General features: G+C 38.7%; 2 protein-coding genes across 10 annotated transcripts; one reads left to right on the forward strand and one right to left on the reverse strand.

Annotated features, from left to right (window-relative positions):
• Window positions 23,816-46,787, forward strand: YARS2 (tyrosyl-tRNA synthetase 2). 2 transcript variants are annotated; one of them, XR_002344051.1, is made up of 6 exons: window positions 23,832-24,678; window positions 25,524-25,691; window positions 30,525-30,680; window positions 30,990-31,160; window positions 31,880-32,159; window positions 45,165-46,787. XR_002344051.1 is itself a non-coding variant. In XM_021092065.1 (5 exons), exons 1-5 carry the CDS (start codon window positions 23,897-23,899, stop codon window positions 32,037-32,039), a joined length of 1,437 nt encoding a protein of 478 aa, XP_020947724.1. In that variant the 5' UTR covers window positions 23,816-23,896; the 3' UTR covers window positions 32,040-34,082. The 2 variants fall into 2 exon arrangements, 1 of the variants encoding a protein (XP_020947724.1); XM_021092065.1 differs by lacking the exon at window positions 45,165-46,787 and having other exon boundaries at window positions 23,816-24,678; window positions 31,880-34,082.
• Window positions 33,307-98,311, reverse strand: DNM1L (dynamin 1 like). 8 transcript variants are annotated; one of them, XM_021092056.1, is made up of 21 exons: window positions 98,060-98,296; window positions 69,044-69,191; window positions 64,925-64,963; window positions 63,418-63,464; window positions 62,946-63,017; window positions 60,603-60,689; window positions 54,933-55,095; window positions 52,299-52,419; window positions 50,564-50,695; window positions 49,431-49,637; window positions 45,850-45,970; window positions 45,470-45,625; window positions 45,148-45,237; window positions 43,191-43,283; window positions 39,756-39,812; window positions 38,762-38,839; window positions 38,418-38,450; window positions 35,939-36,115; window positions 35,664-35,773; window positions 35,367-35,526; window positions 33,307-35,092 (listed from the first exon to the last, which is right to left on the reverse strand). In XM_021092056.1, the coding sequence occupies exons 1-21, from the start codon at window positions 98,159-98,161 to the stop codon at window positions 35,036-35,038; spliced, it is 2,250 nt and encodes a 749-aa protein (XP_020947715.1). In that variant the 5' UTR covers window positions 98,162-98,296; the 3' UTR covers window positions 33,307-35,035. The 8 variants fall into 8 exon arrangements, with proteins under 8 accessions (XP_020947715.1, XP_020947720.1, XP_020947716.1 ...); XM_021092061.1 differs by lacking the exon at window positions 38,762-38,839; XM_021092057.1 differs by lacking the exon at window positions 38,418-38,450.

The raw sequence follows: 144,179 nt of genomic DNA on the forward strand, positions 1-144,179 counted from the left end.
ACCATAAATGTGCTTTATTTACTTTTATAAAGGTTAATTAGATCAACAAATGAATATATGAGTTCTTACTAACTATAAAGCACTATACTCAGCATTATAAAAAATGCATTATTCACTCATATTTCTGGCAAAAACTGTCAATATTATAAAAGTTAAAAATTAATATCCTAGAGTGCCCTTGTGCTGCAGTGAGTTAAGGATCTGGCATTATCACGGCAGCACTAGATTTGCTGCTGTGGTACAGGTTTGCTTCCCAGCTCGGGAACTTCCACAGGCAGAGGGCATAGCCAAAAAAAAAAAAAAAAAAAAAAGAGCCTATCCTTTAATTAGTAATTGAATTTCTAGGAAATCATATTACAAATTCATTAGTACATATGTAAAATTGTGTATATGACATTATTCACACAACAGTACTTGAAACAGCTAAAGATTAGTGCTGTTGATCATCAGTAAGAATTGGTTAAATAAATCAAACAATAGACAAGCCATGGAAGCAGCTTAAGTGTCCATAGATAGATGAATGGATAAAGAAAATGTGGTATATATACACAATGGGATATTATTCAGCCAAAAAATAGGAATGAAATCTTGCCATTTGCAGCGACATGATTGGACCTTGAGGGGATTATACTAAGTGAAATAAGTCAGACGGAGAAAGAAAAATACCATATGCTCTCATGGAGTCTAAAAACAAAAACAAAACAAGCTCATTGACACAGAGAACAGATTGGTGTTTTCCAGGGGGAGGGGTAAGGGTGGAAAAAAGGGGTGAAGAAGGTCAAAACGTACACATTTCTAGTTACAAAATAAATAAGTCACTGGAATATAATGTTCAGCATGGTGACTATAGTTAATAATACTGTATTACATATATGAAAGTTGCTAAGAAATTAGATCTTAAGAGTTCTTAGCACAAGAAAAAAACTTTGTAACTATGGTGATGAATGTTTACTAAAATTATTGTGGTCATCATTTCAGTACATACAAATTTCGAATCATTATGTTGTACATTTGAAACTAATATATCGTTATATTTCAATTAAGAAGAGAAAATAAATGGAGTTACGATTGTTCATGAGGTTAAAAAAAATGAGAGTGCCCTTCCTGTACTGACTAGAAACTTTGCCAAGATATAATGTTAAATGAAACAAGAAAGACTCAGGACAATCTGGATATTATGTTATTATTTGTGTTATATATGATATATTTGATAACAATGGTTGTCTTCGGAAGAAAATTGGACCATAAGCTTTTGACTGGATCCGGGGATATAATGTCCAAGTGGCTAAGATCATAGTTCTCATTATATAGCAGAGTTATTTTTTTCTACTGAAAAGTAACAGAGGTTTTATTTCTATTCATGTCTCTCTTATATGTTTTTAGATGTGGGAAACCCCAATTTACTTTCCAGGCAATTGACAATTTATCCAGTCTTTGAATGGCTTCCAGGTCCTTTCCAACTTGGGCAAAATCCATGTGGTCACTAAAAGAAACCATTCCCTTCATGTTTGCATGTGTATCCTGTCAATTTTGCTGAGAACAATATTTTGCAAAATTAAATGTAATTCATATGTTTTTCAAGGTTAAAATGTGATGGAAAGTAGATTGCCTGAGAGAAAACAAGACTGCAAATAAGAAGAATGAGGAGTTCCCATCGTGGCTCAGTGGTTAATGAATCCACTAGGAACCATGAGGTTGTGGGTTCAATCCCTGGCCTCACTCAGTGGGTTAAGGATCCAGCGTCACCATGAGTTGTGGTGTAGGTCACAGACATGGCTTGGATCCTGCATTGCTGTGGCTCTGGCGTAGGCCGGTGGCTGCAGCTCTGATTGGACCCCTAGCTTGAGAACCTCCCTATGCCGCAAGTGGGGCCCTAGAAAAGACAAAAAGACAAAAAATAAATAAAATAAAACAAAACAAATAAGGATGAGCAAAAGAAAAGGAGTCAGAAAAGAATGGGTTAAAACCAATGATTAAGTTAGTTAAGGCCTGAACTAAGAAGGATTACATGTAGGCATTAAGAAACTAAAAAGCCATTAAAAACTAGTTTTAAATATTCCTTTGTGAAGAGGCAGGAGAGATTTATCACTGTAAGATATTAGCTTGTTTGTCTTTTTTTTTTTTTAGGGCCACATCTGCGACATATGGAGGTTCCCAGGCTAGGGGCTAAATCAGAGCTGTAGCAGCCGGGCTATGCCACAGCCACAGCAACACGGGATCCGAGCCGTGTCTGCGACCTACACCATAGCTCAGGGCAACACCGGATCCTTAACTCACTGAGCAAGGCTAGGGATCAAACCAGCATCCTCATGGATGGTAGTCAGTTTCGTTAACCACTGAGCCAAAACAGGAACTCCGGATGTTAGCTTGTTTGAGTTTTGTTTTGAGCTCCAGGGCATTCATCTTAAAATAGAGTATGTATCCTGTGGAGGAAACAAATTTATCCATTGGGGATACCAGATTACATGAGAATTTTTATATTTTTAGTTCAATTTTTGGATGTTTAATTATTTACAAAATATATTCTTTCAGTAATACATACTTCTTAGACACACACACACACACACACACACACACACACACATACACACACACTGAGATATTGGACGCTCAATCTTTCTTTGGGGGACATGACCAAAAAGGTTGGAGCTATCTGGGCCCCTGCTCCAGACTAAGAATGAGAGAAGCCAAATAAGAATCTTGGACATTTTAGGAAGCCAGGCACAAATTCTAAGCCAAGCAGAATTCTATGGTTTTGATCATAATATAGTAAATTACACATGTTTATGTCCTGAAAACTCTGCATACATTAGTGTTGTGGGTTGGCTTGCTTTGTTTGTTTTTACCCTAAGCAAACTTAGTATTATCCTGGTGGTAATTTGGGATCCAGGAACTTCAGGGAAAAGATCGAAGAAACAAGAACTGTACTCTTGATATTTTAGTCCCAAAGGAAAGACCATCTTCAATGTCTAAGGAAACAGAAGAAATTTGGTAGAAAAACAAGGAATATATTCTAATAGTTCCACTCACATTTCATGGTTTATTCCATCAAAAATATTTATGGGGGTACTTCTACTTCCACCAAGATGGAATAACTGATAGCAGACTTGTTTTTCCACCATAAACAACTGGAAAAGTGAACAAAAATATAAGAAACAACTGTTTTTAGACCTAAGACAACAGACATTGCAGGACTTTCAGCACTGAGAGAAGAGAACAAAAGGAAGTGAGCCCTGTGATCACTTCAGCTTTCTGTCTATAGGCATTTTCTAGTTCACAGCATAAGGAGAGGGGTCTGACCAGAGAACAAAAGGAGCAAGGACATAAAGAGAGAAGCATTCAAGGAAGTTGATGAAATGGCATCATCAGTTTAGCAGTGGGAAAATCATAATATATAAAATCATTTCTTTAACAAATTATAGCACAAAATAAAGTCATATATGCATACATGTATTACAATAACAATGTCATTTTTGCTCATATGAATTCTGACATACTTTCTGGAATGAGAGATAAAAGCATGGATTATACCCTCAGTTTATGTGGTTTTCATACTTGTGAATGTCACCCATTATGTATGTTGTGAAAAATCACTCTAAAAGATGATTTTTTTTTTTATATTTTTAGGGCTGCACCCATGGCATATGGATATTCCCAGGCTAGGGGCCGAATTGGAGCTGCAGCTGCCAGCCTACACCACAGGCAGATCTGAACCACGTCTGTGACCTACACCACAGCTCACAGCAAGGCTGGATCCTTAAACCATTGACTGAGTGGGGCCAGGGATCAAACCCACATCCTCATACTAGTTAGTTTCATTACCACTGAGCCAGAAAGGGAACTACTGAAAGATGATTTGTAATGACTATAAAATATATCATCCTGAGTTCCCCTTGTGGCTCAGTGGGTTAAGAACCCAATACAGTGTCCATGAGAATGTGAGTTTGATCCCTGGTCTCAGACACAGCTCAGATCCTGTGTTGCTGTGGCTGTGGCATAGGCCAGCAGCTGCAGCTCCAATTCACCCCTAGCCTAGGAACTTCAATATGCTACTCGGCCCTAAAAAGAGTAAAACAAAAGGAAAAAAGAGAGAGAGAGAAAAGGAATCAGGATGTGACTAGCATTCATGAGGGGGAGCTGTTAAAGAGGAAAGGAACTCACACCCTGGGAAGCCACCTAACCAACGGGGAGATTGGCTGAGACAGAGTGACCTCAAAGTCACAGAGAAAAGCACAGCAGTTGGAATGAGGAGAGCAAAGCAGAGTGAGAGCTGCACAAATCATCTGCACCACTGCCTCTGGACACCACAGCCTGAGACACTTGGGTGGGAGTCTGGGTGCTGAGACTCAAGCTCTGGAGGTCTGTTCTGGGGAGAGGACTAGGGTTGGCTATGTGGAGACAGACTTAGGGGCTTGGGAACAGAGTGTCACAAGCAGCAGAGCTGAGCACCACAGCTGAAGGAAACTGTGAGGAAGTCTGGGCCCACAGGAGAAGCAAGGCATCATTGTTGGGGAGGGTGAGAGGAAGAGGGGTGGACCACCATAGAAATACCTTTCCTTGCACATGCGCAAACTTTCAGAGGATGGGGTGCTACCGGTGGCAAGGTGCCACTTGCAAGGGCTATGGGGGACAGGGCAACTCTTGTGTGGACTACAGATGGCTGGGCACCTCTTGTGTGGGTTAAGGCCAGCATGGTGCTAAGCGTGATGCAGTGCCTCTGGTGTGATATACAGATGGTAGGGGGAAACCACAACAGTCATCTCAGACACCAGAGATGGGCATTTTCTGCCAACACTAGGGGGTCTGTGAATAGGCTCCAGGTCCCTGAGAGGTCCGTAAACAAGATGGCTTTGCAACTGAGCACCATCCATTGTTGGTCTCACTCCCCTGAGTACCCCTCCCACCAGCTGCTGTCATTGCCAAATGCTCCAGGCACCACCAACACCTGCCTGATGATTGTCACTCCCCATGGCCCTGCAACTAGGAGCTGCATGCACCACCTTCCCATGGGTCCTTGTCACTGTCAAGGGCCCAGCAACCAAGCACTAGCTACTGGAACTGTCCATTACCTCCATCTGCCTGGAGGCATGCACAACATTCTAAAAATAAAAAGCAAGCTCTGGGAGTTCCCTTTGTGGATCAGCAGTTGATGAAAACAACTAGGATCCATGAGGATGCAGGTTTTATCCCTGGCTTCAAACAGTGGTTGAAGATCTGGTATTTTCTGAGATGTGGTGTAGGCCAGCAGCTGTAGCTCTGATTAGACCCCTAGCCTGGGAACATCCATATGTTCTGGGTGTGGCCCCAAAAAGAAAAAAAGTAAGCTCTCACAAAATACCCAGCTCACAAAAAGCAAGCACTCACATATATACATAGACTTCCAAGACTACAGGAGTTGTTTTCCATAAACTCACAGAATAATAAAAATATAAGGAAAATGAAGAAGCTCAGGAACAAATCCCAGCTAAAAGAACAAGATGGAGTTCCTGATGTGGCTTAGCAGAAACAAATCTGACTGGTAACCATGAATGCAGGTTCAATTCCTGGCCTCACTCAGTGGGTTAAGGATCCAGCGTTATTGTGAGCTGTGGTGTAGGCTGCAGATGTAGCTCAGATCCCATGCTGCTGTGGCTGTGGCATAGGCTGGTGGCTACAGCTCCGATTTGACCCCTGGCGTGAGAACTTCTATATGCCAAGGGTGTGACCCTAAAGAGGCCAAAAAAAAAACAGGAGAATTCACCTGAAGGAGCAAACAACAGGCACTGCATTGAAAAGGGAGATAGTGAAAATACTGAAGGAATTACAAGCGAATATGAAGGAATTTAGTGAATATGAACAGTAAGATTACTTTAGAAAGGAACTAGAAAATATAAGGAGGAACAAAGAAAAAATAGAAAATTCATTTGCAGAGATGCAAGCTGAATTAAAGGCAATGAAGAACAGAGTGAATAATACAGAGGAATGTATTAGTGACTTGGAAGATAGAATAGTGGAAATCACCCAATCAGGACAGCAGACAGAAAAACAAATGAAAAAACATAAAAGCAATATGAGAGATCTATGGGATTAATATAAAGTGGGCCAATCTATGCATAATAGGGCTTCCAGAAGGAGAAGAAAAAGAAAGAGGGATTGAAAATGCATTTGGAGAAATTATGTCTGAAAACTTTCCAAATCTAAAGGAAATAGATATCAAGATACAGGAAGCTCAGAGGGCCCCAAATGAGTTGAACCCAAATAGGCCCACACCAAGACATATTATAATAAAAAGGGGAAAAGTTAAAGATAAAGAGAGGATTCGAAAGGCATCAGGAGAAAAACAAAGAGTTAATTATAAGGGAACCCCCATAAGGCTATCAGCTGATTTCTCTACAGAAACACTGCAGGTCAGAAGAGAGTGGCAAGATATATTCAAAGTTCTAATAGGGAAATATTTGCAGCCTAGCATGCTCTACCCAGCAATAATATCATTTAAAATAGAAGGAGAAATAAATATTTTCTCTAATATACAAAAACTCAAAGAGTACAGCCATACTAAACCCATTCTAAATGAAATACTGAAAGAACTCCTCTAAATTAAAAAAAAAAAGTAAGAAGAAATAGGATGGAGGAAATCACAATTGGAAAGCAATCACTTAAATAAGCCAGTACACAGATGTAAAAGGGGAAAAAAAAAGAAAGAAAACCTACTGTAAAAGCAATAATAAACAAGGAATAGCAAAAGGACAAACATGAAGATGTTGAAAAATGACATCAATATCATAAAATGTGGGGAAAGAAAGTAGGAAAATCTAGACTCTTCTTTTTTTTAATAATGCATTTGAGCCTAAATGACACTCAGATTAAAGCAAGAAGGTAAAGGAAGGGGTTAACATACTTGTAACACAGGGAAACCACAAATCAAAACCAAACACCACATCCACAAAAACTGAAAAGAAGAGGACACAAGCATAAAAATAAAAGGAAATCATCCAAAAAAAAAAAAAAAAGAAGGCAAGAAATAGAAATATGCAATCGACTGGAAAAAAAGGTTTAAAATGGCAATAGACACATATCTATCAACAATTACCTTAAATGTCAATGGACTGAATGCTCTAATCAAAAGACATAGACTAGTAGATAGGATAAAAAAGCAAGAGCCTACAATCTGCTGCCTACAAAAGACTCACCTTAGGGCAAAGGACACATATAAATTGAAAGTGAGGTGATAGAAAAAGAAATTTCATGTGAAAGGAAAAGACAGGACAGCAGGAGTTGCAACACTCATATCAGATAAAATAGACTGTAAAACAGAGGCCATCAATCAAATGCTGAGCAATCTTCAACCAAATGGACTGGAAACTTTCAAAAAGATATCCTACTCCAGAAGACAAAGAGGAGGCCACGTCCAGAGGTAGGAGGGCAATTACATGATGTAAGCAACCACAAACCTCCCAGGTGGTAAGCCCCACTGACTGGAAAGTAAATGTATCACAGAGACACACCTACAGGAGTGAGAGTTCTGAGCCCCACATCAAGTTCCCACACCTAGGGATCTGGAATTGGGAGAAAGAGCCCCCAGAGCATCTGGCATTGAAGGCCAGTGGGGCTTGTGTGCAGGACCACCACAAGACTGGAGGAAATGGAGACATGATTCCAAAAAGGCACACATAGACTCATGTGCACTGGGTCCCAGGGCAAAGCAAACTCTCCATAGGAATCTGGGTCAGACCTGACTGCAGTTCTAGGAGGACCTCCTGGGAAAACAGGGGGTGAATGTGGCTTGTTGTGGGAGAAGGACATTGGAAAAAAAGCTCTTGGGAATATTCATCAGCCTGCGTTTCTCTGGAGGTGGCCATTTTAGGAAACTCTGGCCCCATCCATCAGTGATGAGAAGCCCCAGGTCAAACAACAATCCAGGTGGGATCACAGCCCCGCCCATCAGTGAACAGACTGTCTAAAGACCCCCCAGGCACACAGCCACCTCTAATCCCATCCAGAGACAAAGCCCCACCCACCAGAAGGATAGGAATCAGCTCCATCTACCAGTGGGTGGGCATCAGGCCCTCCCATCAGGAAGCCTACAGCAAGCCCCTGTACCAACTTCAGCCCCAAGGGGTGCAGACACCAGAAGTTAGAGAAGCTACAACTCTATTATCTGTAAAAAGGTGTGGTACCAAAAACCTATAAAAATGAAAAGACAGAGAACTATAACTCAGATAAGGGAGAAAGAACCCAGAAAAACAGCTAAGTAATCAGGAGATTCTCAGCCTCCAGGAAGATGACTTTAGACTGTTGATGCTGAAGATGATGCAAGACTGCAAGACATTGGAAATAAACTGGAGGCAAAGATGCATAATTTACAGGAAACACTGAGCAACGAGATACAAGATATAAAAGTTAAGCAAGAAGAGATGCAAAGTACATAACGGAAATAAAAAATTCATTGGAAGCAGCCAACAGCAGAATACAGGACGCAGAAGAACGAATAAGTGAGGTGGAGGACAGACTACTGGAAATCACTGATGTGAAACAAAAAAGAGAAAAAAGATTGAAAAAAAATGAAGAGAATCTCAGAGAACTCTGGGACAATGTTAAATGCACAAACATCTGTATTATACGGATGCCAAAAGAAGAGAGAGAGAAAGGGACAGAAAAAAACATTCCAAGAGATAATAGCCAAAAAATTCCCTAACATGGGAAAGGAACCACTCACTCAAATCCAGGAAGCACAATGAGTACCATATAAAATAAACCCAAGGAGGAACACCCCAAGACACATATTAATCAAACTGACCAAAATTAAAGACAAAGAGAAGATATTGAAAGCAGCTAGGGAAAAGAAACAAATAACATACAAAGGAACCCTGATAAGGGTATCAGCAGATTTTTCAGCAAAAAATCTGCAGGCCATGATATACTTAACATGATGAAAGGAAAAAAGCTCCAACCAAGATTACTCTACACAGCAAGGCTCTCATTCAGATTTGAAGGAGAAATCAAAAGCTTTACAGATAAGCAAAAGCTAAGAGAATACAGCAACACTAAACCAGCTTTACAACAATACTAAAGGAACTTCTCCAGGCAGAAAAGACAGCAATCAGAAACAAAAATACAACAAATGACAAGGCTCACCAGTAAAGGTATATATGCAATAAAGATAAGAAATCATCCACGCACAATTATGCCACCAAAATCAGAAATCTTGGGAAGAAGAGGGTACAAATGCAGGACACTAGAGATGCACTTGCAATTAAGAGACCAACAACTTAAAACAGGCTCCTACATATATAGACTTTTATATCAAAACCTCAGAGTAACTGCAAACCAAAAATCTATAATTGATACACAAACAAATAAGAAAAATCAACTCAAATACAACACTAAAGATAGTCATCAAACCACAAGAGGAGAGAACAAGAGAAGGGAAGAAAAAAGAGCAACAAAAACAAATCCAACGCAATTAATAAAATGGCAATAGGAACATATATATCAATAATTACCTTAAATGTTAATGGACTAAATGCCCCAACCAAAAGACATAGACTGGCTGAATGGATACAAAAACAAGACTCATATATATGCTGTCTTCAAGAGACCCACTTCACTTCTAGGGACACATACAAATTGAAAGAGAGAAGATGGAAGAAAATATTCCATGCAAACGGGGATCAAAAGAAAGCTGGAGTAGCAATACTCACAACAGACAAAATAGACCTTAAAATGAAGAATACTTTAAGAGACAAGGAAGATCACCACATAATGATCAAAGGATAAAGCCAAGAAGAAGATAAAACAATTTTAAATGTTTACGCACCAAACAAAGGATCACCACAATATATAAGGCAGCTGCTAACAACCTTAAAAAGACAAATTGACAATAATACAATAATAGTGGGGGACTTTAACACCCCACTTACAGCAATGGACAGTTCATCCAGGCAGAAAATCAATAAGTAAACACAGGCCCTGAATGAATCATTAGACCAGATGGACTTAATAGATATCTATAGGACATTTCATCCAAAAGCAACAGAATACACATTCTTCTCAAGTGCACATGGAACATTCTCTAAGATTGATCACATCCTAGGCTACAAATCCAACCTTGGTAACCTTAAGAAAATTGAAATCATATCAAGCATCTTTTCTGACCACAACACTATACAACTGGAAATCAACAAGAAAAACACTGCAAAAAACACAAACATGTGGAGACTAAACAACATGCTACTAAACAACCAATAGATCACTGAAGAAATCAAAGAGGAAATTAAAACATATCTAGAAGCAAAGGACAGTGAAGATACGACACTCCAAAACCTATGGGATGCAGCAAAAGCCATTCTAAGAGGAACATTTATAGCAATTTATAGCAATACAAGCCCACCTCAGGAAAAAAGAAAAAGCTCAAATAAACAAGCTAACTTTACATACAAAGCAGCTCGAGAGAGAAGAACAGACAAGACCTAAAGTTAGCAGAAGGAAAGAAATCATAAAGATCAGAGCAGAAATCAGTGAAATAGAAACAAAGAAAACCATAGAAAAGATCAATAAAACAAAAAGCTGGTTCTTTGAAAAGATCAACAAAATTGATAAACCCTTTGCCAGACTTATCAAGAAAAAAAGAGAGAGGACTTAAATCAATAAAATTAGAAATCTAGGGACACATACAAATTGAAAGTGAGAAGATGGAAGAAAATATTCCATCTTCCAGGAGATGTTGTAACATCTTCCAGGAGATGTTACAACAGACATCACAAAAATACAAAGGGTCATAAGGGACTACTACATGCAACTATACGCCAATAAAACAGAAAACGTAGAAGAAATGGACAAATTCTTAGAAAAGTACAATCTTCCAAGACTAAACCAAGATGAAATAGAAAAGATGAAAGGACCAATTACAAGAACTCAAATTGAAACCGTAATTTAAAAACTTCCAACAAACAAAAGTCCAGGACCATATGGCTTCATAAGCGAATCTTATCAAACATTTAGAGAAGAGCTAACACCTATCCTTCTCAAACTATTCCAAAAAACCTCAGAGGAAGGGACAATCCCGAATACACTCTATGAGGCCACCATCACCCTGATATCAAAACCAGACAAAGATACCACAAAAAAAGAAAACTAGGAGTTCCCATCATGGTGCAGTGGTTAACGAATCTGACTAGGAACCATGAGGTTGCAGGTTCGATCCCTGGCCTCGCTTAGTGGGTTAAGGATCCGGTGTTGCCGTGAGCTGTGGTTTAGGTTGCAGACGCGGCTTGGATCCCAAGTTACTGTGGCTCTGGTGTAGATTGGCAGCTACAGCTCTGATTAGTCCCCTAGCCTTGGAACCTCCATATGCCACGGGAGTGGCCCAAGAAATGTCAAAAAGACAAAAAGACAAAAAAAAAAAAAAAAAAAAGAAAGCTACAGGTCAATTTCATTGATGAACATACATGTAAAAATCCTCAACAAAATACTAGCAAACCAAATCCAACAATACATTAAAAGGATTGTCCATCATGATCAAGTGGGATTTATCGATATCCACAAATCAATAAATGTGATACACCACATTAACAAACTGAAGAATAAAAACGATATGATCCTCTCAATAGACAAAGAAAAAGCCTTTGACAAAATCCAACATCCATTTAGGATAAAAACCCCTCAGCAAGTGCACATAGAGGGAACCTACCTCAACATAATAAAGGCCATATATGACAAACCCACAGCTAACATCATTCTCAATGGTGAAAAGCTGAAAGAATTCCTGCTAAGATCAGGAACAAGACATGGATGTCCACTCTCGCCACTACTCTCAACATAGATTTGGAAGTCCTAGCCACAGCAATCAGAGAGGAAGAAGAAATAAAAGGAATCCAAAATGGAATGGAAGATGTAAAACTATCACTATTTGCAGATGACATGATACTATACCTAGAGAATCTAAAGACTCTACCAGAAAATGGTTAGAGCTCATCAATGAATTTGGCAATGTCTCAGGATACAAAAGTAATACACATAAATTGATAGCATTTCTATATACTAACAATGAAAGATCAGAAAGAGAAATTAAGGAAGCAATCCTGTTTACCATAACATCCAAAAGAATAAAATACCTAGCCTAGGAGTAAACCTACCTAAAGAGACAAAAGACCTATACTCTGAAACTATAAGACACTGATGAAAGAAATCAAAGATGAAACACATAGATGGAAAGACATATCATGCTCTTGGATTGGAAGAATCAATATCATCAAAATGACTATACTACCCAAGGCAATCTACAGATTCCATACAATCCCTATCAAATTATCAAGGACATTTTTTCACAGAACTCGAACAAAATATTTTAAAGTTTGTTTGGAAGCACAAAAGACCCAGATCCACTTTTTTACAGCAGTAAAAACAAAAATAAACAAATGGGACCTAATTAAACTTAAAATTTTCTGCACAGCAAAGGAAACCCTAAACAAAACAAAAACATGACCCACAGAATGGGAGAAAACCTTTGCAATTGATGCAGAAGACAAGGGATTAATTTCCAAAATTTATAAACACCTCCTACTGCTCCATACCAAGAAAAAAACCACCCCATCAAAAAATTGGCAGAAGATGCAAAGAAGACATATGGATGGCCAAAAAACACATGAAAAGATGTTCAACATCACTCATTATTAGAGAAATGCAAATCAAAATCACTATGAGGTACCACCTTACACCAGCCAGAATGGCCATCATCAAAAAGTCTACAAACAATAAGTGCTGGAGAGCATGTGGAAAAAAAGGAACCCTATGACACTATTGGTGGGATTGTAAATTGGTGCAACCACTGTGGAAAATACTATGGAGATTCCTCAGAAAACGAGAAATAGAACTATCATTTGATCCAGGAATCCCACTCCTGGGCATCTACCCAGAGAAAACCATGACTCGAAAAGACACATGTATTGCAATGTTCATGGCAGCAGTATTTTCAATAGCCAAGACATGGAAACAACTTTATAAAGTTTATAAAGATATAAAGAAGGAACCACAACAAGACAGGTAGGAGGGGGAGTTCCCACTATGGTGCAGTGGGTTAATGATCTGGCATGACTCTGCATGCCCTGGTTTGATCCCTAGCCCGCTGCAGCGTGTTAATGACCCAGTGTTGCCACAACTGTGGTGTACTTTGCAGCTCTGGCTCCAATTCAATCCCTGGCCTGGGAATTTCCATATGCCACAGGGGAGGCTGAAAAAGAACAATGACAACAACAAAATAAAAGGCAGGAGGGGCAAAGATGTGGTAGAATTAAGACCCACACCCCCCAGAGTAGGTAAAATACAAAAAAGAGGATAATCACAATTGCATAAGTTCTCCCCCAAAAGCAAGGGGTCCAAATTCCACATCAAGCTCTAGCCTGGGGGTTTTGCATCAGGAAGATGAGTCCCAAGGACATCTGGCTTTGAAGGTTGGGAGGGGCTTTATATATGGCAGATCTAGAGGACTATGGAAAACAGAGACTCCACTCTTAAAGGATACATACAAAATTTCATGAAATTCTCACATGCTTGAGACCCAGCACAGAGGGAGTAATCTGAAAGAAGATTAAGTGATAAAGAAGAATGTATCAGCAAACTAGAAGACAGAGTGGTGGGACTCACCCAAGCTGATCAGAAAAAATAAAAAAAGAATTTTTAAAATGAGGATAGTTTCCTATGTCTATGAGTCTGTTTCTGTTTTGTACATTGGCTCATTTGTTCATATTCTAGATTCCAAATGGAACAGAGTGGGACGGACTGGAAGCTGGGGTTAGTAGATGAAAATGATTACCTTTACAATAGACAGACAATGAGGTCCTACTACATAACACAGGGAACTACATCCAATCTGGGATAACCATGTTGGAAAGTACTATTTAAAACAGAATATACATATATATACACACATATATATCTGTGTATATATATTCATATACATATATGAATGAGTCACTTTGCTGTATAGCAGATTTTGTGATGATACTGTAAATCAACTATACGTTAAAAAAGTTTTTTTAATGAGAACAGTTTGAGACCTCTGGGATAATATTAAGCATCCTAACATTCACATTGCAGGGGAACCAGAATGAGGAGGAAAAAAGGGTCAGAGAACTGATTTGAAATAATAGCTGAAAACTATTCCTGTTGCGAGTTCCTGTTGTGGCAAACTGAAAATGAATCTGACTAGGAACCATGAGGTTGCAGGTTTGATCCCTGACCTCACTCAGTGGGTTAAGGATCCGGCATTGCCGTGAGCTGTGGTGTAGGTCACAGATGCAGCTCAGATATGGCGTTGCTATGGCTGTGGCATAGACCAGATCTAGCTGTCTCCAATTAGACCCCTAGCCTGGGAACCTCCATATGCCATAGGTGCAGCCCTAAAAAGCAGGGGGAAAAAATGCAAAGAACTCATTAAATTCAACATCAAAAAAACAAAGAAGCCAATTAAAATGGGAAAAAGACATGAATAGACACTTTTCCAAAGAAAACATACAGATGGCTAATAAACACATGAAAAGATGCTCAACATCACTAACCATCAGGGAAATTCACATCAAAACCACAATGAGATATCACCTCACACCTGTTAGAATGGCTATTATCCAAAAGATAAGAAATAACAAGTGTTGCTGAAAATGTGGAGAAAAGGGAACCCTTGCACGCTGTCAGTGGGAATGTAAATTGGTGCAGACGCTATGGAAAATAGTATGGAGGAGACTCAAAAAATTAAAAATGGAACCACCATATGATCCAGGAATTCCACTCCTGGGTATTTTTCCAAATAGAAGGAAAACACTAACTCAAAAAAATATATGCACCCTTATGTCCATTGTAGCATCATTTATAATAGCCAAGATATGGAAGCAACCTAAATACACATGGATAGATGAATGGATAGAAAAAACAGTGCCATTTATTTAATAATAAATTTATATATTAATTTAATAATAAATTATTATCCTTAAATAATTAAATATTAAATTAAAAATATATATTAACCATAAAAAGAATAAAATTATATATATATATATATATGTCACAAAAATGAATAAAATCTTGTCATTTGTAACAACATACATAGACCTACAGGGTATTAAGCTAAGTAACATAAATCAAAGAGAGAGAGATAAATATGATTTCAGTTTTATGTGGAATCTAAAAGACTAGACAAATGAATAAATATAATAAACAGAGACAGACTCATACATACAGAGGACAAGCAGGTGGTTGGTAGAGGGGAGAAAAGAGATGGGATAAGTGAAATAGGTGAGGGAGATTAAGAGGTGCAAACTTCCAGTTACAAAATTAATGAGTCACAGTCACAAAATGTACAATGTGAGGAATATAGTCAATAATGTTGTAATAACTTTGTATGGTAACTAGACTTATTGTGGTGATAATTCTGAAATGTATAGAAATATCAAATGACTCTGTTGTGCACCAGGAACTAACAGAGTGTTATAGGTCAACTGTATTTCAATAAAGAGAGAGAGAATTAGGCTGAGACAAGAGGCATCTAAACCAGGGCTTATGGTCACCTACTTACAAGATGAAATCTTAAGTGTGTAGTATAAAATAATATAAAGCAGTCCATGGGGAAGGTGTCTCAACTGGTGTATTAGTTGGTCACAATCTGACACCAACAAAATTGTCCCTGTTTCCCGCTACCTTAAATCTTCCTTAAACTCCATGCTTGGAGAAGAGTTTCATAAAATGCATAATGGGAAGAGGGGCATGAGTATATACAATTTCCTCTGGTTTCAGGGAAAATATCTCTGATTATACAGAAGAATCATTCTCACTTGATTTTACTGTTGGTGAGATGCTTCCAGTTTGGTCTCTCACGCATGGACACCTATGAATGAGATCACTGGGGACTAAAACTAAACATTTCTGCAAATATGATCCATGTTTCATTGGTTAAGTGTCACTTGCTAAATCTTCATTTTTCAAATGTTACCATGAAACAATGTGACTCTAATTATAGCCATTGATTTAAACTGGATTCTACTCTTTAAGCAAACCAATAGGGGAGGAGATAGATGGACATGCTTTTGATCTCTTCTCTAGTGCGGCAGCTTAAATAATGAAGATAAAGTTAAGAAATAATAAATGAGACCTTTGACTAATGTCATAGTAAGCAGGCATCTCAGAATTTTAGAGCTGAATGGGATTTTAGAGATAACCTAATCTAACCCCTTAAACTGTAGGGTGAGGACACCAAGGAGTATAGTGTTAAGTGGCTTATCTAAGGGGAATAGCTAGTGGAAGCTGAGCTGAGACAACTACCCAAGTCTCTGACTCTAGTCCAGGGCTCTTTGTACCACAAATCAAAACCACATTTTGTGGTTGTTGCAAGGATGAAGGAAGTGACATTTGACTTTTCTGTTTGGGGCAAGAAAATGTAAGTTATTTGTTCCCATTATAATATTATGGAAGAATAGTGAGAGAGAAGATGCTTCCAAACTTGCTTCTCATTAGATAATTGACTGGTACTTACAAAAGAACCACATAAACTCTATACTGAAAACACTGAAAAGAAAAATACAAAAATAGGTTGAATCGAAATGGAAACACTCTACAAAATGTAGACTGATTATTGTTTTACTTCTTCTCTAGCAGAGACACAAATTCAGTTGGCCTTGAAAGAAGGACAACAGTGAGTTGATTGATTTGTTTGTCCACTATGTCAGAGAGGACCAGAAAATTACTAAGGTTACTTGAGAAATAGAATTCCAAAATTATCTTAGCTGAAGACATTACCTTTTTGAACTAAGCTTTTCAAAATACAAATCTCCACCATTCTGTTTCTAGAAGACAAGCTCACTTTGCTCATCGCACTGTCAAGCAAATAAGCAGCCGGTATGGCTTGCCAATCACCCTTGAAGCATGATCCTAGCAAACAGCCTATGCAATGAAATGTTGCTAAAGGCTGCACCAGCTATCACCAAACGCAGAGTAGAAAAGGAGGGTGTTTGCGAAAAGATTATTTGAGGGAAAAAAAATTCAGTGCAGCACTCGTGAAGGAAGACACAATTGCAGATCAAAAGGGGAAGAAGTACTTGAATCCTTCAATCCAGGATCCCTTTAACTCCATGCCTCTCTCACCCCTCTTCCACAAGGGGTGTCCTTCTCTTGTCATATTCTCCACAATGTTTCTCTCTCACAGCCCCATGCTGACCTGCATGTTCCTGGAACAATAACCTTGGGGTCATCTTTGCTCCAAGGCTCTGGGGTGGCAAAGGACCCCAGGTCAGAAAGAGGAAGTTGGTGAAGAACAGGATTATGCAGAGAAACATGACTTCATAAGCAATCTCATCTCCTTTAGGGCAAGGATCTCTCTGTGGTCCACAATTGTGTCTAAGCTATTAGAACAGTGTCTGATTTGGCAAATACTTTTAATAAAAATTTAAGTGAACAAACTTCTGAGTCTTTAACACAACAGAACATGGAAAATTGCTTTCTCATCATCACTGGGCTCCTTTCTTCTTGCTCCCAGGTTTTCATCAAAATTTGGTCATACCATATGCTTCCCAGGAAATAATAATCTCCAGTCTATTCTGATCACTCTAGCCATCCTTGGTGGCCAAGCCTACATCAGTCCTCTGAGGCCTCCAGTTGGCGCTGAGGCACTACTCTGGCTCAAATGGGGCAGAGGAACCTTTGATGAGGCCAGGAACCCCGGCCTCAGGTGCCTCAGGACCATTTCTTTGAGTCCAGGAAGCAATGCACCACTCTCCTGCGCAAGCTGGGAGCCCTTGTTAATAAGGAGAATCCTCTCTTTCTCTTCTGCTTCTCCAAGCTTACATCCTCAAATTTGAGTCTTTCTCTAAGTTTTGAACCTTTGGAAATAAAAGCCACAAAAATTGCAGATTTGCACTTCTTCCTGACTTCCTCCAGGTGCTGACACACAGAACTTTCCATCAGCTTAAGTGGATAGAATGGAAAAGGGCAGAGGAAAATTGTTAAAAACCCATAAGTATCTTAAAATATTATCCAGGCGGAGTTCCCGTCGTGGCGCAGTGGTTAACGAATCCGACTAGGAACCATGAGGTTGCAGGTTCGGTCCCTGCCCTTGCTCAGTGGGTTAACGATCCGGCGTTGCCGTGAGCTGTGGTGTAGGTTGCAGATGCGGCTCGGATCCCGCGTTGCTGTGGCTCTGGCGTAGGCTAGTGGCTACAGCTCCGATTAGACCCCTAGCCTGGGAACCTCCATATGCCGCGGGAGCGGCCCAAAGAAATAGCAAAAAGCAAAATAAATAAATAAATAAATATAAATAAATAAATAAAAATAAATAAAAAATATTATCCAGGCACACTGGTATGAGAGTAGGTGCATATTAAATCATTAAAGTTACTGAGAACCGTAAAAGTTATTCCACTAACTACAAAAGTAGCATAAAACAAAGAATGAACAGTTGCTTGTGTTCTTCTCTAAACTCCAATACAGAAAGAAAAGGCACATTTAGTAACAGGTTTTTTGGTTGTTTTTTTTTTGTTCCTGTTTCTGTTTTTGTTTTTTGTTGTTGTGTTTTTTTTGTTTTGTTTTTTTTTTGTTTGTTTGTTTGTTTGTTTTTTGGTCTAACATCCTCCTACAACCCACAGCTTAAAAGAAACTAATCTCTTCTGGAAAAATGTTTGGATGTGAAGAAGACCACCAATTCAAAAAACATCAGAGCAACTTCAATAAAAGGATACAGACTAGGTTGCAAGGCACTTGACCTACATAAATGTATACTGTTAATCAAATTTAATGGCCTTTCTTATGAGGAGAATGAGCCCTTATTAATTTTACATTTTAATATATGTCAGGAGCATGATAACTAGGATAATAAAAACAGCTTTCTCTTATCTCACCTAAGGCACAGAAAACTTCCTGAAAGAATCTGTTTGCAGTGAAAGGGGAGGGATTGGCTTGCAGGTAAAGGTGGGCAAGGGTGGGAGGATTCTTTAGATTTATGGCACTTGAGGAATATTGGCAACAGTGAAGCCATGAGAGAGGATGAAATTATAAGGCACATTGCCTTATTAATTTTTTTTTTTTTTTTTTTTTTTTTGTCTTTTTGCCTTTTCTAGGGCCGCTCCAGCAGCATATGGAGGTTCCCAGGCTAGGGGTCTAATCGGAGCTGTAGCCACTGGCCTACGTCAGAGCCACAGCAGCGCCAGATCCCAGCAGCGTCTTCGACCTACACCACAGCTCACGGCAACGCTGGGTCCTTAACCCACTGAGCAAGGGGAGGGTGAACCCACGACCTCATGGTTCCTAGTCGGGTTCGTTAACCACTGCGCCACTACAGGAACTCCTGCCTTATTAATTATTATGCAGACAACAAAGGCTCAAAACAGCCTTTAGAAATCATTCTCTTCTCAAGAAGTAGGAAACTGAAATGAAAATACTTTATTCAGGAAGAAGGCCATTGCTAAATCCTGAAAGTGACTTACAATTTCTACTTCCTGCTCCTAGCCACTCCTTTTTGCATCCTTTGTCACCACTTATGTTCCAGAACAAACCTATACCTCCAGTCTCCAGGGGGAAAAAGGAAACATAAGTAAGAATACTATTTTGTAGTGATTATGATCAGAATTCCTCCTCAGGCTGCTTCCTGCTGTCATTTTGCCATGCCCTTTAGATAAGTTCACATTTTAGCCCCAGGCAGATCTCTGCTGTAATCAGAATACGTACCATGCCACAGAGACACACTAAAGAATTAAGTAGGAGTGCCTAACTGTAAACTGCTGGGCTTACTTTGTGAGAGACACTATTAAGTTTTACTCCTTTTGTGCCTTTTAAATGCTACTGTATTTATAATTGCTTACATTTAAAAAATCAAACTACATAAAACAGAGATCTTTTCAAAGTAAATATTTATATGGCACTTTGTCTCAGGAAAGAGTGATTGTGAAGTATATGTGCCCCTAATTCAAGGTCAGCTAACTTCAAGTTAGCACAGTGGAGATAAAACATATTTTCTAAAATGCTTTTTAACACTTTTAAGCCAAAAAACAAACAAAAGACATCAAGAATCAACTTGTTCACTTTTCCTTACCTCAAGTTCCAGTATCATAAAATTTTAGTCATGTATATAATTCTAAAGGTTTAGGAGTTCCTGCTGTGGCACATCAGAAAGGTATCCGACTAGTATCCATGGGGATGTGGGCTCTATCTCTGGCCTTGCTCAGCAGGTTAAGGATCCGATCGGGCATTGCCATAAGTTGTGGCGCAGGCGGGCAGCTGCAGCTCCAATTGGACCCCTAGCCTGAGAACTTCCACATGCTGCAGGTATAGCCCTAAAAAGAAAAAAAAAAAAAAATCTAAAGGTTTAAAAGTCCCACCTTCTTTAATTGGATCCATTTTTTGGACAAAGCTTCATTTTTTCCTTTTGACCTTTCCATTTGTCCTTTTGGCAAATTACAAAAAGAAAATAACTTACTGTCATTAAGTCACAATCAAGTCTCATGTAGCACCTGCTCTACTATTACCTTCTCTACCAGACTTCATTATCTGTTCATGAAATACAACTAAATTTAGGAAGAGACCTAGCCAAGACATTGGAGAAACCTAGATGTCCATCAATAGATGAATGGATAAATAAGATGTGTTTTAGGAGTTCCTATTGTGTCTCGGCAAGTTAAGAACCTGATTAGCATCCATGAGGATGTGGATTCGATCCCTGGACTCCTTCAGTGGGTTAAGGATCTGGTGTTGCTTCAAGCTGCGATGTAGGTCACAGATGCAGCTTGGATCTGGCATTGCTATGCCTGTGGCATAGGCCCCAGCTGTAGCTCTGATTCCACCCCTGGCCTGGGAACTTCCATATGCCACAGGTGTGGCCCTAAAAAGAAACTTAAAAATAAATAAATAACACACCCAAAAAGGAAAATGTGCTTTAAATATTCCACTACATATATGTGTGTGTGTAAAATGAAATAATGCTATTTGCAGAAACATGGATGGATTATCTAATTGAAGTAAGCCAAAGACAAATATCACTTATATGTGTAATCTAAAATTTAAAGAAAGATACAAATGAACTTATTTACAAAACAGGAATCAACCCACAGACACAGAAAACAAACTTAGCATAACCAAAAGGCAAGGGTGGGAGGAGATAAATTAGGCGTTTGGGATTAACACGTATACACTACTGCATATAAAAGAGATAATTAACAAGGACTTACTGCATAGCACAGGGAACTACACCCAATATTTTGTAACAAAATCTATAAGGGAAAGGAATTTGAAAAAGTACATAGATAGAGACATAGATAGAGTTTAATTGAATCACTGTGCTGTACACCTGAAACTAACACAACATTGAATCAACTATAATTTTAAAAAAGACATCAAGCAGAACTCAAATCACCATAAATTCTAATCTCAAGTAAAATTTTTCTGTTTTTCAGCATCCACAAAATTTTTCCATTAAGCATAGGCCATTAAGCAATGGTGAAGCAGGTACATAGTTCTATAAGAAGTATGATTTCCTGAACTAACGTATCTATAAAAGCTACAGATAGATACCTGCCATATTAACCAGAAACCTCAAAAATGTTATACTCTTTGAAAATGTTCAAATCTTCCTGTGTTTGGTACTAAATAATAAGCACCATGTGCTGTGTGCTCAGAATTTCCTGCTACCTATACTGAAATATGTCCCTAATCAAGGTGGTATGATTTTTGTGGGTTTTGTTTTGTTTTGTTTTTTGCATCCAGGAGACTTGATCTTGATTTTGTTTATTTTGTTCCCAGCCCTGTTGAGGGAGATCAGTGTATTCCGGCCTAAAGGGGAGGATGGCAATGCCAGCAGTGACCCAGGCTCTGCCTGCCCCCCGCCCCCCAAGGGACCCAAAGCCTAAGCAGGGAAGTGGCATTCTCCCACCTGTCCTGCCCAGAACTGGATCTGAACTCAGACCCAGGTATTCTCTCCTCATTATCCTTAGATTCCTTAGCTGAAAAAAGACCTGGAACTCTTGTCCAGGCAACTGACCAGAGCATCAGTTGAGGGCCTGAGCCATCAGTGTGCACATAATAGATGCACCCCTTTATGCACTCCATTGCTGCTGGGCATGCTTGCCCCTGCCTCCTGCAGCTAAACTGGTTATGATGCCAAATGTTAAGATACTTTGAACAGCAACATAAGAGTTAGAACATATCCTGCTTATTTTCTTCAGGACTAGATGAAAGTGTAAATATTTTTTAACCTAGTATCTTTTGAGGCAGGAAGACAATGTTAGACATTCAATGAATTATATTCAATGTACTTTAAAATAACACTGTAATTGACAGGATGAAGGTATAAGATACAAAATCTTGTGTATGAGCCTGCCTTTTCCAAACAAACTTTTTTTCTGCAACCTACACCACAGCTCACAGCAATGCAAGATCCTTAACCACAGAGCAAGCCCAGGGATCGAACCCTCATCTTCATGGATACTAGTCAGGTTCATTAACCACTAAGCCAAGACAGGAACTCTTTTTTTTTTTTTTAAACACACTTCTTTTTTCTGAAAAATGTTTCTACCTTCAAATGTTCATTTTCTTGAGGAAAACGCCATTTTCACTTTCATTATCAAGATTCAATTTGGCCCTTGCTAACACTAAATTAAATCATTCAGTTTATGTGCTTTGGGGAAAACAATTGTGGGATTTAGGATTATGTTACATAGCCTGTTGAATAAGTATCTAAAAATCCTATTGAAGTTACTCTTTGGCAATGAGAAACTCATTTCTCTGATTAATTACACATGCAAAGAAACTAATTTTTCAGTTTTGTAATGAAACTAATATTTCATTTTGTTAAGTGACCTCATGATGTAAGGAACTACAAAGGTCCTGTAGGGAATGGTTCAGAGCATGGCCCACATGCCTACTTTAGGATCAAGGCACTCAGTTCCCGGCTGCTGAGGGGCTTCACAGATGGACCCTCTTCTGTATCTTGCTCTCTGCCAAAGTCTTGCCCAGGGCATCCCACATTTAAGGACTCATCAATAACAGGGTGCAAAAGTCTGCCCCCTTGCCTCCATTTGGGATGACACTGAAAGGACATCTCAGCTCCAAAGGCCTCAATCACAAACTGTTTACAAGTCAACTCCTTCGGCCCAACCCTGCATCCATCACTCCATTAACAGATACTGCTGCTGAGAGCACACTCCAATAATTCTCCCGGACACAAATCTCCCACTGGAGTCTCTTTCCCAGGGAACTGGAACTAAGACAGCTGGAACTGAAAGTCGTCCTAAAAATTAGATTCTAAAATGGAGTTTTGGAATTGGATCCCTTCCAGTTAGCTGGTGAATGGGGCACTGGCTTTCTGTTTTTATTAACCTTCATCTCATTATGGCTTGGACAAGACCGCCATCTCCTGGAGAACTAGTGAATCAGTATTCGCTGGGTGCTTTTATCCCCTATTCAGAACTGCGAAACTGAAAGCGTCTCAACGCCAACTCCATCTCGCTCCATGAAGTTAAACCAATTCCTAACCCCTCACAACCTCTCTGGACAAAATTTTGCACAGAACCAAGATTTCAAAGAACTTGTGCATCATAATATTTTACATGAACATTTAAGCAAAAGCCAACATTTTAGAACACTTACTATGTGCCAAGTACCTTACTTTTTAATCCTCACAACAGCCCTCTGAGAAAGGAACTATTATCATAAACATATCCGCGTTAAGAGGAAATTTAAGGTACCTGGCCTTTAAGCGGAAACCCCACCCAGGCAGTTAGAACGGCTACCGTACAGAAAACGCACGCTCTGTAACTAAGTAACCACCGTGCCCAATGCAGGCATGCGCAGAAAAAAACACGGAAGCATATTGTAGAAACAGTACGACGCTGGCGCTGAAAGCTGAGTTGGGGCTCTAAGGTCCCAGCATCCCCTTCGCGCCTCCGCCAAGATGGCAGCGCCCATGTTGCGGCGCGTTTCCCGCGGCCGGTGGCTTGGTACCCCAGGCCAGTCAGGAGTCTTGCCACTAGGGCTCCGTAAGGCCCACTCGGGCGCTCAGGGGTTGCTGGCGGTGCAGAAGGCTCGGGGTCTATTCAAGGAATTCTTCCCTGAAAGGGGTACAAAGACAGAGCTCCCAGAGCTCTTCGACCGTGGCTTGGCGGGCAACGTTCCTCAGACCATCTATTGCGGTTTCGACCCCACAGCTGACTCGCTTCATGTGGGGCATCTGCTGGCGCTTTTGGGCCTGTTTCATTTCCAGCGAGCCGGCCACAATGTGATTGCGCTGGTGGGAGGTGCCACGGCGCGCCTGGGAGACCCCAGCGGCCGCACCAAGGAGCGGGAGGCGCTGGACGCCGAGCGCGTGCAAAGCAACGCGCTCGCCTTGCGCCAGGGACTACAAGCCCTGGCGGCTAATCACCAGCAGCTTTTCACTAACGGGCGAAGCTGGGGCAGCTTCACGGTGCTGGATAACTCGGCCTGGTACCAGAAGCAGCACCTAGTGGACTTCTTGGCGACCGTGGGCGGCCACTTTCGCATGGGCACGCTGCTTAGCCGGCTGAGCGTGCAAAGCCGGCTCAAGAGCCCCGAAGGCATGAGTTTGGCCGAGTTTTTATACCAGGTGCTCCAAGCCTACGATTTCTACTATCTGTTCCAGCATTATGGATGCCGGGTCCAGCTGGGTGGAGCTGATCAGCTGGGCAATATCATGTCCGGTTACGAGTTCATCCACAAGTAAGCGCCTCTAGAGGAGAAAAATCCTAGAACAAGTAATGCACACACGAGCATAACCTGTAATGCATTGTCAGGATTGTGGAATGATGCTCTTCGTTCCAGCCCTTGTTGATTTTATCTTCATTAAGGGGGATAAACTTAGTATCTCTGGCTAATGGAACTAAGGGGCTGAAATAATGGTATTAGGTGTGGGACATATTCTGGAGCTCTGCAGGATATAGACCACTGGTCAGGGTTTGGATTTTATCTGCTTCTCCTAAGAAGCTTTTCCTGTGTTTCTGATTTGAAAGACTGCTTTTCTTTGTGTATACCTAAACGTGACTGGGCCTCCTCGAGTAGTCTCTGCTTTTGCTCACCACCTTCCGTGAAGCTACATGTTAGTCATTGTAACGTGACTAAATGTTAGGCATTTCCAAAAAAAAAAAAAAAAAATTCAACACCAAATATTTGGAAAATAATGTAGATTTCAATGTCATTTTCCTGAGAGAGATGAATTATAGGACTAGTTCAGGTGCCACTCATTTTAAAAGTCCCTTTAAAACACCTCCTTAGTCTCTGCCTTGTACCTGTCCTCTCACCTCTTTCCACCCAGCCTTTAAAAATTTCTAGGCGGTAGTTATGCAGCTGTTGCCCTTGGCTTGCCCAGAGTCACTGGTTCATTTGCAGTTCAGAATGACAAAGGCCAAAATAGAGTGCTGTGAAAGCAGCGTGATGAACAAGAATCCAGGTTTAGGAGGTCAAGGAAGTTTTCTTAAAGCAAGATAGACTGAAGAGTGACTGAAAGTGATTAGCAGAACCTACCACCACCTGATCTTGAAGCACGTAATAAAGTTCTCTATGCATAGGGTGACTGGAGAAGATGTATTTGGCATCTCCGTTCCTCTGATTACAAGTACAACTGGAGCAAAACTGGGAAAGTCTGCTGGCAATGCTGTTTGGCTAAACAGAGAGAAGACATCTCCGTTTGAATTGTATCAATTTTTTGTCAGGCTGCAAGATAATTTGGTAGAAAGGTGAGTTCTTAATTGTTTGCTGAGAAAAATGAGTTCTTAATTGTTTGCTGAGAAAAATGTAATAATGTTCATGATGTAATTTTAGCCATAGACTCTCTCTGTGCCTTCAACCCTTCATAGTTTTTTGTTTTAACTTAGATTCTCCTTAAGTCATAAACCAGTACATCATAGGACATTGTAGTTTTAACTGTTTTAAACACCTTTTGTTGGTTAAAGCAGAAAAACACTGTGGTTGCTAGATAACTTAGAGGCAAGTATGTGACCTACATCTAACAAGTACTTAGGACGTTATTGTTTGCATATTCTAATTTTTTACTCCTTTCATCTTTTTTTTTTTTTTTTTTTGGTCTTTTTTGCCATTTCTTGGGCTGCTCCCACAGCATATGGAGGTTCCCAGGCTAGGGGTCGAATCGGAGCTGTAGCCACCGGCAACGCCGGATCCTTAACCCACTGAGCAAGGCCAGGGATCGAACCTGCAACCTCATCGTTCCTAGTCGGATTCGTTAACCACTGAGCCACGACAGGAACTCCTACTCCTTTCATCTTAAACTTGACTAACTCTTTTTTTAGCTTTGTCTCTAAATTTCCTTTTCTTTAACGTAAAAGGTCCTTTTGAAGATCCTTATTGTAAGGCGGGTGTGGAGAAAAAGAACTAGCCAGGTGGTCAGGCGAAGAGAAGGAAATTTACTCAAGGGAAAAAGAGGGTGACCGACCTTTGTGGGCTAGTCCCCTGCCCTTCTGGCGGGTCCTTCTTATACCCCTTGGATGGAAAATTGAATCCCCTGAAGGGGAGTTGGTTTATCTTTAGCTGCAGCTGGACTCTGGTGGTCGTAGTCTTGAGAAAGCCAGAGGTGTCCCACTGTAGCGTGGTTTTCTAGTCTTGGGAGAGTAGCCGCTAGTGGCATAAACAGGATGTTGCTTGAGCAAGGTGGTCAGTCTCATGGGTCACTGTGACCTCATGCTTTATTTGCGAGGTTGGCACAATGAGCCCCCATGTAGCCCCTAACACTTACTAAAAATGATTTTCTCAAAAAAAAAAAAAAAAAAGTTCTCATCATGGCTTGGTGGCTAACGAATCTGACTAGCATCCATGAGGATGCAGGTTCTGTCCCTGGCCTTGCTCAGTGGCTTAAGGATCCAGCGTTGCAGTGAGCTGTGGTGTAGGCCAGCAGCTACAGCTCTGATTGGACCCCTGGCCTGGGAACCGCTATATGCTGCAAGTGCAGCCCTAAAAACCACAAAAAAGAAAAAGATTTTCTCATTAATTTGCAGTATCTTAAACTCTTGGAAGAATATAAGTTAATGAGAAGTATGCCTGCAACAAAGAAAATTAACTTTTTCGAAAAAGTATCATTTTGACATAACTGTCATCAAAATAATCTAGGAATATATATATATATATATATATATATTTTTTTTTTTTTTTTGTCTTTTCTAGGGCCGCATCCGTGGCACATGGAGGTTCCCAGACTAGGGATCTAATTGGAGTTGTAGCCGCCGGCCTACGCCAGAGCCACAGCAACTCGGGATCCGAGCCGCGTCTGCAACCTATGCCACAGCTCACGGCAATGCCAGATCCTTAACCCACAGAGCGAGGCCAGAGATCAAACCTGCAACCTCGTCATTCCTAGTCGGCTTCGTTAACCACTGAGCCATGACGGGAACTCCTTAAAATTTTTTAAATGTCTAAGACTTTCCTGCAGAACACTAAAATTATTATTAAACAAAAATAAGTGGAATGATCTCTTGGAGGGTAAAAGCTTGAGAATTGCCAGAGGTGACCAGAAATGGGATTTGGATGTGTGTTTAATAGTTGGTATATAGGATATAAAGACCCAGGGGGTGAAAATTAAGCAAGGTGATGGCCTGAGGCAACAATTCAGTCCATTTTGGGATGACTTGCCTGAGAGTAATTTAAGGCATGTCTCTCTTTGAGGAGGCTAATAATGCTTAATGAGGCCAGCTGCCCAGGGCTATAGCCTGGATGGAAATTCGGAAGAGTATTATGTTGGAGAGTCTATTGTTTAGTCTATGGAGAGGTAAAGGGGTCAGAATCAATAATGTCTGGCAATCCAAAGGAAATGAGAGCAAGTTCAGTGAGGAAAAAGAGTTGTAAGTAAGTCTTGATGATTATGAAAGCCAATCTGCAAGCCCCAGGAAGAAGGAGCAGCAGTTGATGAAATCCACCTGCCAGTGAGCATGGCTGGTCTCCGGAAAGCCTCCATTGTTTTGTTTAGGAGCAGAGAATACAATTGTCTGTCACAACTTTGGCTGCTGCTGAGGAGATGGGGAGTCCCCTCACTTGAGTCCAAGCTGTTATGATATGAATTCCTTAGTGACCCAAGGTTGGGCCCATTTCTCAGCTGGTAGGTAGGGTCTGGGGTGGGCAGAATGTGGCGGGCTGACTGCAGGAGTCTGCAGTACTGCTGAAAATGGTTTCCAGCATAGAGCAGGTAATGTGAGCAGAAACGTGAGTAGCAATGATAGGAACTGGGGACTTGTTCCTTGTCTGGGGCAAACGGGCTTGTCTTGTATGAGAAAATTGTCCCTTAGCCACTGGCCAGACCAAACTGCAGTCCTGGCCATTGCCAACTGTTCTGTAGGTCTCAGCCTGTTAATAGTGATTCCATCAGCTAGAGATGCCTAGGGACACTCACTGGGGCCCATGCTTCTGGTAGGAGCCGCCGTAGACATTTCTGGACAGTGCTGTGGCTAGACCAGCCCTTGCTCTTGTTATGATTGCAAGATACACCTCAGTAGTAATCATCACGGAACTTTAAAAAATAAGGTTTATACTCATGGGCACATGGCACTCTAAGGGCTACATAGTGAGGTTATGGATGGAGAGGGAGAAAGTGAGCATGGGGCCCTGGGCTCTGCCTTTATTGGGGTACCTATGATTTCAAAGGTTCATTCTTCACTGGCTAATTTAAAATATAAGAGCAAGAATTAGGGAGTGGGAAGGAGAAGAGGGGTCACTCCAGTGGTTAGTTATCTGGTTACCCAGGGTTTTTTGAAGGGGCACCTTCATGGGGGGGCGGGGGCAGCATGTTTCCTTATCTAGTTGGTTTGCTACTAGCTCTGTCATATAGCTGCCTGTATGTTTATTCGAGATGGATGTCTTTGAAAGGGATACCTTGGTCGTCAAAAACTTAATGTCAGGTGCTTTCAGTGCATTATCGGACCACTTGGAAAAATATGTCGCTGTGCATACTCAGATTGAATGTGCACATTACCTGTGCTCAGCAGTCCCTCCCTGGGCACATCCCTGACAGATGAGTAAACGTGTGCACCAAGAGAAATATATGACAATAGTCAAGGCAGCGCTCACTGTCCAAGAGTAGGAACACAGACATCCACGCTAGAATAAATAAACACAACATGAAATGTTCATAACATGGAATGCTGTCCTCAGCAGCCATACACACAGCAACATGGGTGAATCTCCAACATAATGATGTGCCAGAGTACCCAAACAAAAATATATTTTACATGATTCTGTTTATATAAAATCTAAATAAAAAGAGGCAAAGCTAAGTGATGCTCTTTTGGGAGGCATGCTGAGATAGTAAAAATACAAAGAAAAACAGGAAAGTGATTACCATGAGAGTCAGAAGTTTGAGGGATTGAGAGGATGTTCCTTGGCTAGGAGCAGTGTTACATATCTAGACAGGTGATGGTTGTGCAGATGTTTGCTTTATGCTTCATTAAGCTACGTGTCTGTGATCTATGTACTTGACAACACTTTACACCGAAAATATGATTTCAAGAGGATACATGTAAGATATGCCTGTCTTTAAATTATACAATAATTTTTATTGGTGGGTACATACACAGAAAACAAAAGAAGGATGGTCACAAATTTGGATTAGCAGTTGTCTCTGGGGCAGGAAGACAAATATGTATGATGGGGATGGGGCCTTCATCTATATCTTTTAAAATAAGACTCTGGGAGTTGCCACTGTGGCTTAACAGTAACAAACCTGACTAGCATCCATGAGGTTGCGAGTTTGATCCCTGGCCTTGCTCAGTCGTTGGGTTAAAGATCTGGTGTTGCAGCGAGCTGTGGTGTAGGTCGCAGACGCAGCTGGGATCTGGCAGTGCTATGGCTGTGGTATAGGCTGGCAGCTAAAGCTCCAACCTGACCCCTAGCCTGGAAACCTCCATATTCAGTGGGTACGGTCCTAAATTAAAAAATAAAATAAGACTTGTAAACAAAGGTAGCAAAATAGTAACATCTTCAGTCAGGGTGGAGTGTGTCTTACTGTCATATTATTTTTGGTACATTTCTGCATGTTTGTTATTTTTTTTTCCATAATATTTATTGAGTCTTTTGATCGTGAACTTTTTTTAACTGTTATTTTTTAAAATTCAATGAATTTTATTATATTTATAGTTGTACAACCATCATCACAACCTAAATTTAGGATATTTCTATCCCAAACCCCCCAGTCCCAGTGCCCCCCGCCAGCCTGTCTCCTTTGGTAACCATAAGTTTTTCAAGGTCCATGAGTATATTTCTGTTCTGCAAGTAAGTTCATTGTATCCTTTTTTTAGATTCCATATATAAGTGATAGCATAGGATATTTGTGCTCACTGTCTTACCTCACTTTAGCATGGTAATTTCTAGGTCCATCCATGTTGCTACAAATGCCATTATTTCATTCCCTTGTATGGCTGAGTAATTTTCCATTGTGTATATGTACTACTGTTATTTTCATAATTAAAAGTACATTTAAAAGTAAACACAATGTTCTTTAAAGGGTAAGGGAGATAGAGATAAAAATTAGGTATGTTCTGTAAATCTAACAGGTTTGTTTTTTGGTCCTGAAGGTACCTGAAGCTCTTCACTTTTCTACCCCTTCCAGAGATTGACCACATAATGCAACTGCATGTCAAAGAGCCAGAAAAGCGGGGTCCCCAGAAACGACTTGCTGCAGAAGTAACAAAGCTTGTTCATGGACAAGAAGGGCTAGACTCTGCTAAAAGGTGGCCTTTTAAACTAATTAACACTTGATTAAGTTAGTTAAGACACTGGAAAACATTTGGAGATAGACTATTTTAGAGTTCTCTTTTACCACTAACAAAGACTCATTGTTAACTGCTTTACAATAGCCTCTATTTATTAGAAAGAAAGATTATCCTGAATTACACTTATAAATTATACAAGATAGATGTTGCTGTTTCAAAAACCTTCTATTTAGAACATAGTAGGTGCCTCATAATTGGTTATTGGGTGTTAGAACATATATGTGAGTAAACACTCACATGAGGCGGCTCTCAAAATGTGTTTTTCAGGTGTACACAAGCCCTTTATCATAGCAGCATAGACGCACTGGAGGTCATGTCTGATCAAGAGTTAAAAGAGTTGTTTAAAGAAGCTTCATTTTCTGAATTAGTACTTGATCCTGGAACAAGCGTCCTAGATACGTGCCGCAAAGCAAATGCCATTCCAGATGGCCCCCGAGGGTAAGATTATTTAACTTATAGGTTCACAGTTCATTCAGCATTAAATGTTATAATGCACAGCATGTTTCTAGAGAGGATGTCTTCCTGATGATGCTGTCTCATTCCTTGTAGCATTTAGATTAGTCTGAGAGTAAAGTAAAAACAGATTGCTGAAAATATATTTTCTGTAAAGTCTGGTATTACTGTACTCCCTTATTAAGTCTAACCTGGTCAGTGTTTTCTCCAGCACTGGAAAGGGCTTGCATTTAAGGGACCACTAATGGGAGTTTCCTGGTGGCTCAGAGAGTTATGGATCAGGTATTGTCACTGCTCTGGCGAAGGAAGATTCAATCCCTGACTCACAAACTTCCACATGCCGCAGATGTGGCCAAAAAAATTAATAAGGGACCACTATTGTACAAATACACTGGGATCAGTCAGCTCAGAGACAGTCACAATTTAAGATCACAAGAACAGAGGCCTAAGAAAACAGATTCACACAGCCCCTCATTGTCTGCATCCTCTTGTGCAACCTATTTAAAATGTTACCTGAGTTTCTTAAATCTGCTCCTTTAGAACATTAAAGAGGAGGCAGAATTTAGTAAACATGAAGATACAGTTCAGTGCTAAATGGTTTCAACAGGAGAATCTCTGAAATTTAAATGTAATGATGTATCTATAATATTGGGAATGTCAACAGTGATTGGATATGTCTAGTTACTAAACATTTCTATTTTTAGGTATCGGATGATAACAGAAGGTGGAGTCAGTATTAATCACAGACAAGTAACAAATCCTGAGAGTGTTTTAGTTGTTGGACAACATATTCTTAAGAATGGACTTTCATTACTTAAAATAGGAAAAAGGAATTTCTACATTATAAAATGGCTTCAGCTATGATGAAAAATCCTTCTGGTGGTTCAAACTTATCCATCATTCATTCTCAAGACCTACATATCTATACCTTCACTTATGCAAATCAAAAACAGAGAATGGAGTATACTCTGGGCCTCTCACAGTGTGAGTAATTTCATTATTTATATAGGTTATGTTTGTGTAACAATGGGGTATTTTATTTCATCTTTAAACTTCAACAACTACCACAGAAAAACATGATTTACGGGGTTAATCTCTTTTAATAATTATACTTCATGAAAAACTAAATGCTGTCTGTCCTATCCTACCCTTCTTGCTCTCTTGGAAATGTGGAGGAACAGTGAAAAAGAGGTAGTATAAGGAATTGTGGATACTTTTCAATCAGGTGTATATCTCACTGGATTTTGTTGTTGTTTAGGAAGCAACTACAGTTCTCCATAAAACAGAAAAGTTAGAGGAAGCCACAGTTGGCATTTAAAAATTACAGTAGAAATAATTTCAAAGCGAAGAATCAATACTTTTCATTAAGTTTCTAATTTAATTTTCCAGTCCCTTGCCTGTTTCCACATAATTTAGTTTACCCATAGCCTTGTTTTTTGTACTCAGCGAAAAAGGTAGCAATGTCCTATAAATTTATCAACTTTTATATTAAATTTCAACTTCTGTCCAGCAGATAGCAACTTGAGATGAACCAAAAAGTTAAGTAACCAACAAGATAAAATAGAGATGAATACACTAAATATCCAGTCATATGGGAGTATCAACAGGTTTTCTTGTAAAGGAAGTTTTTAGGTCAAATTTCAGGTCAAAATTTATAATGTGATTATATTCTAAACGCATTTTAGAAGATTTGGAGTCAAGACTTGGTTAAATTAATCTCTGTATTAGGCAGAGAACTCCAGATTCTCCAGAGCTATTTCTAACATCTAAAAAATCAAGGTAATAGCACCCCTATTTCCCATGACGATCAAGTGAAAAACAAACATATACACAATCAGATTTGTTCTAGAAAATCTTATCGGCAGCAAAGCACAGCTTTAGAGTTCAAACTCTAGCTATTTGCTACCTGGGTTACTTAGAGAAATTCATTATCTTCATGCAAAATGGAGATATAATAATGCCTCAGTCAGTTACTAAAATCTAAAAGGAAAAAGGTCATAAAACTTTCATACAGCTATAAGCTGTCTTGCTATGTTTCAAAGTAGATTTATTTGTTGAAAATATATGGTTTATCTAAACCTTCTTCTGGGAATAAAGTCAGGAAAAATTAATTTATTGACAAACTCTAATGTCACTTCATACCAGCAATTTTATTTACATAGTAAGAACATACAAGTATCCATTATAAATGTCAGAGATCATTTCTACATTTCAGAACTTCACTCAGTTTGAGGGACAACAAAAGGAGATTTTCTCTTTTCATACCTATTTTGCCTTTGTTTTTCTTATACATGGTGTGTAGTACTAGCAAGTGCATTACCATAGCAGGTAATGTTTTCAGTCTGAAATTTGCTGGAGAAAGGTGCATTCTAAGTACCCCCCCCCTTACAAATTAAAAAAGCTAGAATAGAATGGTAGTCATCTGGTCTGAAATAAATAAATCATGGATGGCTATAATTTCAAAACTGATGTTTAATGATGGTAGAGTAATTTTAAAGTGTTCTGACAAACTTTTGGAAGCATGTATTCTATGAAGATGGTTCTGCCAACAGATTCAAAGTAGTACCATATCAATATTAGTCTGACTATGGTTTGAGATCAGTTGCTGAGCCTGTTGCTTAGTAAATGGGTGCCATTAATTAAAGGTAACAGACATATTCATATTGTTCCTGCCAGTAGTCCTGCATAAATGTCACAACTTAAAAATACGTTTTAATATCTGCAATATATAATTTATCTTAAAATTTATAATGTAATTCATATAAGAATCACCTGGGGAATTTTAGTAAAATGTGTTTATATTCTAAATTTTACTCTCAACCCCCTGAAAGCCTTTAGGAGTTATATGTGTGTGTTTGGATGTTTTTCTTTACATAATAAAGCTCCACTGTTATTTTTATACCTCTATTGTATTTTGTTAGTGTGAAGCAAAAGTAGCTATTACCAACTAATACTTATAGAAAGGAAATACACTTCAAAAATCAGCACAGTATTTGGTTTTAAGTCCCATCTCCAAGTGAATCCTGAAGCATGGTTTCAGTGCCCCAATATAAAATGTATCAGAATTATTACTATTATATTTGAAAACAAGGGGAATTTACTAGGACTTTTGAAAACTAAAAGAAAATGGTCATTACCAAGCCTTACTAGATAATCAAGTCTAGATGGGTCGTTTTTAATGGAAGAAAGCATAATTCATGCCTCAAGGTTGATCAAAGAAGATATTTTAGTTTTTAACGCACTAGGGCAATGTGGACCCAGAAGTGGAAGGACTGTGTAGCTATACTTTATGCACACCACATCACTGTCAGGGTTACAGATCCTCTTGTGTGTTCAGCTTTTTTACTAACATATCAAAGGCTGCAGAGAAGCTCAATAAAATTAAATCAAAGGACAGGTGGAATAGTGACTACATGAGTAACTGTCAACCCACCTCTTTCAAAGCCAGATCAGTTTATATGGTGCATGCATTATAGTTGTATGAAATGGTGTCTTGGTGCATTCTTCTCGAAGGACTACAGCAGCAGCCTTAAGATCACTAGCGGATTACACAGGTCGTCGTATCCACAAACTGCTTGTATAACTAGAACTATTAACAGTTCTTCTTTAAGTTCAAATGAAATTGTCACAAGACAGACTTGATGTATTTTATATATACCAGGAAATTTTAGAAACAGCTATTTATTATTTGAATTAAATGTGTGATTTGTTCGGCAATACAGCGTACAATTTTCAGTTTATAGCCAGTCTTCACGTGAGCAGATTCATACCATTGCAATCACAGGGGTTTATAAATAAAATTCTACTCAAGTAGGCAGTAACTAGCAAGTCAGCAAAGTCTTGGTATTATATAGTTCTCTTCACCAAAGATGAGTCTCTCGGATTTCAGCAATAATTTGACTGGCTCCTTGTAATGCCTGCATTAAAGAAGATGATACAAATTATAAATGCTTAAGTTATAATATCAAGGCATATCAAAGAATCTGAATTAATGTAGGATAACCTCTCCACTTTATATGTGGTTGATTTATACTAACCGGTATCTTCTCTGAAATTTGAATCTAAACAACTGCCAACAGAAAAAAAGATTAGCCATCATACAAAGACATATATCTCTGAGGATCAGAATGCATTTTAAATAAATGTTTATACCTGCAACCCAAGAAAATTTTTAAAAATTCACAGTAATACCTTCAGCATATCAGCTGCTTCTTTCCTGCGCTGTGCCATGTCTTCAGATTCTGTCAGAAGATCATCCAATAAGGATGATTTATACAGCTGTCCTACTAACTCACTCTGAAGAGTATCTTTCACATGATTAACCAAAAAATGCATCACTGCCTTTGGTACACTGTAAAACAAAAAAAAAAATCAGATTATCCATTTGATTTAGAATAAAAACGTAAATTTTTAATAGTATTATTTTCAAAACAGATTATGGAATCAACCAGCAGTATTCTAGTCTGATTTATAAAACATAGTACTAACCTGTCTTGAATATTCTTTCTGACAATAAGAAAATACGACTTGATGAGTCGTTCAATAACCTCACAATCTCTCTGTTCACGGGCAGATAGTTTTCGTGCAACAGGAACTGGCTAAATGGGGTGAGAGAGAGGTAGAAGAAAGGTACTTTTGTGCCATTTTGAAATTACAACACTTAACATTCAAAAGTTCAATAAGTTTTTGAGATGTCAGTTCTTTTAGTCTTTTAAAGTGTCTTCCTGGTAATATCGTTATTTGTCTGTGTTTCTGTGGCTTACCACATCCAGCAAATTCACAGCATGGCCTTTTTGTGGACTGGCGGGCATGATTGGAATTGGTTTTGATTTCTCCTCAGCTAGCAACTCTTCAGCTTTTGAAGTTTTCAGCATTCCTCTCCAGTTGCCTGTTGTTGGTTCCTGAACACCATCTCCAACCCCACCACCTCCAGATGTGACCTGAAAAAAAAAATGTTCCAAAACCTATACCAACCATATCAAACTGACACTAACTAAACAAAGTTCATTTTCTTTGACAGTAGTCAAGGAGAATACACCTTCAGTACCCCTCTGCTATTCAGACAGATAGAGAGTCAGAAAGAGATGATGGGTGGCCTATATAACTAAAACTCTGAGCTGTCTAAGTAAGAGGTACCATTGTAAATCGTTTGCAAGGCCTCAGCCAGTATATTTAAATTTCCTTTTTGCTTTTTTTTTTAGGGCCTCACCTACAGCACATGGAACTTCCCAGGCTAGGGGATCGAATTGGAGCTGTAGCTGCCAGTCACAGCAACTCGGGATCCGAGCCATGTCTGCAACCTTCACCCACAGCTCATGGCAACACCAGATCCTTAGCCCACTGAGCAAGGCCAGGGATTGAACCCATGTCCTCATGGATACTGGTCGGGTTTGTTAATGCTAAGCCACAACGGGAACTCCTAAAATTCCTTTTTTATTATTTGCTAACTTTTCAAACTTTGTCTTCTTCTCCAACCTAACACTAGAGACTGTGGGAGAAATATAAGCTGCCCTTTAAAACAAGATTGCTCATTAAAAGCACAAGGAAAAACAGAACTGCTATTCACATTACTTCAAAGTAACTTTAAACACTGTTGAACTATGATGTCTGAAAGTTCTATGAACTCATGTCTCCAAAAATATATAATTTCTCAGGTCAGTTTATGTTCCTAATAGTCAATGCCATAGGATAAAAGTAGGAACTCTTTAATAACAGAAACAAGAACATACTCATTCTTAGGCTGACACTGATTTTAAGCTGCCTAAAATGTGGAATATGACAAACACAACATCAATTCCCTCAATGTCTATCCCCTTGAGAAGGAATCTACAGAGAGAAATCTAGCACCACCATTAATCACAAGTGCTTTCTGCACCTTCTTTTTTAGGGTATTTGTTAGTCTTGATTTCTAAAAGAAAAATGACTGTTTAGGATAATGGGGAAAACAGTAATTCATCAATAATTGAGATGTCTTTAAGATCTTAAAAATCTGGAGTTCCCATCATGGCTCAGTGGTTAACAAATCTGACTAGGAACCATGAGGTTGAGGGTTCGATCCCTGGCCTTGCTTAGTGGGTTAAGGATCCGGCATTGCCGTGAGCTGTGGTGTGGGTTGCAGACAAGGCTCAGATCCAGTGTTGCTGTGGCTCTGACATAGGCTGGTGGCTACAGCTCCAATTTGACTCCTAGCCTGGGAACCTCCATATGCTGCAGGAGCGGCCCAAGAAATGGCAAAAAGACCAAAAAAAAAAAAAAAAAAAAAAGATTCTAAAAATCTAAAATGGAGATTAAATGGCATCCAAAGTTATAGGTAGAAATAAAAGTAGCAGAAGAGGGTTAAGCAACTGCCAAAAGATGTTCTGGTATCATTCTGAATCAAAACACTGGCCAAAATATTTATCTCTACAATGTAGTTAAGATGAGGTATATCAAAATATAGGCAGTATATTTATATACTACTTTTTAAATGAGTAATTTTTAAATGCTTATTAATTATAAATGAATGATAGATCATAGGAAATGTTAAGGAGAGTGAGCAAATTCAGGGTGATGCTGTGAGTGAAATAAAATGTAAGCAGTGATTTAGATGGTTCTCTTAAGATCTGAACACAGTGGGCTGAGAGAAGATAAGACATTTATTGGGTTTTATTTGATTGAATTTCAAATCTGGACAATAAATAAGGAGAGGAGCTAAATGGCAGAAAAACTAAAAATAAGAATGGGTCTGATTAATTTACAGATTATTTAATTTTTTCCTTAAAAGGTTATTAAGAATTAGCAACAGTCTTAAACTCTCAGTCCCCCGGTTTGTTTTGAAATTGCTTAAGCTGTTGAGGCACAATATTAAGCTACATATTTAGGGTGACAAATGCAAACTGAATGAAAGCATAAGAAAGAAGCATGAGAGGACTGATTATCCATTAGTACTGGGCAGATCTCAGAATCTTTAAAGAGGAAAAGTCCAAAAGTACAATTTCCATTTCTGGAATCTTACTTCTCTACCAAAGTATTAAATTCACAACTATTCTTAAAGGTGATAGAAAACACTGAGAAAGCCTATTGTTAACTATTTCAAACAATGTTGAAACTAGAATTAAAAAATCCATCTTAGAAGGGTTAAAGAAACATTAAAAACAACACAGACAACAAGAGATTGATGCACTGTTACAAACAAGTTCTTCAATGGTTTTGAAGACAATGTTTCAGTGAGAACCAACATTTTCATTCTGAAGCAAGACTCACATTTTTAGTTTCTCTTCTGCTGTCCTGAATTAACTGTTAAAAGATACGTTAAAACATGCAGTTTAACAAGCAAAATTTAAATATTAATGACTTGATATTCAAAAAGGGCAGGATAATTTCCTCTTTAAATTCGTTTTCTGTGTGCATCTTCTATATTGCAAGCAAAAGTATGCCCACAATAATTTATAAGTATACACTGTTAAATGATTTTAAATTTCTATTAGATTAAAATCTGATCTCAGCACAACATCCTACATTAATATTCACTATTCAGTGTATTATTCCCAGATGATTATGTTGCACCAGACTAGGCATGCAGGCTTAGATTAAGAATCAGAACAGACCTTGCCATCAGCCTCAGCAGAAGCAGCAGGGGAGGGCTCCTGGGAGGCAGGTGCCAAAGCACTTGGAACTTTAGAAGACTAAAGGCAAAAAATGCAGGGAAAAAAAAATCAAGGATGCCAAAGATGCATTCAGAAACATTCTATAAGTATGAATTTTCCCCTCTGTATCAAATGGTAAAATGACACAAAAAACAAAAGTAATCATGGGATATAAAATTAATGTATATTTTGCCTTATTTCCTATATTATTGTCACCTTTGTTTAAGGCTTTCTTACAATGAATTCCTAAGAAAACTTCAAAAACTTCATTTTGATTTTTGAAATTTGATAGAATCTTTTCTGGTAAAGAATTCAAGATAACAGATTTTTATACACCCAAAAATGTTAATATATGCAACTATTACAAGTAACTAAAACCTGTTGTGTACATATTGTCATCTTCCCTCTCCAAGAAAACCTTGTTATACTTGTTATTAGTAATTTTAGCTAATCTTACAAGGTAATGATAATGTGGCATATCTAAGTTCCCAGGCTAGGGGTCAAATCAGAGCTGCAGCTGCAGCTACAGCCTCTGCCTCAGCCGCAGCAATGCCAGATCCAAGCCACCTCTGAGACCTACGTCCCAACTTGCAGCAACACTGGATTCTTAACCCACTGAGCAAGGCCAGAGAGCAAACCCACATCCTCACAAGACACTATGTCGGGTTCTTAACCCTGTTGAGGCACAACAGAACTCCTAAGTAATTTTTTAAAGAGCCTTGATACGTAAACATCCAACTTTAAGCATTCATTCCATGTATTCAAAAAGTATTTTATCTTTAAATTACTTGCAGCCTATTTTTAAAACTTGCATTTTACTCAAACAGTGAAAGAGTGCCAATGGCATATTAAAGGGAGAAAAAGAAAAAATTACTCCTAGAACTGAGTAATATTCTGAGGCTTACCAATGCATCTTTACATACTGGGAATATGCTTTTAAAACATTGTTTTTTACCTTGTCTCGTGATACAGCTGAAGGTAATTCTCTTGCTAGCCTGTTTCTTCTTTGTTCCTATAAAACACAACCAGTCAGAAGATTAGTGATTATCAGAGCATAGAGATATAAGCCTACTAAAAAAAAAATATTCAGCTTAATTGAAAAGTGTGGAATAACTTACAGTATATCCTCTCATTGTTGGGACTCATGCCATAATTACATTTTTAAACAAACAAGAAATCATTTAACCCAATGCTTCTCAATCTTTTTCTGCCCCCAACACACCTGAAGAATACAATACAACATCAGTAACAGTGGCTTCTTGTACCAGGGATTCCCAAACGAGGGGCAGTGGACCAACAGCATCTCTGCCTCTCTCACTAAGTTAAGAATCACTAATTTAAATGTTCCCACATAGAAGTGTACATAAGCCTTCAGCATACCATAAACAATTTTAAGTACACAAACCACAGAAAACTTAAAAGCCTTTAAAAATCACTCTAATCTGTACACTTCCGTTAAATTCACACAAAACCGTAATTTTAAGAAATATCTGTGAAAATATTGTTTTCTTTATTATAAGCTACCTCCAGGAAATAAATGTAGTGTTGAAAAGTGACAGTCCTTTTTGTAACCTGGCTAACAGACCTGCTCACTCTTGTAATTTGCTAATATTAGCAATATAACTCTGGTGTGGAGCTAAAGAAACTATAATAAATTCAAATCCATAGGTTCTGAATACCTAGGATTTTCAAACACCATGATAGGTGCAAGACTGAAAATACAGAAGGATGCAGGTGTTAACAGTGGTTCTCTCACAGGCAGCACCAAATACAGTAGAATAAGATTTCGTGAACACTCAAATTAGAAAAAAAAAAAATGTAACAAAGCTTCACCGTGACGTTTATGTGTAAGAAAACTTTTAAACAGAAAATCTGACCCACTTTTCATTTATCCAGTGATTAAAAAATATAGCCGATGATAAAAGTATGTGGATTTTAACAATCTCCAGAATAAACAGCATTTAAATATACATTTTGAAGAACACAAAGCAAAAGATAGAGAAATCTTGAGTCAGAAATTCTCACCCTAGGAGTTCCTGTTGTGGCTCAGGGGAAACGAATCTGACTAGCATCCATGAGGACACAGATCTGATCCCTGGCCTCGCTCAGTGGGTTAAGGATCAGGAGTTGCTGGGAGCTGTGGTGTAGGTCGAAGAAGTGGCTTGGATCTGGCATGGCTGTGGCTGTGGCATAGGCCAGCAGCTACAGCTCTAATTCAACCCCTAGCCTGGGAATCTCAATATGCCGTGGGTAATGTAGCTTCAAAAGACACACACACACACATACACACAAAAGAAAAAGAAATTCTCACCCTTGTCTGTTACTATTTATAACCTTGGCTGTCCCTAAGACCTGTCTTTGGGAAGGTAAACAACTCTAAGGCATGGTTTCCTAGTCTGTTAACATTATTTACTGTCATAGGGTTGCTGTAAAGATTAAATGAGAATATGTACATAAAGTTCTTTGACAAAGAGCCATTAAAACCAGAGATACGGAGTTCCCGTCGTGGCGCAGTGGTTAACGAATCCGACTAGGAACCATGAGGTTGCGGATTCGATCCCTGCCCTTGCTCAGTGGGTTAAGGATCCGGCATTGCCGTGAGCTGTGGTGTAGGTCGCAGACACGGCTCGGATCCTGCGTTGCTGTGGCTCTGGCATAGGCTGGCAGCTACAGCTCCGATTTGACCCCTAGCCCGGGAACCTCCATATGCCACAGGAGCGGCCCAAGAAATGGCAAAAAGACAAAAAAAAAAAAAAAAACCAGAGATACATTCATTTGTAAGAAAAATACTGATATGAAATCGTAAGTGACTTTGTCAATATTACAAAAATTGTTTCAGACAAATTTTCCATGAAGTTTCAGTGTTACAAGAATGAAATCCTTACCCGAAGACAGTGTCTACCTACTAATTTTTAACATAATAACTTACCTAGTCCATTTTCTGAGTGTTGGTTTTTTATTTTTTGTTTTTTTTGTTTTTTCTGCTTTTAGAGGACACACTTGTGGCATATGGAAGTTCCCAAGCTAGAGGTCAAATCAGAGCTATAGCCTCCAGCCTACACCACAGCCACATCAATGTAGGATCCAAGCTGCATCTACCAATCACACCACAGCTCACGGCAACACCAGATCTTCAACCCAATGATCGAGGCCAGGGATCAAACCTGCACCCTCATGGACACTAGTTTCCACTCAGCCACGATGGGAACTCCCCCATTTTCTCAGTGTTTTAAAGTGCATTACTCATATGCATTTTGGAATTTTTTTCTGGCAATAGAAGTCACTTCAACTATGTAGCTAAAAAATAGTTCCTAGGAGCTCCCGTAGTGGCGCAGTGGTTAACGAATCTGACTAGGAACCATGAGGTTGCAGGTTCAATCCCTGGCCTTGCTCAGTGGGTTAAGGATCCGGCGTTGCTGTGAGCTGTGGTGTAGGTCGCAGACGCGGCTCAGATCCCGCGTTGCTATGGCTCTGGTGTAGGCTGGTGGCTACAGCTCCGATTAGACCCCTAGCCTGGGAACCTCCATATGCCGCCAGAGCGGCCCAAGGAATGGCAAAAAGACAAAAAAAAAAAAAAATAGTTCCTAATACTGTTAAAGAGAAGGTGCTTTTTTCCTCTAACTGTGCCAGGCAAAATAAGCACTAAAGTAACAGCTATTATCAGCTGTGGGTCTGAGGTTCCTCATCTGTTTAACCAAAATCCTGGTCTCTTCCAGTTCCCAAATTCCATGTTTACAATTTTATACCCCATATGCTTAAGAAAGATATTTGATGTAGAAAGGGACTCTTAAGTCTTACTGGCTAAGGAGCAGCAGTAAAATGTACTGTTTTGGATAAAAGTGGCAAAGAAAAAAACTGCATCCAGATAAATGGCTCTCTCCAGCCTTGGCTTCACCAATCTGCAGCATAAACTTCAAATGGCAAAAAAAAAAAAAATGATCCATGAAATGCAGCAACCACAGCAGTGGTGAAAACATTACTCTGTTTTCCAAAATTTACTATAATTAGGTGATTCCTGGACTGTTTCTTTCACAGTTCTCAGAGACAAATGAAACCAATTTTAAACATCCACTTGGTTTTAAATATTTCAATCTAAATGCACTGCAATGACAATTACTGAAATGGAGCCAGGCAATTCTTCAACACTAAATCAATGTGACCCATATCCTCTGAGTTACAGTTTCACAAGCAGAAAATCAGAATCACCTCCAGGTGGTTTTGAAAATTAAACTTAAGAAAACAATGTAATGCCTTCAGCATGCTTCTTGGCATGTAACAGATAATAATATGGTACATGTATGTCTTAGAGTTATCTCTTGCTCAGTAAATTTGATATAATTAAATTAAAACAGATTTTCTCTCTCAAAATACAAATATGAACTGTATTTACCTCTATATTATTGTTCATTAACCCACAAGCATCAGCAAAGTCTGGATGTTTTGTGTTGATATAAGCCAATTCAATTGCCACTAAGTTATGTACCTAGAAAAAAAAAAAATTAAGCTATATTAAAAAAATGCCAACCTAATTTTACTTTAGAAAACATAAACTTATTAAACAGATAAATTTAAAAGACAGTATAGGAAACTGACCCCTAAATACTTGATAATTATAATCCAAAGGATAAATCTTGTAACCCAGGAATAATTTGCTCTGTCTTTTGAATTATTTATATTTCAGCTAAATGGATTTCTGATTTTAAAGTAGTTATAAGTATTTTGTAAGGAAAAAAAAAAGTTATCCACCTGATGCATAGCTAACTTCCAAGGCTTTATTCCACTTTGCTATTAAAACCTTAGATCATCCACTATTCCAAATCAAATGTTCAGGTTCAACGATAAAAATTTCATAATCAGATATACATCAAAGATGTTAACTTCATTTGGATAAAGGATACATTTAAAGACCTAAGATAATAACTGATTAGCCTTAATTATGAAGCAAGTACCTCCTTCAAATTTTTAATTGGGGCAACAATCAAAAAATTGAGGAGTTCCCATCATGGCTCAGTGGTAACAAATCTCACTAGTATCCATGAGGATGCGGGTTCAATCCCTGGCCCCACTCAGTGGGTTAAGGATCCAGCACTGCTGTGAGCTGTGGTATAGGCTTCAGACACAGCTCGGATCCCGTGTTGCTGTGGCTGTGGCATAGGCCAGCAGCTGCACCTCCAATTCAACACCTAGCCTGGGAACTTCCACATGCCATGGGTGTGGCCCTAAAAAAGGGGGGGGAGGGAAGGAAAGTTGAAATTCATTTCTCCAGCATTGTCTCTTGGAGAGCTTAAACTAACTCCTTTATCTGCTCTGTCCTGACAAATCTCAGGTATCAGAACAGCCCTAAAAGATCAAGAACCAATGAAGATGATCTATTTAAATGAAATTCAGTTGATTTTGTGATATCAGTGGGTAGAATCTAAGATCAGGCTAACCATGTTCTTACTCATTTCAATCCGGGGCTTATGCTTGCTAGGGAAATATCTAAACAGCAACACTTACATTCTATACTTCCAAAGATGGTTTTGAACTCTTTAAGTAAATATCCATTGGGGCTCACCATCCTGAGCCAAGGACCCAAATGCACTTTCAGAGATCAGAAAGAAAAAAAAAAAAAAAAAAAAACAACCAGCCAACAATCAGAGGCATAAGGACAATTTCAAATGCTTATCCCATATTTCTGCCCGTTTCAGGACTTTTTATCTTTAAGGACAGCAACCATGGCATTATAATATTAGATCATCAAACAAGCAAACTGTACAAATGGCCAAATTGCCCTTATGTACATCAGAGTTAAAGAGCTTGCTATCTAGGAGTTCCCGTCATGGCTCAGTGGTTATTGAATCCGACTAGGAACCATGAGATTGCGGGTTTGATCCCTGGCCTCACTCAGCGGATTAAGGATCCAGCATTGCTGTGAGCTGCGGTGTAGGCCGGTGGCTACAGTTCCCTAACCTGGGAACCTCCATGTGCCATGGGTACAGTCCTAGAAAAGAAAAGAAAAAAAAAAAAGCTTGCTATCTAAAGGCACAGTTTACTGGATTAGAAGATAAAACTAACTTTGCATTAGGTCAGTGCTGCTATGTAGTCAAGCAAAGCTATTCACAATCCTTAACGATAACTCCATTTTCAGGAAAATTGGTGGCCGCAGACTAACAATGATTAAATATGAAGAAAAAAGCATTTTATACCATAATTAATGAAGTTTCCTTTGAAATAAGACAAACTCATTTCTTTTTCTTCCCAATACACTAGTAAATATTATGCCTAACTCTAAAGTAATCAGAAAGCTGTCCAAAGTAACTTTTATTAACAGTATTATGATGATGATTTGTGAAATAATAGCTTACCATTTCATTTGTAACAGGCAACCGTTTACGAAGAAGACAAGTCACGACTTCAACTATGGCATCATGAAGTTTAGGGAACCTCAACAACTCCTATATATGATGGAAGAAAGAAACAGTCTATGCTGTTTAAAAGAAGATTAATCACTGAAATACTGAATCAGATGTGGAAGCTACATTTAACTATATTATTTCAAATTGCTTTTATAAGGAAATTGCAGACTTTTAACTTTTAGCCTATTTTCTAGATTTCCTCCTACTCCAAGAAACCACCACCTCATGTTTTTTACTACTTAATCTGAAACCTGTTCGATTTCACAATTACCTGTGTGCTGTAATTGCTACAGTGCTGAATGATCCTTTGCATTTCCTCATGAACCAGTTCCACACAACGGAGGCTGGGCTCTTCCAGACGTTTGATTTGCCGTTTGACCAGTAACTCAAATGAAACTTCAGGCACAAACAAAGCAGGACGAGGACCCTAAAAAAAAAAAAAAAAAATTGTGCGCTCTTATAGCTACATATAATTTTGGTCCTTCCCTAAGGGTTAAATAAGTCACATTTTGGGTATTTTTCATGAGAAGTACTTCTTAATTTCAAGAATGAGAGCAAAATAAACTGTTCAATTTGCTTAAAAAAAGATATATGGGTTAAAAAAATCTTTTAACCTCATTTGAAAAAATTCTAAAAGTTAAGCATACTTACAGTTGCATTTCTAATGGCAGTCAAAATGTCAATAGTGTTAAGGCCACCTAGTGGATCAACGGATTCCAAGGTTCGCCCAAAAGTCTCATGGAAAATATAACATATTCTAGCACCACCACATCTGAAAAGCAATGAAGTAATATGTTAAAAGGGAAAGAAGCTACAAATTAGAAGTCTTGCTGTGAGCTTCAAGCTGGTAATTGTTTATTAGACAATTACATTTAGACCATTTCCATGTATTCTTAATTTAACTCCAATATGAAAGTTTCTCTAATTGTTTTTTAATGGGAAAGGAGTCATTTCACAAAAGGCATTCATGTATGCGCATGCACACACAACAGAGTAACTGTTCCATCAGAAAACATCAGCTAACTAAGAAGTACTGAACATTTTTCTCTGCCCTAGTTTTCTTCAACTAGACTACGAACTCCTTAAGGATAAAAAATGGAGTTCCCGTCATGGCTCAGTAGAAACAAATCTGACTAGTAATCATGAGATTGCGGGTTCGATCCCTAGCCTTGCTTACTGGGTTAAGGATCCAGTGTTGCCATAAGCTGTGGTGTAGGGCTGTGGTGTAGGTTGCAGAGGCAGCTCGGATTTGATGTTGCTGTGGCTGTAGTGGTGGAGCAGGCTGGCGCCTACAGCTCCAATTGAACCCCTAGCCTGAGCTCTTCCATGTGCCACAGTGCGGCCCTAAAAAGGAAAAAAAAAAAAGGATAAAAAACAGTCTTATTTCTATTTATTCACAATCCAGAGTAGAGATCAGCCAACTTTTCTGTAAAAGGCCATTTACAATTAAAACTTGTAAACATTTACAATTAAAACTTTTCAGTTCATACATTCTCTGTCAAAACCAGCCAATTCTGCTACTGAACACAAACGCAACCACAGATATGTAAATAAATAAGCATGTTCCAATAAAACTTATGCACACTAAAGTCTAAATTTTATATAATTTTTGCATTATGAAATATTCTTTGAGGAGTTCCTATCATGGTGCAGTGGTTGACGAATCTGACTAGGAACCATGAGGTTGCAGGTTCGATCCCTGGCCTTGCTCAGTGGGTTAAGGATCTGGCATTGCCATGGGCTGTGGTGTAGACTGCAGACACGGCTCGGATCCCACGTTGCTGTGGCTCTGGCGTAGGCCAGTGGCTACAGCTCTGATTCGACCCCTAGCCTGGGAACCTCCATATGCCGCAGGTGCGGCCCTAGAAAAGGCAAAAAGACAAAAAAAAAAAAAAAAAAAAAAAAAGAAATATTCTTTGAATTTGTTTCAACCATTTAAAACTGCAAAAACCATTCTTAGTCAATGGGCTGCAGTTTGCCCAGCCCTGCTTTAAATAAATTAAATGCCTGGGCCTAACATACTGGGCACCTTGTGTTTCCTATCTTACTGACTAGAAATTCGGTATTATCTTTTTTTTTTTTTCAAGTCCAAATGAATTCTACAAATACTTTTTTGTCTCCCCAATTCTACCAGTTCCTATTTTCACCATCACTATTCATTACTTCTTTTACAGTAGTCTATAGAAGCATAAGTCACTTAACATTATGCTAAATGAAATAAGCCAGACACATAAGGACAAATACTGTATGATGCTCCTTATATGAAATATCTAGAACAGAGGAATTCATAGAAACAGAAAGTAAGAGGTTACCAGGGGCTAGGGGAAGAGGGGAACATAGAGATATTGCTTACTGGATATGGAGTTTCTGTTGGGGTGATAAAAAATTTAGGAAACATACTATTTGATGGTTGTACAATATTGTGACTATAATTAATGCTATGGCATTATATTTAAAAAGTTAAAATTACCAGTAATTGGTCTTCTCCAAATAATTTCCATAATGACTAGAATTATCCTAAAATGGGTTACTCCTGTGACCAAGTGTTTAATTTTTTTACAGCAGGGAGTTCTTCAAATTATGAAGATATTAGACTTTCCATAGTCTTGTTCTTAGACACCCTTTCTGCCTTGCCTCCTGTTGCATCCTATCACTGTACATGCCATTCTCCAAATTCATCCTGCATTATTCTTTGCTGTTTCAAAGCCTAAAATACCCTTCTACTTACTGCCTTCCCACATTCTATTCAGAGCACAACCCAAATGCATTCCTAACTGTAGAACTCTCCCAATTCTTGAAAGAAATGTAAATGATCTCTCTTCAATGTTCTCATAAGGCTTGATTAGGTAATTACAAAGATATTTGCTTAATTAACTATGTATAAAACTGTCCATATATGGTATGTGTACTTTCCTGAATATGTATTATATTTAATAAGAAGTATTTAAATAAAAATTACATGTTTGGCCACCTAATCAAGCCTCATGTTACCATGACCTACTTTAGCCACTGAGCTCTTTAAAGGTTCACCTTAGTAATCTTTACTTCTCTTAATATGCCATACATATAATAACCAATCAGTAATTACTTTGCTAAATATTCTAATGAGTTAACTCACATAGAAGGCAACCTGGGTCACATCAAGGTACATAGAACAGTACACACATGTATACGCACATATGCATGCATGCATGCAAACACACACACACACACACACACACAAGTATAACTGGTAAAATCTGAATAAGCTCTGTGGATTGTACCAATGTCCATTTTCTTGCTGTTACTGTACTATAGTTATGCAAAATGTCAGTACTAGGGGAGCTGGGGTGAAGAGTGAATAGGACCTCCCTGCACCTTTATTTACAACTTCCTAGAAGTCTATAACTATTTTCTAAAACAAAGAGGTTTTTTTTTTAAGGTTAGAGTTTAGAGAAATAGATATTCTTATATACCGCTAATAAAAAACACAATCTACTAATAATGTAGCAGTAGACATTGAGGAAGTTATAGACCCTTTGATCTAGTAATTCCACTTCTAGAAATTTACCGTAAGTGTTTACTTGGATACAGGCCCCAAAGATAGCCCATCACAGCATTGTTTATATTCGCGTACAAATGAAGCAAACTACCAATAGTAGGGACTGGTTCAACAAATAAAAGTATATATCTAAAATGTAAAATTATACATAAATCTTAAAATTGAGAATACAAATGTATAATTACTACTAGTTGTTTGTGACGTGTTGATTTGAAGAAACGATTCCATAGCATCTGCTTTTTAAAGATACGTACTACAGGAATTTATAATATGTTTAATAGATGCATAGAAAATGTCTAGGTTAATGCCAAAGTAACAGGGCTTATTTCTGGATGATGGAATTACAAGTAAATTTGTCCTTATGATTTATTTTTTTTACTTGCATTTTTGTATTTTTTCATGAATTATGTGTGTTAAAGAAACAACGAACATTTAAAAAGTTAAATTATGAAATTTTTATAAATGCTTATCAATTAAAATCTTACTTAAAAAACTGAAACTTTTATCATACTTTTACAGTTTATAAACCATTTTAAACACATATCAGACATCATCGATCATTTCTACAATGTGATATTCCTGTTTTACAGATAAATCACAATGAGATAATCTCAGAGTAAAAGTCACTGTAACAAAATAAAGTAACCCATCAATCCGGGTAATCAAATCCATAGGGAAATTTCTTACTTACAGCTCTGAAGTTTCAATATATTTTGCAGTTCCTTCAATAGTGTTACAATATTCTGTGGCAAATTTGGTGATAAGCTGGAGTAAAGTAGCACTTTTATCATCCACAGGTTCACCATAGCTATTTAAAAGAGACTGATACTGAGCAGCAAGAACATTTATTCTCGTTTTCAGCTCTGGTAAGCAATCTCTGATGTGATGCATCAGTAACCTAAAAAGGTTAGAAAGAAAGGATTTTAAAGTAAAACTGTATTTTGAAGACCCAAGCAGTCAAATTTTTAAAATGTAAGTAATGGGAAAACAGGTCAAACAATTTGTTTTGGTGGGAAATAATGAAGTCTTAGACTAGAGGCAGATACTTAAGTCTGAAAAAAATGACATGAAAGAAACCATCTTGGTAAATGCTTTTTAAAGTTGCCTTCAACCCATCAAATTGTAGCAACTGCTAGAAAACTAAACATAAATTGAAAAAAATTTTATATTATTACAATTACATCAAAGAAAGTAAGCTACTCAATCCAACTCTACCTACATAATTTTGTTTTCTGACTTATCTTTTACAATGGGTACACAGCACAGAGAAACTCAATCTTGTTAATATCCATGTCCTTCAGCCTATAATCTATTTAGGGAATAAACCAAAAGTAAAAGAAAACAGCTTTTACTTCAGTCATTCATATATTATCTAGAAAGGTCTTCTATTCCTGCTGCCATCAGTGGGTATTCAGAATTCAAGGTATATAAGTTAAATTATTTTTATGAAAAGGAATAGAAGACAAATTAGGAATAGATTGTGAAAATTATGAATTTTAATTTAGTTCCAAAATCCAAAATGGAAATGAAGTTATCTGCCATCTAGCTTTATCATCAGGAATAAAACGACTATCAAGAATTTCATGATTTAAGGCATTTTAAAATTCACTTGAGCATTCCTAGATTATTCAATGATTTAATGCCAACCACCTCAATAAAAATAGATTATCTACATTATAAGAACCTATTACACAAGAAGCAAAAAATGAAATTTTGCAAAAAATGAAAATTTGCGTTTTCATGTAAGGAAGTGATAATCAAATGTCTCAGACACCTACTGGCAAACCAAAAACATCTCATTTTCCAAAAGGTAAAAAATATTACCTGTTTAAAGTCCTAGCAAGATACTTTGTTCCATTTCTATTAGCCAGAGATGGGTATTTCTTTTGAAGGAAAGCATATTCATCACGGATTGAATCAGTTACACTTTTCTTATTGTTAATATCTAGCTGGCTCCTAAGATTGAAAAAAAAAAAAAAAAGAAAAAACTGTTCAACTCAAGTCAGCTATGGTCCTCTAAGTACTTTAGATGGTGATGGTAACGATGATGATGATGAAAGCCTAAAACTGATGACGATGATGGCGGCAACCAGGCACTGTCTATAATGCTTGACATGGCTTGTTTTATTTAACTCTCACAATAATGATATGAAATAAGTATTATCCCATTTTACAGCAAAATAACTAAGGCCCAGGGAGATTAACTAACTTACCCAAGGTCATATATTAAGTAGTTCAGCTAAGATTCAAACTGTGTGACTTTTAAGTAAGCATTGCCAGAATAGTTTAGGTCTCATTATTACCATTAACTACAGTCAAAAGCAGTACTCTTAAGTAACAGGGATAGACAAGTGAAAAAAATATGTCTTAAACAACTGTATATTTTTCCATAGGCAGACTAAATTCAAGAGTAGTCATCTACAAATAAACAGTTTAAACCAGCTGTTTGCCTGAAAAGAGAGATAGTGAGAATTTTAAAAATTTAAAAAAAAAAAAAAGTAGGGTTGAGGGAGAAGACACGTAAATAGAAGCAGACAATTATAAAGACATCACTTAGCAACATTTTTATTTTAAAAAGTCTGAGTCTCAAAAATTTAGGTGTCACTTAAACCTACATTATACTTAGTTTGTGGATGAACTAGGGCTAGAACCCAGATCTCATGACAGTTACAGTGCTTCCTATTTTATAAAGGCTTTGGACTAAGAGAGCTCTTCACTTGGATCTGGCTCTGCTTTCACCAGCCATGCAACTTAGGTATAAATATATAACTTAGTAAGTTTTGTAATTATAAAACAGATTAACGTACATAACTCACAGGGATGTTTTAAGGGGTCAAAGACACCATTTGCAAATTTCGCATAATAGAGTGTCTAAAACATAATTAGATACTCAATACCAGTTAGTTTCCTTTCCACAATTTTTAATTCCAGCTACTCATAATTAGGATACCTTTAATAAAATTTCTCCAACTCACATTCTGCCAATTATATAGAATTACTAATGTGAGAAGCTAAACTGATTAAAATCCTACCACCTTAACAACTCTCTCTTGATTGAGTGCAAATTAAATAATACTTTTTTTTAAATCCAGTGCCTTCATACATAATAGAGAAGAAATTTTCAAGCCTGGCTATTAAGTTTTCTTCCATTTTGTGGCACTGCTTACTTTAGAAACATTTTCTATTTAAAAGTATCTACAGGAAGCTTTAGTGAACATCTAGAGGAGGCTTTTCTCCCTTTGTTTCAATGAATTCTTCAGCAATACCAAGATTATAATAACATGAACACTATGTTATAGTGTTCCATTATATTATAATAACAGAACACTATCACATTTCAGACTGATTCAAAAAATTCAGATTTGCTTTTTTGCTTTTTTTTGTTCTTTGGCTGTGTCCACGGCATACAGAAGTTCCCAGCCTAGGTATCAAACCCACACCACAGCAGCAACCTAAGCCAGGTCCTTAACCCACTGCACCACAAGGGAACTCCAAAAAAAATTCAGTTTTCCTTTGAAATGAGAATGTTACAATTCTTATTCCATTCTTGATTGCTAACCTGTTAACTACTCCAATTATTCCAAGTTTGACTGGTATAACCCTTCCCATTAATACATCCATGGCATCAGTACCCGCATCCATGAGATCAAGTTTAGTGATTACAGCTAGGGTTCTGCGACCTGGTAAATGCAAAAAAGAAAAGAAACGACCCATTAAATTAAGCTATTAAGTATTAATAAAGGACAATCCTAATCTAAAATCCTACCTAACATTACCTCTGCCATTATTTTGGTAATGTTTTCCTTTGCTTACAAATACTTTTTTAAATTAATTTTAATAATCATATTTAATTTAAAAATTTTTTTAAATGTAACTTTCAATTAGCTCTTTTTGGGCTAACTTTTCTATTGGCATTTTAAAATTCACTCATGTATGGTATACAGGTCCATGAGTTTTGACAAACACAAAGGTATGTCACCACTTCCTCAAGACGAAACAGGTCCATTATCCCTCTGGCAAAATTTTCTTGTAACTACCCAAACTTGTTTTCCGTTCCTAGCTTGGCCTTTTCCAGAATTCTATATAAAATGTAATCATATACATAGCATTTTTTAATCATAAAAGTTTTAATTTATTTAACATATCCTACCGATAGAAATAGATATATCCTGTTAAATTTTTTTTTCAGGCATAGTTTTTATGTTCCAGTCTTGAGTACAAAGTTTTCAGTCTTTTTCAATTTATTAAATGTTTCGACTAGTCAAAGTTTTCAACTGATTAAATAAGTCCCACCAACACTGTGGAGCATAATCTGCTTTACTCAAGGTCTACTGATTTAAATATTAATCACATCTAAAAAATACCTTCCCAGCAACATTTGGACTGAATTTGACCAAACAACTGGGTACTATGTAGCCAGTTAAGTTGATACCTAAAATTAACCATCACACAGTCCCTGTAATTATTTTGATGGTCTTGGCACGCTGTACTATGAGTTTGGCTTCTTTCACTTAGCATAATGCATTTGAAAGTCATCCATGTTGTTGCAAATATCAATGGTTCATTCCTTTTTATTGCTGAATAGTGTTCCATGGTATGAACACATTATAGTTTGGTTTTTCATTCCCCATTTGAGAAATATCTGTGTTGTTTTCGGTTTTAGGAGATTAAGAACAAAGCTAGTACAGATATTTGCATAAAGGTTTTTATATAAACATAGGTTTTCATTTAACATGGGTAAATACCTATGAGTGGAACTACTGATTTAACTTCTTTAAAAAGCTGTTTCCCAAAGTGGTTATACCATTCCCATCAGCAATATATGAAAGCTCCAGCTGCTCTGCATAGTGTTCAATTTTACATATGACATTTTTCACTTATAAGCACTTTTCTGTTTTGGTCCTAATCTACAAAGTCATCCTTTTTAATGATTTCATCATGTTCTATTATTATCTTATCATTCCTACTGTGGGCCATATATTAGGTTGATTCTAATTTTTTTTTTTATAAATAATACTGGATTGGATTATTTTCTTACACTACATTACTAGATTAAGATTACTAGATCGAAAGTATGATTATATTTATGGCTCAAGGGTAAGTTTAAAATAGAATTGATGCGTATAGAATGCTTAACAGTTTAATAAAAATAAAATTTAAATAAACCTTTCAATATAGTTTCTTTTAATCTAACTAAAATGAGCATTAATTCCTCATGTAATACATACATAAAACAACTTGAAATGATAAAAAAAAAAAAAAAGTGTTTTACGAAATGACCTAGGAGTTCCCATTGTAGCTCAGCAATAACGAACCCGACTAATGTACATGAGGATGCAGGTTCGATCCCTGGCCCTACTCAGTGGGTTGGGGATCTGGCATTGCTGTGAGCTGTGGCATAGGTTTCAGACACGGCTTGGTTCTAGCATTGCTGTGGCTGTGGTACAGGCTGGCAGCTCTAAGTCCCAATTCAACCCCTACCTGGGGAACTCCCATATGCCACACTTGCAGCCATAATAAATAAATAATTAATTAATTAACTAATTTAAAAATAAAGAGAGAGAGAAAAGAAAAGAAATGACACAGCCTACAGACCCTCAATACTCAGGTGAAAAAAAAAATGGCTTCTGTATGGAGCAAAGCATACATTCATTAGCAGCAATAATAACTTACAAGTTGGCATCTTACATATACTAAGAGATGCACACCACAGCATTAGCGAAGTATCATATACTGACCCACAGTATGAACTATTTTTCTAAGGATTGGCTCTGCCTTAAACCTATCTAAATGTTTTCTAACTCTGAAGAATGTAGATACCATAATTATCTCTTATACTATAATAATCTACAATGATTACCTAAGATAAGTTACTCTTAGAAATCAGCCATTCAAAACCAAAATCATTTTATGTGTAAAAGCAAGAAACTCTTTGCAAACCATCTTATTATTTTAAAATCATTAGGTAGTCAGTACAAATATGAACATCATGAGAAGTATTTTTGCCTAGCCCGTACAGCAATTTATCCATTAAAACTTTATTTTCAATCAAAATTTGTTTGATATTGTATTAAAATAGAAAAGCATTGTTTTTAAAATGTGTCAAAAGCTAAAGATATTCTTTTTAAAATTAAAACCCCTCCTTTACCATTATGAACCAAGCATCGCATTAGATATTAACATCTGTCCTTACCATCTGGATCTACCTCTCTTGAAATTTTAAGTGCCTCTGATGTTGCCATATCTGTATTAGCAGCAGTGACAGCGAGGATAATGGAATTGGGATTACTGATGAATCGAAGAATGAGCTCTCTGATTTGAAGCTCAATATCCTTAGGTTGATCACCTACAGGCACCTGAACCAAACAGAGATGATCAAGGAACTAGTGATAAAAACCAACTCAGCTTCCCCAACCCCATTTCCATTTACAGATGGAAAACAGGAAAAATGGAGACTAAGGAATACTTAGGTTAAATGTTATACTTTTAAATTATTGTTTTAAATTGGATTATGCTTTTAAATTGGGTAATCAGGGGAAACCTCACCCAGATAAAGACATCTGAGAGAAGGACTGGAAACTGAAAGAGATAAGGGAGATGTACATGCAGATATCTGGGGGAAGAACACTCCAGTAAAGGGAACAAAATGGCAGAAGACTAGAGCAGGAGTTAGAAGAATAATAGAGATAGACTGAGTAGATATTTTAGATCTCTTTAAAAACTTAAGCTTTTACTTGGAGTGAAATGAGAAACCACTGGAAAGATTTTGAGCCAAGGAAAGATGCAATCTAATTTTCACTTTAATAATATCACTCTGGCTGCCTAGTTAATAAATTATGAGGAAGACCCCTTAGGAGATTACGGGGGTAATCCAGCTGAGATGATAGTGGCTAGCTCAAGATGGCGCCTATGAATTTGTAAGACATGACAGAGTTCCAGATATACAGGCACACCTTGTCTTACTGCACTTTGCTTTATTGCACTTCACAGATATCACACTTTTTGCAAACTGAAGGTTTGTGGCAATCTTGTAACAAGAAAGTCTATTGGTGTCAATTTTTCCAAAAGTATTTGCTTGCTTTGTGTCTCTGTATCACATTTTAGTAATTCTTGAAATATTTCAAACCTACCAGCAAAAAGATTACATACGATTCCCTGAAGGCTCACATGATGATTAGCATTTTTTAGCATAAAGTATTTTTCAATTAAGTATTTTTAGCAATTAAGTATTTTTAACATTATTTTTTAGACTTAATGCTATTGCACACTTAACAGTTGACTTTTGACTGTTGTACAGGTGACCCTTGAACAACACAGGGTTAGGGGTACTGACCCCTTATGGAATCGAAAAATCTGCTTTTGACTCCTCAAAAACTTAACTACCAATAGCCTCCTACTGACTGGAAGCCTTACCAACAGCAGTCAATTAAAATATATTTTATATGTTAAATGTATTATATACTGTACTCTTTATATTAAAGTAAGCTAAAGAAAATGTTAATGAGAAAATTGTAAGGAAGAGAAAATATATTTACAGTACTGTATTGTACATATCAATACTTAAAGCTTATGTCATCTGTTTACAAGATAAATTGTAGGCATGGACATCAATACTGTTGTATGAGGAGTTCCCGTTGTGGCACAGTGGAAACGAATTCAACTAGGAACCATGAGGTTGTGCGTTCGATCCCTGGCCTCGCTCAGAGGCATCTGTAGTTCCAATTAGACCCCTAGCCTGGGAACCTCCATATGCCACTGGTGCAGTCCTAAAAAGACAAAAATAAATAAATAAATAAAGTAGTTCTATTTTTTAAAAAATACTGTTGTATGATACAAAACACTGTAGACATTATATGTTATTACTGACACTAGACATCAAAAATGAAAGGATAATGTGAAATAGAAATTCATATTTATTTACAGATATAATGATTCATGCAGTGATAATAAAGAAGCAACAATGATTGCCTAATGCAACTGTTATGACTGCTTTACAGTAGCCTAGCCTATACACTGAGTGAATCATTACAAAATTTTTATAGCAGGAGTTCCCATTGAGGCTCCCCAGTAATAACAAACCCGACTGGTATCCATGAGGATGCAGGTTCAATCCCTGGTCCCACTCAGTGGGTTAAGGATCTGGCATCGCCGTGAGCTATGGCACAGGTCACAGACACAGCTCAAATCTGGCATTGCTGTGGCTGTGCTGTAGGCTAGCAGCTGCAGCTCCATTCGACCCCTAACCTGGGAACTTACATGTGCCATGGGCATGGACCTAAACAGACAAATAAATAAATAAATAAAATTTTTACAGCATACAGTATTACAGTCATATTCACAATATAGTATGGAAACCACTTACCTGTGATGGTAAGCTGATAGTTTCTCCAATTATGAGAGAAAGCATACTGTATGGTAATATAATTCTTTGAAAGCAAAGTTATAAATAAAACAGTAAGAAAACTAACACATTATTAATTTTATATTAAATATCACTCACCTTATGCCTATGTAGGATAGGCTATCCACTTTAATACAAATCTTGTGCATGATGTTCTACACAATGAATACTTGGGCAATGATGACAAAGATGGCACAAAAACATCTTATAGTTCTTGCCATACAGTTTCTAGATTTTCACATGAAGATGCTCCCACATATATATAACAGATAAGCTTATTAACTCTATGGCATGATGATTATTTACTATTCATTAGTAGATCATCCTTATCATCTTCACATCAAGTAGATGGAGGATGAGAAGGAGTTGGCCTGGCTGCCTCAGGGGTGGCAGAGACAGAAGAAGAGGAGGAGGTAGAAGACGAGGCAGGAGAGGCAGGTACTCTCAGTGTAACTTGATGGAAATACATCATATGTAATTTCTGTCTGACTCTTATTTTTTCACTATAATAATGTCTCTATATAGTTCCAATCCGTCTTCCACCAAGTCAAAAGCAGTCTTAAATAACTGGAACTCTTCTGACAGATTGCCTAACATTAATTTGTTTTCTCGCACTGCTGCTTCTACATCTTCCCCATTTGCCGCTGTTTCAGAAGCACTCATCTCATCAAGTTTTCTTGTTAATTCCTCTGTCGTAGTGTCTACTTTAGCTCTTAGATTTCTGTAAGATCCATATCTTGAAACCTTTTAGTCAGCCACCCCCCACTTTTTTTATTTGCCATATCTACAATCTCTTTCATGATTTTCTCGAATGGCTCTGTCACAAATCCTAAAGTCATACACAACATCTGGACATAGCCTTCTCCAGTAGGAATTTATTGTTTCAGGCTTAAGGCCTTTTATAGCTTTTTAGTAATGACGACATCTTCTCCCTATCAGGGCTCTCTTCTATAGCACTGACAATCCTTTCCTTAGAGTACCATATGTAATGAGCCTTTAGGTCCATATGACTCCCTGATTAGAGGGTGAATTAAAGACACTGTGTTTGAGGACAAGCAGACCACTTCAAGAGTGGTGCTGAACTCAAGGGGTTCTTCATGGCCAGAGGCACTGTCTAATACCAAAAGAACTTTAAAAAGCAGCCCTGACTTCAGGGACAAAGCATTGATGGAGCCAATCTAGAAAAAGGGTTCTCTTTGTCCAGGCCTTCTTTTTGGACAACCAAATCACTGGTGTTTATCTTTTCCCTTCAAGGCTCAGGGGTTAGTAGCTTTATAGATAAGGGAAGTCCTGATAATAAACTTGACTGCATTTGCCCAATCCAGTAGAGTTGGCCTATCCCTTCCTTCCTTAAATCCTGGTGCTCATTTCTCTCCCCTACTAATAAATGTCCTTTGTGGCATTTTTTCCCAGAATAGGGCACTTTCAATTGCAGCAAAATTCAGGCAGTGGGAGTTCCCTGGTGCTCTAGTGGTTGTGATTCAGCACTTTCACCTCTGAGGCCTGGGTTCAATCCCTGATCAGGGAACTGAGATCCTACATCAAGCTGCTGCACGCTGCGGCCAAAAAACAAAAAGCAAACAAAACCCTGTTCAGGCATATACCCTTTCTCCTTGATTTTCTTAATGGCACCTGAAAACTCTGCTGCCTTCTGTTATCTTAACATCTTTTAAACCAAACTTTTCTAAAATTATCAACTACCCTTTGCTGGCATTAAATTCTCCAGCTGTAGATATTTCACTTTCCTTTTGCTTTAAGTTGTCATATAATGACTTCTCTTTTTCTCAAAGCGTGTTAGAGTCCATAGGCATGCCTTTCCTATAGCAATCCTGCAACCACATAAAAGCTGAAATTTCAATATAAGATAAAAAGGCATTTCACATAAAGTGCAAAGTTTTCAAGCCTCCTGGCATAGCTGCAGCAATGCCTTCCTGAATTTCCTTTCTTTTTTTTTCTTTTTTTTTTTAAACAATGGTTCTTAAACTGGATTCATTAATCTTGAAATGGTGGGCAACTGCAGCTGTAGACCTCCATCTACACTGCATGTCAAGCAACTCAGCTTTTCCTTGTATCGTCTTGACTTCTCTCTGCTTCTCGTACCACTATCAGCATTTCATATGGGTCTTGTGGTGTTATTCAAGCTTTACGGTATTGCACTAAACATGATGAAAAATATTCAAGAACCTCAAGATATCACTTTTTACCATGATATGCAATTTACTGGAGAGATGAACTGCCCATGCAGAGATGATTAGCGTCACACAGGGTTTTAACAGGATACTCACAACACCTGAGCTCAGCTCAATAGCAACAGAAGACGGCTATGAAATTATGTACATATTGTGATTATGTATGCATATTACAGTATATACTACAAGTAATTTTATGCAGTTATGAGTAAATATGCATTCTTTACATTTGTTTACATTTCTTCCTACTTCGAATGGCACCATGTACAATCTGTGTTTGTGTGCATAAAGTTTGATAAATTTTAACTTTTTATAATAGATTTGTATATTTTTATTTTTTTGTTATTTCTAGGCTGTGTGGTTGTCTGCAGTTTTTTCAAATTGTCACAAATCTCCAAAAAAATGTCCAATATATTTCTTGAAAAAAAATCCATATTTAAGTGGACCCATGCAGTTGAAACCTTTGTTCAAGGGTCAACTGCATAGTGTAAAAATAACTTTTATATGCACTGGGAATCAAAAAAATTTATGTGATTTGCTTTATTGCTATATTCACTTTAGTGGTCTAGAACCGAACCTATAATATCTCCAAGGTATGCCTGTATTTTAAAGGTAAAGCTAGGAGGATTTGCTGACAGAGAAAGTAGAGTATGTAGGATAAGAAGTGTCAAAGAATGACTACAAGCTTTTGACTAAGCAACGTAGAAGAGAGTGGCCATTTATTACAACAGGGGAGACTAGAGAAGGATCCAGTTAGGTTGAGGGACAGATCAGGCATTTGGTATTAGACACATCAAGTTTGAAATGCCTATTAGACATTTAAAGTATTTATGTCAAGTAGACAGTTGGATATACAGGATGAATACACAAGTCTGGAGATCTGGGAATGTCATCAGCATACAGACACTAATATTTAAAGGCATGAGATTGTATGAAATCATCAAGAGGTTAAGTGTACCCTCTCGACAAGAGATCTAAAAACTAAGCTTTGGAGCAGTCACTGTTTCGACATTGAAAAGATAAGAAACAAGCAAAAGAGACTGAGAAGGAATGGCCAGTGAGATCAGAAATAATCCTCTAGAGTGTGCTGTCTAGGAAGCAGAGTAAAGAAAGTTTTTCAAAGACAAAGGAAGGCTATGTTAAATGCTGCTAATAGATCAAGGTAATTGTCCCCCAAAAGGCTGATTAATCTATATGAGGTTAAGGAAAAACCACATTTGTTTAAGTGAAAACAAACATGACCACATGCACAATGAGCAGCAACTATTCTTACCTTGGTCATTCCTGGCAAATCCACAAGTGTCAGATTGACAACATTTGGTGAAAAAATCTTAAGATGAATTGGTTCAGGGCTTACTCCCTAAAAATAAGTTTTAAAATACCATATTAAAATCACATTAAGATTTTGATGAAATATAAGATGCTAAAGTAAACCTCATTTTAAGTAGGTATTATATGCTTTTAAATATTAACTAAACTATGATTCTAAAACATTCCAACAATCAACAATCAAAACCTGATGAAACATATAGGAAATAAGGCAGCCATAGGTCATAATCCTATCCAAACCTATACTATTAACATACACAATATATGTCCTTTATACTATTTCACATTCTTTTCTCTTGATTCTAAGCAGATAAAATTTCTTTTTTTTTTTTTTTTTTTTGGTCTTTTTGTCTTTGTTGTTGCTATTTCTTGGGCCGCTTCCGCGGCATATGGAGGTTCCCAGGCTAGGGGTCGAATCAGAGCTGTAGCCACTGGCCTACGCCAGAGCCAGAGCAACGCGGGATCCGAGCCTCGTCTGCAACCTACACCACAGCTCACGGCAACGCTGGATCGTTAACCCACTGAGCAAGGCCAGGGACCGAACCCGCAACCTCATGGTTCCTAGTCGGATTCGTTAACTACTGCACCACAGCAGGAACTCCTAAAATTTCTTAAATATGCTTAACAGACTTAGCACTGAACAAAATAAGGTATCTTTATCCAAATTTAAGAAGTTCTTGATTTCAGAGAGTGAGACACAGGTAACCCATTAAAACAAATCAGGGCAGCAGTAGCAGGAACTAAAAGGTTACCTGCTCAGAGTTCAATAATAAACAAAGCTCAGTCAATCACTAAAACAGAGACAAATATCCTGAATAGGCATAAAAAAATTAACATGGTTCCAAAAATGCCCTTCCGTCAGGAAAAACATCTCTAGCATAGTATCTAGCAGATAAAAGGACTCGATAAATATTTTTTTAATACTAGTACTTAGCAAAGGCCCACTTATAGATTTAAATATGTCCTTGTTAAGAATGGAGGTAAAAAACAAAAGGGAAGGGAAGAGAGAGATAGCAAAAAGTATCTCCTATAGTAACCATAGTTTGATTTTGCAATATGAGTTTGTTTATAAATAGGTTATTTTGTATTATTTTTATTAGATTCCACATATAAGTGATATCAAAGGATATTTGTCTTTCTGTCTGATCATGTTGCTAAAAATAGCATTATTTCATAGACACCTAATTTATTTTAAATTCTCAGAATCTATAAAACAGTTACTAACATTACATTTTCACGGAAAAAAAATTTCCCTCTCTTTCCTTTCATAAGTTAGTCTAGCCTTACCCAAGTCAGAAAAAGAGCTCTTCAAAATACATGTATCTTGGAGTTCCTCTTGTGGCTCAGCAAGTTAAGAACCTGACATAGTTTCTATGAGGATACAAAGTTTGATCCTTGGCCTCACTCAGTGGCTTAAGGATCCAGAGTTGCCGCAAGCTGTATCAGATGTCACAGGTGCAGCTCAGATCTAGTGTTGCCCTGGCTGTGGCATAAACCTCAGCTGCAGCTCTGACTGGACCCTCTAGCCCAAGAACTTCCATATGCCGAAGATGCGGCCAGAAAAAAAAAAAAAATACATGTTATCTTGTAAGTTATATAATGCTTCTTGAGTTAGAGTACAATCAATCCATCAGAAAAAGATAACACTGTAGAAGTACTAAATAGAAAAAGTTATAGACAAGTGTCATATACATCTCAAGATCAAGAATAAACATTTAGGAGTTCCTGCTACAGCACAGTGGGTTAAGAATCCGACTGAAGTCGCTCAGGTGGCTACGGAGGCATGGTTTTGATCCCTGACCCAGCACAGTGGTTTAAGGATCTAGTTTTGCCATGTGCAAAACCAGAACTTCCATGTGCCATGGTGTGGCCATAAAAAAAGAAAGAAAGGTGTTCCTGCTATGACTCAAACGAAACAAATCTGACTAGTATCCATGAGGTTCGAGCCCCAGCCTCACTCAGTGGGTCAGGGATTCAGCATTGCGATAAGCTATGGTGTAGACTGACAGCTGTAGCTCCAATTCGACCTCCTAGCCTGGGAACTTCCATATGCTGTGGGTACGGCCCTTAAAAAAAAAAAAAAAAAGGCAAAAACAAATAAATTCTTGAGAAATAAACAGATAAATGAAATATTTGATATCTGATAGTATATAAAAGCTCTAAGAAATAAAAGAGATTTTGAAGTTTTTATATATTTGTGAAAATATTTCATTAGTTCAAAGACCAGAATACTCTCAATGATGTACTTATTGATGGCTATACTTTCCAGCTCTATAAAGATGCCTACCTTATTATTTCCTGAAATCCTCTCTGTTTCATTTTCAATTTCTTGACGAATTTCATCAAAATCTGTGTAAAGCTAAAAATCATTGAAATAAAAAACACGATATTCGAAACAAGATCAAAAGTTCTTAAGCAGGGTCTGATAAATTTCAAGAATGTCTATGAATCTACAAAGAGAACTAATAAACAAATTCTAATATATTTCTCTGAACCAAGGAGTCATACTTTATGAATTTCTCAGATGCCTGATTCCACAATAGTTAAGAATTTCCAAATTAAAAGAGAATAGGGTTCAATTTAAAGTGTTTTCCAAATAAATGTTAGAAATGTTACCAAGATAAGATTTATTTTACAAGGAACAGCTGCTTCAGGATAACAATGCTACATTGCCAATCATCAGAAACTAAATTATCAACTACTTGTACAAAAAAAAAATGTTTTCAACATGTTATTTCATGATATTCTTGTATGATTACCTTATTTTTGGTGTGAAGAAATTTACCCCATTCTTCTGCTTCAACTCCTGAAAAAAGAAAAACTCCATTTATTGGAAAGTATGGAAATTACTTTTTATCTTTAGAAATTCAAAAAGGCAACACAGTATTGTTTGTTCCTATTTTGCCATTAACTACAAGTTAACTTGTATTTTAAGATCTGCTAAAGTATACTTTCACATTTAAAAAACTGTACCAGGTATTTCAAAAACATGACTAATTTCAATGCTGCTCACAGGTCTTCCCACTATTTTGAAATCTAGATTTTATGAATAAATTATTCACCTCTCATATTTTGTATGTAATTATATCATAGTAAAATATATATTCTTTATTTTTAAATATTTTACATATAAAGCAGTTTGATGAAAACACTCAAGCTAATGGCTAAAAGAAGAAAACTTATGGATCATATACAAAAAGCATGTATAATAGATAAAAATATGCAATATATGAATGAAACAGCTAACTTTTCAATCTATTTTGTCTTTTTTATTTTAATTTGGTATCCTGAAGGTAACCTATAAAGTCACAATTGGTTGTTATTTTAAAGAGCTCTCTCTGTAGTATGAAGCTATTCTGTAATTTACATACATTTTCAAGGTGATTTCTCCCCCAGGAACAAGACTGTTTTCCTTTGGAACTGAGGGTAGGAGGGAAATGAAATGGCGGGGTTAGGGGGACCTAGTATATGCATGCACTGTATGGAGCTGCTACTCTCCAGTAGTTTCCAACAGGTGTGGTCCTCCTGCACTGGCTGAGAAAAGGAAAAATTATTCACTGTAGGCACTATTTTAAGTGGTCTAAAACTTGAAGAGCAAGTTTTATTCTAATTTTCTCAGAGAAGCTAGAAATGTTTAACTGTAGAAAGGTAAACTAACTTTGCCTCCCCCAAGCAGTTATTCTGCTCTTGCCAAACTCATAGTTTTAAATATCTTGATGATTAAGTTTATGAAAAATGCATATCAGTGACCTGACACAAAATTAAAATGACTGTAAGATATTCAAATAAATACTTATTGAGGAAAAAGTGGATCAGCTTCTTTGGTGGAATAATGATAAATAAACTGGATCCTTTTTGCAAGTAAAACGCTCACCTACTTGAAGCTTAGTACCTTCTTCCAAGAAGTCTCATTGGAGGACTGGAGTATTCTAAATAAATAGAACTCAGAGGCAGGTACTATATACCACAGGGGTGTTTTAAATTTACCTTATCATATAGAAGAGGCCTGGCTTCACAAGCATGTTTTTAAAAATAAAGATAAAATAAATTACATTCACCAAAAAAAAAAAAAAAAAAAAAAAAAAAAGCCTGCATTCTGACGCAATGCCAAAAGATAACAAGAACCACTAACACCTGCAATCAATCAATGTGGATAGGCAAATAAAAATGGAAGAAAAAAAAATGCACACAGCCTGTAAGAGTACAAAAGCACACATGCAGGCATAATAGGAAAAGTAGGGCCAAAAACAAATGGATAAAGGAAACCTTTAGAAAGGTGTCTTGAGTTTTTCCATGTAGCAGGGTCTGTAGTTAAAGAGAAACAGCACAGAATGGTAAGTTTAGTGCTTATCCCTAATATTTCAAACCTTTCTAAAAAATCAAATGTGCAAAAGCCTGACATTTCAAATGCACATAGCATTCAATTATTCAAAATTTACAACTATATAATTTCCATTATAATTAATTATAATTAGAGGGAAGTATATATATATATAATATTTTAAGTGATGGAAATGAAGTATATAGTGTGACATACTTTTTTCTTCTTTTTACAGCCACACCTGTGCATATGGAAGCTCCCATGCTAAGGGTTGAATTGGAGCTGCAGCTGAGGCCTACAGCACAGAAATACCAGATCTGAGCAGCATCTGCAACCTATACCATAGCTTACGGCAATGCTGGATCTTCAACCCACTGAGTGAAGCCAGGGATCAAATCCACATCCTTATGGAAACTATGTCAGGTCCTTAACCCTCTGAGTCACAACAGGAACTCCGAGTGTGCCATAATTTATTTTTATTTTCCATTACAACTAATCATGTGATCCCTGGTTTCTAATTCTAACACAAATGGATTAAACATTTTACTATTCAAAAAACTGCCTTAGATACTTGATAACTATGGGAAAAGTTAAATCACGTAGTCAAAAAGAATCTACAAAACATATCAAACACATCTTTTAAAACCTTAAAAATACAAAAGTATTTACTCTGTCTGCTAAGACTGAGCTTTATAGTGAACTTTTTTTTTTTCTCAATATATATTGAATTTAACAGAACACCACAGAAACAGTTTTGGTCTTTAATTGGCATGCTACTCTTGGATTTTGTCCAAAAGGAAATCTGAGGGAGTTCCCACTGTGGCACAGTGGGTTAAGGATCCAGCACTCTCTCCACAGTGGCTCAGGTCACTGCTGAGGCACAGGCTCAATCTCCAGCCTGGCACAGTGGGTTAAGGATCTGGTGTTGCCACAGCTGTGGCGTAGGTCACAGCTGCAGCTCAGATTCAATCCCTGGCTCAGGAACTTCCACGTGCCATCAGTGCAATCAAAAAATTAATTAAAAAAATAAATAAATGGAGATCTGAGGAACATGACTTATTTTTCACAAATACATGAAAGGTAATCACGGAGTTCAAAATTCAAACAAAACCCCCATCCCACTTGAAAACAGTTTGATTTTGTTTTCAATGAGATTTTTATCAGGAAATTCTTTTACACTGGCAGAAGTGGGGGGCAAGATGAGATATGTATAAATCTATACATGGCACCTCAATTTATCCTATGTAGTTGGCAGAATGAAGGATCTCATGTTAAATAAATTATCCTGATAATTAAATTACATATATTAAATATTTAAATATTTTAGTTTTGGCAGTTCTGGTGGACCTGAATCTAAAATAGATTATACTGTTTCCTGTTATGTTAGAATCCACTGTTCTTAAACTTACCTATTACTGGTAACTTAAGCCTTTGTTACATAATAAAGCCCTTTGAGACTACAAATTCCTATACAAAATGGTAAGAGACTGATATTTCTTTTTTTAATGTTCTCCTGTCTTTATGTTGTCCTCCCTTTCTCTTCTATGGTTGTCAGGCTGTCAGGTAGTTTATACTCTTCTGGCTAACTAAATGTCTCCTGTTTTGTTGTTTCTAATTTCCTCTGGGGTAGAATGATTTATGATAGGTAGAACTGATTATCCTGAGGAAAAAGAGGTTCTGAGGAAAAACTAAAGAACTCTCCTAGTTATTAATAAGATACATGATATTTAATACTCCAATCAATTTATGTTCTGGGTGGCTGAGTTGTCACTGTTAGTGAAGTTTTATGGTTTTTTTAATATAAAAAAAATAAGCACTAAGCTTGGAAAAAAATGTGTGTGTAAAGATATGCAGATCTACTGACCAACCACCAAAAAGAGCCATCAACAAAACAGAGTGGACATATAAGCAAAGAGATACTAAGGAACTGACGCTTCTATAGCTAAAATGTATACCCTTTCTAGAAACACTGCCCACATCTGCAAATACTTTTTGAGAGTCAGGATATCATGTGCCCTTTTCAAGGTGACTGAAGAAAATGAAGAGTTAAAAGAAAGACACAATCTCATACAGTTTCTTAAAGTCTTAGTTTCAGTTATTTGGTAAATTTGATGATATTAGTAGGAATGAAATTTTTTAAATGTTATTCTATACATTTGAAACTGGACTATAAATTAGTCCAAAATGATTAAATTCAAGGTTCAGAATTTCAATAATAAAGACATATTACAGAAATGCAAAGTGATGAATAGTATACCAAGAAGCTACCTAGTATAATTAAAATATTTTATATATCCTCTGGTAGTATATCCAAAAATATTACTTGTTAACATCTACAGCTTCCTTAACTTGCTTCAGCAATTAACTTTCTATAGTCGTTAAAGATGCTCATGACAGGTTACCCCCCCATTAAAAAAAAACCCACCAAGCTATCAACACCAAAGCTCCTATAAGAAGTGAAGGAAAAGATCAGACACAGAAATTAAAATAACTTCAACTGCATCACACTATCATCCCATCTTAGATTAGAATATAAGAGGTAGACTGAAACTGCAATGAAAACAGATCTCTGCAGAATAAGAAACAAAGTACTCTGCTGCAAATGTAATTTAATAATTAGAACATTTTATAGATTTTTATAAAGCCAAACACTAAACTAAAAAAAGCAAGATTAAACATTCAAAATCTTACTATAAATCTATGATTAATATAGGATAAATATTTAATAAGCAATTTAAAATATGCTGATAAAGATAGTATGTCTTAAAATATTTTCAGTTTAACCAAAGAACTGCTATAAAGGGTATAACATATTATCTTAATACTCCATGTTCACTATTTGGGGGAAAGAAGAACCTAAAAAAATCAAAATAGTATGTGCCTTATAGGTATGCCTTATAGCAAGAAAAGGATAGTAAGTATAATAATAATAAAAAAAAATCAAAACTCTTCTTAAAAATAATATTCATCTTAGATTGAAAGGTCAAAGATTCAAAATTAGCATGCACATGGTAAGACCAGAAAAGGGAAAGTAAGATAACACTGCCATGTTGTAAAGCTAAAACACTTTTATTTAAAATAAAATCTTTAAACTAAAATCCGAAATATTTAAATTCTAAGAGTTCCCATTGTGGCACAGTGGAAAACGAATCCGACTAGGAACCATGAGGTTGCGGGTTTGATCCCTGGCCTTGCTCAGTGGGTTAAGGATCTGGCGTTGCCGTGAGCTGTGGTGTAGGTCACAGACGCACGCAGCTCGGATCTGGTGTTGCAGTGGGTCTGGCATAGGCCGGCAGCTCCGATTAGACCCTAGGCTGGGAACCTCCATATGCCACAAGTCCGGTCCTGAAAAGACAAAAGATCAAAAAAAATTTTTTTAATTTAAAAAATTAAATATTTAAATTCTAAAACAGAGTGAAAAATCAAAAACATTGTTTCAAACACTAGGAAAAAAGTTTAAAACAATACTACAAAAGACACAATAACTTTAAAAAATAACTGATTCTGGAGTTCCCATCGTGGCTCAGTGGTTAATGAACTCTACTAGCATCCATGAGGACACGGGTTGGATCCTGGCCTCGTTCAGTGGGTTATGGATTTGGCATTGCCCGTGAGCTGTGGGGTAGGTCACAAACGCAGGCTCCAATCCTGCGTTGCTGTGGTTCTGGCATAGGCCAAAGACTACAGGTCCAATTAGACCCCTAGCCTGGGAACCTCCATATGCCGCTGGTGCACCTCTAAAAGACAAAAAGACAATAAATATATACATACATACATACATACTGACTCTTATTTACTGAGTATCACACTGGATCTTCCTTTAAATAGTATTAACAGTAGTTTACTAAATTACCAAAAAGGTACTATTTCAAACAAGTTGACTCGTGGTCCTCGAAAACAACAAAAATTACTTTTTTTATGTGAGAAAAGATGCATTCCACTTTTCTTCAAAAGACTTCTGATTTTGCTACAACCACTAATTTCTGTCTAATCAATTCATATCTTTTTAAGACTGGACCAAAAATGAAGTTTTAAATAATTTTTATTCCAATTCTAAAATTTACCATTTTCTTCTCCTGATGTTTTTCGTTTATCTTCGGGTGAAACATGGACTAGCTGCAGAATGAGAGGTCTCCGGGTGACAATACCAGTGCCTCGGGGAAGCAGGTCCCTCCCCACTAGGCTTTCAAGCACTGAGCTCTTTCCACTGCTCTGAAAACAGAATACACAAGAGCAAAATGAGTTTCTTACCAGATTATTTTCTAACTCAGTAAGACTATACTGTACAATTATTTTAAAGTTATTGCAAAGTCTCTTAAAATGAAAATTTAGTTATTTTTCTATTACATGATTTCTATTTCTTTGAAATAAAAAGTACAAAAAGAGAGAATATACATTCTAATGCAAAACCAATCACTTATGTGGTAACAATCTATGATTATTTCATGGGATAAATAAAAAATCTATAACCCCCAAAAAAGAGAGAGAATATAAGTGTCCACTTCCCCCATAATCTTCCTACCTTTTCTGATACTGTCCTAACCATATTAGTGTATATATAAAATATATACCTATATATATAAATAAGGTATTTTTAAAGTCTGTATGTTATATATAAAATTATGCCATAACATGCAGATTTTTACATTAAATGAGGTAGTAGTATGTGTATTTTTCTCTAACCTACATTTATTTTTAATGTAACAGAGATATCATTCCATATCAATATGTTAATTTCTGTACTTAATTGTTAAATAGCATTCTATAAGTAAAACCAAACCCCAATTGATGGATATATAAATGGTTCCTGCTACTATTAACAATGCTGCAACGAACATGCTTTGTACATATAACCTTACTCACTTTATCCTATTACCTCATTAGATTTATTTGGTTCATTAAATGAAACTGCTGTGATTAAAGAGCATACTGATTTTAGGCATTCACTGGTACTGAAAGACTGCACACCGACAGATGGTAGGTACCAAGCTATGCTTCATGTATGGAGTTTCCACTATGGCTCTACAGTAACTAACCCAACTAGTATCCACGAGGATGTGGGTTCAATTCCAGGCCTTGCTCAGTAGGTTAAAGATCCAGCATTGCCATGAGCTGTGGTATAGGTTGCAGACATGGCTCACATCCCAAGCTGCTGTGGCTTTGGTGTAGGTCGGCAACTGCAACTCCGATTCGACCCCTAGCCTGGGAACTTTCATATGGCACAGGTGAGGACCTAAAAAAAAAAAAAAAAAAAAAAAAAAAAAGCTATGCTTCATGTTTAATTTGCTGTATCCCCATCAGCATTGGACATTATCACTTTTTTGAATATTTGCTGCTTTTTTTTAACAGATCAACACTGACAGTTCATTTAAATTTGATTTTACTATTCAGTCAAGTATCACTTTAAGGGCCTTTTGCATTTCTCCTTCAGTGATTTGCTTGTTCAAATGCTTGTATTTTATGTTTCTTATTAGTTTATATTATGTAAACTCTATTATATATGTATTATATTAATATAAACTAATAAAAATATTAGTTTATGTTTCTTAGTTTTTATCCACATAAATACTTCATTTTTGGTTGTTTTGAATATTTTCCCAAAACTTTTTATTTTGAATTTCAAAGCCACAAGAGTTACAAGAATATTAACAGTGAAAATCCATATACCTTAACAAAAGTACCATATACCTTATTAAGATGTTGACACATATACTTTATGTTTCTTCCTACACACACAGTTTTCTTTTTTTTTTTTTTTTTTTTTTATTATTTTCCCACTGTACAGCAAGGGGGTCAGGTCATCCTTAGATGTATACATTGCAGTTACAGTTTTTTCCCCCACCCTTTCTTCTGTTGCGACATGAGTATCTAGACATAGTTCTCAATGCTATTCAGCAGGATCTCCTTATAAATCTATTCTAGGTTGTGTCTGATAAGCCCAAGCTCCCGATCCCTCCCACTCCCTCCCCCTCCCATCAGGCAACCACAAGTCTCTTCTCCAAGTCCATGATTTTCTTTTCTGAGGAGATGTTCATTTGTGCTGGATATTAGATTCCAGTTATAAGTGATATCATATGGTATTTGTCTTTGTCTTTCTGGCTCATTTCACTCAGTATGAGATTCTCTAGTTCCATCCATGTTGCTGCAAATGGCATTATGTCATCCTTTTTTATGGCTGAGTAGTATTCCATTCACACAGTTTTCTTTTACTGTTCCTTTTGACAGTAAGTTAATATGTCATGACATTTCATCCCTAAATATTATGGCATATCTCTAGGAACAAGAGCATTTTTCTACATAACCACATTATAATGATCGCACTCAAGAAATTTAACATAAATACAACACTAATAAACAGTAGATACTCAAATAAACCCCTTGCCTCTATTATATATTTTAAATGTTCAGATATTTGCTTTTTCCCAACTTTGTAATTCATACGCTTTCAGTACTGTATTTTTTTCTTAGTCAAACTAATAGGTCTTCTAATTTCATATTTTCTAAAAATGCAAAAACCCTAATCTCATCTACTATATCAGAAAAAGTCTACAGGAAGCAGATGGTCCACTCAAGTTAGATTAGTATAAGGGGAGTTTATTTACAAAGTTTTGGATGAGGCTTAGGGCGATCACAAGGGACAGTGCAATAACCCAGGCTAGTAAGGGCAGAGAAAGCTCCAAAAGATGGATAAGGGCTTTCAGAAGAGGGAGAGTCAGCCTAAAGCACCTACACACAAGAAGTGAGTGAGAGGAATACATATCCAGACTTCAGTCTCCTCCTTTCCCCAATTGCTGCCAACGCCCACCATTTCCAAATCCAATTAGAAGCCAGAGGACATAGGAGCCCATTCCTCATGTCCAGAAAGGTCTCCTATGATGGAGAACAGCAGTGCTGAATAGATATTGAGAGCCAAATTTAAGATTATATGGTACATCTGGTATGTTAGGTTTTGGAGTCCAGATTTAGCCCTCTCATAAAGTAAAACAGAGTGCTTTCCATCACTTCTGTACTCTGAAATAATTTAAACAACAGGGGAATTTCCTATTCCTTATGTGCTTGATTAAAAACATCCACAGGGAGTTCCAGTCGTGGCTCAGTGGTTAACAACTCCAACTAGGAACCATGAGGCTGCAGGTTCGATCCCTGGCCTTGCTCAGTGGGTTAAGGATCCGGCATTGCCCTGAGCTGTGGTGTAGGTCGCAGACACGGCTCAGATCCCGCATTGCTGTGGCTCTGGCATAGGCCAGCAGCTACAGCTCCGATTCGACCCCTAGCCTGGGAACCTCCATATGCTGCGGGAGTGGCCCAAGAAATGGCAAAAAGACAAATAAATAAATAAAAACCTGTCCACAAAAAGTCAAGTAATTCTCCCGAATTTTCAAATTTATAAACTACTTATTTATTTTTTTTGTCTTTTTGCCTTTTCTAGGGCCACATCTGTGGCATGTGGAGGTTCCCAGGCTAGGGGTTGAATTGGAGCTGTAGCCACCGACCTACGCCAGAGCCATAGCAATGCGGGATCCAAGCCGCTCTGCGACCTACACCACAGCTCACGGCGACGCCGGATCTTTAACCCACTGAGCGAGGCCAGGGATCGAACCCGCAACCTCATGGTTCCTAGTCAGATTTGTTAACCACTGAGCCATGATGGGAACTCCTAAACTACTTATTCTTAAGAAACTGTTCACTTTTCTTATTTCTAGTATGTTGGCTTTATGTTCTTTTTTCTGACCAGATTTCCCAATTGACTATTATACTGATTTTATTGGTCAAATCCATACTTTATTTATTTCATTTTGTAATTATTAATTTTTAATACTATCAATTTCTTGCTGAATTTTTTTTCCTCGAGAAGAGGGTTTATTTACCTACTCTTCTTTTTTAAAACTCCTGGAGTTAAATGTTTAACTTATTTCTCTATCTTGCCCAACCAACACTTGGCCCATCTACTCTATATATACAGATACCTCTCTCAATCTGAGTCATCTCTGTCTTCATTCTTCTATACACTAAAAATCTTGTTTCTCAAGGAGACAGATCATGGCAGAATTGGAAGAAAACACTCATTTGCTTTTTTTTTTTTTTTTTAGGGCTGCACCTGCTGCATGTGGAAGTTCCCATGCTGGGGGTCAAGTCAGAGCTACAGCTGCCAACCTACACCACAGCCACAGCAATACTGGATCCAAGCCACATCTGTGCACCATGCTACAGCTTGCAGGAACACCAGCTCCTTAACCCACCGAGCAAGGCCAGGGATCAAACTGCATCCTCTTGGATACTAGTCAGATGCATTTCCACTGAGCCACAAGGGGAACTCAATTCTTACCTGTTCCTATTATGTCAATTTCTATCAATTATTTTTTACATCTCCTTCTTAACCCTTTTTAAAGAATAACTTTCTCGGAGTTCCCGTCATGGCGCAGTGGTTAACGAATCCGACTAGGAACCATGAGGTTGCGGGTTCGATCCCTGGCCTTGCTCAGTGAGTTGAGGATCTGGCGTTGCTGTGAGCTGTGGTGTAGGTCGCAAATGCAGCTCGGATCCCACGTTGCTGTGGCCCTGGTGTAGGCCGGTGGCTACAGCTCTGATTAGACCCTTAGCTTGGGAACCTCCACATGCCCCGGGAGCGGCCCTAGAAATGGCGAAAAGACCAAAAAAAAAAAAAAAAAAAAAAAAAGTCTTTCTCTTTTTTAGGGTTTTTTTGTTTCGTTTTGTTTTGTTTTTTTAAGGGCCGCACCTGCAGCGTATGAAAGCTCCCAGGCTAGGGGTGGAATCAGAGCTACAGCTGACTGCCAGCAATGCAGGATCTGAGCCGTGTCTGCCACCTACACCACAGGTCACAGAAACACCAAATCCTTAACCCACTGAGTGAGCCCAGGGATCGAACCCGCATCCTCATGGATACCAGTCAGGTTCATAACCCACTGAGCCACAACAGGAAGTCCCACATCTTCCTCTTTTAAAGTTATTGTCTGTTATGTTTATAATGCTCTGGTATGTTCCTTCTGTCATTTCTAAAATAAATTTTCTTTCAACTCTAATGCATCACGAAGTTCTACCACCTAGCTTTTTCAAAATTTTTACCTTATACAAACTTGGGTTTTTTTTTTTTTTTAATGCCTTATTCTGATTAAATGATTTTGTCTTGTCTTTTGTCTTAATACCTAATGGTTTTCATCTGTTTTGTGAACGTCTTTCTGGTATGCTTTCGTTGTCTATAGGAATGCTATTATAAGTCCCATTTTTTGAAAAATACTTTGTATGAGATTTGACAACAATCATTTCATACTGCTGATATTTAAATGAAATTCATTTTCAAGTTTTAGAAGGAAGCTTGGCCTAGAAGAGCTATCCTAATTTCCCACCCTAAAACTCCCTCTTATTGTTTTTGTGTAGTGTTTGAAAATAAAGTTCATTTTCTGAAATATCTTGGTTCTGTTCCTCTCTGCCACTTTAATCTGGACATTCTCTTTCCTTTGTATTCTTCAACGGATGTTCAACCGTATTGTCAGTTCCTTCTCATGTGAGGACTGGTCCTGGAAGGGAGGCTCTGGTTGGTTTTAAAGGTTTCATGAAGGTACTCCAGTCCCTTAAGACTTTACAAGACTTTTTTCACTCATCCATTATCAGTGTGCACAAAACCCCTCCCAGTTTCAGCTGAGATTCTTAAACTCACCCTCCAGGCTTTCCAGTGACTGCCTTTTGGCTACTTTTTAATTCTCACATTTATTTGACATTCCATTGCTTCCTTCTTCCTATATAGATAATACACGTCTTGGAGCTGTTAGTGGTCTGTTCCCCAACCTACTGGTATTTGAGCGTTTGTGGAAAAACATGGTCAACTAATTTTCTTGCAAATGTTGTTCATGGATTTTGGTTCTCCTATCCTACTTGTTCTGAGTTTTTTGGTTTGTTTGTTTGTTTGTTTTTCTTTCTTTTTTTTTTTTTTTTCTACGGCCGCTTCCGCAGCATATGGAGGTTCCCAGGCTAGGGGTCAAATCGGAGCTATAGCCACTGGCCTACACCAGAGCCATAGCAATGCGGGATCCGAGCCGCATCTGCGACCTACACCACAGCTCAAGGCAACACCAGATCCTTAACCCACAAAGCGAGGCCAGGGATGGGATCGAACACGCAATCTTGTGGTTCCTAGTTGGATTCGTTAACCACTGCGCCACGACAGGAACTCCTTGTTCTGTTTTTATGAGAAAGTCATGCGGGGACTAGGAAACTATTCTATCACTGTTGTCATCTTCTGAGAATTCCCATACAGATATTTAATCCACTTTGAAATACTGAAAATAATGCTTAGTTTTATATACACTTTTTATATTATTCATTCATTAAATGTTTTATAGCATTAAAAAGGAATAAAACACTGACGCATGCTATAACATAGATGAACTTCAAACACATTATGCTCAGTGAAAGAAGCCAGTCACAAAAGACTACATATTATTTGATCCTGTTTACATGAAATGTCCAGAACAGGCAAGAAAGAAGGTCAAGCGGCTGCCTAACACTGGACATAGACGAGAGTGGGGAGTGACTGCTAATAGATAAAAGCTTTCTTCAGGGGATGATAAAATATTTCACAATTAGATTACAGTGATGGTTTGCACAACTCTATGGACATGCTAAAAACCATTTAACTACACATTTCACAAATTCCAGAAGAATTATAAATAAATGTGAAAAAATGACTAATGTGATTTCTAATGTATTACAGAATAAGAAAGTATTATAAGAACACTTTCATGACTTTGAGATAGGGAAAGATTAATACATAAAAAGTAAAAACTAGAGAAGAAAAGACTGATAATTCAACTACAGTAAAATTACAATTTATTTCTCATATAAAGTAAGTGAGGGAAAACATTTGTGATCCACAAAACTGACAAGGAATTAACAACCTAAATGTATAAGTAACTCCTGCAAATCAGTACAAAAAAGATGAGCAATCTAACAGAAAAGCATATGCAGAGATATGAACAGAAACTCACAAAAACAGAACCATAAAGGGCCAAGAAATAAGTTGCTCAAATCTATTAATTAGGAAGATGTAATAAAACCCACAATGAAAGACCATAAATTAAAAACGTGACAACACTCAGGATAGATAAACTTCAATCTGTTGGGTGGAATATAAAGGGTTACAAACATTCTGAGGAGCAAGTAGGAATATCAAGTAAAAATGAAAATAAATATACTAGTCTAGTAATTCCACTTGATACTTCAGAGAAATTTTCAAATGAGTTCAATGAAGTATTTACAGGAATGTCCCCAGCACTGTCTACTAAAACTGCTATAGCAGATAAGGAGAAACATTCAAATGTTCCTCATTAAGAGGATAAAATTTGGTATGTTCGTAAAACAGACTACAGCAATATGTGAGGAAACTATGAATATTTTTTATGTATGTCTGAGTAAATCTCACATGCATAATTGTTTTAAAAGCAAAACACTGTAGAGGAATATAGACTATTTGAGACCACTTACTTCAGATGATTGTAAAATATATAAAACAATATATACTGTTTAGGTTTTCTACATATATATGTAAAATGAAGTGCACAGGGCATGATAGACAACAAATTTAGTTAACTGGTTATGTCTATCTGGAAAGAGGGAAAATTCATCTGAGTAGTAAATACTTTATTATTTTTAAACTGGGAAAGTAGAAACAATGGTGTCCATACTAGTCTTTGTACCTTTCTGACATTTTTAATATTTCAAAATAATTTTTCCAAGCCTCAAATGTGGAACAGGATCTCACATCAATAAGGTAATTAAAGAAGTTTTATCTCCACCTCCCTCCCATATAAGAAGACACTTTGGTACAGCCATACACATCTTGGCTATTGATATAGGAATATAAACTATAGGTATAGGTATATAAACTAGTACCTGTGTCCATCCTGGCCTCTGTACAAGGGATTTATACTAGGTTAAGTGTCCAATTCTGCTAGAAAGTTCAAAGTATTCTATTCAAGCTAAAACAGAGCTCTGGAAGCAATTTAGGTAATACTTCAATTTTATTTTACAATATTTTGGATAGGAAATGAAAGAACAATTTTTTTAAAAAATTTTTTCTGTTTTCTCTTGTTCAGTTATTCATGTTTCACTGCATTTAAAGAATGGCTACAGTATGTATGGATACAGCATTTTAATAATCTCAACTGTCCTAGGAACTCTAAAATTTTATTGTTTCTTTCATTTTCAATAAAGTATAGTTGATTGATTTACAATGTGCCAATTTCTGCTGTATGGCATCGTGACTCATACATTTATATACATTCTTTCTTTATATAATTTTCTATCATGATCTATCCCAGAAGATTGGATATAGTTCTCTGTGCAATACAGTAGGATATCTACTCATTGCTTATTCATTCTAAATGCAATAGTTTGCACCTACTAACCCCAAACTCCCAACCCATCCCACTCCCCCCTCCCTCTGCCTTGGCAACCACAAGACTGTTTCTATGTCTGTGAGTTTGTTTCTGTTTTGCAGATAGGTTAATTTGTGTCAATTTTAGATTCCACATATAAGTGCTAACATATAGTATTTGTTTCTCTCTTCCTGACTTACTTTAGTATGATAATCTCTAGTTGCAGCCATGTTGCTGAGAATGTCATTGTTCTTTTTTTATGTCTGAGTAGTATTCCTCTGTATATAGGCACCACATGTTCTTCATTCATTCATTTATTGACAGATATATAAAGGTTGTTTCCATGTCTTGGCTATTATGAATAGTGCTGCTATCAACATAGGGCTTTCTGAATTATAGCTTAGCCCAAATATATGCCAAGGAGTGGGACTGCTAGATCATATGGTAATTCTATTTTTAGATTTCTGAGAAACCTCCATACTGTTTTCCACAGTTGTTGTACCAATTTATATCCTCACCAACAGTGTAGGAGGGTTCCCTTTTCTCCATACTCTCTTCAACACTTGTTATTTACAAACTTAATAATGACCATCCTGACTGGTGTGAGGTGATACCCTGTTGTAGTTTTGATCCACATTTCTCTAATAATTAATGATGTTGAGCATCTTTTCATGTGCCTACTGGCCATCCGTATCTCTTCTTTGGAGAAATGTCTATTTAGGTCTTCTGCCTTCTATATTTTAAACATTTCTCCACATCATCTAGCATTTAGTGTTGCAGATCAGAAGTCTGATGCCAATCTGATTCTCTTTCTCTTTTAGGAAATCTGTTTTTTCTTCCTTCCTTTTATTTTGACACTTGGAGAATTCTAGAGGTTTTTGTTTGGATTTCAAAATCCAACCAGGGTATGTCAATACTTTCAGTATTTGTGACAATCAATTAAATCTGAAGAAGTGGGCAACTTCAGCTCTGGGGAGCTTATTGTTTGATTATTCTTTGTCCATCCACTGCAAGTGTTCTTCTCAATCAATTATGATAAGGATTTTGGCTTTCTCAGCTCTCATCATCAAGTCTCTTAACTCTAATAATAAATTTCATACATATGGTTTAGATTTGTCTTTTAACAGAATTCCTCAAGTTGTTTTTCTATTTCAAAATTAGGTTTTCAACAATTTCAATGTGACTGTTGTTCCCTATAACCTCCACCTAGCATGGCATTTTCTTTCTTCTTAAATGAAATGTCACAAAGAATACTTTTTAACTTTCTCTCTTGAAATCTTACTAACCTCATTTTGTTAGTTTGATTATCTACCTTAGTTTCCCTCTTTATGGCTACTCATTTTCAGTTAGTTGAATATTTTTATGTATATACATATAGGGTTTTTTTAAGATACGTTTTTACAAACTGAACTGCACCCCTCTCAAATCCTTTTTTTTTTTTTTTTTTTTTTTGCCTTTTTGCCATTTCTTGGGCCGCTCCTGCGGCGTATGGAGTTTCCCAGGCTAGGGGTCCCGCCGGCCTACGCCAGAGCCACAGCAACGCGGGATCGGAGCTGCATCTGCGACCTACACCACAGCTCACAGCAACGCAGGATCGTTAACCCACTGAGCAAGGACAGGGATCTAACCCGCAACCTCATGGTTCCTAGTCGGATTCGTTAACCACTGTGCCATGAAGGGAACTCCCCTTCTCAAATTCTTATTTGAAGCTCTAACGCTTCTTAGAAAGTATACCTCAATATGTGTCCAAATTTGGAGACAGAATCTTCAAATAGCTGATTAAGTTAAAACAAGGCCATTCAATTGGGCTCTAATTCAATCTGACTGGTGTCCTTATAAAAGAGAAAATTTGGCCAGAGAAACATTAGGGCTGTGACACACAGAGGAAGGTGCACATGAGGACACAGAGAGAAGGCAGCCATCTGCAGTTCAAGGAGAGAAACTTAAGAAAAAAACAGACCTGTCTATATCTTGATACTGGACTGCTAGCCTCCAGAACTGTGAGAAAATTAATTTCTGTTGTTTATGTGCCACCTAGTCTGTGTGGTTTTTGTTATGGCAGCCCTAGAAAACTTACAAGCAGAGGTTACAAACTTACTTGCCCACATAAGTAAAGCAGGTAATCTGAATAGGTAAAATCAACCCAGACTTCAGTCAAAATGATATCAGATCATGTTCTTCTGACATTCTGTTTGCATGTTAAAAATATAGGAAAATTTCTAATATCTCAAAAAAAACAAAAATATTTCTCAAGAATATTTAAAAGATAAGTATATTTCCCAGGTAGTCTTTAACTTCCTCTTTTGATAGAAATATGGACATAGGAAACATTTCATTGCCCTCTTCACACTATAAGAAAGAACAAGACATTATTACGATAAATGGCAACCAAGGAAAGCAACTGAGAGCAATGGGAGCTATGGATAACTAAATACAGTCTGACCCTTCTAAAGCAGGCATTTTTCAAATTCACTGGAAATGTGAGTCCAATAGTGTCAGATTTCCTGACTTTTTAAAGGAAAAACCAGAACCCTGGGCCTCTCCATTAAATCTACCAACTTTTAAACATTGACAACTCATCTTTTTTTTTTTAAACATATTATATGTATCAGTTCCAGCTCAAGACAGCAACATAAGGAGGATCCTGATCTTACTTCCTGCCATGGAATTTAATGCTACAAATGGAACAATTCCCTCTGAGAGAAACTAAAAAATTGGCTGAGTAACTTCTACATATCAAGCAAATGACAAAAACCCACACCAAAAAGGTTTGGAGAGGCTGAGACACAATCTCACCATAAACCTCACCTTGGGTGTAGTGACCCTCAATCATGAGGGAACTCCCAACACACAGTCTCTCTGAGGAGCAAAGGATTTGAGCCCCAGATCTAGCACACCAGCTTTTAAGATCTGCACCTGAAAGATAGGCACCCAAAACATCTAGCTTGAAAGCCAACAGGACTTGGATCCATAGAATAAGGCATAGTGAACTAAGAAAGAGTTCTTCAAGAGCTCCTACAGACTCTCTGTGGCTAACCTTCCAGGACACAGTGAAAAGGGAGCAGACAGAAACACCCATATCCCAGTCTTCCCCTGAAAAAGATATATTTGCATATATTTGAAAAGTTGCTCCTGGAGCATCCAGCTTTCAATCAGGCTAAATCTAGGTGCTAAGATCCTCCTTTACGGAATACTGATAAGTCTTGGTACACCCTCAACTAATGGGAGCCACTAGGAACAAAGCAAGTTGTTTGGACAATCACAAAAGTTTTGTCTCTCAAATCTTTTTTTTTTTTTTTTTTTTTTTTTTTTTTTTTTGTCTTTTTGCTATTTCTTTGGGCCGCTCCCGCAGCATATGGAGGTTCCCAGGCTAGGGGTCTAATCAGAGCTGTAGCCACTGGCCTACGCCAGAGCCACAGCAACGTGAGATCCGAGCCGCGTCTGCAACCTACACCACAGCTTACAGCAACGCCGGATCGTTAACCCACTGAGCAAGGGCAGGGACCGAACCTGCAACGTCATGGTTCCTAGTCGGATTCGTTAACCACTGCACCACGACAAGAACTCCTTGTCTCTCAAATCTTAGTTGAACAATAAGATTCATCTTCTACACAAGGCCATTCATGTAAGACTTGGCGAGATGGTGTTTATTCTAATGCATAGAAACCAACACAGAGAGTCAATGAAAATAAAGAAACAGAGGAATATGTTCCAAGCAAAAGAACAAGATAAATTTTCCGGAAAAAAACTTTAATGAAATGGAGATAAGTGATATAGCTGATAAAATTCAAATAGTCATAAAAAGTGCTAAAGGAGCTTAAGAGAACAGAAGAACAAAGACAGAATTTCAACAGAAGGATAGAAACTACAATAAAGTACCAAACAGAGGTTCAACAGCAGACTACATGTTCCTATAGGAACATGAAGGAGCAGTGAACTGGAACAAGGAAATGGAACTCATCTAATCAGCAGCAAAAAGACAATTTAAGGGACCTATAAGACCACTTCAAATGGACCAATGTTCACATTATAGGGGTCTCAGAAGAAGAAAAAGAGGGGAAATGGGCAGAACACTTCCTTAAGCTGGGAAAGATAACATTCAAATCCAAGAAGCTCAGAGAGATCCAAATAAGATGCACCCAAAGAGACTTATACCATTTATAATTAAAATGTCAAAATTTAAACCCAAGGAGAGAATTTTTAAAACAGCAAGAAAAAAAACAACTTGTTATATATAAGGAAAACCCCTCAATAAAACCATCAGATTTTTTAATGTTAACATCACAGGACAGAAGGGAGTGGCATGACATATTCAAAGTGCTTCAAGAAAAATACTTGCCAACCAAGAAATTCTACCCAGCAAAGTTGTCCTTTAGTATGGAAGGAGAGAAAAAGAGTTTTCCAGTCAAGCAAAAGCTGCAGGAGGTCATCACCACCAGACTGGTCTTACAAGAAATGTTAAGGGGACTCCTTTAAGCTGAAACAAAAGAGAACAAACCAGTAACAAGGAAACACGAAGTATAAATTTCACTGGTAAAGATAAATAGGTAGTAAAATTCAGAATAATCTAATGTAAGGATGGTCAGTTGATCACTTATAAAGCCAGTGTGAAGATTAAAAGACAAAAGAAGTAAAAATAATTAAACAGCAAAATTAAACAGCAATAATTTGTTAACAGATACACAAGATTAAAAAGATTTAAGTTGCAACATCAAAAACATAAAATGTGCAAGGGAAAACAGTAAAAACGTAGAGCTTTAGAGTGCATTGGAGGAGTTCTGTTGTGGCACAGCAGAAGTGAATCTGACTAGTATCCATGAGGATACAGGTTTGATCCTTGGCCTTACTCAGTAGGTCAGGGGTCCAGTGTTGCCATGAGCTGTGGTGTAGGCAACAGACATGGCTTGCATCCTGCATTGCTGTGGCTGTGGCATAGGCAAGAAGCTGTAGCTCCAGTTCAACCCCTAGCCTGAGAAATTCCATATGCCGCAGGTGAGGCCCTTTAAAAAAAAAAAAAAAAAAAAAAAAAAAGAATCCTTTGAAACTGAGGTTATCAACTTAAGACTGTTATAAATAAAAGCTGTTTTAAGTAAGCCTCATGGTAACCACTAATCAAACCAGTAGAAATGCAAAAGATTCCTACTGTATACCACAGGGAACTATATCCAATCTCTTGTGATAGAACATGATGGAAAATAGTATGAGAAAAAGAATGTATACATAGTATGACTGGGTCAATTTACTGTACAGGAGAAATTGACCCATCATTGTAAATCAACTACACTTTAGTTTTTAAAAAAAATTTTAAAGAAGTGCAAAAGATAAAGGAATCTAAACATACCACTACAGAAAATCACAGAAGAAAGAAACACATAAACTACAAAATACCAGAACACAACAAAATTCCAATAAAGGAGTTCCTGTTGTGGCACAGCAGAAACAGATCCGACTAGTAACCATGAGGTTGAGAGTTTGATCTCTGGCCTCGCTCAGTGGGTTAAGGATCCAGCATTGCCATGATCTGTGGTATAGGTCACAGATGCGGCTTGGTTCCCATGTGGCTGTGGCTATGGTGTAGGCTGGCAGCTGTAGCTCTGACTGGACCCCTAGCCTGGGAACCTCCATATGCCACGGGTGCAGCCCTAAAAAAAAAAGCAAAAACAAACTAACAAACAAAATTCCAAGTACAAACCTATCAAAAATTATTTTAAATGTAAATGGGCTAAATTCTCCAAACAAAAGACAAAGAGTGCCAAAATGGATAGGAAAAAGAAAAAGAAGAAAGGAAAAAAGACCCATCTATACACAGCCTAAAAGAGATTCACTTCACACATGAAAGGTTACACACACACTTAAAGGATAGAAAAAGATAGTCCCATGCAAATGGAAACCAAAGAAAGCTGGAGTGGCCATACTTACTTCAGACTTTAAGACAAAGACTATATTAACTTAAAAAAAAGGTCTATATTAAAAGACAAAAAAGAGATTATATAATGATAAAAGGGTCAACTCAAAAAAGAATATAAAACACAGCATGGGAGCACAAAATATATAAAGCAAATATTAACAAGCCTGAAAGGAAAAATACACAGCAATGCAATAAGAGTCAGGGACTTTATGGGAGTCCCCTAGTGGTTTAGTGATTAAGACTCAGTGCTTTCACTGCTGTGGTCTAGGTTCAATCCCTGGTCTGGGAACTGAGATCCCACATTAGGCCACTGCACACTGCAGCCAAAAAAATTAATTAAAAAAAAAATTTTTTTTTTAAAGAGGAGTTCCCTGGTAGCCCAGCAGGTAAGGATCCAGTGTTGTCACTGCTGTGGCATGGGTTCAATCTCTGGCCCAGGAACTTCCACATGCTATGGGTGCAGCCAAAAAAAAAAAGACTCAGGGACTTTAACATACAACTTTCATAGATCATACAGACAGAAAGTCAATAAACACTGGCCTTAAATGACATGTGAAACCAGATGGACTATATATAAACAGAACATTCTACCAAAAGCAACAGAATACACATTCTTCTCAAGCACACATGGAACATTCTTCAGGATAGATCACAATTTAGGCCATAAGACAAGTCAATAAATTTAAGAAGACCAAATTCATATCAAGTATCTTTTCCAAGCATAATGGTGAGAAACTAGAAATCAATTTTAAGAAGAAAATTGGAAAATCCACAAATTATGGAGATTAAACAATATGCTATGGAACAACCAATATAGGAAAGAAATCAAAAGAGAAATCAAAAAATATCCTGAGGAGTTCTCTTGTGGCTCAGCAGGTCACGGATCCAGCACTGTCACTGCTGTGGCTCTAGTTACAGCTGTGGCACTCATTTGACCCTTGACTTGGGAACTTCTATATGCCACAAGTGCAGCCAAAAAAAAAAAAAGTCTTATAAAAAAAATCTTGAGACATAGAAACACAGAAATACCACATAACAGAATTTATAGAACGCAGCAAAAGCAGTTTTTAGAGAGAAGTTCACAAAAGCAAATGGCTATATTTAGAAATAAGAAAGATCTCAAACAACTTAATTTTACATGTCAAGGAACTATTAAAAAACAAACTAAGCCCAAAGTTAATAGTCAGTAAAGGAAGCATATACCAAAGATCAGAGTAGATAATAATGAAATAAAGACTAAAGAAAATAATAGAAAAGATCAATCAAACTAAGAACTGATTCTTTGAAATGATAAAATGGGCATACATTAAACAAAATGAGACATGAGAGGTCACAACACAGAAATACAAAAGATCATAAAGAGACTACTATGAAAATTATACATAAAAAACTATGCAACCTAGAAGACATAGGCAAATTCCTATCATTCAACCTACCAAGATAGATTCATGAAGAAAAAGAAAATCTGGAGTTCCCATCATGGCTCAGCAGAAACAAATCTGACTAGTACTCATGAGGACACAGGTTCGAGCCCTGGCCTTGCTCAGTGGGTTAAGGATCCAGCGTTGCCATGAGCTGTGGTGTAGGTGGCAGACGCAGCTTGGATCTGGCATCGCTGTGGCTGTGGCGTAGGCCAGCAGCTATAGCTCCAATTTGACCCCTAGCCTGGGAACCTCCATATGACACAGGTGCAGCCCTAAAAAGACAAATTAAAAAAATAAGAAAATCTAAACATAGCACTTACCACTAAGAAGACTGAATCAGTAATCAAAACCTCCCACAAGCAAAAGTCCAGGACCAGAGAGCTTGACTGCTGAATTCTATCAAACACTCAAAGAAGAATTAACAGTACTCCTTCCCAAACTCTTTCAGAAAAGAAGAGGAGGGAGCAATTCCAAACTCCTTTTATAAGGCCAGACACTGATTATCCTAATATCGAAATCAGACGAGGATGCCACAAGAAAAGAAAATTATAAGCAAATATCCCCTCATCAACATAGATGCAAATATCAACAAAATATTAGCAAATTAAATTCAACAATACATGAAAAGGATCATACACCACGATCAAGTGGGATTTACTCCAGGGATTCAAGCACGGCTCAACATCTGCAAATCAATGTGATACACCACATTAACAAAATGAAGAATAAAAACATGATCATCTCAATAGGTGCAAGAAATGCATTCAACAAAATACAACATCCATTCAGAGTTCCCTTTGTGGCTCAGCAGTTAACGAAGCAGACTAGTATCCATGATGATGCAGGCTTGATCCCTGGCTTCACTCAGTGGGTTAAGAATCTGGCATTGCCACGTGCTGTAGTATAAGCCACAGTCACAGCTCAGATCCCGCATTGTTGTGGCTGTGGCATAGGCCAGCAGCTACAGCTCCAATTTGATCCCTAGCCTGGGAACTTCCATATGCCACAGGTACAGCCCTAAAAAGCAAAAAAGGAAGGAATAAATTTAAGAAAGTACACTGAAAACTACAGAACACTGATGAAAGAAATTGAAGATACAAATAAATGGAAAGTAATTCTATGCTCATGGATTGAAAAAAATCAAGATTGTTAAGCAATCTACACATTCAATTCAATCCCTATCAAAATTCCACTGGCTCTTTCCAAAGAAATAGAACAAATAACCCTAAAATTTGTATGGAACCATAAAAAAAAAAAAAAAAAAAAAAAAAAAAAAACTAACTAAAAGTCAATGCAATCATGAAAAAGAACAAAGCTAGAAACACCATGCTTCCTGATTTTGAACTATATTAAAAAGCTGTAATAATTGAAACAGTATGGTGTGGATATAAACTAGCAATAGAGATCAATAGAACAGAATAAGAGAGCTCAGATACAAACCTACACATATAGGGGCAATTAATTTACAACAAAGGGGCCAAGGATATAAAATGGGGAAAGGACAGTCTATTCAATAAATGGTGTTAGCAAACTGGGCAGTCACATGCGAAAGCATGAAAACTGGACCACTATCTTACACTATACAAAAAAATTAATTAAAAATGGGTTAAAGACCTGAATATAAGACCAGAAGCTGTAAAACTCCTAGAAGAAAAAACGTAGGCTCTAAGCTCCTTGACGTTGGTCTGGGTGATGATTTTTTGGATTTGACACTAAATTAAAGCCAAATAAAGCAGAAATAAACAAGCAGGAATATATCAAACTTAAAAGTTTCTGCACTGCAAAGGAAACCATCAACAAAATGATAAAGAACCTATGGAATGGGAAAATATGTTTTCAAATCCCTTATCCAATAAGGGGTTAACAACCAAAATATACAAAGAACTCGGACAACTCCATAGTAAAAAAACAAAAAATCCAACACATACACGACCTGCATAAGAAATGAGTTTAGGATCCAAGTACACATTTTCCCAAAGACATTCAAATGACGAATGGATACATGAGAAGGTGCTCAACATCACTAATTAACTGGGAAATGCAAACCAAAACCACTATAAGATATCACCTCACACCTATTAGAACAGCTGTTACCGAAAAGACAAAAAAATAAGTGTTGTTGAGGATGTGGAGAAAAGGGAACTCTCAAACACTGATGGTAGGAATGTAAACTGGTACAGACACTATAAAAAACAGTATGAAGGTTATCAAGAAATTAAAAATAGAGCCACCATACAACCTAGCATTTCCACTTCTGGGTATTTATCTAAAGGAAACAAAAACACGAAATTGAAAAGACGTATGCATCCACATGTTCACTGTAGCATTATTTCCAATAGCCAAGAAATGAAAATAACCTAAGTGTCCATCAATGTATGAATAAAGTAAATGTGGTATGCATGTATACACATACACACACAACCACATACACACACAAACACGCAACATACACACAGGAATATTCTTCAGCCATAAAAAAAGAAGGAAATGCTGCTATTTCCAACAACATGGATAGAACCTGTTACGTAGAATAAGTCAGAGAAAAGCAAATATCATATAATCTCATTTATAGGTGGACTCTTAATTAAAACAAAACAAATGAAAAACAAAGTCATAAATACAGAGAACAGACAGATGGTTGCTAGAGATGGGGGTTGGGTAAAATGGGTAAAGGTGGTCAAAAGGTACAAACTTCCAGGTTTAAAATAAATAAGTCCTTGGGGTATAATGTACAGAATGGTGACTACAGAAAATAAGATTGAATATTTTAAAGTTACTTCGAGGGTTCTGATCATAAGAAAAAACACTGCAACTATGTGTGGTAATGAATGTTAACTAGACTTATTGGGGTGATTGTTTCCCAAAGTATACACATATCAAATCATTATGTTATACGCCTGAAATTAATACAAAGTTCTATGTCGATTAAATCACAATTTAAAAAAAAATGTTATCCTGCTGTATAGCACTGGAAACTATATCTAGTCACTTAAGATGGAGCATGATAATGTAAGAAAAAACAATGTATACATGTATGTGTGACTGGGTCACCTTGCTGTACAGAAGAAAATTGACAGAACACTGTAAACCAGCTATAATGGAAAATATAAAAATCATTACAAAATTTTTAAAAAATGTTATGCATCAACACATATACCAAACAAACATATCTGTGGAATCCCAACTTTTACCTCAGGATTATAAACATCTTTGGTTTCTCTGACAACTGGTTATATCAATGCTTCTTTCCCCCTGGTGACTTAAACACTTTTTGTCTGTACTCTTTCCAGGAAGGTGAGTGGCTACAAGAGTTCCAATGTGGCAAAATCAGAGCTGGCACGCTCTGAATACTGGGCTTTATTGGCACTGCAAGGTCTTCTGCTTTTCTTATTTCCACATACTCCCAAAATTGATTCAATATCCTGTACATTTAAGGGCTAAAGATTTGTGTGCATGGTTTCAGTGCCATCTTTTGGTTTCTTCCCAATTACACTGTATTGAGATTTAAAGTGTTTTAAATTTATATTTTGAGATGGAGCGTTAATGTTTTGCCCTATTTTTAGTTCTTTCTGATAACCAGCATCCATTGGGAGTTACAGAATTGTACAGTCATTCATGCCACATTAACCAAGGCTGATTCAGTCTCTAACTTTTAAATTTTTACTTTTCAGTGTATAAAGCAGATCTCTCAATTTTTTTTTTGATGTTAATTTAACAGATAGAGATGTATATTTCCTTTCTTTTTTTTTTTTTTTACATGAACAAGAGAAAAGGTTTATTTCTAAGCACACAAGAGCCAATCAAAAAAGTAACTAACATGCTTTATGGTGAAAGTTAAAGGCTTATAAACCTAACTTAATATTGGAAACAGGGAGGGGAGAACTGGCTTCTAAGGGAAGAACAGATGGGTTTCTTTTGGAAAAACAATAGGATCTAAGAAAGTTTGTGATAATGTTTGTACACAGGGAACTGATCTTTGCATCTTCTTCAGGGTCACAGAACACCCCATAGAAGGGCTTTAAAGTAGTTACTCCTGATCTGGGACTAGAAGGTCCCAGAAGAAATCCATAGCCACAGTTTCCCAGAAGCTTCTGCTTTTATTCTGATACACGGAGCTCAAAATAGGCTTTTGCTCTACATCTGTTGAATCTTTCAAGTATCGTCAGTTTAAAAGGTCTTTTTGCCAACCCGGGGATTCTCCCTGGCTCTCCATATCTCCAATATTGTTCTTTTAAAAATATCGAACACGGAGTTCCCGTCGTGGCTCAGTGGTTAACATATCCGACTAGGAACCATGACGTTGTGGATTCGATCCCTGGCCTCGCTCAGTGGGTTAAGGATCCGGTGTTGCCTTGAGCTGTGGTGTAGGTTGCAGTCGCGGCTCGGATCCCATGCTGCTGTGGCTCTGGCGTAGGCTGGCAGCTACAGCTCCAATTACACCCCTAGCCTGGGAACCTCCATATGCCGCAGGAGCAGCCCTAGAAAAGGCAAAAAGACAAAAAAAATTGAACACTTCATGAATTTGCATGTCATCCTTACAAAGAGGCTATGCTAATCTTCTTTGTATCATTCTAATTTTAGTTTATGTGCTGCCGAAGCAAGCAACATCTCCTAATTTTTTAACTCTTTATTTTGAAGTGGTTTTAGACTTAGACAGTTCCCTTAATATTTGTCTCATTTATTTTAAATAAAATATTTCTCAGAGTATCCTTAGAAATATTAACTTTATGGTCTTTTAAGTAAATTAACATTAACATTAACTGCATTGCTCAAACTCTCCATCTACGAGCATAATATAAATCTAAAGTTTAAACCACTTCTATTATCCAGGATACAAACTTGAAAAATGCTGGAGAATGGTCCTTAGGAAGAAATTTTTTTCTTAGGTTATAAAATACAGGGCCCAATGCTGTCTGGAACATAAAAGAAAAGAATGACATCCACATTTCTGAAAACCAAAAATAATATCCCTAAAAATCCCACTTTTTCCATAAGAGTAGAAAAACAGAGAAAGTGACATGAATCTACATATTAAAGAACTCACAGAACTCCACCACAGGATAGGGTAAACACAAAAAGATCCACATGGAGATAAATTATAATCAAACTGCTGAAAGACAAAGACAAATACTGAAAGCAGCAAGAAGCAGATAATCCATATACAAGAGACCCTCAGTAAGATTAATACTACAATAGATTTCTCATCAGAAATTTCGGAAACCAGAGGGACTAGCATACTTATTTAAAGATCTGAAAGAAAAAACCTATCAACCAAGAATTTTAGATCTGATTCAATATTAAAGTGGCAATAGGAGTTCCCATTATGGCTCAGTGGTTAACGAACCCAACTAGCAACCATGAGGACGTGGGTTTGATCCTTGGCCTCGCTCAGTGAGTTAAGGATCCAGCATTGCTGTGGCTGTGGTGTAGGCTGGCAGCTACAGCTCCAATTCAACCCCTAGCCAGGGAACCTCTATATGCCACGGGTGTGACCCTGAAAAGACAAAAAGAACAAAAAATAAAATAAAATAAAGTGGCAATACTCCCTAAAGTAATATACAGATTCAACACAATCCTGATCAAAATTCCAACCTAGTTTGCAGAAATGAAAATATCAATTCTAAAACTGCTATGGAATGAATGGCAAGGGACTCCTAATTGCAAAAACAATCTTGAAAACAACAAAGTTGGGAGACTCATACTTTCTGGTTTCAAAATACACTACAAAGCTACAATAATCAAGAAAGTGTGTGATAGGAGTTCCATGGTAGCTGAGCAGGTTAAGGATCTAATATTGCTCTGGCTCAGGTCACTGTCATGATATGGGTTCGATCCAAGGCCCAGGGACTTTCATATGCCACAGGCACAGATGAAAAAAATTTTTAACTTTTGTGCATCAAAGAACACTATCATGAAAGTGAAAAGACAACCTACAGAATGGGAGAAAATATGTGCAAATCATACACTGATAATGGTCTAGTATCCAAAATACATAAAGAACACTAACAACTCAACAATAAAAAGATAAACAACCCAACAAACCCTAAAAAGACATTCACATCAAGAGTTCCCATAGTGGCTCAGCGGTTAACGAATCTGACTAGGAACCATGAAGTTGCGGGTTTGATCTCTGGCCTTGTTCAGTGGGTTAAGGATCCAGCGTTGCCATGAGCTGTGGTGTAGGTTGCAGATGTGGCTCGGATCCCACGTTGCTGTGGCTCCAATTGGACCCCTAGCCTGCGAACTTCCATATGCCACGGGAGTGGCCCTAGAAAAGAAAAAAAAAAAAAAAAAAGATATTCACATCAGTAGTGATTAAGGAAATACAAATCAAAACCACAATGAGATTTCATATCACACTCTCATCAAGATAGCTATAATAAAAAACACAGTAACAAGTGTTGACAAGGATATAAGTAAATTGGAACCCTAGTACATTGCTTGTGGGAATACGAAATAGTACAGCCACTGTGGAAGTTTGGTAGTTCATCAAAAAGTTAAACATAATATTACCATATGACCCAGCATTTCAGTCACTATACCCAAAAGAACTAAAGACAAGTATTCAAATACTTATACACAAATATTCACAGCAGCACTACTTATAACCACCAAGAGATAGAAACAACCCAAATATCCACCACAGATGAATGATAAAAATGGTATACACACACAATGGAACAGCAGTCAACAATTAAAAGGAAGTACCGATACATGCTACAATATGAATGAACCATGTTACACTAAGAAGCCAAAGATAAATGGCCACGTATTGTATGATTCTGTTTCTATAAAACAGAACAGGTAAAGCTATAAAGAAAGAAAGAACACTGGTAGCCCAGGGACTAGGGGAAGGAGAATTACAAAGTGACAGCTTAATGCAGAGTTTTCTCTTGGGGTGATGAAAGTGTTTCAGTCCTAGGCAGAGGTGATGGCTACACAACATTATGTATGTACTAAATACCACTGAACTAGCAGAGCCTCATCGCCTGCCTGCTTGCATCTCTCACAAGCATCCTATCTTAATAAATCTATTTCTTGCCTATCAAAAGAAAAAAAAATCACTGCACTGTACACTTTAAAATGGCTAATTTTATGCTACATAATTTTCATCTCAATACTTTAAAAAAATTTTTGTTTAAGGAAGCAGCACATGATCTACACAGAAACCAGAAAAGAAGAAAAGAAAACATACGTTTACTAAAGAACACTCACAGGAACACTGAAAGAATGAAAACTAAGATCAGTATGTGGCACCAAATTACTCAACTTAATGAAGCCATAATGTCTACAAACACAAGACAAATACAGGCATATCAGAAAGGAGAAACCAAGATTTCAGAAGGAGCTAGTGAACTGTAGAAAACAGTGCTGCAAAAGGCAGGAAGAAGCAATGAGTGTGTGCTTTTTTAAAAAATATTCTAGAATGATCTAGCACTTTTATAAAAAGACAATCACAAGAGTTGGTAAGGGTGTACAGAAATTGAAATCCTCATACACTGACAGATGTCTGTAAAGCAGTACAGCCACTATGGAAAACAGTGTGGTAGTTCCTTTAAAAGTTAAACAAGAATTACCAAATGAAGCAACAATTCTACACCTACGTACAGTGGACCCCTTAACAGTATGGGTGGTTAGAGGCACTGACCCCTGCGTAGTCAAAAATCTGCATATAACTATACAGTTGGCCCTCTGTAGCCACAGTTCCACAGGCACAAATTCAACCAACCCCAAATAGTGTAGTGCTGTAGAACAACTGAAAAAAATCCACGTGTAAGTGGACCTGGGCAGTTCAAGTCTATGTTGTTCAAGTGTCAACCACACACACCCAAGAGAATTGAAAACATTATGTTCACATAAAAACTTGTAAACAAATGTTCATGGCTGCTTTATTCAATATAGCCAAAAAGTGGAAATAACCCAAATGTCCATCAACTAATGAATGGATAAACAAACTGGTATATCTATACAATGGAATATTATTCAGTCATAAAAAGTAATAAAGTACTAATATTTGGTATAACATGGATGAACCTACAAAACATCATGCTGAGGAAGTTCCCATTGTGGCTCAGCGGTAACGAGCCCAACTAGTATCCATGAGGATACAGGCTCAATCCCTGGCCTTGCTCAGTAGGTTGAGGATCCAGTATTGTTGGAGCTGTGGCATAGATCAGAGACAGGGCTTGGATCCTGCATTGTTGTGGCTGTAGCATAGGCCAGCAGCTGTAGCTTCGATTCAACCCCTATCCTAGGAACTCCCATATGCTATAGGTTAGGCCCTAAAAAAAGAGAAGAAAAAAATATATATATTATGCTGAGGAAAAGAAGTCAGACACAAAAGGCCACCTATTGTTTGATTGCATTTATATGAAATGCCTAAAATAGGCAAATTCATAGAGACATAAAGTAGATTAGTGGTTGGCAGGGGCAGGAGAGACAGCAAAATAAGGAGTGACCCCTAATAGATATAGAGTTTCTTTTCGAGGTAATGAAAATATTCTGGAATTAGATAGTGGTGATGGTTGCATAACCTTGTGAGTATGCTAAAAACCACTGAATTGTACACTTTATAGTGTTGGGTTTAATGTTATATGAATTATACATACATACACACACACACACACACACACACACACACACACACACACACACACATATAGTGTGTGTGCGTGTGTGTCTTTTTAGGGCTGCACCCATGGCACATGGCTGTTCTCAGGCTAGGGATCTAATCAGAGCCATAGCCGCTGGCCCATGCCACAGCCACAGCAACACCAGATCTGAGCTGCGTCTGCGACCTACACCAAAGCTCATGGCAACGCTGGATCCTTAACCTACTGAGCAAGGCCAGGGATCAAACCCCCATCCTCATGGATACTAGTCAGGTTTGTTAACCACTGAGCCATAATGGGAACTCCATATTTTAATTTTTTAATATTAAATTTATAAAGTTGGTTTGCAGATTGGTCTTTGTTTTATTTTGTTTTTGTCTTTTTGTCCTTTTAGGGCCGCACCCACGGCATATGGAGGTTCCCAGGCTAGGGGTCTAATTAGAGTTATAGCTGCCGGCTTACACCACAGCCACAACAATGCAGCATCCAAGCCCTGTCTGTGACCTACACCACAGCTCACAGCAACACTAGATGCTTAACCCACTGAGCAAGGCCAGGGATTAAAGCTGCAACCTCATGGTTCCTAGTCAGGTTTGTTTCTGTTGCACCAAGATGGGAACTCCCAGATTGGTCATTTAAAAACCAAGATTCCTCTTTCTTCTGCATTTGCCTGAATGTCCAAAGATGGAGTGCTGAAATCACCAAAATAAAAGACAAAATGAAAAAAGCACAATACTAGCAGCACTATGCCATACTCTCAGGTTAATGTCATCTGTACTGGGATTCCTATACTAGGTGGTAGTTTGGATTATATACCTGGAGGGCTCCCCCTTCCAATTCTCAACTTAAGAAATAGTGATTAAATTTCCCAAGTTGAGTCACAAACGTCACTGAAATCTTATCTCCTTCTCCACCTGCAAAGTACACCAGGTCTAAATGTGTCAACCTTCTCTCTCCCCATTTTCTGTTCTTTGTACACAGAGGATCTCATCTAGAGGATAAAGGAAAGCAATTTATTTAGATAAATCATGAATATCTCTCTCCTCAACTACTCCTACTCTCTAAGCCCACAAAAAGTATTATTTGGGCAATTTAAGAAATTAGAGTTAAAACATTTACTAGTCAGCAAAGATTGCTTGGAAGCTGACACTTTGCAGCAAGAATGCCACCAAAATCAACATACTACTAAACAGCAGTATGCCCTTAGACTAGGCTTCCTAGCTTTTTCCAGTTTCATGCACTGTAAAATCAATGACTCACACTTTTCAATTTAGGATCTATAAACCATCTGCATCAGAATCACCTAAGGTGCCTGGCCTATCCCAGACTTACAAAATTAAAATCTTAGGGGATGGGGTCCAAGAAGCTTATTTTCAAAGTAATTCTTGGAGTTCCCGTCGTGGCGCAGTGGTTAACGAATCCGACGAGGAACCATGAGGTTGAGGGTTCGGTCCCTGCCCTTGCTCAGTGGGTTAACGATCCAGCGTTGCCATGACCTGTGGTGTAGGTTGCAGACGTGGCTCGGATCACGCATTGCTGTGGCTCTGGTGTAGGCCGGCGGCTACAGCTCCAATTCGACCCCTAGCCTGGGAACCTCCATATGCCGCGGGAGCGGCCCAAAGAAATAGCAAAAAAAAAAAAAAAAAAGTCAAAGTAATTCTTACAACACACTCAAGTTTGAGAATCACTTTTATTTAAAAGTTCCAAAAAATGGGACCTGTGGCCATTTAAAACTGAGGTAATGTGTAAGATGGAGATTATATCTATACTAGGAAGACATGATCACTGCCAGTGATTGAGAAGTTTACCAGTCAGAACTAAGTACAAAACATTTTCTATGTCTGGAACTCACTCATGGTACACTAATCCATTAAATATGAATGTGAGGTGCTATACATATGTTATACAACATTAAATGGCCTAGATGACAAAGTAGTGGTGAATCTGTATTTAGATAAAGTAGAAGAGGTTTTTTCCAACATACTAAGGAAAATATGGGAAAAAAGACATTGCTTCTATGCTCACTTATCTCTTCTGCACCTGAGTAATAAAGGACTGAATGTCAGCTAATAAGGACTTGAATGGAAATAACCCTAACTAAATCAAGCTTAAAAACTGAGTATTTCCCTTCCGAGTAATTCCAAACATCACCACATAAATGCCGCCTATAACTATCATTACTAACTAGTATGATTTTTGCTAGCACAAGTTAGTAGCTTTCACAATGGTCAGATCTTTTCTTTTCTTTCATCTTTTTTAGGGATGCACCTGCAGCATATGGAAGTTCCCAGGCTAGGAATCGAATTGGAGTTGTAGCTGCTGGCCACAGCCACAGCCACAGCCACACGGGATCCAAGCCATATCTGCGACCTACACCACAGCTCACTGGCAGCACTGGATCCTCACCCACTGAGTGAGGCCAGGGATCAAACCCACATCCTCAAGGATACTAGTCAGATTCATTTCCACTGAGCCACAATGGGAACTCCAGATCTTTTCTTTTATATCCTGCCCTCCTCTCCTAATTTTGCAAACAAGTTCACTCACTGAAATAAACTCCATTTTCTCCAAGAAAAATCCTTCTTGGGAGTTCCCATTGTGGCGCAGCAGAAATGAATCTGACTAGGTAACATGAGGTTGTGGGTTTGATCCTTGACCTCACTCAGTGGGTTAAGGATCCAGTGTTGCCATGAGCTGTGGTGTAGGTTGCAGACACAGCTCAGATGCTGTGCCTTCGGTGTAGGCCGGCAGTTGTAGCTCCGATTTGACCCCTAGCCTGGCAACCTCCATATGTCGTGGGTGCAGCCCTAAAAAGCAAAACAAACAAACAAACAAACAAAAAAACTTGCTGGCTCAGATCTGAGCACTGGCCCAGGAACTCCATAAGCCACAGAGCAGCCAAAAAAAAAGAAAAATCCTTGATTTTAAACTATGTTGACACACTACAGCTGAGTCTTAATGCTTCATGCTTAAAAAGCATTGAGAATATCTTACAAGTGTATGGAAAAGTTTCTGGTCTACAGCTAGGAAACACTTCCAAATTACTACCAAAGATTTAATTTATTTCATCTCCTCTAATTCTATTTACAAAACAGATCAGTTTTGATGATAAAAGCCCAAATGTTTTAAAAATACTACCTAGGAGTTCCCATTGTGGCTCAGCAGGTTAAGAACCTGACTAGTGTCCATGAGGATGCGGGTTTGATCCCTGGCCTTGCTCAGTGGGTTGAAGATCTAGCACTGCAAAGAGCTATGTTGTAGGCCGCAAACGCAGCTCAGATCTTGCATTGCTGTGGCATAGGCCAGCAACTGCAGCTCCAGTTCGACCCCTAGCCCAGGAACTTCCATATGCCATAGGAGAAGCCCAAAATAAATAAATAAAATAAAATAAGGAAAGTAAAGCAAAGTAAAATAAAATAAAATAAATACTATCTAGCAACGCATTCAAAGTATTTATGGAGCACCTACTACATACTCCAGACTGTTCCAGGCTAGGGATAGGAACAAAGTAATGAACAAAATATACTTAAAACATTTCTCATAATTAGGCTGATGATTCATTCTCTGGTCACTATAAACATTAACATCTTTATAATTTATAATAATTTATAAAGACTACAATGTGTAGGCAGGATTCAGCAGAATGTCAACGAAGTAAATTTGTTCCTGAAATAATTTCTACTATTTAACTACCTAAAAACCCCCCACACACAGCCACCTTACAAAGGATGGCTATGGTTTCCAAGGTTTCCAGTGTCTGGACATACCCCATTATATTTTGAACATTAAATTTCCTCTCAAAATATGTATACTGTATATTTTTAAATTGTAGCAAGATGTAGCGATGCACCTCCTAGAAAGAGAGGAAACTGTCCCCTTCCCAATAGAAAAATCATTAAAAAATGAAAGCACTTAATACAGTAAGCTCTTAAAATGCGTTTCCCCAATAAAAACGGCCTATAGTTGATTTCTCTTCAACCAAGAAAAGCAGGAGGCAGAGAAAATGAAACATACACTTCTCTGGCATTCTAGAAATAGCATTTATTTCCTCAACATTTCTGCATGTAAAAATGTGCTATCTATAAGAAAAACAACATCAAAAGACCAGAGAACCTTGATGCTCAATTTAGATGGAAGACAAAAACCACACAGCCTACGCAGAAAAACGGGATAACCCTTCCTAATACCCACAAACTCCAAGTACAAGTTGGTTTGGGTCTTTCTGTTTGTTTGTTTTTAACTGCTTCTGGAAACCTGAATTACACTGCAAGAAAACACTCAGGTGCCACACAAACGGCCTTCTCGGTCCGGGCCCCGCGGTTCCAAAACTGACTCCACAGCCCCTGAGGGAGGGAAATACCCCAACGCCCTGAAACCAAACCACAAGGGACTGCCAGGTCCCGCGTGCACAATGTGGCCTCGCGTGCCCCGCGCGTCCCCCAGGTGCCCTTGGAAGCAGCGGCCCGCGGGCGAAGCCGCGCCCGGTCCCCGCTGACTCCAGTTCCGCCTGCAGGTCCGTCCCTCCCCCATCCCGCCCCCGAGACCCGCGGGACCCGCCGCGCCGGCTCCGCCCCTCGCCTCCCGGCCAGGCCCTGGACTCCAAGCCCTGGGGCACTGCAGCCCCGGGTGCCCAGGCGCGGCGGCACAGGCCGCGAAGGCCAGCCTGGGAGCCAGCGCTGCCGCAGCCCCGTCCAGGCCCGTACCCCAGGTTCTGGCCTGGGCAGAGGCCGCCTTCGTCCCTCACCTGCGTTCCCACCACTACGATCTGAGGCAACTGGATGATGTCAGCGCCCACAGTGTTGAAGACGTCCTGCAGCTTGTTGATAACAGGAATTAGTGCCTCCATGACTCGGAAAACACGGGACCCCCGCCCGGCCGGCCGCGGCAATGAATGGGGCCGGGGCCCAGAGTCCTCCTTCCTCCTCTCCTCCGCCCTCTCCTCCGGAGCCGGCACCCATTGGACCCCGCCCGCCAGCTACCTGCCCCCTCCCGACAGACAATGCGCCAAGGGGGCGGTGCAGAGAAACAAAGGCTGCCGGGAGTTGTAGTTCTATCACGGAGGACTGCTGGAGCCTACAACTTCCAGAACGCTGCGCGAAGCTGGAGGGACTTGAGCTGGGAGAGAAGGGCCCTTGGGGCCAGGATGCTTGGCTGACTTCTGTCAAAAGATTAGGGAGCTAGGCTCAGAGAGTCGGCAGGAAGAGATATATTTATGCCTGTCCTCGGAGCAAAATGGGTGTGAAAATTCCGGGCACGAATACGTACTAAGTATAGCTGAGTCTCTTGTTTATCCAGCACGTCTTTTCCTAATAAGGATGCTTTTTCGTGTGTGTGTGTGTGTGTGTGTGTGTGTGTGTGTGTGTGTGTGTGTGTGTGTGTGTGTGTGTTGGGGGGAGGGAGGATTTGAAAGGCTTAAAGAATAGCTCTTAGCCTCAGATACCCCAGACCAGGTTGGAACACAAGGATTCTCCAGGATATTTGTTGAAATGTATTCAGAAAGAATCTGAAAGTGTCAGAGTTTTAGAGGGGAAGGGCTGAGCTCTCATTCTCTATATTCTGTATAAATCTTTATTCACTGTGGCCTGATTCTTAGCAAAGTGGAGATCTGATACCTGCCTTACTGGCTGTTTGCTAAGTGTCTTCTGTTCTATTCCTAAATGTTTTTCTTGTAAAACAGGTATCTCTCATTTATTGTAAACCTTTGAAGTTTCCTCTCTCAAAAAAAAAAAAAAAAAGGTGACATCGGAGCAAAGACCCAAGGTAGGTGAGGAGAAAGACTACTTGCCCACTTCATTTTTCTACATAGCATGTATCCCCATCTAACATGCTACATATGCTACATACTGACCTTGTTTACTATCTCTCTCCTCTAGATTATTAGCTCCTAAAGACCAAGGACTTTTGACTGTTTAATTCACTGATACATCCGTAGCCCCTGGAAGGTGACAAACAGGATATTCCCAATCGTAGTACCCTCTTAGTTTACAGTCTAATAGAGGGTGATGCCATTATAGACAAATAGGTTAAGTGCTTTAACTGGGTATTATGAAATACTTTTTCTAGCCCGAAGGGGAAGTGAAAGTTCATGCAAGACTTCCTAAAAGTCACTAGATATAATCTCCTTTAGAGCAAGGACCACCTCCAGTAGTGGAAGTTGTGCTTCAGTGGTTAATAGAACTTTAGGTACCCCTAACCTGCACAGCCATACACGGTAGCCCCGGGGAAGGGCATGCTTGATTTGTTCAGCAGGACACATGGTACTTAATAAATACTTTGAACAAATGAATTAAATATCATCTAAGCGAAGACCTAAAGGTCCACTAGTGGTGTTTCTGGCATCAAGTCTCAGGAACATTTCTTCTAATTCTTTTTTTGTTGTTGTTTTTGCTTTTTAGAGCCACACCCGCAGCATATGGATGTTCTCAGGCTAGGGGTCTAATCAGAGCTGTAGCCAACAGCCTACGGCACAGCCATGGCAACGCCAGATCCAAGCTGTGTCTGCGACCTACACCACAGCTCAGGGCAGTGCCAGATCCTTAACCCACTGAGGGAGGCCATGGGTTGAATCTGCAACCTCATGGTTACTAGTTGGATTCATTTTTGCTGCACCACTACAGGAACTCCCCTAATTCTTTTTTTATTTTCAGAGACATAATGAGACAAAAATTTCAGAACTCCAAAAATAGAAAGCAGACCAAAGAGATATATTCCAAGTCCTTTTATTTTCTACCAAAGATAATATTATATAACAGCCAGATGTTACCCACTTTGTTTCTCAGTCCTCTGTTGATGGAGCTTTTGTTCCCTTCTTTTTCTCTGAGAAGTCAAAGAAGAAAAGGCAGACGAATGGAGAGGGTAGGCTCACAGTGAAGCTTAAAATGCATAACCAGTAACTGCTTCACAGGGGCAGGGTGCCCTGGGGCAACAACAATGCAACAACAATTCTTTTTCCCTAATTCGTGGCACCAAAAGACATAGTCTTTTTTTATTTGCTAATTGCGAAATTTAAAGAGCAAGAATACATATACTCCCAAAAAAAGATGTATCATGAATTTCGTATGGCATTATGTACTTCCATTTAAATTGTGAAATACCTGTTCGGATGGAACATACAAAGCCTTGTATTAACATGCCTCAGTAACAGTATGGACAGCTTTTTAATTCCGTATTTTTTAGAAGGAAGAATGATGAAATGGCCAGTGCTCAAAAGTCCTCCTACCCCACCGTCAGCTAGGTTAAAGCAGGATTGTCCAATACTTGTTTAGATTCTAGAGCCCTGAATTCATTGTACACAGAGGAAAAAAAAAAAAAGTGTTTGAGGCTGCATAAACAGAAGTGGTGAGGCCTTGAAAAAGAGTGGCTCTAAGTTGATGACATTTTTTTTTAAAAAAACCCAAGGCAAGTTACTCTACGTGCAGTGTGTCTCACTGGAAACAAGCAAAGCAAATCTATTTGAGTTTTCACATTTTAATTTCAGAGCACTCTTGCTTGTGGGAAAGCCACTTAGCCAATAAGTACGTCTTTCCTCATCTAAAGTAAGATAATGATCATGTTAAGCCACTGTCTTCAAAGGCTTTACCAGGACTTAGAGGAGTTCCCAGACCGGGGTGGAATCCGAATGGCAGCTGCAACCTTCCCCACAGCTGACACAATACACTGGGCCAGAGATGGAACCTGTGCTGCACAGAGACAATGCTGGATCTTTAACTTACTGCACCACAGCAGTAACTCATCTCCAAAGGCTTTTTTAAAAAATTCTTCTCCTTCAGCCATCCCCCTCCTTCACTGTAGGTTTATGATTAGGGAGAACAGCTTAGTTGCAAGTCACAGAAATTTAACTCAAACTAACTGGCTCAGAAAGAGGAATTAACTAACTTGTATAACCAAAGGGCTGGCATGGCCTTAGCCTCAAAATATAACTGGAACCAGGGGATCAAGCAGCATCAGACTCTCTGCCTCTCATCCCTGTTTTCTCTGCATCATCTGCTTCATTCTCTCAAACCAATTTATTCTTGTGAATTAGGAGGGTGGCCAGTGGGGGAGGCTGGGGTAGGTACATCTCATTGAGCAAGCTGCCTCAGGGCAGATGAAGCTGAAGGAACCTGGGGAGGAACTGAAACTAGGTTTCCACCCTGTTTCCCTGGTGTATAAGTTTCCTATTGCTGCCTTAACAAATTACCACAGACTTAGTGGCTTAAAACAACAAAAATGTATCAGCTTACAGCTCGGTGGGTCAGAAGTCCAACACGGATCGCATGGGGCTAAAATCATAGTCTCATCAGGTTGCCTTTCTTTCTCTAGCGGTTTTGCAAGGGTCGATCTCCTTGCCTTTTCCAGATTTGAGATCTATTCTATTCCCAGCTGTTGACCCTCTTCCAGCATCCCCAAAGCTAGCAATGTCACATCTCTTTGACCCTTCTTCTGTCATTGCATGTCTCTCTGACCACAGCTAGGAAAGGTTCTCTGCTTCTTAGGAACTCATGATTATACTGGCCCACCTAGATATCCTAGGAAAATCTCCCCGTCGTGAAGTCTGTATCTTTCATCATATCTGCAAGGTCCCTTTTGCCATTTAAACTACACAGGTTCCATGGTTTAGGGTATGGACATGTTCGAGGGGCCATTATTCTATCACATCACGTTAAGGTGATTGGTCTAGGGATGGACCTGATGCAAACAGGGCCTTTGAGAAGACATCTCTGATCATTCTTAAACTTGAGTTAACCAGGTAATTTATCCTCTCTCCCTCCTCACCCCCCTCTCACTATAGAACTGTAAGTATGTCAATCACTGACTCCAGAGATCATGTTTTTCCTACCACATGGAATAAACTGGTCTTGGAGAATAAAGTAGAATCCTCATTCACTGAAAAAAAAAAATCCCCAAATCCAGTAATTGTCCCATACTTCTAAATGTACATATATAGGTCATAATCTAGGAATTCTAATCCCCATTGCTAATCACTCCCTCTTTTCCTTGTTGCCCTTTACACAAAATATTATTAAACTATTATTGAGTGTGTACTGTATGTAAGGCACTTTGCTAAGCATTTTACAATGTAGAAACTTAGCCTCCAAGTGTTTAAATAAAGTAGTATGGGAGTTCCCATTGTGGCTCAGCAGTAAGGAACCCAACTAATATCCATGAGGATGCAGGTTTGATCATTGGCCCCACTCAGTGGGTTAAGGATCTGGTGTTGCCATGAGCTGTGGTGTAGGTTGTAGACACAGCTCGGGTCCTGCATTGCTGTGGTTCTGGCTGTGGCATAGGCCAGCGGCTACAGCTCCGATTCAACCACTAGCCCGGGAACTGCGGGTGCGGCCCTAAAAAAATAAATAAATAAAAATTTTAAAATAGGTAAAGTATTATGTTTACATAGCTTGTATGTGGCAGAGCTGAGATCAAAAGGGGCTATTTGGCAAACTCTTAACCTCTACACGTTTCTTCATTCATTCCCTCGTTTATCCAACACACATTTACTAAGTACCGTAAGCATATGGATCTTACGCAGGCACTCTATTTTCTAAAGGGAGGGGTACTATGGCCATGACAGTAACATGCCCTTCCCCCTTAGCCAACAGTGAACTCACAGGATAGGAACAGTGTCTTATTTAGCTAGTTATTGCAACAACCTAGTATGATTCTTGTTACATAGTATCACTCTACCACTCTAGTGGATTTGAAGTTTCCTTTTATTTCCCTTGGAAAGACTGGAATAGCAAGGATTTAGCCAGTTCTGGATAGGTACAATTGCAATTAGGATTTTCAGGTAAATCCAGCCAAAGCATATGAAGCTGGCCTAGCATAGGCTCCTCATCGGAGTAGCCACCAAGTTACTTTGCTAGAAGTATGCTGGCTTTGTTCTAACTTAAAATACCTATGATGGGATGATAATGCTATAAAATTGGGTTGTGATGATTTTTGTACACCCATAAATGTAATAAAATTCATTAAGTAATAAAAAAAGAAAAGATGCTTAATGAGGGAAAGTTCATTTTGAATTAAATTAGTAACTGGAAGTGATTTTAATAGTTCTGGCAAAAGATTATTCAAACTATTTTTAATAGCCTATGCCTCCAATATCATTTTATGCCAACATTTGGTCATCAGTCATAGCCAAGCTTCCATTATTAGGGTCTTCAAATCATAGTGGAATGTACAGATCTAATGTTAATATAAAATAAATAACTCTGACAGAGAAGCCTCTTTGTCACGTTTTGGAAACTGCCCTTATTTTGCAAAGACAATAAGGTAAGCAGTTTTAATCAATCTGCACTAATCCCTAGGCCTCAAGCTTAACACATACTTTGTCGGCAGGTGTGGGGAGATTGTCTACAGGTGGAGTCAGTCAAATAGATCAGAAGCTGGCAGTTGAATTAGGGAAGATACTGACTGCCCATTAGAGGGCAGTGTGAGAACACAATTAAGAGTAGGTGAGTCTTGTCTCTTCTCCCTAGACCATTTTTTTCCCTTTTGTTCCACATCCATACACCAGGGGAACCTTTCCTTAAATCCTCCTACCTTGAAAACATGTGGCATATTAACTGTTTGAGATAATCGAGTGATTTTACATCACGATAATACCAACAACAAAATATCATATGTTAATTAAACAGTTCTTAAATTACTTCACCTACCCTGACTGTGGCAATTTTTCATTAGCCCTTTTAGAGCTCCATTCTAGGTTCCCAAAATATTGTTTGGGGAAACTCTTCAAATCTCCTTTCTCCTCTGTTCTTCAGGCTTTCTTTTTGTCTCCCCTGCACCAACTCAGAGCCTCCACTTTACAGTGAAGAGAAATTTAGCTTTTCAACCCTAACCTTTGCATATCCAAAAGCTCACTAGTACACTGTGATAAACAAAAGGGATGTCTACTCAGGCTTCTTCCTTCAGTGGCTGGCCCTAGGAGAGACTTTGAACATCTCTCCTTTCTAATTCCCCGATCAGTCCATATAACCAGCTGTGGGCAGCATGAGGCAATTTGAGTTTTAGGAACCAGTTTTCTAGAAATGCAATTCGATTGTGATGCATGATAAGACTTACACATCAGTGATACAGCAAAATTAGTAAATAAGGTGGCATATTATGAAGTATTTAGTATATATAATATGTATAAAGGTTTATTCAACAGTTGACTTTTTGTTTCTTTCAGATGGCTTTTATTTGTTCTCATACCGCTTTAGTTACTGAATGTTTGCCCATGAATGGATAGGAGTATGTGTGAATGAATGAAGGAATGTTTTGCATATTAAATATGCTTCATCTGGGCTAGTCAGGAACTAAAATGTTGTTATTTACTTAGTACATCATTAAGGTAAAAATCCTGAATTAATCATCCTTTTCATTTTTTTTAAATAAAATATAGTTAATTTACAATGTATCAATTTCTGCTATACAGAAAAGTAACTCAGTCATATATGTGTGTATATATATATATACATATATATGTGTGTGTAAGGTATATATATTCTTTTTTATATTATTTTCCATCATGCTCTATACCAGGAGATTGGATATAGTTCCCTGAGCTGTGGAGTAGGACCTTATTGATTATCCATTCTAAAAGTAATACTAACCCCAAAATACCAATCAATGCTACTCCCACCTCACCTTTGGCAACCACAAGTCTGTTCTCTATGTCTGTGAGTCTGTTTCAGCTTTATAGATAGGTTCATTTGTGCCACATTTTAGATTTCACGTGTAAGTGATATCACATGGTATTTTTCTTTCTGAATTACTTCACTTAGTATGAAAATCTCTAGTTGCCATGTTGCTGTAAATGGCATTATTTTATTTCTTTTTATGGCTGCATAGTATTCCATTGTATATATGAACCACATCTTCTTAATCCATTCATCTGTTGATGGTCATTTAGGTTTCTTCCATGTCTGCTATAGTGCTGCTATAACCATAGGGGTGCATGTACCTTTTTAAATTATAATTTTGTCCAGATATGGTAAAACTCCATGTTCCCTGCAAGCCAAGATGGCACAGGAGGATGTGGGTTTCCACCAGGAAACAGTGAGGAACTGGAAAGAACCAAAATGAAAACTGGGTCCCACAGCTGATGCCTGAAGCACATTAGATGCTGAGCTGCCTGAGTGTGTTTGGATGAGCTGAAGGACACTTCTGTCTCAAATCCTGAGTGCACTCAGCCCAATGGGAGGACAGACATAAGCCAAGAAACAAATCCTGGGGTGATTCCTGGCTCCACCACCAAGTAGTCACATCGTCTCAGATGTCTAAACTGGAGACAGGATAAAGATGGTGGAATAGAAGGACTAGAGCTCAGCCTCTCTCATAAAAATGACAAAATTACAACCAAATGCTGAGCAACCTTCAACCAAATGGACTGGAAACTTTCAAAAAGATATCCTATTCCTGAGGGCAAAGAGGAGGCCACATCAAGAGGTAGGAGGGGAGATTATGAGATATAAGCAAACCCATACCTCCCAGGTGGGAAGCCCCACAGACTGGAAAGTAACTGTATCACAGAGACTCACCTACAGGAGTGTGAGTTCTGAGCCCCACATCAAATTCCCACACCTGGGGATCTGGCACTGGGAAAAAGAGCCCCCAGAGCATCTAGCATTGAAGGCCAGTGGGGCTTGTGCACAGAAACTCCACGGGACAGGGGAAAATGGAAGCCCCATTCTTAAAAGGTGTACACAGATTTTCACATGCCCTGGGTCCCAAGGCAAAGCAAAGACTCCATAGGAATCCTGGTCAGACCTGACTACAGTTCTTGGAGGACCTCCTGTGAAAACAGGGGGTGAATGCAGCTTGTTGTGGGGGAAGGGCATTGGAGGCAAAACTCTTGGGAATATTCATCAGCGTGGTTTCTCTGGAGGTGACCATTTTGGGAAAATCCTTCTCTATCCATCAGTGCTGAGAAGACCAAGGCCAAACAACAATCCAGGTGGGATCACAGCCCCACCCATCAGTAAACAGGCTGCCTAACAACCCCCCAGACACAAAGTGGCCTCTCTTCTCACTGGAGACAAAGCGCCACCCACCAGAGGGATTAGAATCAGCTCCACCTACCAGTGGGCAGGCATTAGTCCCTCCCATCAGGAAGCCTACAGCAAGCACCCATACCAGCTTCAGCCACAAGGGGGGCAGACACCAGAAGTAAGAGAGGCTACAACTCTATTGTCTGCAAAAAGGTCACCACAACAAAAACCCATAAAAATGAAAAGACAGAGAACTGTAACTCAGATAGACAAAAAAACAAAAACAGAAAAACAGCTAAGTGATCCATAGATTACCAGCCTTCAAGAAAAAGTCTTTAGACTGTTGATGCTGAAGATGATGCAAGACATTGGTAATTTTGTCCAAATATATGCCCAGGAGTGGGATTGCTGGGTCATATGGTAATTCTATTTTTAGTTTTCTGAGCAACTTTCATACTGTTCTCCATAGTGGCTACACCAATTTACCTTCCCCCCCGCAATATAGGAGTGTTCCTTTTCTCCACACCATCTTCAGCATTTTCTTTTCTTTTTTTTTTTTTAGGGCTGCACATGGAGGTTCCTGGGCTAGGGGTCAAATTGGAGTTACAGCTGCTGGCTTATGCCACAGCCACAGCAATGCTAGATCTAAGGTGTGTCTGTGACCTACGTCAAAGCTCACAATGATGCCACTGATTGAAGCCAGGAATCAAACCTTCATCCTCATGGATACCAGATTCATTTTTGCTGAGCCATGATGGGAACTCCCTATTTGTAGACTTTTTGATTCTGACTGCTGTGAGATAATGTCTCATTGTAATTTTGATTTGCATTTCTCTAATAATTAGTGATGTTGAGCATCTTTTCATGTGCCTCCCGGCCATCTGTATGTCTCTGGAGAAATGTCTGTTTAGGTCTGCTGCCAAATTTTCAGTTGTGTTGTTGAGTTGTATAAATTGCTTGTATATTTTGGAGATTAAGCCCTTGTTGAATCATTTGCAAATATTTTCTCCCATTCTGTACATTGTCTTTTTGTTTTGTTCTGGTTTCCATTGCTGTGCAAAACTTGTAAGTTGGAGTTCCCCTTGTGGCTCAGCAGTAATGAACCTGACTAGTATCCATGAAGATGCGGGTTCTATCCCTAGCCCTGCTTAGTCGGTTAAGGATCCAGCATTGCTGTGAGCTGCAGTGTAGGTTGCAGATACAGCTAGGATCTGATATTGTTGTTGCTATGGTGTAGGCCAGCTGCTGCAGCTCCAGTTCAACCCCTAGCCTGGGCACCTCCATATGCCACATACACAGCCCTAAAAAGACCAATAAATAAATAAATAAATAAATAAATATAACAAAAGCTTATGAGTTGATTGGATCCCATTTATTTATTAATTTATTTTATTTCTATTGCTTTATAAGCCTGACCTAATAAAATATGTGTACAGTTTATGTCAGAAAATGTTTTGCCTATGTCCTCTTCTGGGAGTTTTATAGTGTCCTGTCTTATGTCTCAGTCCTTAAGCCATTTTGAGTTTATTTTGGTGCATGGTGTGAGAGTGTATTCTAGTTTCATTGATTTACATGCAGCTGTCCAGTTTCCCCAGCACCACTTGCTAAAGAGACTTTTTTCCTGTTTTATGTTTTTGCCTCCTTTGTCAAAAATCACTTGACTATAGTGTCTGGATTTATTTCTGTTTCATTGATCTGTTTGTTTTTGTATGATTGCCACACTGTATTGATCACCATAGCTTTGTAGTATTGTCTTAAGTCTGGGAGAGTAGAGTTATACCTCCTGCCTTGTTATTTTTCCTCGGATTGCTCTGGCAATTATGGGTCATTTATCGTTTCATATAAATTTTTGGATTACTTGTTCTAGTTCTGTGAAAAATGTCATGGGTAATTTGATAGGGATCACATTAAATCTGTAGATTGCTTTGGGTAGTATGGCCACTTTAACGATGTTAATTTTTCCAATCCAGGAGCATGGGATATTTTTCTATTTCTCTGAATCTTCTTTAATTTCTTTTATAATGTTTTAAAGTTCTCAGTTAATTTTTTTTTTTTTGTCTTTTTTTTAGGGCCATACCCACAAGCACATGGAGGTTCTTAGGCTAGGGGTCCAATGGAAGCTGTAGCTGCTGACCTACGCCAGAGCCACAGCAACACGGGATCCAAGCCCCATCTGTAACCTACACCACAGCTCATGGCAATGCTGGATCCTCAACCCACTGAGCGAGACCAGGGATTGAACCACATCCTCATGGATGCTAGTCGGGTTCACTAACCACTGAGCCATGACAGGAACTCCCCTCAGTTAGTATTTTATAGTTCTCAGTATCCTCTTTAAGAATCTATGACCTTACTCCCAACCCTAATCTAGAAAAGGAATAATAATATGATCACAGAGGATGTGACATAGTACCAAAAGTAAGTTTCTAAGCAACATTAACAGTACAAGTTAGTTAATCCAAAGATAGAAAATGATGTGCCTCAAAATTCCAACAGGGATCTTAAATTTGTGCCCTATTCAATTCATACCAGTAGTGAAAACAAAAGTCAATAAAATGAAAATGAAAACAGAATTACTGGAAATTACTAGAAAATGAAAACAAGAATTACTAGAATTACTATATTAAATACTAAAGACACAAAGGTGAACAACACATATTCATCAGCATTCCTCAAAGCTCCTTAAATCTCCTCTCTTCTCATTCTCTCATTGCAAAAAGAAAATCAGCAAATAACCAGAATGAATGTGGAACTCAGCACATATGAGAAGGACCTAGCCTAGACTTACCAGATTAAAGGATGAATTGGAGTTGACCTGACAAAAAGGAATGGAAGGAACTTCCAAAGCAGACTGACAGAGCAACTTGAGCAAAAGTGAAGAAAAAGGAAAGCGCATGATACATTCTGGATGCTTTAGACACTTAGTGTGGCTCAGTATGGGGTATGTGGTTTATGAGGGAATGGGGAGTGGCAAGGCTAATAGCTGGTCAGTCAGAGATGAACTCGAGTGAGGATCTAGAGATGTATCCTGAAGGTACTGGAGAAAATCAGAAGAATGGACAAAGAGAAGTTCCCTGGTGGCCTAGCAGTTAGAGGATCCAGCATTGTTACTGCTATGGCAAGGGTCACTGCTGTGGTGAGGGCTTAAGCCCTGCAACTTCTGCATGCTGTGGGAGAAGGAGAAGGAGAAGGAAAAGTAGAAGAAGAGGAAGAAGAAGAAGGAGAATTCCTGTTGGAGTTACCATTGTGGCTTAACCATAACGAATCTGACTAGTATCCCTGAGGATGAGGGTTTGATCCTTGGCCTTGCTCAGTGGGTTAAGGATCTGGCATTGCCATGAGCTATGGTGTAGGTCACAGACACAGCTCAGATACTGCATTGCTGTGGTGGTGGCGTAGGCCAGCAGCTACAGTTCCTATTCAACTCCTAGCCTGGGAACTTCTGTATACTGTGGGTGGGGCCCTAAAAAGACCAAAAAAAAAAAAGAAGGAGGAGGAGAAAACAAAGAGACACAAGATCTTATGAATTTTACAAATGTCACCGCTGTCCCATTGGATTGGGATGAGGTAAGCGAGAACAGGAAACCAGATAGGGAGCACTGTGGTAATTCAAGTCACGGTAACCTATATACTAGGGTGGTAATGATGGACATGGAAACATCTAGACAGATTTAGAATAGGTGTACCAGTCTAGAGAATATAAAGAAGCAGAAAAATGACCAAGGGCAGAATGGGCAATATAAACAGTTAAGAGAAAACAGAAGAAGGGTGTTAAAGAAATAAATCATAAAACAGTGACCAAAAAGATACAGGAAAAAGGAGAAGACAATAGCTTGTTCCAAATGTATTTCCAGGGCTTTATTTCTTTCTTTGATTCAGAGCTAAAAAACAAAAAACTGCTTTTCCCAACTCATTAGCACCTAAGAACTCCAGATATAATTTTAGTTCCATAAAACAGATGTATTCACTCAAGGCTTAAATTCTGAACTAAACTGTGAGAGGATGAAGGAATTACACACAGCATCCATTTTGCTTGTGCAGATCATGGGAAACACGATGTGGTTTTGGAGTTGACTTTTTTTTTTTTTTTTTTTTTTTTTTGTCTTTTTGCCTTTTCTAGGGCTGCACCTGTGGCATATGGAAGTTCCCAGGCTAGGGGTCTAATCGGAGCTGTAGCCGCCGGCCTACGCCACAGCCTACAGCAACGTGGATCCGAGCCGTGTCTGTGACCTACACCACAGCTCATGGCAATGCTGGATCCTTAACCCACTGAGCGAGGCCAGGGATCAAACCCACAACCTCATGGTTCCTAGTGGGATTCGTTAACCACTGTGCCACAGCGGGAACTCCTGGAGTTAACATTCTGATGCTGCTTTCCTGAGTCTCAGATAGTGGCTGAGGTGAAGAGATCCTGAGTCAGCTCCTGATTGTGGTAAATATATCAGTAACTCTAGTGTTCTAACTGTCCTGAGAGTAATTCCTGGATGTCTACCCTAGAGCTTATTTTTTCAGTCATTCTAACAGATTCTTAAGCACCTAATTCCATGTATTAAATCTCTTTCTGCATTTGATAGAGAAGTGTATTCACTTCCTAGGGCTGTTCTAGCAAAGTACCACAAACCGGTTGCTTTAGAACAACAGAAAATGTATTACTTCACAGTTTTAGAAGCTAGAAGTCCAAAGACATCCCCAGGATTGGTTTCTTTGGAAGGCTGTGAGGGAGAATCTGTTCCATGCCTCTCTCCTAGCTTTTAGTGACCCCAAGCATTTCTTGGTTTGTGGCAGCATAATTCTAATCTCTCTTTCTTCACATGACAGTCTGCTCCCTGCATGTGTTCACATCCTCTCCCTTCTGTGCATGTCTCTCTCTGTGTCCAGATAGTCTTCTTTTATAAAAAACACCGGTATTGGAGTTCCTGTCGTGGCTCAGTGGTTAATGAATCCGACTAGGAATCATGAGGTTGCGGGTTTGATCCCTGGCCTCGCTCAGTGGGTTAAGGATCTGGCGTTGCCTTGAGCTGTGGTGTAGATCTCAGACACAGCTTGGATCCCGAGTTGCTGTGGCTGCGGTGTAGGCCTGGCTACAGCTCCGATTCAACCCCTAGCCTAGGAACCTCCATATGCCGTGGGAGTGGCCCAAGAAATGGCAAAAAGAGAAAGAAAGAAAGAAAGCAAGCAAGCAAGCAGCCTAATCCTGATGGACACATTATTGGAAAAGTTTCAGTCCTGGGACTTCAACTTGTGTCCTGAAGTAGGCTTTTTCATGCATCTGCTTGAAAAGAGAAAAAGAAGTAGTTCCCATCGTGGCGCAGTGGTTAACGAATCCAACTAGGAACCATGAGGTGGTGGGTTCGGTCCCTGCCCTTGCTCAGTGGGTTAATGATCCGGCGTTGCCGTGAGCTGTGGTGTAGGTTGCAGACGCGGCTCAGATCCCGCGTTGCTGTGGCTCTGGCGTAGGCGGGTGGCTACAGCTCCGATTGGACCCCTAGCCTGGGAACCTCCATATGCCACGGGAGCAGCCATAGAAAAAGCAAAAAGACAAAAAAAAAAAAAAAAAAAAAAAAGAGAGAGAGAGAGAGAAAGAAAAAAAGGGGGGGGGGATGTGTTTCTCCCGGCAAAGGATATCCAAGGATGACAATATAATAATCTCTACATATGTGTATTAATCTACTCAAGCTGCTATAGCAAGATACTACACGGAGTTCCTGCTGTGATGTAATGGGATCAGCAGCATCTCTGGAATGCTGGGACACAAGTTCAATCCCTGGCCCGGCATAGTGGGTTAAGGATCCAGTGCTGCCACACCTGCAGCATGGGTCACAACTTTGGCTCGCATTTGATCTCTGGCCTGGGAATTCTATACGCCACAAGGTGGGCCAGAAAGGGGAAAAAACAAAAACAAACAAAAAAAAAGGAAGAACAAGATACTAAAGACTAGGTGACTTAAGCGACAGACATTTATTTTCTTACAGTTCTAGAGGCAAGAAGGCCAAGGTCAAGGAGCCAGCAAGGTTAGTTTCTGGTAAGACCCTTCTTTCTAACTTACAGATAGATACCTTCTCAATATGTTTTCACAGAGCCTTCCCTCTGTTGGAAAGAGAGGTCCTCTCTGGTGTTCCCTCCTCTTCTTATAAAAACATCAGTCCTATCAGATAAGGGCTTTACCCGTATGACCATTGAACCTTGATCATCTCTTTACAAGCCCTGACTCCAATATGGTCACACTAGGGTTTAGGGCTTCGTTATACAAATTTAGGGGAGAACAGTTCAGACCATAAAAATATCATTAAATGAATGATGTAAAATATAAAAAACTCACCACAGTGTTCTCCAGATAAGAATCACTGTTAAGTTTCTTTCTGTTCACACTTTGCACTATCCAGACACAAAGATACTATATAAATAGATCATACCACACATATAGTTCTACTTTTTTACTTGTAGTGAAAAAATTCTTTTTATAGTTTTTTGTCACATATTTCTGTATTATAGAAAGCTTCCTTATTGGTACATAAAAATCTCAAAATATTCTTTCCAATGAATATGATAACTTATCTAACAGTTTTTCTCTTGGTATATCTATCATCTACCAGGAGAAACCTACCAAACATATTGATAGATCACTTTGAATTTCTTATTATGGACAATGTTGCAGAAAATATCCTTGTACATGTGTATATTCATACTCACGTTAGTATTTCAGCACTTCTATTCTTACAAGTGAAATTGTTAAATAAAAGGGTATGCATCTTTAAAATCTAAATAGGTATTGTGTGCCTGATTATACTTTTAGTAAAAGTATTTAGATGTACCAATTTCCTCATACCCACTCTTTGGTGGTATCAATAATTTTATTTCATTTTTTTATCAATTTTTAAAATAATTAAAAAAATAATTTTAGTTTCACTAATTTAGTAGACTAAAAAGCAATCATTATTTCTATTTGTATTTCATTATGAGTGAATTTTTATATATATTTGTCCTTCATATTTCATTTTGCATGAATTATATATTCATATTCTTTGCCCATTTTTTCCATTTATTGATATTTTAAAATGTTAATTTGTAAGAGTTCTTTACATTTACTATGGCAAATAAACTTTAGTACATATATTTAAAATATTTTCTCTCAATATATACTTTTTTTTTTTTTTTTCGGTCTTTTTGCTATTTCTTGGGCCGCTCCTACGGCATATGGAGGTTCCCAGGCTAGCGGTCCAATCGGAGCTGTAGCCACCAGCCTACGCCAGAGCCACAGCAACGCGGGATCCGAGCCGCGTCTGCAACCTACACCACAGCTCACAGCAACGCCAGATCCTTAACCTACTGAGCAAGGGCAGGGACCGAACCTGCAACCTCTTGGTTCCTAGTCGGATTCGTTAACCACTGCGCCACGATGGGAACTCCTCAATATATACTTTTTTTGTGTGTCTTTTTAGGACCGCGTCTGCAGCATATGGGGGTTCCCAGGCTAGGGGTCAAATCGGACCTGCAGCTGCTGGCCTACAGCACAGCCACAGAAACACGGGATCCGAATTATGTCTGTGACCTACACCACAGCTCATGGCAACGCCGGATGTTTAACCCACTGAGCAAAACCAGAGATGCTAGATAGATTCATTTCTGCTGGGCTACGATGGGAACTCCTGCACTTTGTTGTTTGATTTTGTTCATGGTATTCTTAACTGTATGAAAGTGAAGTTACAGGGTCAAATCTGACCTATCTATAGGTAGATGGAAGAGAACATGCGTTTGGAGCTTAGGAATCAGCCTCCGGGTATAGGAGTTAGGCCAGGGCAAAAATGGCCACTACAATTACCTTTTTTTTTTTTTTTTTTGTCTTTTTGCTTTTTCTTGGGCCGATCCTGCGGCATATGGAGGTTCCCAGGCTAGGGGTCTAATCGGAGCTGTGGCCGCCAGCCTACGCCAGAGCCACAGCAACGCGGGATCCGAGCCGCGTCTGCAACCTACACCACAGCTCACAGCAACGCCAGATCCTTAACCCACTGAGCAAGGGCAGGGACCGAACCCACCACCTCATGGTTCCTAGTCGGATTCGTTAACCACTGCGCCACGACGGGAACTCCTACAATTACCTTCTTGATGCCTAAGTTCAATGCTTAGAATTCCTTATCTAACAATCAGCGTAGCTTATTTGCCTAACTAAAAACTGAATCTTGAAGAGATTTTTATATGCTTATTGGCACTAATGCTGAGCCCACCATCTACCTTGTTTGTACTCATAGGATCCACTGATGCTCGGGGGCTTTGGCTGAGAGGTTGAAGTCTTCTGGATGAACAGGAATGGAGAGAAGACTTGGTCTACAGAACTAAATTGAGGAAGCACTTGAGGAACATTTAAAAAGAAGTGACTATGTATATTCATAACTATAATACATTACACTTGCATATGATACCAAACATAGGCTTTCAAAAAAGCAAGAAGAGGAGTTCCCGTCGTGGTGCTGAGGTTAACGAATCTGACTAGGAACCATGAGGTTGTGGGTTTGACCCCTGGCCTTGCTCAGTTGGTTAAGGATCTGGCATTGCCGTGAGCTGTGGTGTGGGTCGCAGACGCGGCTCGGATCCCGCATTGCTGTGGCTGTGGCTGTGGTGTAGACCAGCAGCTACAGCTCTGATTCAACCCTTAGCCTGGAAACCTTCATATGCCGCAGGATCGGCCCAAGAAATGGCAAAAAGACAAATAAATAAATAAATAAATAAATAAAATAACAATAAATAAATAAATACATAAATAAATAAAACAAGGAGAATTTTATGGGAACAATGAATAATAAAAATATAAATGGGAGTTCCCATCGTGGCTCAGCGTTTAGCGAATCCGACTAGGAACCACAAGTTTGCTAGTTCGATCCTTGGCCTTGCTCAGTGGGTTAAGGATCCGGTGTTGCTGTGGCTGTGGTGTAGGCTGGCAGCTGTAGCTTCGATTAGACTGCTAGCCTGGGAACCCCCATATGCCACAGGAGCAGCTCTAGAAAAAGGCAAAAAGACAAAAAAAAAATGTATATATATATATATATAAATAAATGATAAGAATCTGTTTTTTCCCCACTGTACAGCATGGGGACCAAATTGCACATACATGTATACATACTTTTTCTTCCCATTGTTGTGTTTCGATATAAGTATCTAGACATAGTTCTCTCTTATCCTCACAGCAGGATAAGAATCTTAAATGCTAGAGCCTAAAGGAGCATTAGCAATTTTCATGATTTTAAATTTTAGTCTAATTTACCAATAAGGAAACCAAGGCTCAGAGAGGCAAAATGTGTTCAGGTTTACAGCTACAGTTACTAGCAGAGACAGGATTAGAACTCAGTTCTATTGATTTTCAATTTGACAAAAACCTCCCTGATTTAAGAGTTCCCTATATCTCTGGATTAGCAACAAAAATACTCATACTCTTTAAAACGTGACTTTTTTTTTTTTTTTTACAATGATTGTTATTTTTTTTTTCTGTTATAGCTGGTTTACAGTGTTCTGTCAGTTTTCTACTGCACAGCAAGGTGACCCAGTCACACATGCAGTATACATTCTTTTCTCTCACATTATCATACTCTATCACAAGTGACTAGATATAGTTCCCAGTGCTATACAGCAGGATCTTATTGTTTATCCATTCCAAAACAATAGTTTACATCTATTAATCCCAAATTCCCAGTCCATCCCACTCCCACCCCACCCCCGGCAACCACAAATCTGTTCTCCATGTTCATGACTTTTTTTTTTTTTTTGTCATTTTGCTTTTCCTGGAGCTGCTCCCACGGCATATGGAGGTTCCCAGGCTAAGGGTCTAATCGGAGCTGTAGCCACCGGCCTACGCCAGAGCCATAGCAACGCAGGATCCGAGCCACATCTGCGACCTATACCACAGCTCATGGCAATGCCAGATCTTTAACCCACTGAGCAAGGCCAGGGATCAAACACGCAACCTCATGGTTCCTAGTTGGATTTGTTAACCACTGTACCACGACAGGAAGTCCTGCCTTTCTTTTTCTGACTTCACCTAATATGAGAGTCTCTAGTTCCATCTATGTTGCCGCAAATGGCATTATTTTTTCTTTTTTATGGCAGAGTAGTATTCCATTGTGTGTATATACCACATCTTCCTAATCCAATCATCTGTCGATGGACATTTGGGTTGTTTCCATGTCTTGGCTATTGTGAATAGTGCTGCAATGAACATAAGGATGCACATGTCTTTTTCAAGGAAAGTTTTGTACAGATATATGCCGGGAGTGGGATTGCTGGGTCATATGGTAGTTCTATGTGTAGTTCTCTAAGGTACCTCCATACTGTTTTCCATAATGGTTATACCAGTTTACATTCCTTTTAGTAGTTCCCTGGTGACCTAGTGGTTAGGGATTCAGTATTGTCACTTCAATGACAATCCCTGGCCTGGGCATTTCTACATGCTGTAGGCATGGCCAAAATATAAAGCTAAAAAAATAAAATATGACTTTCAGCAGAATTAAAATTTGATAAGTTACTAATCTGGCTCTGTCTAAGACTCATCTGAACTCATTGGAAGGAAGTGAACCCCAGCCTTGCAGCTAGCTCAGAGCCCCAAGAAGCAGCATCCCAGAGTTCTGCTCACAGGCTTTGACTATACCTTTAGTTTTTTAGATTACTTTTATCACACCTAGGATCCAGCTCCCAGGATCAGACACTCAGAGCCATTCAAGGCTTAGACCTCTGGCCTATGTACCTAATCTATAGGTTCTCTAAAAGCCTCTTTCCCACCCTCACTCCCACCCACCCACTTTGCCAATGATGTTTCAGAGATTGCACACCTAATTCTCCAGGTCCTGCTATAAGACATCAGCATGTTGGAGTTCCTTGGTGGTCTAGTGGTTAAGGATTCAGTGTTGTCAGTGCTGTGGTACAGGTTCAGTCCCTGGCCCCGGGAACTTCAGCATGCCACAAGTGCAGCCAAAAATAATAAAAACAATAATAACAATAATAATAATGATGATGATGATGACTAACACCAGTTCTATTTCTCTGTTGTATTTACAACTTTAATAGGAACATGACATGTTGTGGGGGTGGGGAATTGTTTATTGGAGACTCTGAATCATAGTCCAAAGAAATGGCCAAGCTGAGAAATATTCTAAGAAAAAAACTAGGGAAATAGTGATTTCCCCAGAAGAACAAAGTTTAGCCATCATAGTTGAAGACCATTTAAGGGCAATGTCCAGGTATTTCAGCTATTCTTGTCTTTCCATGAATTCCCAGACTTCATAAATGAGATTAGGAGTCACTTTTCTCGAGGAAACACAACTACAGACCGAGAACATAGGGAAACTACTTGAGAATCAGAAAGCCTTCTGGTTAGTAGAGCCCTGGTCAGGGGGACAGAAGGAAAAAGAAAAGTGTTGTTGGGCTTCTCAATACTGGCCCTACTGACATTTTGGGTGGGACAATTCATTGTTGTGGACACTGTCTTGTGCATTGTGGGATGTGCAGTGGCATCCATGACCTCCCTGCACTAGATGCCAGTAGCACTCTGCCCCTTGCATTGTGATAACCAAAAATATCTCCAGATTTTGCCAAATGTCCCTAGAGAGGAAGAAGGAAGGAGATCGAAAACCAGGTTTAGAGCCACTGTTCTGGAGTGTGAGGAGGCAAAAAATAGAAAAATATCTTGGCCACTCCCTGATTTCCTTTCTCCTTGAGGAACACTTTGCTGCTTTGGAAAGGCTTCTTACAGATCCCTTAACTCTTGGCTTTTTCAGTTGGATAGCTATTTCCATTTTCATTCTTGTCAACCTAGGACAGGTTGAGACTTACCCCAGAGACCCCTGGTTAAGCCCTGTACAACTGCAAGGAGGGCAGGAAGGTGTGAGGGCACAGGAGTCAGCCAAAGACAGAAGTCTCCTCTGATACTACTCCTGTTGGCTTGTAGTATCTGGCCTAAGCCCAACACTGACGACTAACAATATTTCCACAAATTTGACTGTCACAGTGGCTCATAAAGGTGGGTGGGGAGTGGTAGAGAAAGAATGGGATGAATCAGAATCATTTTGGAGAAAATTATACATTCATGTCCACCCCACCAAATGGCATGTATCCCCAGGCATATATAAATGCAGCAAGGTGTGGGAGAAGTACACAGGTTTGGGACTTCAATACCCAATAACATTCAGGTGTTACTCCTCCCACCCTCTCCTCTCAGTTGAACTACCTGCCTAAGACATTTTCTATGAGGTCTAACCTCAATCACAAGTGAAACTCTCAGTAGCAAGTTAAAGGTGTTCCTATTGCATTGCGTTGCATTGCATTGTCTTTTTAGGACTGTACCCATGGCAAATGGAAGTTCCCAGGAGCTACACCTGCCAGCCTGTACCACAGCCAAAGCAACTGCTAGATCTGAGCCCTATCTGCAAACTACACAGCAGTTCATGGCAATGCTGGATCCTTAACCCACTGAGCAAGGCCAGGGATGGAACATGCATCCTCATGGATACTAGTTGGGTTCTTAACCTGCTGAGCCACAACGAGAATTCCAAGATGTTCCTTTTAAATTATTTTTTTTAATTTTTAAAAATTTGTATTGAATTATAATTGATTAACAATGTTGTGATAATTTCTGCTGTACGACAAAGTGATTCATTTATACATATACACACAAACATTCTTTTTCAGATTCTTTTCCCATTACAGAATATTAGGTACAGTTCCCTGTGCTGTACAGCAGGTCCCCACTGACTATCCCTTTCATATAAAATAGTGTGAATATGCCAATCCCAGAGCCCCAGTCTATCACTCCCCCTATCTGTTCACTTTGGTAACCATAAGTTTGTTTTATGAAATTTGTGAGTCTGTTTCTATTTTGTAAATAAGTTCTTTGTATCATTTTTTAAGATGCCACAAGTAAGTGATATCATATGATGTTTGTCTTTGTCTAACTTACTTCACTTAGTATGATAATCTCTAGATCCATCCATGTTGCTGCAAATGCCATTATTTCATTCTTTTTTTGTGGCTGGGTAATATTCCATTGTATATATACCACATCTTTTTTATCCATTCCTCTGTCAATGGACATTTAGGTTGCTTCCATGTCTTGACTTGGAAATAGTGCTGCAATGAACATTGGGGTACACGTATCCTTTTGTTGTTGTTGTCTTTTCAAGGCCACACCCACAGCATACGGAAGTTCCCAGGCTAGGGGTAGAACTGGAGCTATAGCCGCCACCTACACCAGAGCCACAGCAACACGAGATCTGAGCCTCACCCACAATCTAAACCAAAACTCACAGCAACACTGGATCCTTAACCCACGGAGCAGGGCCAGGGATTGAACCCTCATCCTTGTGGACTCTAGTCAGGTTCATTACTGCTGAGCCACAGTGGGAACTCTGCATGTATTCTTTTAAATTATGGCTTTCTCCAGATATATCCCTAGGAGTGGGATTGCTATATCATATAGTGAGTATATTTTTTAGTTTTTTGATGAAACTTGATCCTGTTTTCCATAGTGGTTTTATCAATGTACATTCTAGGAGGGTTCCCTTTTCTCTACTCCCTTTCCAACATTTATTGTTGTTGTTTAATAATGGCCATTATGACTGGTGTGAGGTGGTACTTTGTTGTGGTTTTGATTTGCATTTCTCTATTAATTAGCAATGTCGAGCATCTTTTCACATGTTTTTTGGCCCTTTATATACCTTCTTTGGAGAAATCTGTTTAGATCTTCTACCCATTTTTTATTAAATTTTTTTTACGTTGGGGGCATGAGTTTTTGGTATATTTGGAGGATTACTCCCTTGTTGGTTGCTTCCTTTGCTAATATTTTTTCCCATTCTGTGGGTTGTCCTTTTTGTTTTTGTTTATGGCTTCCTTTGCTGTGCAAAACCTTTTAAGTTTAATTAGGTCCATTTGTTTATTTTTGTTTTTATGTTCTAGGTGGTGGGTCCAAAGATAGTGGTATGATTTATCTCGAAGAGTGTTCTGCCTAAATTTGCCTCTAAAAGTTTTATAGCATATAGTCTTAAATTTGGGTCTTTAATCCATTTGTGTCTGGTGTTAAAGAATGTTCTAATTTAATTTAACATGTAGCTATTAGTTTTCCTAACAACTTGAAATGCTTGTCTTTTATCCATTGTAGGTTCTTGCTTCCTTTGTTGTAGATTAGTTGACTCTAAGAGCATGAGTTTATTTCTGGGCTTTTTTTTTTTTTTTTTCCTGTCTTTTAGGGCCACAGCTGCAGTGTATGGAAGTTTCCAGGCTAGGGGTTGAATTGGAGCTATAGCTGCCAGCCTACACCACAGCCACAGCAACATAGGATCCAAGCCACATCTGCAACCTACACCACAGCTCACAGCAAAGTTGGATCCTTAACCCACTAAGCGAGTCCAGGGATTGAACCTCCATCCTCATGGATACTAGTCGAATCATTTCTGCTTGGCTATGACAGAACTCCCTTTCTGGGCTTTTTATTCTGTTACATTCATCTATATTTCTGTTTCGTGCCAGTACCATACTGTTTTAATGACTTTAGCTTTGTAATATAGTCTGAAGGTAGGGCGATTGATTCCTCCAGGTCCGTTTTTTTCCTCAGGAATTCTTTGGCTATTTGGTGGTCTTTTGTGTTTCCATACAAATTTTATTTTATTTTTCTTGGGGTTTTTTGGCTGTATGCTCAGCATGTAGAAGTAGAAGGTCCCAAGCCAGGGATCAAATCTGAGCCACAGCAATGACACAAGCCACTGCAGTGACAACACTGGATTCTGCTGTGCCATAAGAGAATGCCCCCATGCAAATTTTAAAGATGTCCCTTGAAGCATTATTTAAACTAGGGGAAAATGATGAAAACACTAATTTGAAAAGATGTATGTACCCCTATGTTCATTTCAATATTATTTACAGTAGCCAAGACATGGAAGCAACCTAATCATCCACTACAAATGAATAAATAAAGGTGATACATATCTATATAGATTACACACACACATGCACACACACACACATGTAATGTCACTCTGCTATGAGAAAATGAAATCTTGCCATTTTTGACAATTTGGATGAACCTAAGGATATTACGCTAAGTGAAATAAGTCAGATATAGAAAAAAAATACAAAAACATACTGGATAATTTCACTTATATGTGGAATTTATTTTATTTATTTTTATTTTTTTTGTCTTTTTAACATTTCTTGGGCCGCTCCCACGGCATATGGAGGTTCCCAGGCTGAGGATGAATTGGAGCTGTAGCTGCCGGCCTACGCCAGAGCCACAGCAATGCAGGATCCAAGCCACGTCTGCAACCTACACCACAGCTCACAGCAACACCGGATCCTTAACCCACTGAGCAAGGCTAGGGATCGAACCTGCAACCTCATGGTTCTTAGTCAGATTCATTAACCACTGAGCCACTATGGGAACTCCTACATGTGGAATTTAAAAAAAAAAATAAATGAACAAAACATAACCAAACAGAAACTTCATAGATAGAATAAACAGGTAGTTGCCAGAGGGGAGGGGAATGAGGGGAAGAAAGAAGTAGGTTAGGAAGATTAAGGGATACAAACTTTCAGTTACAGAATAAATGACTCATCTGTATGAAATGTACAAAATGGGAAATATAGTCAATAATCCTGTAATATCTTCTTTGCATGTTGACAGATGGCAACTAGAATTAGGATCATTTTGAAATGTATAGAAACATTGAATCATGATGTAGTGTACCAGGAACAAACATAGTTCAATTACATTATAAAAACAAACAAACAAAGAAACTCATAGAAAAAGAAATCAGTTTTGTGGTTACCAGAAGTGGGGAGTGGGGTGAGGGAGAATTGGAGGAAGGCAGTCAAAAGGTAAAAACTCTCAGTTATAAGACAAATAAGTTCTAGGGATGTAATGTATGATAAATGTAATTAATATTGCCATAGGTTATATATGAAAATTGTTAAGTGTTCTCATCACAAGGAAAAACATTTTTTTCTAGTTCTTTAATGTTGTATCTATATGAGATGATGGATATTAACTAAATTTATTGTGGTAATCAGTTCATGATCTGTGTAAGTCAAATAATTATGCTATATACAAACTTAAACAGTGCTGCATGTCAATTATATCTCAATGAAACTAGAAGCAAGGGGATGAAGATGGCAGAGGAGTAAGATATGGTGCTCACATTCTCCCACAAACACAACAACAACAAAAAACATATATGTATAGAACGATTTGCACAGAATAGCTACTAAATGCTGGCAGAAGACCTTAAGCCTCCAAAAAGGTCAAGAAACCCTCCACATAACTGAGTAGAACAAAAGGAAGAAAAAAAAAAAAAGAGAGAGAGAGAATGAAATCAGGATGGGACTAGCACTCCTGAGAGGGAGCTATGAAAGAGGGTAGAAACCCAAGCCCTGGACAGCCACCTAACTAACAGGAAGATCAGCTGAGATGGAGAGACCGCAAAGCCTCAGAGAAAACATGGTAGCTGGACTGAGAAGTTTAAAGCAGAGAGAGAGCTGCACAGACCATTGGTACCACCTCCCAGAACTCTTGGAAGGGGGCTGGGTACTGAGACTCAGGCTCCAGAGATCAGTTGCAGGGAGAGGACTAGTGTTGGCTATGTGAGGACAGTCTGAGGGGCTAGGGAATGGTGCACCAAGGGCTGGGGAGCAGAACACCAAAGCTGAGGGAAACTGGGAGGAGGTCTGGGCCCACAGGAGAAGCGAGGCATCATTGTTTGGGAGGGCAAGGGGAGGAGGGGTGCACCACCATAGGAATATCTTTCTTTGCACACACAAACTCTCAGAGGGCAGGGCTATGGGCAGCAAGGCACCTCTTGCACAGGCTATGAGCGATTGGCCCCTCTTGCGTGGTCTACAAGTGGCAGGGGCAAACAACTGTAGTCATCTCAGACTCCAGAGGTAGGCATGGCCTGCCACCACTAAGGGTCCATGAACAAGTACTACCTGTGGCCCCAGTCACCTCAGAGGTTGTCACATAGGAGGGCGCTGAAACTGAGCACCATCTGTTGTTGCTCTCACACTCCTGGGAACACAAATACCCTGCCACTGCCAAATGATTCAGGCACCCTGCCTGAGGGTCACTGCCACTCCCCATGGCCCTGCAACTATGTGCAGTCTGCACCACCTTCCCATGGGTCCTTGCTACTGTCAAGCCCCAGCAACCAGACACTGGCTACTAGCCCTTCCAATTGCCTCCATCTCCCTGGAAATGGAGAATCCCATCAAGAGGGTAACAGCCTGCACACACTGAGGAAACAGCAAGCATCCAAACCAAAAGCAGCCCTCATGCCAAAAATAAATAGTAAGCCCTCACAAAATACCCAGGGGCACTCATGCATATAAATAGTCATCCAAGACTACAGTAGTTGTTTTCCCTAAACTCACAGAATGAGAAAACTATAAGCAAAATGAAGAAGCTCAGGAACCACTCCCAGTTAAAAGAACAGCAGAATTCACCTGCAGGAGCAACAGTGAAACAGACCTCTGCAGTTTAAGATACAAAGGTCAAAAAAGGAGCAGTGAAAATACTGAAGGAATTCAGAGTGAATATGAAGAAATTAAGAGTGGATATGGACAGTAATGCATATTACTTTAGAAAGGAACTAGAAAATATAAGGAGCAGTCAAGAAAAATTAGAAAATTCATTTGAAGAAATGCAAGCTGAGTTAAAGGCACTGAAGACCAGAATGAATAATGCAGAGGAACGAATTAGTGACTTGGGAGACAGAATAATGGAAATCACCCAATCAGGACAGCAGACAGAAAACCAAATGAAAAAAACATGAAAGCAATATAAGAGATCTATGGGATAATATAAAGTGAGCCAATCTATGCATAATAGAGATTCCATAAGGAGAAAAAAAAGAAAGGGGGGTTGAAAATATATTTGAAGAAATTATGGCTGAAAACTTTCCAAATCTAAAGGAAACAAGATATCAAGATACAGGAAACACAGAGGGCCCCAAATGAGTTGAACCCCAAAAGGCCCACACCAAGACATATAATAACAAAAATGGCAAAAGTTAAAGAGAGGATTCTAAAGGCAGTGAGAGAAAAATGGAGTTAATTATAAGCCCCATAAGGTTATCAGCTGATTTCTCTACAGAAACACAAAAAAGAGTGTCACGATATATTCACAGTTCTAAAAAGGAAAAATTTGGATACTCTAGAATACTCTACCCAGAAAGAATATCATTTAAAATAGGAGAGATAAAGAATTTTTCCAATAAACAAAAACTACAGCAATACTAAACCCATTCTAGAAGGGGTTTAGTATTTAGCAACACTAAACCCATTTTCTAAAAGAATTACTGAAAGGGCTCCTCTAAATAAAAAAGTAAGAAGAAATAGGATGGAAGAAATGACAATTGGAAAGTAGCCACTTAAATAAGCCAGTATACACATCTCAAAGGAAAAAACAACAACAAACAAACAAAAAACCCCAACCTATTGTAAAAGTGACAAAAAACACAAGGACCAGCAAAAGGATATCCATGAAGGTGGTAAAAAATGACATCAAAATTGTAAGATGTGGGGAAGGAAAGTAAGAACGTCTAGACTCTTTTTTCTAGAATGTGATTGAGCCTATATGACTATCAGGCTAAAGCAAGTATATAAGGAAAGGGTTAACATACTTGAAAAACAGGGCAACCACAAATCAAAACCAAACAATATATTCACAAAAACTAAAAAGAAGAGGACACAAGCATAAAATAAAAGGAAATCATCCAGTCAAAAAAAGAAAGGCACAAAGGAGAAACAGAATCAACTGAATACAAAGTTTGAAATGGTAATAAATACATATTTATCAATAAAAAATTAAATACCTAGGAATAAAATTGACCAAAGAGGTGAAAGACTTATATGCTGAGAATGATAAACAACCTCACACTACGCACAAAATAGACTCAAAGTGGCTTAAAGACTTAAACATAAAACAAGTCTCGGAGTTCCCGTCGTGGCGCAGTGGTTAACGAATCCGACTAGGAACCATGAGGTTGCGGGTTCGATCCCTGCCCTTGCTCAGTGGGTTAACGATCCGGCGTTGCCGTGACCTGTGGTGTAGGTTGCAGACGCGGCTCGGATCCCGCGTTGCTGTGGCTCTGGCGTAGGCCGGTGGCTACAGCTCCAATTCAACCCCTAGCCTGGGAACCTCCATATGCCACGGGAGCGGCCCAAAAAATAGCAACAACAACAACAACAACAACAACAACAAAAAACAAGTCTCCATAAAACTCCTAAAAGAGAACATAGGCAAAACATTCTCTAACATCCACGTACAAATGTTTTCTTAGGTCAGTCTCCCAAAGCAATAGAAATAAGAGCAAAAATAAACCACTGGGACCTAATCAAACGTAGAAGCATTTGCACATCAAAGGAAAGCTAAAAAAAAAAAAAAAGACAAGCTACGGAATGGAGAAAATAGTTGCAAATGATACAATCAACAAGGGCTTAATCTCCAAAATATACAAATAACTCATACAACTCAACAGCCAAAAAACAAAAATACAACCCAATTGAAAAATGGGCAGAAGACCTGAACAGACATTTCTCTAAAAAAAACATGCAGATAGCCAACAGTCACATGAAAAAATGCTCAACATCACTAATTATTAGAGAAATGCAATTCAAAACTACAGTGAGGTACCACTTTACACCAGTCAGAAGGGCCATCTTTAGTAAGTCTACAAATAAGAAACACTAGTAACAAACACTGGAGAGGGTATAGAGAAAAGGGAACCCTCCTACACTGCTGGTGGGAATGTCAATTGGTACAACTACTATGGAAAACAGTATGGAGGTACCTCAGAAAACTAAATACACTCCTGGGCATATATCTGGACAAAACTTTCATTCAAAAAGACACATGTACCCCTATGGCTCACTGCAGTACTATTCACAATAGCCAAGACATGGAAACAATCTAAATGTCCATCAACAGATGAATGGATTAAGAAAATGTGGTACATATACACAATGAAATACTATTCAGTTATAAAAAAAGAATAAAATAATGTCATTTTCAGCAACATGGATGGAACTAGAGACTCTCACACTAAGTGAAGTCAGAAAGAGAAAGAAAAATACCATATATCACATATCTGGAATCTAATATACGGCACAAATGAACCTATCTACAGAAAATAAACAAATTGACATACAAGGAGAACATACCTGTGGTTGCCAAGGGGGAGGGGGAGGGAGGGGACGGGCTGGAGTTTTGGAGTTAGAATGCAAACTATTGCATTTGGAGTGGACAAGCAATGAAATCCTGCTGTATGGCAGAGAACTATATCTAATCACTTAGATACTTAGATGGAACATGTTGGAGGATAATGTGAGAAAAAGAATGTATTTATATATAGAACTGGGTCACTTTGCTGTACAGCAGAAATTGACAGACTACTGTAAGTCAACTATAATAAAAATTTAAAAAAAGAAACGAAGAAGAAAACCTAAGTAGTAGATAAAATCGTTGATAGAGATTTTTAAGCCTCTTAGAGACTAATGTAAACAATTTTAAACTAGAAACTGAGAGGGAAAAGTAACTTCTATTAAATATAGGATACCAAAAATGATTTAAAAAGAATAGGAGGACTTCCCTGGTGGCCTAGAGGTTAAAGACTCAGCACTGTCACTGCTGTGGCTCAAAAGAATGAGAAACTAGGGAGTTCCCGTCGTGGCGCAGTGGTTAACAAATCCGACTAGGAACCATGAGGTTGCGGGTTCGATCCCTGCCCTTGCTCAGTGGGTTAATGATCCGGCGTGGCCATGAGCTGTGGTGTAGGTCGCAGACTCAGCTTGGATCTGGCATTGCAATGCAGAAGTGGCTCGGATCTGGTGTTGCCATGGCTCTGGCGTAGGCTGGCGGCTACAGCTCCGATTAGACCACTAGCCTGGGAACCTCCCATATGCCACGGGAGCGGCCCAAGAAATGGCAAAAAGACAAAAAAAAAAAAAAAAAGAATGAGAAACTAGAAAAATATAAATAAACCGTATTTGGAAGCATTGTAGAATAAACTAGTGAACAACAGGAAATGGTAGTTTTTCTAAATTAATTGTGGTGAAATATAAATGAAATAATTCTCATATAGATACTAGAATAGTACCTAGCCCATAGTAGGCCTCAAATGTGGACCATTACTACTAAAAACTGCTTTTGAATATAGAGAAGTGCTTAGAGTATAATGTTAAATGCCAGTAATAAGACCACCAACTATTAACAGTGGACTCCTATTTTATAAAGAGATACCTATAATTTGGGGATCAAGACTGAGCTGTGAAGGTCTATCCTTTGGATTCAGGTGCACATACCTGAGGACTTTGGTGGTTTTAAGGGAAGGAGAACAAAGGGACAGAGTCAAAGGGGCAAAGGCAACTGTGAGGACCATAAGGCAGCTGCATTGTCAACTGTTCTTCGCAGCAGAGCTGGGTAAAGGTGTGGACCAGCAGGGGAGCTGCCCATGCTGCCATTGTGTAGGAGATGCTAAATTATCAATGGGTACAGTCATGGTGGAAAATAGTGATATGGAAATAACTGTATTTACCAGAATTCCTCAAGAAACAGACTGTGCTAAACCATTTTTTTTTTTTTTTTTTTTTTTTTTTTTTTTGCACCTGTGGCATATGGAAGTTCAGGCCAGGGATAGAATCCAACCTGCAGCTATAACCTATGCCACAGCTGTGGCAATGTCAAATCCTTAACCCCTACATCACAGGGGAAATCCCTCTAAGCCACTTTTTGGTGAAACTGGGTCCAGCTGATTCCCATCTTTTTATTTTGTGAATGTAAGTAGTACATACTTACATCTCTTGCCAAAACTGAAGAACCCAGGATGCAGTAGAAGAGGTGGTCAGCTACCCCCAGAGGTCTTATTATTTGACTTTTTTTTTTTTTTTGCCACACCCACAGCATTCAGAAGTTCCCTGGCCAGGGATGAAACCTGTGCCACAGCAGTGTCAATGCCAGACCCTTAATCTGAGTCATGAGGGAACTCTAGCACTAATTTTAAGAGGCATCAAATTATTACTTTATCTGGCAATCTGTATATCCCATCCAGCCCTCATCTCTAGCCTCCTTCAGAGCTCATTTATTGGCAGATTATTGGCAGATTATTGGCAGAAGCTGGAGGAATTTTTCTTTGTTGTGTGCTGGTTGTTATGTTGGCCAAGAATTCTGTCGAATACTAAGATCTAAGCAGTGCGTGTCCTATACTGGGGCTCAGGTGACAAATAGTAATGCAAAGTGGGGGATTCTCTCTTCTGTGTGGAACCCAGTTTAACTTCTAGATAACACCCTGAGGCCCAGAGGAAGTTTGGATCTGCCCTGCTGCCACCACTACTAGCAGACAATGGCATTCTTACCCATTCTTAGGTAGATGCCAGCAGTTCCTTAATAATGATATGTTTCTTCTTAACTTCTAAACATATTTTTAGACTTCAGGAAAAATGGAAAATGCAAAGAAGAAAGTTTAAGGAAAAAACCACCTAGGATTCCACTGATGTTTTATTTGGTTGTTTGGGGTTTTGTGTGTGTGCGTGTGGTTTTTCTTTCTTTTTTTTGGCCTCACCTCCAGCATGTGGAATTTCCTGGGCTAGGAATCGAACCCATGCCACAGCAGTGACAATGCCAGATCCTTAACCCTCTGAGCCATCAGTGAACTCCCCATCATTTTATTTTTAAACTTCAGATATTTATCTTCGCTTTGGCTGCTTGAAGTCTGATCTTTTGCTCTAATCTCATATGGGTTTCATGGTTTTCTTGCTTTTGCTTTCTTGAATCCCAAAACATGTAACTTGTCTGTTGCACTTTTCCTATTGTTTTTGAAAACAGTAGAAGCAAATTCTGTGGAATTTGGGGTTTTAAAATAAACGAAAATACATTAAAAATTTTCACTTGCGCGGCCCTTGGTCTCTGTATAAGAACATCAAATACATGAAGGAGCTCTGGAACTTGGAAAAGTCAGAGTTTTTCTCAGCTTGTTATCTCTTATTCTCACAGAATTTTTCTTTCTCAAAAATCTATTAGCATTTCTTGGATTCCTTAAATAAATCAATCATAATAAATATCATAATAAATAAGAAAAGTTACAAATACGTTACAAAAGATCTATTTTACACTTCACCCAGTTTCTCTATTAACTTTTACTTCATTCTTATTTTCTCTTTCTTTCATCTCTGAACCATTTAATAGTAAATTGCAGATATGATGACTCTTTACCTAAAAATACTTGTGTATTTTCTAGAACAATGACATTCTCTTACATAACTACATTGTAATTGCTGAAACAAGAAAATGAAAAGATACAATGTGATTATCTAATCTATAGATGTTATTAACATCTTACCAATTGTCTCAATTACGTCCTTTAAAATAGAAAAAAAAAATATTCTGGCCTAGGTCCAACACAGGATTGTATACACTTTGCATTTAGTTGGCATGTCTCTTGAGTTCTTTATTCTGGGGAAGTTCCTCAGTCTGTCTTTTTCATTACCTTAATATTTTTGAAGGGAGTTCCTGTTGTGGCTCAGTGGGTTACAAACCTAACTAGTATCCATGAGGATATGTGTGTTCAATCCCTGGCCTCATTCAGTGGGTTAATGATCCAGCTTTGCTGTGACATGTGGTGTGGGTTGCAGCTGCAGCTCTGATTTGACCCCTAGTTAGGGAAATTCCATACGCTGCAGATGTGGCCCTAAAAAACAATTTATTGTAAATTTGTGTGTATATGTTTATTTTTGAAGAATATAGACCAGGTATTCTGTAGAATATCTCTCAGTTTGGGTTCGTCTGATATTTCCTCATGATTAGATTGAGATTCTACACTTTTGGCAGGATAACCACAGAAGTAATGGTTATCCTTAGTGTTTCAGATCAAGAGGCCCATGATACCAGCTTGTCCTTATTGGTTAAGGTCCTTACTTACCTACCTTCCTACTTACTTAGTTGCTTTGGTCCCTACTTACTTTGGTTAAGGTGCTGTCCACCAAGTTTTTCCACTGTAAAGTTATTATTTTTCCTTTTGTAACTTATATTACAATTATTAACCTGTAATTTATAGGAATTTTGTGGGGAGTTCCCATCGTGGCATAGTGGAAACGAATCCAACTAGAAACAATGATATTCCGGGTTCGATCCCTGGCCTCGCACAGTGGATTAAGGATCTGGCGTTGCCGTGAGCTGTGGTGTAGGTCAAAGACGTGGCTTGGATCCTGTGTTGCTGTGGCTGTGGTGTTGGCCAGCAGCTGTAGCTCTGATTTGACCCCTTAGCCTGGCAACCTCCATATGCCGCAGGTGTGGCCCTAATAAAGAAAAAAAAAATTTTGTGGGTACAGCTTTGAGACTATGTAGACATACTTACCTTTAAGAATTTTTTACTCATTAATTATGTCTATTGATTACCTGTATTACAATGTATTGTCAAATGTTAATTTTTTAACTTTGCTATTTCTTCTACATTCTTCTACATGTATTGGTTTCCATTTTATTATAGTGAAGAATTTTTCCTTTTTTTTTTTTGTCTTTTGTTGTTGTTGTTGTTGTTGTTGTTGCTATTTCTTGGGCCGCTCCCCGGCATATGGAGGTTCCCAGGCTAGGGGTCCAATCGGAGCTGTAGCCACCAGCCTACGCCAGAGCCACAGCAACTCGGGATCCGAGCCGCGTCTGCAACCTACACCACAGCTCACGGCAACGCTGGATCGTTAACCCACTGAGCAAGGGCAGGGACCAAACCCGCAACCTCATGGTTCCTAGTCGGATTCGTTAACCACTGCGTCACGACAGGAACTCCAAGAATTTTTCCTTTTTCTTCACTCATTCATTCCTATCAGTTTGAATCATATGTTCTTATTTTTATTCAATAGATTTCAGCCCATTACCATCATTCCCCCCCAGCTTCATTGACAACCAACTTCATTAACATGTTATTCCTTTCTTTCTTTCTTTCTTCCTTTCTTTCTTCCTTCCTTTCTTTCTTTCTTTCTTTCTTTCTTTCTTTCTTTCTTTCTTTCTTTCTTTTCTTTCTCTCAGGCTATGGCATGTGGTATCTTACTTCTCAGACTAAGGATCAAACCCAGGTCACAGCAGTGAAAAGTGCCGAATCCTAAACACTAGGCCACCAGGGAACTCACCATTGCCATACAATTAACATATAACTATCATTTTTTTTTTTTAATGGTCAACTGTCCCAGATTTTGCCATTAGGAGCCTCTTCAAGCTGACTCCTGTTTGTCCTCACATGTCCCCATGATTCTCTGGGTAGTTTTTCACATTCAGGCATAAAATGATATTCCAGGGTTATGCTGAATTTTCTCTGCTCTAGCTTGGGAATCAGCTCATTTTTCAAGGAGCTCTGGTTCCTTTCAGTGGAAATGGTATTTAGAAATCAACATAGATATGCTCTTTGCTACTGGGGTGTTATTGCTTCTAGACCCTCATGGCAGAAGCTGGGAAAGATATGCATGTGTATACATACACACATACACACCTATATATCTTATGCATTATAACTACCTCTACCCAGTTATCTAACTTTATAAAATCTTGTGTTCATAATGATACCTGTAATTCCAGTCTACTGATACAGAATTCATTATCACATTCCCCCTTTTCCAAATTTGGCTTCCTTTATACTCAATGTGCTACTTATTTGCTCAGTCTTAGAACTCAATAAAAGTGTTAGAAATGCTAAGTCATACCACTGGGTAAAACAAATCCATGACCTAGAATTCAGTATTTCCCTTTTTGGCCATGCCCACAGCATGTGGAAGTTCTGGGGCCAGAGATCAAACCCATGCCATAGCAGCAACCCACACTGGAACAGTGACAATGCCAGTTCCTTAACTTCTGAACCACCAGGGAACTCCAAGAATTCAATATTTCTTTATACTTCTATTTGCCTTTAGCATAGTTGACACTGTGTTAAAGAGTATGCAGTAGTTCACAAGTTCAAAGAGTTATTCATTTATTATTACTTGACATGTGATTTGTTCATTTGTATTTATATTCCATTTCAGGTTTTTTTTTTTAGCATTTAAAAATTTTATTGTGTGTGTGAATGTAAAACACTAAGATGGCTCAAAAGTCAAAGCTCAACAAAAAAGACACACACACACACGCACAAAAGATACACAGAGAAAAGCATCAAGACTCTTTTAGGAGTTCCCGTTGTGGCTCAGTGGTTAACGAATCCGACTAGGAACCATGAGGTTGAGGGTTTGATCCCTGGCCTTGCTCCGTGGGTTAAGGATCTGGTGTTGCCGTGAGCTGTGGTGTAGATTGCAGATGCAACTTGGATCCCGCATTGCTGTGGTTCTGGCATAGGCTGGCGGCTACAGCTCTTATTGGACCCCTAACCTGGGAACCTCCATATGCCGTGGGAGTGGCCCAAGAAATGGCAAAAAGACAAAAAAAAAAAAAAAAAAAAAAAAAAAAAAAAGACTCTTTTAGCAAGAAATTTACCTTTATTGAGGGTTCCTTCCCCTATATTTAAAATTGTAATCCTGTGAGTTCTCTGGTAGCCTAGCAGGTAAGGATCTGGCATTGTCGCTGCTGTGGCATGGGTTGGATCCCTGGCCTGCGAAATTTCACATGCCACGGGCATGGCCAATAACAACAGAAAAAAAAAAACAAAAAACACCCAAATCTTTGAATGAACCCTTTTCTTCATTCTCCATACATTCTGTGTCCGCTTACTCTCCACTCCCCAAGTGGGCGCGCACACACACAGACACAATGGAAAAGATATTGAAAAACTACAAGATGATCTTTAGGATTAGGTATGTTTCTTCCACCTTTGGACATGATTCTACATAGAAACAATATTCTTAATTTTTTCACAATTATTACCTTTGCTCAGTGTACGATCACCATATATTTAAGCAATCTGAACATACTGTTTCTTGTGAAAATATCATAATGTACTATTCTTACTGTATAAAAGCAGTTTCCTTTACTGAGACAAAGCAACCTGGCTTTGTTTTTACTTAAATACAAGATCAAAACAACACATGAATCATTTCCTTTGTGAAAGAGGGACTCCAGATTAGGCTCTCATTATCCAAACCCAGTGGCAGGTCCACTCTGCCAGCCACACCTCCTCAGGATGTGTGTATTTCACCACCTCTGGCTCCTTCTGGAACTGTGACCAGCTGCCTCTAATTTCCTCACAGACCAGGTACTGTGGTGGTGAGAGTGGGTTGGGATTGGTTTTTTTTTTTAAAGCCAGAATCCATCCTGCAAAGGTGGACTAAGATTTTCATCTGTCTGTCTGTCTGTCTATCTATCTATCTATCTACCTACCTATCTTGCTTTTTAGGCCCACACCTGTGGCACATGGAAGCTTCCAGGCTAGGGGTCGAATCAGAGCTGCAGCTGCTGGCCACAGCCACAGCAATGCGGGATCCAAACAGCATCTTCGACCTACTCCACAGCTTGTGACAACACAAGTGGGTTAAGACCCACTGAACAAGGCCAGGGATCAAACCTGCATCCTCATGGATACTAGTCAGGTTTGTAGCCCGCTGAGCTATAATAGGAACTCCCCATCATTTTATTTCCTGACTATGTTTTAAACACCTAATCAGGAATCTGCCTTTGTTATTAAAACAATTTAGTTACAGAAAATGTCCATTTCTTTTCCTCTCAGTCTCTATTCCAAAGGTCTGTACCCATACCAATTTGAGACTTTGGAAGAACAGTTCTGTTCATTTGTTATTTTATATCACTCAGATTGTATATCCAGTCAGTATTTATTTATTTATTTATTTATTTATTTTATTTTCTGTCTTTTTTTTTTTTCCTTTTCTAGGGCCACTCCCACGGCCTATGGAGGTTCCCAGGTTAGGGGTCCAATCCGAACTGTAGCCGCCGGCCTATACCACAGCCACAGCAACTCCGGATCCGAGCCACCTCTGCAACCTACACCACAACTCACGGCAACACCGGATCCTTAACCCACTGAGCAAGGCAAGGGATCGAACCCGAAACCTCATGGTTCCTAGTCGGATTCGTTAACCACTGAGCCACAACGGGAACTCCCGGTATTCATTTATTGAGTGTCTACAATGCGCTAAGCACTCTCTGGGGGGTTGGGGACGTCAATGATCAAAACCGATAAAAATCCTTACCTTTATGGAACTTATGTTCTAGTAGGCACAGACTGTAAAAAGGAAACGGCTCATTTAGTTTGTTACAAGATTCTAAGTGCTAAAGGGAAAAACATAAATCAAATTAAGGAGGAATAGAAGTGCTATGTTGGTAATGGAGACAATTTAAAAAAAAATCTCATGATGAGATGAAGTTGTGGTGCTGAGATTTGAGCAGAACTGGTAAAGGTGTTGTTCATACAGACCTCTGGGGAAGGAGAACTGCAGGAAGGAACGGTCACTGTGTTAAAGGATGAAGTATATTTTTTTCTTTTAAGGAATTGCAAAATGTATGGTATAGGGGAGAAGACATGGAAACTGGTGAGGCCAAAAGACTTTGGGTTTTATTGAGTGAAATGGAAGCCCCTGGAGGGTTTGTAACAGAGAAGCAACATAATATGTTTTGTGTTTTAACAGACACCCCTGGTTGCACATTTGACAATGGAGTGGGTGAAAGAGGGCTCAAAGACTTGAGACTAATTAGAAAGCTATTGCAATAATGTAGCAAGAGATGATGCCTGTTTGGGCCAGAATGGTAGCTTAGCAGTGGAATGGGTGAAAGAGAATTGGATGCTAAATTCACTCTGAAGGTTAGTTAATACAAATTCCTGATGTACTGGCTATTTAGTCTGAGAGAGGAGTCAAGAAGAAAGTTTTTGGCCTAAGCAACTTGAAAACCAGAGTTGCATTTAACTAAAGATGGAGAATATTATGGATAGAGCGGGTTTTATGGGGAAAGATTAGCCTGACTAGAGTACATTCTGGAAAGAATGGTGAGAGAGGAATCAGAGACAAGTATAGAAAACTCAACTATTGCTCTAAAAGGAAGAGGGAAATGGGTGCTACCTGCTAGCTGAGGAAATGGAGTGAAGAGGTTTATTTAGGTTGGGAAAAATTATAGCAGATGGGCTTTCTGATAGAAAGATCCAGCAAAGAGTGAAAACTGACACTGTATGAGGAAAGGATAATGGCTGGAGCAGCATTCTTGAGGTGAGTGGTGGTGGGATGTGACACAGAATTAGAGAGACCAGATTTAAGTAGGAACATGGCAGGAAGATAGACTATGTGGAACATGTGGTGGTAGATAGCTAGTCATGGTTGTGGGAGACTGTGTAAGTCCCCTGCCAATTAATTTTCTGAGTAAAGTAGGAAAGAAGGTCATCAGCTGAGTGGAGGACGAGGGAGAAGGTCTTGGAGGTTTGAAGAGAAAGGTTTGAAATGGTAATCTGGTAATGAATTTAGAATGAGACCAGGGAGTTCCCACCGTGGTTCAGTGGTTAACGAATCTGACTAGGAACCATGAGGTCGAGGATTCGATCCCTGGCCTTGCTCAGTGGGTTAAGGATCTGGCATTGCTGTGAGCTGTGGTGTAGGTTGCAGACTCGGCTCGGATCCCAAGTTGCTGTGGCTCTGGTGTAGGCCGGCAGCTACAACTCTGATTAGACCCCTAGCCTGGGAACCTCCATATGCTGCGGGAAGCAGTCCTAGAAAAGGCAAAAAAAAAAAAAAAAAAAAAAATGAGACCAGGAATTCCCATCATGGCTCCGCGGAAAATGAATCTGACTGGTATCCATGAGGACGCAGGTTCAATCCCTGGCCTCGCTCAGTGGGTTAAGGCTACGGCGTTGCCATGAGCTGTGGTGTAGGTCACAGACACGGCTCGGATCCTGTGTTGCTGTGGCTGTGGCGTAGGCCAGTGGCTATGGCTCTGATTTGATCTCTAGCCTGGGAACCTCCATATGCTGCAGGTGTGGCCCTAAAAAGACAAAATAAATAAATAAATAAATAAATACATTTAAAAAATAAAATAAAAATAAAATGAGACCAATCAGGAGTTCCCTGTTGGCTCAGCAGGTTAAGGATTCAGCATTGTCACTGCTGTGGTATGGCTTTGGTATCTGGCCCAGGAACTTATACATGCTGTGGGCATGGCCAGAAAAAAAAAAAAATGAAGAGATGTTATTCAAAGTATGAAAATTTTCCTGATGGCATCTGAATGGCAAAAGTTCCCTAGGGAGAACACACATACAAAAACCATAAACTATAAAAAAATAATAAATTGGACTTCATCAAAATAAAAAAAATTTTTTTATAAATGAGGAGTTCCCTCCATGGTGCAGCAGGTTAAGGATCTGGCATTGGCACCGATGTAGGTCTGGTGTAGGTCTTTTTGCTATTTCTTGGGCCACTCCTGCGGCATATGGAGGTTCCCAGGCTAGGGGTCGAATCGGAGCCGAAGCCAGAGCCACAGCCACAGCAACGCGGGATCCGAGCCACGTCTGCAACCTATACCACAGCTCACGGCAATGCCAGATTGTTAACCCACTGAGCAAGGGCAGGGATCAAAGCTGCAATCTCATGGTTCCTAGTCGGATTCGTTAACGACTACGCCACGACGGGAACTCCCAGGTTGATTCTTGGCCCACTTCTATATGCCATGGGTGCAGACAAAAAAAAAAAAAAAAAGACCAATCAGTGTTGTGTTCATTTCGTTTAGCTGCATGGCTATAGGGATAGAGAAGACAGAGTTGAGTAAACCAGGTTATGGTTTTGCCAAACAAGTAAGACATGGAAGTTGGTGAATTGAATGCAAGGGAGTTATAGTGAGTGAACATTTAGTGTTTTGATTTGGGGGGGTGGGGACGACACTGCACTCACAGCATGTGGAAGTTCCCAGGCCAGGGACTGAACCAGAGCCAAAGCAGTGACCCAAGCCACAGCAGCAACACCACCAAATCCTTAATTGCGAGGCCAGTTAAGGAACTACAATGATTGACATCTAAATCAGGTAAGCGAATAAGGGACGTCATAGGCTAAGGGACAATTACTAACCTCTCCAAACCTGCTTCCTTATATGAAAATTTTAAAAGTGCTACTGGGAGGCTTATGTGGGAAAAATGTGTGTAGAGAAGGCTTAACATGGGACCAGGCACTGAGAAAATGTGCAATTGGTGTGTCTCAAATGAGGTTTCCCAGCAAAATCACCTGAGGAATTTTGGAAAACACCAATCCCCACAGCCCAACCATCACACATAGAATTTCTGAGGGCGAGGCCAGAGAATGACTTGGTTTAACTCCTCCCTAGGTGATTCTAATGTATAGTCAGGGACACAAACTTCTGTGTTAACTAAGTGACTTTATTTAAAATATTAACAATTGGAGTTCCCGTCGTGGCGCAGTGGTTAACGAATCCGACTAGGAACCATGAGGTTGTGGGTTCGATCCCTGCCCTTGCTCAGTGGGTTAACAATCCGGCGTTGCCGTGAGCTGTGGTGTAGGTTGCAGACGCGGCTCGGATCCCGCGTTGCTGTGGCTCTGGCGTAGGCCGGTGGCTACAGCTCCGATTCAACCCCTAGCCTGGGAACCTCCATATGCTGTGGGAGCGGCCCAAGAAATAGCAACAACAACAACAACAAAACGACAAAATAAATAAATAAATAAAATAAAATATTAACAATTATTGACTGAATGTCTCATATGGACCAGGTAATATAATATTGTCTCACATAAGTAACTTTTCAAGTAAGAGTTTGAAGTAAGAGTTTGTGCCTAAAGTGACAAACAGTAAGTGACAGAGCCAGGGATTCCTAGCCAGCTGTCTACAACAAAATCCTTTCCACTACAAGCTTGCCACTCCAATAATGGTTTATGGAGTATCAGCATCACCTGAGAACACTGTTTTTTTTTTTTTAATTAATTAATTAATTAATTTTATTTGTTTGTTTTTTGTCTTTTTGCCATTTCTTGGGCCGCTCCCGCGGCATATGGGAAGTTCCCAGGCTAGGGGTCAGATCGGAGCTGTAACCACCAGCCTATGCCAGGGCCACAGCAACTCGAGATCTGAGCCGCGTCTGCGACCTACACCACAGCTCACGGCAACGCCAGATTGTTAACCCACTGAGCAAGGGCAGGGATCGAACCCGTAACCTCATGGTTCCTAGTCAGATTCGTTAACCACTGCGCCACGACAGGAACTCCCAGAACACTGTTAACAAGAATTGCACTAGCACTGACCTTTCTAAATCACAATCTGTAGTTGACTGAGATCGTCAGGTGATTCCTGTGTACATTAAAATTCGAGAAGCCCTGAATTGGGCCACACTGGCTCTCTCTACCATATTTCCACTTTGGTGTAAGGTGGACCCAAACAAGTCATATCCATGGGCCAAGGGCAGCATTTCTGTAAAGCAGTTCTTCAGGTGATGCCAACTGCTTGTAAATATCAATAAATTAATTAGTTCTCTAAGGTCTGAAAAGGTAATAAACCTCTAAAAGGGATTATCTCTGGAAATGTTTTACTTATAAAATACTGAAAGTCACTGAGAATTCTTTTGGAGATATCTTTTATTTTTATGTAAAATTTTTTATACATTTTAATTTTATTGCTTTTTAGGGCCGCGCCTGCGGTATATGGAGGTTCCCAGGCTAGGGGGCAAACTGGAGCTACAGCTGCCAGCCTACACCACAGCCACAGCCACGCAGGATCTGAGCTGCATCTGTGACCTACACCAAGGCTCACAGCAACGCCAGATCTTTGAGCGAGGCCAGGGATCAAACCCCCAACCTCATGGTCCCTAGTTGGATTTGTTTTCACTGAGCAATGACAGGAACTCCAATTTTATTTTTAAAATTTATTTTTTGGCCACCTTGTGGCAAATCTGAGCTGCAGTTGGGACCTATGCCATAGATGCACCAACATTGGACCCTTCAACCCACTGTACCAGGCCGGGGATTGAACCTGCTCCCTGACATTGCAGATGCCACGGATTCCATTGTATCACAATGGGAACTCCTCTTGTATTTTTTTTTTTTTTTTGTCTTTTTGTCTTTTTGTCTGTTGTTGTTGTTGTTGCTATTTCTTGGGCCGCTCCCGCAGCATATGGAGGTTCCCAGGCTAGGGGTCCAATCCGAGCTGTAGCCACCGGCCTACGCCAGAGCCACAGCAACGCGGGATCCGAGCCGCGTCTGCAACCTACACCACAGCTCACGGCAACGCCGGATTGTTAACCCACTGAGCAAGGGCAGGGACCGAACCCGCAACCTCATGGTTCCTAGTCGGATTCGTTAACCACTGCGCCACGACGGGAACTCCTCCTCTTGTATTTTTTAAATCAAAGGCAGTGAAGTGTTCCATGAAATCTATTTGTATAATGGTTCACAGTTACCAGGTGCCTTGAAATGAGTTTGTCATTGGGGTTCAGGTAAATTGTCCACGGTCACGTAAGAGGTAATAAGACTCAAACACAGGTTCTGTTTCACTATATAAGAGTGAGCAATGTAGGTAAATAACTATGGAGTTCAACAGTCACTTCAAAGAGAACAAAGCAGTGCTGTTTCACCAGTTGAACCAGCTCAAAGAGATCTAGTCTTAGAGTTACCAAGAGAAGGGTTCCCCCATCTTTCTACCTGGGGGAATCCTGGCTTCTGTCACAGGCTTTATTCCTGAAAGATTCATACAAGTTTAGGTGGGACTGGAGGTGGGATTGGAGGTGGGAAGGAATATTGGTACCCTAGGAGTAACTTCCTTTCTTTTTCTTTCCTTCCTTCTTTCTTTTTTCCTCTTTCTTTCTTTCTTTCTTTCTTTCTTTCTTTCTTTCTTTCTTTCTTTCTTTCTTTCTTTCTTTCCCTCTCTTTCTTTCTCTCCTTCTCCCTCTCTTTCTCTCTTCCTTCTTCCCTCCCTCCCTTACTTCTTCCCCGCCGCCCACCTTTTTTCTTCCTCTTTTCTTTCAGGGCCACACCTGCAGCATATGGACATTCCCAGGTCAAATTAGAGCTAAAGCTACTGGCCTACACCACAGCCACAGCAATGCCAGAGCTGAGTGGTGCCTTTCACTACACCAGAGCTCACGCCATGCCGGATCCTTAACCCACAGAGTGGGGCCAGGGGTCAGGGGTCAGGGGCCAGGGGTCAGGGGTCAGGGGCCAGGGATCGAACCAGAGTCCTCATGGATACCAGAAGGGTTTGTTCCCACTGAGCTACAATGGGAACTCTCAGGAGTAACTTTTTTTCTGAATCAGAACCCTAGGAGTAACTTTTTTCTGACAAATCATTGTGAACTGAACATACATAATCCTGGTTGAAATAACATTTAAGTCTTTAAAATTCATTTAAGGATGTATTTATTTACAAGATACAAATGCTTAATATTTAATAGGAATTAAAGTGCTTAATTTTACAATGTTTCCAATTCTCTACCTTCTTATGACCAAATATACATATGTTACACAATATATACACTATCTTCAAGTATTTTACATTCATATAGCTAGAAAAGAAAAATTACTTTTTGTGTACATTTTGTCACATTTGAATTAACTCCAAAATTCTGCTAACATACTTTTTTCAAACTGATCAATCAACAATTCAAAAACCCAGATAACACTTATTCCAAAATAGCAGTCAATTGTCACTCACAAAATGAAATGCTAGTTTGGTAAAACAAACCAACCAACCAACCCCAAAGTTTTATATACAGACATGATTGCTAATGAAGGGAGACCTCCCCCCCAATCTCAAGTGATACAGTCCAACATCCATATAATGTATAATATATAATGCAATTCTGTTACCATAATGGTCCCCATAGACTATTATGTCTCATCCCAAACCTATATATATCACTCTATGTATTTGGTATTCACTTATTAAAATATGCTACAATGATATTTCTTGATTTAATTTCTCACTAAATCTACCTAATCTCACTAATTCAATCTATAATGAAGTTTAGGAAGGGGTAAATATCATGTAACTCTCAATGACCCCTAATGAGTTAAAACCTATTTTGTAGAAGCCATGTGCTATTTCTTCTCAAAAGACAGAAAAAACATCGTATTCTGCCAAGTGTTCAGTCCAGCAAGTAAAAGACCATGATTTACTTTAGAGGGATTTTTCTTTTTTTCTTTTCTTTTTCTTTTTTTCTTTTTTCTTTTGGTTGTGGCATGCAGAAGACACTGCGCCAAGGATCGAACCTATGCCACAGCAGTGACAACACTGGATCCTTAACCCACTAAATCACCAGGGAACTCTTAGAGGGATTTTTTTATATCAATAAACAGTGCAGAAAGGGACCAATAGAATGAATTTTTTTTTTTTTTAAGTCTACAGAAAAAGAGTTCCCATCATGCCTCAGCAATAATGAATCTGACTAGTATCCATGAGGATGTGGGTTTAATCCCTCACTCAGTGGGTTAAGAATCCGGCATGGTTGTGAGCTGTGGTGTGGGTCACAGATGTGGCTCAGATCCAGTGTTGCTGTGGCTGTGGCTATGGTGTAGGCTGGCAGCTACAGCCTCAGTGATTTCACTCCTAGCCTGGGAACTTCCATATGCCGCAGGTGTGGCCTTAAAAGAGAAAAAGAAAAAAAAAAAGTAATGATAAGATACTAGTGATATAATTTAGAGGCCAAGATGAAAGGCGTGGGTGCAATGGATCCCATCAGTGTGCAATTACTTAGATTTGTATGTTAACAGTTTATATCCCTCTGCAGTTTAAATACTTTTCACTTATATTAGCGTATATTGCTCTGATCTGGAGACCAACGACTCTTTCTCTCCACCTCTCTGTCCATTCTTGGTTGTTTCAGTTCCTGATCTTACTCCTCTCTACCATATTAGTAAAGAGAGCAAAGTTATATTCTCATGACAACATGATTATGGGGCATATATAAGAATGACTCACACTAAAAATTCATGTAAATAATTTATGTTAAAATATTTAAGGTAAAAAGAATAATTTTTATAAAAATTTCATTCCTATGGAAAAACAGAATTGGAAATCAAGTGTCTTTACATATATACATGTATGCATAAATTCACAGAAAGTTTTGAAAGTAGATCTAGTGGTCTTTATACATCATGCTCATATTTTCTAAATCTGGAGGCTCTAGAGTAGATAGTAACATGAAAATAAAAAACAATTTGATTCTAGTAAAATTGGATGAGAATGAAAAAGCAACACGATCCACTACAGATGTCCAATACAGTCCTAAGAATAAGAACAGGTTAGCCTCAGATTTTACATCAATACATTCTTGAAGAATATAAAATTTAAGAATGAAACCATTGATATTCTTGCCTTTTGAATTAATTTTAGTTTATAAATACCATGTGCTTAATCTTAGACCTGCTAAGAGGAACATTATATGACATAAAAAGTTTTAATTAATCGTCTAGTCTGCATTATAGCAAGGATCCCTGGGAGTCGGGGTGGGGAAAGACCTTTGTTCCCTAGAAGTTTACTTTTAATTTGCTCCTGTTGGTGCTTTTTCCTCAGGATATATGCAGTCCAGAAAGATCATCATTATACTTATCACACACAGTATGCTCAGAATTAGAACTTAAGGGTTTGAGTATAACCAGAAATGAGATCTCACATTTGAAGGGAAAAAAACACCCTGTTTCCACAAAGAAAACAGTTGGGTAATTTTTTTTAATTGGGCATTTTTTTTTACATTGGGGTAGGTTACCCACTGAAGAAAAGTACACCAACCTACACTAAACTTCATGGAAAATGAAATGTAATTTGATAAAGTAGTGCAGATGTGCTTTCACTGTTTTTACCATTCATACCCTTTACAAAAATAAAAAGGCTTTTGATAGTTACTTGAATCCAAGGAATAATATTGTCCCCCACCCCCACCCCCGCCACACACACCTTCTCTTCCCTATACTGAGCAATGTGAATTATAATATCCCTTCTAGAAGTTAGTTCTCTATATCCTTGTGGCTAGGAATGTTCACATTAAAATTTCAGTATAAAAATGTACCCTGAAGAGTTTTATTGCTTGCATACATGATGGCATTATAGATGCCATTATCACAAAAGTGGCTGGTGGCATTTTTCATTATTGGGTCCCACTTAAAACCTGGAGATAAGTCTGCACTACATTTCATATTTAATATACCAAAGGGTAGACTTTCAATAAAGCAAAATTTATGTTTAAAAAACCGGAATGTTTAATAAGAAATAGCAGTTTTTATCACAGAAGTATTTTTTCTAAGTTTGGAGGAAGGGCAATTCTTTTAAAGAAAAGATGACTTGGAAAGCACCAAATTAGAGAAAATAAAGAATAAGATTCATATGGAATGTTGGTTTTACTAATAAAGCAACCAATTGTTTTTCTAGGTTCAATTTGCCATGACTGCTCAGGTGTCTCAGAAAGCAAAAGACAGATTATTCTTGTAACCAATCAATCACACTATGACATCTTTTGGTTGAGTATTTCTAAATGGTTAAGAGTATTCCTTTGCCCTTCTCCAGGTAAAAGCATTATTGATCTTTTAATAAGAAACAGGTGAGGCTGCTTCATTGCTTCTCTTTGTGCTTGGCCAAAGATCATGTGGAATGTGAAGGTGGTGACTGGAGAAGCAGAAGTTCTCTTCTAAAACTAGTATTTCTAAAAATAAGTTTAAGAGCGTGATAATAAATAATTCTCTTTACAAGAGCATTCTTTCAATAATCTAAATTAAATAACATTTGATATTTATTGAGCCAAAGCATGAATGTGTCCATGTTACTTCCAGGAGAAGAATCTGCTGGTAGGAAAGTAGAGTCTTCTTGCTGTTCAAAATAGTTTTCAAAAGTAATCTGGCTTGTAAATTCCTAATTGGCCTTGCCATTGTTCTATATACATTTACACCTTCTCCTGATAATCATTCTACATTTTTAGTGATTCTCTTTTCTTGAGATCAAGAAAACCAAAGCATCACCTTCAGCCATAGTTTAACCTTAATAATCACCCCTGAACACACACA

The sequence above is a fragment of the Sus scrofa genome, chromosome 5, assembly GCF_000003025.6.
Source record: "Sus scrofa isolate TJ Tabasco breed Duroc chromosome 5, Sscrofa11.1, whole genome shotgun sequence".
Classification (NCBI taxonomy): Eukaryota; Metazoa; Chordata; class Mammalia; order Artiodactyla; family Suidae; genus Sus; species Sus scrofa.

Coding starts and splice junctions, on each gene's coding strand:
- YARS2 (XM_021092065.1), top strand. CDS start 23,897: ATGGCAGCGCCCATGTTGCGGCGCGTTTCCCGCGGCCGGTGGCTTGGT. Junction 24,679..25,523: donor GGTTACGAGTTCATCCACAA/GTAAGCGCCTCT, acceptor CTCTATGCATAG/GGTGACTGGAGAAGATGTAT. Junction 25,692..30,524: donor CAAGATAATTTGGTAGAAAG/GTGAGTTCTTAA, acceptor TTGGTCCTGAAG/GTACCTGAAGCTCTTCACTT.
- DNM1L (XM_021092056.1), bottom strand. CDS start 98,161: ATGGAGGCACTAATTCCTGTTATCAACAAGCTGCAGGACGTCTTCAAC. Junction 69,192..98,059: donor TCGTAGTGGTGGGAACGCAG/GTGAGGGACGAA, acceptor TTCTGTTTTCAG/AGCAGTGGAAAGAGCTCAGT. Junction 49,638..50,563: donor CTTGCTAGGACTTTAAACAG/GTAATATTTTTT, acceptor TAACCTTTTTAG/GTTACTGATGCATCACATCA.